At 40.0% G+C, this 121,896-nt stretch overlaps 4 protein-coding genes across 11 annotated transcripts; 3 read left to right on the forward strand and 1 right to left on the reverse strand.

Moving 5' to 3' along the window:
* The first annotated feature begins 4,308 nt into the window (after positions 1-4,308).
* On the forward strand, positions 4,309-28,146 carry ALG6 (ALG6 alpha-1,3-glucosyltransferase). 3 transcript variants are annotated; one of them, XM_054833375.1, is made up of 15 exons: positions 4,309-4,397; positions 7,515-7,626; positions 11,185-11,269; positions 14,711-14,800; positions 15,718-15,806; positions 18,098-18,180; positions 18,885-18,949; positions 21,377-21,562; positions 22,060-22,195; positions 24,222-24,307; positions 24,890-24,974; positions 26,054-26,124; positions 26,987-27,055; positions 27,203-27,401; positions 27,673-28,146. In XM_054833375.1, exons 2-15 carry the CDS (start codon positions 7,545-7,547, stop codon positions 27,868-27,870), a joined length of 1,524 nt encoding a protein of 507 aa, XP_054689350.1. In that variant the 5' UTR covers positions 4,309-4,397; positions 7,515-7,544; the 3' UTR covers positions 27,871-28,146. The 3 variants fall into 3 exon arrangements, with proteins under 3 accessions (XP_054689350.1, XP_054689351.1, XP_054689353.1); XM_054833376.1 differs by lacking the exon at positions 4,309-4,397 and adding an exon at positions 4,430-4,559; XM_054833378.1 differs by lacking the exon at positions 4,309-4,397 and adding an exon at positions 5,907-7,039.
* Positions 28,147-28,148: 2 nt separating this feature from the next.
* ITGB3BP (integrin subunit beta 3 binding protein) lies at positions 28,149-64,503 on the reverse strand. Its single transcript, XM_054833379.1, has 9 exons — positions 64,418-64,503; positions 60,379-60,421; positions 54,954-55,092; positions 48,353-48,425; positions 44,876-44,954; positions 43,650-43,743; positions 41,589-41,648; positions 33,257-33,310; positions 28,149-32,970 (listed from the first exon to the last, which is right to left on the reverse strand). Exons 1-9 carry the CDS (start codon positions 64,420-64,422, stop codon positions 32,951-32,953), a joined length of 567 nt encoding a protein of 188 aa, XP_054689354.1. The 5' UTR covers positions 64,423-64,503; the 3' UTR covers positions 28,149-32,950.
* On the forward strand, positions 64,495-92,989 carry EFCAB7 (EF-hand calcium binding domain 7). Of its 3 annotated transcripts, none has more exons than XM_054833372.1 (15): positions 64,495-64,633; positions 64,910-65,023; positions 67,338-67,525; positions 71,694-71,905; positions 74,179-74,265; positions 74,627-74,822; positions 75,908-76,032; positions 81,748-81,889; positions 82,467-82,576; positions 83,579-83,736; positions 83,940-84,073; positions 86,151-86,299; positions 88,185-88,394; positions 90,987-91,094; positions 92,179-92,989. In XM_054833372.1, the coding sequence occupies exons 3-15, from the start codon at positions 67,339-67,341 to the stop codon at positions 92,251-92,253; spliced, it is 1,893 nt and encodes a 630-aa protein (XP_054689347.1). In that variant the 5' UTR covers positions 64,495-64,633; positions 64,910-65,023; position 67,338; the 3' UTR covers positions 92,254-92,989. The 3 variants fall into 3 exon arrangements, with proteins under 3 accessions (XP_054689347.1, XP_054689349.1, XP_054689348.1); XM_054833374.1 differs by having other exon boundaries at positions 64,499-64,633; positions 64,910-66,756; XM_054833373.1 differs by having other exon boundaries at positions 64,548-64,672.
* A 1,694-nt stretch (positions 92,990-94,683) lies between these two features.
* On the forward strand, positions 94,684-121,605 carry PGM1 (phosphoglucomutase 1). Of its 4 annotated transcripts, none has more exons than XM_054834080.1 (12): positions 94,684-94,982; positions 109,445-109,607; positions 109,890-110,036; positions 111,179-111,304; positions 112,202-112,392; positions 112,813-112,967; positions 113,570-113,685; positions 116,854-116,989; positions 118,420-118,603; positions 119,676-119,810; positions 120,435-120,569; positions 121,271-121,605. In XM_054834080.1, the coding sequence occupies exons 1-11, from the start codon at positions 94,737-94,739 to the stop codon at positions 120,522-120,524; spliced, it is 1,689 nt and encodes a 562-aa protein (XP_054690055.1). In that variant the 5' UTR covers positions 94,684-94,736; the 3' UTR covers positions 120,525-120,569; positions 121,271-121,605. The 4 variants fall into 4 exon arrangements, with proteins under 4 accessions (XP_054690055.1, XP_054690053.1, XP_054690054.1 ...); XM_054834078.1 differs by having other exon boundaries at positions 121,353-121,605; XM_054834079.1 differs by having other exon boundaries at positions 121,173-121,289.
* The last annotated feature ends 291 nt before the right edge of the window (positions 121,606-121,896 follow it).

Consider the following 121,896-nt stretch of genomic DNA (forward strand, 5'->3'; position numbering starts at 1 on the left):
ATCGGCCGGGCCTCCGTGTCCTGGGCGAGAAACAAAAGAAGAAGGGCGAGCATTTCGGTTTGGGAAGTGCCATCGCTCGTCCTTCGTGGGGCCCTGGGGGTCTCTCACTCCGGGAAAAATGCCACAGAGACTTGCTTTAGGGAGGTGGGGTTTTTTCCTGCTCCCCCCCCCGCAGGTCCGGGGCAGGGGGGCAGTTCCCGGGGGAGCGGGGAATTCAACGCGATTTTGGCTCCTGGGGCTCCTCGGGCAGTTTTGCAGAAGCTCCCTCGTGTCTGAGGCGTGCTTCGGGGCCCGTTCTCGCCTGCTCCTGGGAGGCCAGCACGGCCCGGGAAGGCGGAAAACCAAGCCTCGCCATTTTGGGGGTGTACTTCCGAGCGATTTTAAAAGGCAGCAGCAGAGGAAAAGCAGCGAGTACCGCGCAGAAGTTACGCCGCTCAGCCCCGCGGGTCCGCGGCTGCGGAGAAGGCTCGGCTCGGGCACAGCGCTGTCGTTTCGCGCATCCCCCGGGGCTGCGTTTGATACGCGCCCGCTTAAATCTCCGCGGAGCTAAAGTCTCCACGGGAAACTCCTCCCGGAGCCGTGCGCATCTGTGTCATCCCCGCAGCTCACCTCTTCACCGAGCCGGGAATTCGTGCAATTGGCCAAACACTGGTGATTCAGTTTTCTGGAGAGACACCACTTCTATTCCAGGGACTTGTATTGAATTACGTTATACTAGTCCTAAAACATTAAGCGTTATGTACTTAAAAGATACAGAGCATAGGTATTACATCCACAGAAAGTATTTTAGTCAGTGAATGTTCAATGTAGCAGGTAGAGATGAACTTAGCACGTCTTCCAGACTGAACTGGGAACAGACTCTTCAGCCATAAAATGCACTTAACAGTCTATTTAATAGTGGCGAGGTCCTTGAAAATGCAATATCCATGCTAATCTTGCCTTTTTCTAAATCAGAAATGAAAAATAGGTCAGTAAGGTAGAACCTTCCCCTTCCATTTAAAATGTGACATTTAATCTATTTAAATAACTAAGTAAACTTTATTAATTCAGGATTTGGTAAGCAAGCTGAGAAAGTAGGCACTTCGCAACTTTATTAAGACGGCGAAATGTGAGAGGGAGCGTCCTTGAACTCCAGGTTCAATAAAATCCCTGTTTCTTTGAGCTTCAGCAAAATGGAAATAGCCAGGACACGGGAAAACCGCTCAGCCTCTCCTCACCATTAAGGGATGAAACGTCTCGTCCTGTTTTACGGAGGGCTCGGAGCATCTTCCGGGCGCGGAGGCAGGAGCCTCCCCGGCAGGGCGTCCCCGGGGCGGGCGGGGGAAGCTCCGCGGTCCCCCAGAAGAAAAGAAAGCAAAAAGAAAACAAACCCAAACCTCAAGCTTTTCTAATTACTTTATTAAGTGCTAGTATTTGAGGGGGGGGGGAAAAAGGGGGAGTGTGTCAATCTCCCTGCAGGTTACGGTAGTGGTTTCAATGGCGTTTACTTCTCTTGCTGGGGAAATGAAGATGCGACAGAGCCGTGGCTACAACGATCTGTCAGTGAAGGGCTTTCACAGCCCGGCTGTCTGTCCGCACTCGCCTCCCCCAGCCTGACAAACGTGCCGGCTAAATTACGGGCGATTTTATAGTGTCGGGAACCCGGGAAAAGGTCAGGTTGTGAATCTGCAATTGAAAACGTCTCTAGAGTTTGTTTCCCCGCTCGCTCCTGCATCACGGCTCAGCTCAGAAACGAAATCCTAGATGAGTTGGGAAGCAACTTTTTATAGCCGCAGCCTCTTCCAGGAGTCAGTCCCTTCCTCCCGCCTGCCCTAGGAAAGACTTTCTCGTTACCCTGGCCGCATTTCACTCCAGATTTATGGAATACCCGGGAGATATTTGCCTTACCACCGCTCGGCTTTACATCAACCCTACGAGCCGGGGTGGAGGACCAGAGCCAGCAGACCTGCTGAAGCCTCCCGAGAACGCCAAGGGTTAAGAAAAGCCGTTTATCTGCTCATTATCGGTTTCTCTTTACTACCGAGCACCAAAACCAAGCCCCGCTCGTCTACTACCCCGCGGTATCAATGTGTCCTTAATGCCTTTTCCAGTCATTGATCTGGTCAAAGTCACCGCAGAAATACTAGTGACAGAGACTCAATTCCAGGCGACGTGACCAATGCAAGTATTTAGAAAGCATTCAATAAAAAAGCTTTCCCGGGGAGTGAATGATTTCACCTTGCAACAAAGAGCGCTCAGCTAATTGAAATAATGCACTTGAATGTGCAGCCGTGCGCTCCTGCTCGCCCATACCGGCTCCAGGACCAAATTATCAATAACCTGCAAGGTAAAACCTAAAAACTCTGTTTTTCTTTTTTTTTTTTTTTTCTTCTCCCCCCACCCCCCAGTAGGAGCCCACAGGCAACACTCACGGCCTTGGGGGTGGTGTAATACTGCTGTGCTGTGTTCCCTGGCCTCCTGGTTTGGGACCCGGCTTTAGGGAATTCTGGGCGTGAAAAATCCTGGAGGGAAGAGCAGAAGGCAAGGAGACAGGGACTGGGAGAGAAAAAAATAGAATAGGGACTTGCCGTGCTGAGAATTCACTTTGCATTGTGCATTTTCAGTGTCATTTACCACGCCAAAGTTGCGGTGGGGTTCAGGAGACATAACTCTTCCTATCTTCTCATTTACTTTGTAGTTGGCAGATGTTTAGAACTATATTTATTTTACAGATCTGTCATCTCCAGATATCTCTTAGGACCTTATTAATATCCTAAAATGGAACCATTTTCTTTAGCAGCAATATGAGTGATTGATTATAATAGATTTAGGTAAAATATGTAAAATTTGATGATCATAATCCACCATTGTTAATAGGATCACAGCTCTAAACACCTTGACAGGCCGCCAGACTAGTGTGATTTTTATGTTTACCTGTATAAGACCACAAACTTCTAGTCTGCTCATACTGTCCCGCCTGAGGTAACGCTCACAAGTGAGAATGCTGAAATTATGGCAGGCGTGAGAGGGACTGGGATGTCCAAGTAATTTGTACTCAGCTGACAAATGGTTGGGATAGTGGAGATTAGTATTCTGTATGATATTGCATTGGAAGAGCTACAAGGAAGAAAAGCCATCTCTGGTGGTATGCAATACTACATGTTGCCTAATGTTTATATATTTTGAAAAGAACCTGCACATCTAAACCCATAAATCTATGAAGAGTTTTGTTTTCCTATAATCTCTGGTTACTTCAACATTTTATCACAAGTGATCAGATATTTCTTGACCATACTGCCATTTTGTAGCAGTTGGGTTTAAATCCTTTACAACTTTCAGTCCTGGGATTCCAGTCCAAGGAGAACCGTGCCGACAGTTCATCTGGTAAGTCTGGCCATGAAAACTTCAGTATGTGGTGTTAGTTTTAAAAATAATCATTTTTTTACTAAATTTCATATCCCACCTACAGTTAGACACACAACTAGAAGAAAAACACAGCCATCTAAAGAAAAATAGAGACCATACTTCTAAGTATCGGTAAGGGTTGTCTAAAGATGATCTAGGACCATTTATATTATGCTATGTGCTTTGTCAAGACCTTAAAGAGGATGTCAGAGGGTAAAGCTGAAAGGTTGTAAAACAAAGGCCTGCGGTGCCCAAGATCTTTCTTCTCCAAGTTGGTTCCTAGCTATCGCCTCCCGGACAAAAGCTGAGGAGCTGCTTCCAGCTCTCTGGCGTGGCTGAAGAACAAGCCTTCCAGCTGCAAGAGAGCAAGAACAAACAAACACACACTCAGATTCGTTGCTGTATTAAAAAGCCAGTCTTTCCGTGTGCCATGACTATACTTTTCACCAATAACAGCCACCACTACATTTCCCCACTTCCCTTAGCTGCTGCAATAGAGACGTGAGCACTACCAGTGCCATGAAGGGACGCATGTGAGCGGGGTAAAAAAAAATAAATGACCGAGCATCCACTCCTGACAGCCCCAGCCGCGGTACAACGGAGCCCGGGGCAGGCTGGCCAGCGCAGAGTAGGCCCGTGAGCGGGGCCAGCACCGTTCCCACAGCGGCCGAGCACGAAGCAGCGCTGCCGTGTCTCCCGAGGTAAAGCTGCTTGTCGAGCCGTCATTCCCAAATCCCCTGATGCCTGCACCCTGCCACCTCCCAGGTGGCTCCTCTCCGCCCCCTCAGCCGGTGCCGGTCCCCAGGCAGCACCACAGCCCCGCTACCCGCCGCCACCCGAGGGCGGCAGCCGCCGAATCGTCCCGCCGCGGGCGGAACTGCGCAGGCGCAGACCTTCACCACGCATGCGCACTGCGCCGCCGCCGCCGCCACCGCCTTACGGGCGCGCGCGCCAGCCGGCGGAGGCCGGAAGCCGCTTCGAACGCGGAAGCGCGTGAGCGTCGGTTGTGTCCAGTAAGGAGCTACGGGCTCGCGCCAGAGCGGCGGGAAGGGACGGGGCGGGAGGGGCGGCTCGTTCTCCGCTCCCTCAGGGCTCGGCGGGCCGCTTCCCTCCTGCTGTCGTGCTCCGGGAGGGCCGGGGCGGGTGTACAGCGCCTCCCTTCCGTCGCTTCCCCGGTGTGTGAGCGGCGCGTGGGCGGCTGGGGGTAGGGGGTCGCCCGGAGCGGGGCGGGAGCCGGCTGAGGGGAGTTGCGGTGCCCACTGGCGGGTGAGGGCGGCTCGGGTCGGTTGTCCCCGCGGGGTTAGCAGGGAGGCCCGAGCGCAGCAGCTCACCCTCGGGTGTCTGTCTGAGCCGGCTGGAATAGAGCGGGGGGGAGTGAGGAAAGCTGAGAAATAACCACGTCTTCTGACAAGGAGTAAGGAAGCAGTAGGCTTATAGAACGGCGATTACTTCAGCAAAGGAAATTCTTAATTTAGCGTTTGCATTTCTGAGGAACGAAAGGGTGCTGACATCCCTTTTAAAACAAGGAGTTATAGTAAGGGTCGTGCATCTATGACTGAGTTCTCTAAGCTCCCTTTGGCAGGGACTGGCTGGTTCGTATCTGTACCATGTATCTGAATCTTCATAGTAGGCAGTGTGGAGGGATAGTGGGTTTTTGAGCTATGCTTATCGGCGCCATCTCACTTGAGACCCTCTAGTGTTCCTCATCCAGAGTCAGAAGAGAAAAAGTTCGAGACTGACCAAACCACCTTTATAATCTTAAAAGTCTTATTTGTTTAACATTGTTACCCATGAGACAGCAACAATTAGAGATCCATGCTTTAGAATCTCACAAAAGCATGGCTTTTGTTTTAGGAGGTTTGGAATAACTATTAAAGATGAAAAGGAAGTAGGCAGGAATATTTTAAGAACTGCTTTTGAGGGGAGAGAAAGAATAAATTTAATACCCCAGAAAATGCCAGTTACTCGAAATGTAGGGAACGGCAAAAGTAAATGAGAGGAGCGGAGATGGGGCAGTCAGTCTGCAGGTGAGACTGGCATTGCGTAGGAATTAAGGAGGTGTAATTAATAATTGTTCTAACTGGAGGTAGAAAGGAGTAAGTAAGTAAGAAAGGATGTAAGTACTTTATAGATGGGAAAGGCCAGGCTTGTGACACTTGATTTTTGAGACTCATATAGTACTCTGGTCATATTGGACCCAAGTTTAGGAAGCACAAGAGTTCACTTAGGGTAAAATGATCTACAAAATCGACCTCAGTATCTTTTATTTAGATAAATGTGCCTGTCCTGTAGTTTAGGCACAGGTGTAGCATTGAAAGCATGCAAGTATCAGTGTTCATGTTTCTACCTATAGATGGTGATCTACTTCTGTCATAGATTTATATTGTTAAAGTAACTTTTCTTTTCCTTGGTGGTGGTATTGAGTCATACCTTTCTGTCAATAGTAAATAAATATGGATTTAGTTTGAGCAGAATAACCTAAACATGTCTTAGATGTTACTTGTCTGTTACTAAAACAGCAGTTCAGTACTACTGCTGTGTGGGATTTTTTTGTGTTTTTTTTTTTTTGGCAGTGGCAAGTGTATTAAACTCACTTAAATCGAATGATGCTTCTTCAGCAGGGAAATTCTTTAGCAGTTGTGCCCAGGCTCATCCACTCTTCTGTAATGTATCTGTTGCTGACTGTGGAGGGAATGGTGCTACTGCTGCTGATTTGGCAGTATAGCCTTTGGATTTACTGCTGTTTCTCACTGTCAAGACTGAAATAGTTTCTTCAATTTTTTTCTAACTCAGACTAAAATATTTTTGATTCTCTGGGTCAAAGTTTGCATATTCTATAGTTAGTGGTTTTTTGCACAGGGCAATGTTGTTACTTTCCTGTTTTTCAATTTTTTTTTTGAGTTGGATGCATGTGGCTTTTAATTTGACAGATCTAGCAATGTTTCTTATTGTTACTGGTTCCTTACTACGGTCAAGCAAGCTTGGTGGGAGATCAATCCTTCTATCTTTTTGGGTAGAAGGATGGAGAAGATCTCTTGAGCCTGGTAGGCTTCATCTAGTGTATCCTCAAGGGAGAGGCAGCTGATGGGTAGTGTGCTTATGCTTGGGAAGGGAGAAGTACGATCTCAAGCCCCTTTTTGAATATTGAGGAGACTGAAGTAAGATTCACATCAGGGATTTTTGATCATTAATGCCAGATCTTTGCATTCCTAGGTTGGCAGTACACATTTCATTTTTTGATTAGGTACTAGCTCATGACTGTGTGTATTTCTGTGGAATTGGTTAGAACACGTGATGCAGAGTTTATGATGGTCTCTGTGCTTTTATAACGGCTGCAGGAGAACAGACAATGCCTGGTCCAGTGCAAGACCTGCCAGTACACAATTAACTTTTAAATCATTGTTGAATACGTTTAAACCAACAGAGAAGCCTATTCCAGATCTGCACTTTGCATAGTTTGGCCATGGTGTTCTTAATCAATAAAATAAGTGACGTTAACTAACACATTTATTAACTTTTTAAAATGGTGTGCTTGTTAACAATCCTTTTTTTTCCTAGTGAGTTATTAATCTACGAGTTTTTATAGACTTCTTTGAAGAGGTTTTTCTTCAGTGGCAAATACTAGTTTGTGAGCTACTTAACATACCTGGTTGGTGTGAGTATTTTGACCACCAATACAATCTTTTCTATTGGTCTCTTGTAGAATCTTCTCCTGTCACTTACAGGTAAAACGTGCTACATGTTTGCATAACAAATTGTGTGGAGCTTATTAAGATGATGCTTAAGTATGTATGTGTATGTACAGTGTAGTGTTAATCTGATATTTGAGCTCTCTTAAGTGGTTTGAAATCTTTTACCCTTCTTCTTGCTGTTTTTATGCATTCTGTCAGATGCCTTTTCAGCTTCTAGCTCAGAAATGGGAGAAATTGCTTCTGGGCAGCGTTTGGCTTCATGGTTAGAAATTCTCTAGTACTAAAAACCCCTCCTGATTGCAGCGTGCTTCCAGGCACAAGATAGTCACAGAATGCTTCTGGGTGGGGAGAAAACTGGGACTATCAGTAGTGCCACTAAATGCCTAAGGAACAAAACCATGGACAGTATTGTAGCAATGTTTATGGTGTTTTTTTCAGGCACCTTTTGGCTTGTTACAAAGACCAGCTATGGAGAAGTGGAGCTTAATGACAATTACTGTTTTACTAGGACTTACTGTACGCTGGACTGTATCACTTGGTTCTTATTCAGGTAATACATGTTCACAGTCTGTAAAACAACCACGTGAAGGTGAATTATGGAGCAAATGATAAATTAAAATAAACTTGCATGTAAAATCATAAATAGGAAGCAATGTGTTATTTCAAGTATTGTCATCTTTTAGTGCCTCTCTGTTTCCTGAAGGTTTGTATAATAGCTTGTTCTTATTTTTCTGACGTGTGCAATGGTTAACATCACAGCCGCTTAGAACAAAACACTGAAAAAAAAACCCCACAACTTTTTTTTGGGAGGTGGGAGGGTGACGGTAAGTAATGTTTTAGGAGGAGCCAAAGAACAGCTTGCTGTTCACCCCTATGCCTTTGTTGTTTCAGTAGCTGTACAATATTATTGCAATCCAATTGTACATTTGTTTAATCTTGTCCTTTAAGTTCTATAACAGATGTAGCCTTAATTTATATTTAGATAAAACTGTACTAGTGATAATGAAGACGGTGTAAAGGTGATGTCAATTGAGCGATTACACTCTGCCTTGTAGCTATACTTCCTTAAGATTGTTTACAGCATGAACTAGAGCTATATTCTTTTAATAGATGAGTTTTTCTCCTCCCAGTCTCATAATGCTCGCAAAGAACTAGCAGGTTTTTTTCCAAACCTCTCAATGCCATTCCTGCACTTAGCATAAGCTTGCACAAAGCTTGCTCTCTGCAAAGTTTTTTTTCTTTTTTTAAAAATGGACCATTACTTTCAGTCTCCATCAGCTAAAAAAAATGACAAGCTATGTCAAATTCAGCTCTGGTTTTCTGTTAAGGCAATCGGGAACCTCATCCCCTCCGTCCTCGGAACTGTTCAGTAGCATTCTATTGATTTTTAAACTGGTTTCATTTACTTGGAGATAAGTTGCATGCATATTTTTTACGCAATTGTTTTATTTTGAATTTGCTTTCTGAAAATGCCATCATAAAAGATCTGTTCTGTAGGTAACAGAGGCATGCTCTTTTTTTTTCTACCTATAAGCAGAAAAACAAAACACCCTGTCTTTTGCCACACAATACTAAATTTCTGTTGCACTGCAAGTATTTACAATTACGTTGCAAACTAGATTTTTTTTTAAGTTAGTTTAATTTCAAACCAATCAAGATTCTGAAAGAGAGTCTTAAAATAATGCCTGAACTAAAATAACATTTTTAAAATCTTGTTTCCTACACAATGATTGTATAACTTCTTTTGGAATAGGTAAAACTGAGTCTGATCCAATCTGACAAATTATTAAAGCATGTGCTTAACTTTGAGCATTGGATGGCTGAAAAAAGACAAACCTGAGTGTTAGAAAGACACTGGAATTTTTTAATTTCATTTTTACTTCCTTCAAATGTAATAAACCTTCTAATGACAGGAGCAAGAAAAAAAAATTGGGCAGGGTAATGTTTAAACTGACGTATTCCTCGTGTTTTGCTTTCACTGTTGCTCAGTGCAGTAAAGTTGAGCCAAGGATTAGAAGTAGTCATCGTTCTCTGAAGCAGATTCTGGTAGAAACGCTGATTCGGCATACTTTGAAACCACATGGGGCATGGATGGCCAGAAGTAAGGAGGTTAATTCTCCCTTACTTACTGTATGGTCTTGGGTCACTGTATTGTTTCCACTCTGTTGTTGCTTGCCATCTAGCATGCTTTTGGATCTGCCTCTGGAATTAGGGTCACAATGGTGAGAAAGCAGATAACTAATACCTAGTCTTGATGACCTTAGGTTAGTTGGTCTTGGAGAATTATTGAGGACAAATTTGGCTTTGTAGGTTAATGCATAATTTTTTTTAATGCATTGCTAAACTGCTAAATGAGTAGGAGCTAAATACTCGTGTTGAAAGGCAGCTTCAGACCCTTAAAAAATGTCTATTTCCAGGTAACAATAAAACTGAATAAAACCATTCTAAATTTAAAGTATTTGTGACCCTTTTAAAATAAAATACTCCATTTCTGTTAATTCTGAATTCTGTTTGGCTGTATACTTGATGCTTGCTGTAGGCAGAAGCTAAATCTGCAGTCTCAAACTGACTGATGTGTGATCAGTCTCTGTATTTGGCTTTTAGTAATTGAACTTTTGGATTAAGATCTCTTTTTTGATAATTCTGAAGTCGATTTTTTTTTTGAGGAGAGAGAAGCTGAAATAAAATGTGTGTGTTTATATATGTCTATGTGTATATACACATAAACGCACACACTTATACACACGTTCTAAAATTTGAATAATGCCTATTTTTGTATTTCAGTAATCCTATGACAGGTTCTTTGTTCCACTAGATTTATAGCTACAGAATGGACACTGATAAAACTCCTATTCTCCAGTGACCACACTTATTTGGGAAACTTTTAGTTGAATGTGTCATATAGTGGAGATAATCTACTCTCTCTACTACCCAGGAATAAATTAGTGAAAGTAGGCTGTTCTCTCCACTACCCTGGAATAAATAGTACGTATCTGAGCTTGTGTGACTCCTACAAACATAGATCACGTGAAAAAAAATATAGATGGCTTTCCTATATTTTAAAGAAACTCTTAAATCTCTGTCTGGCTAGTGTCAATATTTTACTGGAAGTACTATCAGTCCAGTTTCTGTTCTCAATAAGCACAGGTTAATAGAAGTAAATAAACTCTGTGATAAAGTTGCTTAACATAGTGCCATTATCAGAGTTAAGCTAACGTTGTGGGAATTGTTTATGAGTAGGCATCTGAAGTATTTGCATTGATAAAGCTTTTTTTCTGTGGAAAAAATATTTTAGTTTCCCAAGAGACTTATGTATGCATGTGTGAAAAGTGTCCTTTAACATAATTCACTTTGCAGAATCGCTACATAACAATCACTCAGTTGAAAAACGTGTATGAGAGAATTCCTTTAAAACAAAATGGAGCAGTTATTATTTAGAAAGCTTTGGAGATTATAGGAAAAAATTCTTCTAAACCTATTCTGTGTACTGAATGACCGGATTGAGTAAACAGTTCATCTTAACTCTTTGTTAAGAACCATGGGGAAAGGGGCAGATGCAGTGTTCTTGCTAGCATTGCAAAGTAGGCAGCAGAGGAAAGGGGTAGGAACTGGGGTGACTTGCAGCAGGTCCTTGTTGTAAATAAATATAAGGCTAGTTGTTACTTTTAATAGGAAGGTACCACGACACGGCTGAAACAAGTGAGAACATTGTCTATTATTATATACTAAGAAAGTGAAGTAATTCACACAACATCAGTGTAAGATGTCTGTTATGTACATTTTCTTATTTCAGAGAAGGTGCCACATTTTTCATCTACACTTAGAAATGATTTTTTTTGTCAGATGAGGAAGCAATTCTTCACAGTGGAATATCTTGATAAATGCTTATTGCAGAAATATCCAGAAAGCCAAAAGAATGCATAATTTTTTTTTTTTCTTCCCCTGCCTGTTAGACTGCATAGAAGATGAGATCTCTATTTGGTTCTCAAATATTGGAGAGGAATGGAGAATAAAATTAGTAATATATTAATATGCAAATACATATCTGGAGGAAAAGCAATCTGCATAAACAGAATAAATTCATGAATACTCTGTCATCTCTTTTTAGGTGCAGGAAAACCACCTACGTATGGAGACTATGAAGCTCAGAGACACTGGCAAGAAGTTACTTACAATTTACCCATCAGGCAGTGGTATGTAGTGCTATTGTAGCTCAGGTTACAAAGGGGTAAATGTAGTGAGACTTCATTTCTTAATACTTGATCTTAAAGGTATATTAAAGTAAGATCTTTGCAATATCTTCTACTGTCCTCTGAACTATTCTAAAACCCCTTTTGTAGTAATAGAATATCACCCTGTTCTTAGACTGAGGTACCATTTTCACAAAAAAGAAAAAAGGCTAAAATTTGGAACTTTGACTTGCCAGCTGTGAGCTTGTATAAAAAAATATTCTGACTGGTAGGTCTCTCTGTGAAGTTCTGGCTTTGTTTTGAATTGACTGGAAAGGTCAAGAAAAAAATTTTTAGTAGGCTTACATGAGAGATCGTGGAGAAGCTTGTTCACCTCATTTAAAAAAAAAAATCCGTTCAGCTTCTTGAGTTCTAGTTCTCTAATGCGCAAAACGTCTCCTGATTATCAGCACTGACAAAACCAAAATGCACTCTGCTCATCTCCCTAAGCTGAGAGGCAGGGGTGTGCCAGTAAATGCAGAGACTTGAATTCTTGGGCTGGAGGCATAGGCCGTTTTTCAAACCTACATGTTCATTTTTCACACCTGTGTTCTTAATACGGATTTTAAAATGTGGGTGACTGGAATCTAGATCTAAGGATAACGAACTTAATTTATACAGATCACTTAAAACTGTAGGAAAATTATTCCAAATATTTTATTTATTTTTACATGATTTCTAATATTCCTTAGAGCTTGCATGGAACAGTAAAAATTATTTAGTCCATGTATATACTACAACACAAATTGGAATAAGTTGAAACTCCGGGTCATCTTCCAACAGGAATAGTTGCATTGTGTTTGTCTGGAGTAATTTTTTCCTCAGCTATCTGTTGGGGAACAGCCCGATCCGACAGAATAGAACATTAATTCAATTGTATTTCTATAAATATATGTGGGGCCAAGTCTGAAAGTACGGCACTCTGTGGAACTCTGCAGATGACTCTCAATTGTCATTTTGGATCAACCTATTGTATCTGTATTATTGTTTCTCTTTTATGTTTTCTGGGATATCCAAACCCCTCGTTATGCCAGATAATGGAGATATAGGATAATAAGAGTTGGAAGCTTTCATCCACTCTGCTATGTGGCTCCATACGTACTTAAATTTAAGAGTTACAGCAGTCGTTATTTCTAGGCATTCCTGCGGGCCACATGAAACTGTATTGCACGTTGGGTTTAGCCTATGGGCTGGTGATTGGGCATCTCAGTCTTGTGTTTGCTCTTCATTTCATTTATAACAGAATTTTTTTTATTGGGTCAGCTCTGAGAATTGAATCTCTAGTACAGTGAAGTCATATTCAGTCTTGGGTGTTTAGAAAAGAACATTTTGGCTGACATGCAGGGGATTACATTCTGGAATACTAAACTGTCTTTCCTGTATTATAGAAGCGTGCAATGTGAAAAGATGTTATACTTTGTTATGTAAAAATAGCGTTCAAATTTGAAGTTGAGATTCTAATAGCTTCTAGTGCTGTTATTTGTTTAGTATTTAGAAAAACTGTCTGTGCAGCACGCACATGTTCTGTAAATTTGTCTAGGTAAATATAGAGAGTAGCTCTCTTGTGAGGACGTAGTCCTATAAGATCTCTTGATCTTTTCACAGACTTGTCACGTTTACTGTTAAACAGACGTGTATAGGTTATGCAGCTGCATGTTCCATGCTTATTTTCTTTGATCCAAAACAAATGTTTATTTTTAAAAGAATGCTGCAATAAACTACGGTATGGTTTATACTTGGTTTCCTTGTGTGAGATTTCTCTGAGCCGGAGGCCAGAATTTAAATGTTTCTTTTTTATATTATTCTTTAGAGCCTTGACATTATTTATTAAAGAACATCCTTTCTTATTATATTGCTAATTAAAAACTGTGAAGGCTTTTTTGCTAAATATTACTGGGTATAGGGAGTATTTTTTTGCTGTTGAAACTATGGACTTATGGAAGGTAAAATTAAAAAATAAAACAAAAAACCCCGAAACTGGGAAGTTTACTACTAAGATGCAGACTGTTACAATCTGCATGAAGAATCTGCACTGCCTTAGCATGAGTGATCTTGAATCGTAGGATAAGAAGCAGAGATGCAACTCAAAGAAATGTGATTTATCATCTGTTCATAAGATACTTCAGGCAGCTCATAAGGAATTCAAGAAATATCATTTACTGTAATAAATGTCAAAAATTGGCTGCATTTGAAGAGAGAAACTGGAAAAGCCAAGAGCCTTGCCCCTTGGGTGTTAGACTAGTCAGTCTGTTTCACTGTAAGATATATAGGGGCTGATGCCTTATTTTTTGTAACTTCTGTTTTCCCTTGGATAAAACCTTCTGTTTCTCATCTGGAAGAGGTGACTTAATTGACTGCTGCCATCCTTCCATAGAAATACCGACACAGTGTAATTACAAATGGGAAAATCCTTTTCCTTTCTCTCACGTGATCCGCCTGAGTTTTGAGGTAGAACTAGGTAAAGTGGTTGTGGCTGACATATCTGATTGAGGTTCATGACCTTGTGTTGGCTGTTTCAGGAGATGTTACTCTGATAACTCAGTGTTGCCTTCTAAGGAACTCTTTAGGCCCCTGACTCCTACGTTCATGCTGACAGAATTGCCTAGGTGCACCTGCTGTGGCATAGTTTTCTTCCGGACCTACGCTACTTCTCTGAGTCATATCTTTATGCCACCCTTTTCCACTTCTGTTCAGCTGCTTTCCATCAGTATAACTTCAAGTGATGTTTTTTCAGAATTTTCGTATTAAGATCTGTTGAGTAGAAGCAGTGCACAACTTTGCTGCGTTACAGTCTAAAAGAGTAGCAGATAAAGTTTAACTATTTGGAAGTCATTGTCACATATTAAATGTGCTCTCCAAGTCCAGAAAAAAGGAATCTAGGATTGATATAAGGAAAATAATTTCTATTGAAATTTCCTTTTAACTACATTGGTTTAATTTCCTTTTTGGCAAATTAACTGCTGTCTTCTGGAGTAATTAACATGCATGAAAAATGTAGGTTGGGTTTGTAGATGGAGGTGAGGACCTGCAAAGCCTATCATGCAAACAAATCTACAGCTACAGTAGATGCGTACAACTAGTTTTGTGCAGGCTTTGTCTTAGTCTCTGGATTTGTGTCAAACTGTATTCACATTAGGGATTTTTCCCTCTCCAGGTAAGTAAGCTCTAGCTCTTTTTAAATCTTCTGTTTTGCAAACACAAGTGAGTGTACTCTGAATCACTTTTGCTTTTGTTTTGTTGCTTGAGATTTTTTTGTATAAAGTAAAATAAAATGGATATAGAAGTTGCTAACTTCCTTTTGGACTTTGAATACGTTGATAAAAATATTTGGTTTAATGTTCAGCCTTTTCCTCAGGGTAAAACAAAGCTGGAAATGTAGATCCTTCTTTAATTTTTTTTTTTTAGGTACTTCAATACAAGTGATAACAACCTACAGTACTGGGGCCTTGATTATCCACCTCTTACTGCCTATCACAGTTTTCTGTGTGCTTACATGTAAGTTCATTATTTTAAATAGTTACTTCTGTGGAGAATACAAAATACCAAATTTACCTTCCCCCCCCTTTCTCTCCTGAGAAGAGAAACTAGTAGCTAAAAACTACCAGTCTGGGCAGCTGATGAAACAGAAAGTATTATTTGCTACTTTAAAGCTAGGGAAATAGATTTTATATGTATCCTTATTGCATAAAACTAATATTGCTATTTTTCTGTCTTGTAATTATTAGAAGGGGAGCTGAAGGGTTACATTCTTCTTTTTGCCAGATCCTTAAATTGTGGCAGATTTAGATCTGACTGAGATTTTTAGCTTTTCATATAAGCTGCTGTTGGATCAGTGATGCACAGAGAAACGTGCTGTTAGGAATTGGGTGCCTCACATGGGAAACCTCTCTTGTATTGAGAGCCCAAGTGACATTTGATGACTGGATATCATGTAAATAGAATTCTGTTATTGGAATACTTTTTCCACAAGGGCTTTACTGCTGTTGGAATGAGACTTATGGAATAAGAATGTAGGTTAAAGTGCACAGGCACAGTTATGTGGGGCATCTATGTGAACTGTAAATGGTTTATATTTAATACTTAAGTATGAAAGGTATTTACAATTGTTTTTTTAAAAGTCAGTGGAACTAGACTCAAGGTGGTTGTCTTGTCCTAATAAATATTGTATTCCGTTTTTACTGTTTTCAAAGATACTTTTTTTAATTGCGAAATAGCAGCTAAAGTCTAGAGTGTAAACTGATCTAGTGGTGAGGAAAATCTTTCATTGATCACTATTGCTCTTTGAAATATTTCTTCTCATTCATCTTAATTCTTGGACTATGCTCCTGTGCATGTCATCTTTATTGCTGAAAGGAGTGTAAAGGGAAATGAGAACTGTCTACGTTTTGATGTGTCTGTACTTTGTTTTACAGTGCAAAGTTAATAAATCCTGATTGGATTGCTCTGCACACATCTCGGGGGTATGAGAGTCAGCCACATAAGTTATTTATGCGTACAACAGGTAGGAAAATTATATTTCCTTAGGATGATCATACAGATTTGTCTCGCTTACTAATTTAGCATGTTTAATATCACACAGCTTCTCTGTCTTCGCCAGATTATTCTCAGTTCTTTGACTTGGGGGCTTTGCAGGTCCATTTATGAACCAAACTCCTGTGTTCTTTTCTCTTCTGCCATTGTTTGTGAAGCTGATAAATATAAAATATACAAACAAGTTTTCAACCAAATTGGTTCAGTAAAAACTCTAAAACAAAGCCACTTTTTTGCAGCATAGACCCATTTTTTAATTTTCAAAATAGTATTGTTTTTCCTTCTGTTCTGATAAATACGTTTTTCATTTTCAGCCTAGCTTACTTTTTATTGTAAAATTGTTTTGCATATAGACTGGCATTCACTGACTTAAAAGCCTCTTGAGGTCTCGGACCTTTATTACAAGCTGTTATACTTTATCTGAAAGGGAGTGATATTTGATATTTTTAAAGATGTCACTTTTCTTTCGAACGGTCACCACTTTCTAGAGTAAACCTCTGTTAGGAAAAAAGTAACAATGTACTTTATCACTTTTATCCTAAATTTCATTTTCCTGCAGTCACTCTTCTGACCATTTGATTATTTTGATATGGCTTTACAAAGAAAAGGATAAAACAAGTGCAGAAACAAAATTATAGATAACTTAATTCAGTACCTGTATCAGTAGGACAGCAAACAACGTGGCCAGTGAGCTCTTGTTTTCTAAGCAACGGCAGACATGATATTATCCAGTTACTATTTTATTTCATTTTAAATCTGCCTTTTGCTTTGCGTAACAGTAGAGTTCCGCAAAATGCTTTCTGATTGCAACAGCAGAATTTGTTGTTCATCAATAGCTTTTCTGTACTTCACAAACCTCTTGGTCTGGTCTCTAGTAATTGATTGAATTGAAAAAAAATAAAAATCACTAGAACTTAATTACCCTTGAAATGGTCTTTATTAATTTTGAAATCAACTCACTTGACAACCCACTGATGGATCTAGGAAAAGCGATAACCCTTTTTTAACAATAGCTATTAGAAGAATACATTAAAATAATTCAGAATGGTCAATGTCAGCTGTTGGTATTACACCTTTATTTTCAGTGTCAGTGTATTTGTTTTGCTAATGCTGTGGGTATATTTGTTTAATTGTGGCTTAAGCCTGTAAAATGATTCATCACGGAATAACTGATATTTGTAAACATTTTCTTCCAAAGCCCATGACTAAAAAGAGGTGAAGTATACTTCCCTCTTGGAAGGGAAGTTTCTTTTTCTGAAATTGGTTTATAATCTGAGATTTTTCTTAGGCTCTTAAGACAGCGCTCAAGTAGAACTCACTTGGTGGTTTAAGCATGAGCAGGAGTTGACACAATTCTAGGCAGGTGAACCTGCTAGTTCTGTTTTCTTGTTGACTCTTACATATATTTGCTGTAGGCGGATGATACTAGTTTTGGTCTGTTTGTCCACATCACTAGTAATTCACACAGATACATTGGAGATTATAACAATCTAGAGCTTCTTAATTATTTGTGTCTTCAGACTATCTGTTCCATCAAACAACTTGACTGGATCTAGTCGTGGTTGATTTCTTTTGAGAATTAAGAATGCCTTCTCTCATTTCGGCATGTGAGGAACTAGAGTGTGCTCCCTTATTGACTGAGGCTGTGCCAGAAGCCAAAACAGCTGAACACATGGAAGCAGCAGCTTTTGGACATCAGAAATGATAGCATTGGAAACATTAACAAGATCAAATTCTGTAGACCGATTTCTTCTTGTCCTTTGAAGTGGAACTACCCAGTTTATTCTAATGAAAAACTTTCTGATATTTTAATGTTTATTTGCCTGTATTTTTTCCTTGTCTTCCCCAAAACAATTGGGGAAAAAAAAAAAAGCCGTGGTGTAACTGCCAAACTGGAGCTATCTTTAAAACAGTGGAACATTCTGTAATGCACTGTAAGACCATAGTTTCAGCTGAATATGCTTTTCTATTGTCACATGACTTTTGAACTTCAGTTGAATTGAATGAGTTAAGTGAAGTTTTCAGTAAGGGTACAGGTGCAAACCCCACATTCAAAAGGCAGGCAAGTAATCTCGCTCCAACGCTGCATAGTTATCACCTGAGGTTTTTCACACCACATACAACCAAGATGCGGAGCATTAAGAAGGTAAAACTGTAAGCAGGGTCAGTGATTCACAATCCACATGAAAACGCACAACCTGAATAGCATTAAGATGAGGTATGTGGGAGGATTCTAACGTAAAGTTAATCTTTATTTTTCAGTGTTTGTTGCTGATTTGCTGATTTATATTCCTGCAGTTATTTTATATTGTTTTTCCTTGAAAGAAACATCTACTAAGAAGAAGGCAAGTATCTGGTGTGTGTGTAAATTAAAAACCAAAGAAAACATACTGTTAAAACAGGGTAGAAATGTAACAATATGAGAGTTAATTAACGTATACAACACCGTGATGGCTTCAACTGACATAAAACTAATGACAATCAGTATATCTCATATTAAAGGCTTTTCATTTAAAAAGATAAAAAAAAAAGCCATTAACTTATCTTACAGCAATTATTTTAATGCTTTCAATAACAATAACAAGATGCTCTGAAGTTTAGTAGTCATGAACTCCTGGTTTATATTTCTTTCTGAATTTATTACTTGGGTAGTAAAAAGAAGATTTGTGCTGTGACATGGGGGAATCTAGGAACTGCTTTGTCTTGCACGCTCTTTACGGTAGAACCAATACTTTTTGGAATAATAAGTCTTCTGATTTTTGGAGCGGTTCCAATGTTTAAGATGGGTGTGGGTGATCTCTGAGCTGACTGGCAAAGGGTAAGCTGGTCTCCATTCAATATTTTCTTATTTATGGAAAATCTTTATCCTTTTTTATTCCTCAAAATATTACCTACAGAAGATTACTTGTAGAGAATAAGATTCCTGCATAGATGATGCACCCTGGAGGGGCAAATTTTTGTACTGGAAAAGTAGTATAAGTTCTTCTGTCTAATGTCTGACTTAGAAATAATTATTTTTCCCCTCTCTTTTTTTGATCCTTCTTCCCAGGTTTCCAGTGCTCTCTGCATACTGCTTTATCCAGGCCTCATTCTTATTGACCACGGACACTTCCAGTATCCTTGTTCTGCAGTGAAATGAGTTTCCATTTATGAAGTAACACTGTTCTTTAGTACTTGTCTTTAGCTGGGCAGGTGATTTCTTTTGTATACAAAGTCATCTGAGGGGTTTCTGCCTACCCCAAAGCAGAGATATTAAGGAAAGGTGTAAGTCTGAAATATATTGGAGATAAATAGTTGATATTGGGACAAATCATTCCAAACATGAATAGCATTCTTTCTGTGCCTCAAGCTCATATTTCTGTCGGTCACTTTATTGCAGAAAATGTCAATGGTACTGTGACAGTGAAAAGAATGATGGCTTGTGCTCCCATGATTTGTGCTTGGAAAGAGAATCACCTTAGATCTTCTTGAGATGGCAGAGGAGTGTGTCAAGTACACTTGTGTAAAATGTTCAGTTGTATAATGTTTGCCATTCTGTCTTGCCTTTACGATTACTTGCGATTTGCATTCATTTTATGCCTAACCATTTAAAAGCTAGGCATCTAATATGAGTTAGGCTGTCAGAACTAACTAGTCAATATAGGTGTCAGATGCCTTCAAAGGTGGGTCTTTTTAAATAAGATTTCTGGTTTTACACTTGTTTTGCACATCAACAAGCAAATGCTGTTAGTTGACTACTCCAGGCTGTACTGTTCAGTGCTGTCGAGCCAGAGGGACGCAATCCTGGAGTTGTGATAAATGTAGATCTTTAAATATTCCAAGGAGATACTGAATCTCAGCATCTACTACTAAATCAAGTTTTGACAATCAAATAGTTTGCTAATTTGTGGTTTTCTTCCAAGAGTGCATGGTGAACTTGGGAGATAATAGATCTTAGCAGATTTTGAAGGAAAAAATTATAATGGTATTGAATATTTGAATTACAGTTCAGAAATTCTGACATTCTTTTTTTGGCCTGACTCTTTAAAGATGTAGATCATCTGGAGACATCACTTACAAGAATGGGGATGGGAATGAACACAATTCATCTTATGTGAGAGAAGCTGGTGGTCAGAAGGCGGCGCAGGGTTACAGCTTTCTAACATGTAAAAGATGTACAAAGAGAAAGGCAATAATCTGTGTGACTTAGGTTAGATAGGGTAAGAAGTAATGGCCGGAATGTACCATAGGGAATATTTGGGTTTTTTTTAAATACATGGAAAAATCTTTTGAACCTCATTACAGTGAAATGCTGGAATGGATTGTCTGTGGATGTTGTGGAATCTGCAGCATCAAGACCTGAAAAGGTTCAGCAAACCTGCTGTCAAGGGTGTAGGAGACACTGTTGAAGCAGACCGATGTACTGCATAATCTCCTGTGGTCTCTTCCAGCCCCGTGGCTTTTACGTGAATAACTTGGCTATCTGTGACTAGCTCCCAAGATGTCAATAGATTTACTTAACCTTAACTGCTGCACATCTTTGCAAGATCACAGCCTTTTGATACAACAATGTGTTGATGTGAAATTGATGCGATCTCAAATATACATCCTGATTTTGAGTGGGAAATTTGAGTGGGCTGAAAACAAGGTAGACAATCTGTATGTGTTGTCACAGCTATTGACAACGAGAAAACAACATACTGTGAAATTTCTGACAAGTATTTCTCATTTGGTTTCTCTCATTGTGTAAAAATAACAGTAAATGACAAAGCTTTTGTTGCAATTCAATAGTAAGTACAGCTTAGTCTCTTCAAACTCTGCTGAGCTTGGGAACCTGTTCTCAAAGTCGTAAGGAACTAACGTTGCTTTTAGTAACTGGTGCTCATTGTTTTTACCGGATTAGCAGCTAAGGGGAGTGGTCATGGACGAGGATGCATTGCAAGTATAATATAACCACAAAAACCCCGGGAGTCCTTGAGCTAAATAATATATAATTTAATTACTGTTGTATTTGGATATTCTGCAAGTATCTTTTGGGAGCTGGGAGGAGAAACTCCTGAAAGCTTTATCCTTAATTATTTAAATACCATGAAAAAGATGTTTACTTACAGTAAACAGTACTTACAGAGTACTGTCACTGTCACCAAAAGCTTGGTTGACCGAATATACGTTACATCTATTAAGTAATAATATTACTTAATTTTTCACTCGTGTGGGTTTAGGAGGCATCAGAGGCAGAGAAGGGATCCGAGGCGGCATCCTGAGCTGCTGCGCAGTCTGTCCAGGGTCAGAGTGTTTGTGTGCTGGGATCCCCTGTGTGCAAAAAAACCCCCCAACCCTGTGCAAGCTTTGAATCAAGCCTTGGAAATATAAAAATTGCACTTTAAATAGGAGTAGAATGATTTCTGTCTGTGAACAATGTAGTCACAACTGGCAATGTGTTTTTAAAACTAACTTGGAAAAACTTATTTTGCATGCTATTTTACGCTTGTCCCTCAGAGCCTTCATTACTGATCTTCCAGTACTAAGATGCGTATTTTGTCCTTGACATAAAAAAAACATATACAACTCAGTGAGCCTTGGCTTTGCCTTGTGGGGTGTACTTTATTTGTCTTACGACTGGGACCTTTTGGGGTCAGTGGCATTTTGCTTGGCCTTAAATTATAAGCAGATGGAACTCTACCATTCTCTGCCATTTTTTTGCTATTTACTTGGAAAGTGCTTCAAGAAGGGACTGAAAGGAAAGGGGTAAGTGAGTTTGGACCATTTTATCTTTCTCAAGAACACACCCAGGCAGCTTAGCATTGGGAATGCGATGCTCCTTATTTGCGTGTGGGCATTTCTGAATTAATTTCTAGTGGAAGATAGTTACCTTGTTGTAATGAATTCCTCTCCTGCAAAACAAGTATTTCCTGTTGAGATCTACATTGAGTATTTCCACTGAAGGAAAAGCAACGTGTCCGTTCTTAGCACTCTTCATTCTGTAAGCTGAATTAAATACGGGCTGCAGCGGGCAACCCGATTAGATTGACAGGGGTCAATCTGTCGTTCTCATGGAATTGTTGTCACTAATCTGGGGATGCTGAACTTTTTCTGTGGTACTGGTAGCTCTCTTTGTGTAGATTTGTTACCTTCGGGTCTGTATGCCTTTTAAAAAAAGGTTTATGCTATAAACTTAAGAACTGACTTTTGTTACCAGTAGCTGGGTTTATCTTTTCTGATATAAGCTTTTCTTTTGATTGCAGGTTAGTATTGTTAACTAAAATAGCCGGGACAGTGGTGGTTTCCTTTGCTGTCTGCTGGCTCCCGTTCTGTACCGACATGGAACAAATCATGCAAGTACTCAGAAGACTCTTTCCCATTGACCGAGGCTTGTTTGAGGCATGCATGTTTTCTTCTCCCCCACCCCACTGTCAGTGTTCTGTATTCTTAGATCCCTTGAGAAACCTTCATTGTGACCTTTAGGGATTTCGTGTGGGAGACACACCACAGAACTAGTAATTTGAGATGGCTTCTTCAGCAGTCATTTCTTGCCAGTTATTTAATCCAGTATTTAACCCCAGCTCAGCTGGCATCTTCCAGGATATTATATGAGTAGACAACACTTATCCCATCATCAAACCCATACTTCAATCCATACATTTTTCCATTGAAATAGATTCCATAGTAATTGACAGTGTCAGAAGATGTAACCTTAAAAGTTAACAGCTTCAGTCTCTGTCTTTGGTTCTGCTCAGCTATTTTCAGCAGGATTTGTTATTTAAAACAAAATAAAATTAAAAAAATAGTGTTTTGGGTGCAGCCTAGAACTTCCTTTTTGACCCACCTTGCATTTTCCCAAAGTTTTGGGCCAGTTCTGTTTTTTACTTTCCCTCAGGCTATCGGCATTTGTGTGCTGCAAGGTGCTGAGTACCACAGCCTTGATCCAGTAAAGCAATTACTCATTTACCTAATGTTAACACCACAGGAGTCTTGCTGATAAAAGAAAGGGAACTCATTTCCCAAGTAACAGTGACTTCTTGTGCTTTGCTTAATTAGGGCAGGAGTCTAATAAGACTTTTAAAAGCAGATTCTCAACTTCAAGTTTAACCAGTACAGTGAAGCTTTGAATTTTCAGTTGTTCATGTCACAGGGATTTAAGCAAATGCTTACAAGGTTTGATTCATCTTTTAATCTTCTTTAGATATAAATAATATCACAACTGGCACTTCTCTTCAAAAGTTAATGCTGATGTACCAAAGGCAGCAGTACAGAAGTGTTCTCAGTGTATTCTCTGCTAGTTTATTTAAAAAATACAACAAAACCAGAAACAAACACTCCCCCCTAAAAGACCCCGAAAAACCCAAACAATGACCCTATTCCTTGGGAGTTATCTGGAATTTATAAATAGATAAATAGTTGTGGTCACCCCACTTTTTATCCAGTACGAAGTTTAAAAAGGAAATCTGCAAATGACAATAACCAGTGAGTCTGAAAGAGCTTAAGGATTTTAGTCTAATATTAGCCCAAGTATTTTCTGAGTTGATCAGGGGAGTGACTTGCTGGATGCTAATCTAGATAAAATGAGAAATTGTCCGCGTAAGCAATGCGCGGTAAATTTATACTGGGGTGCGTGTAACAGGTTCTTTGAATTGGTTCCCATTTACAGAAGCAGTAACAAATGCTGATGGTTGTAAAATCGTATTGGCTATTAAGTAGGCGTCCCGTGTGTTTGCTGGTGCTGCCAAACCCTCTGTTCCCTTGTAATCCTCGGCAGATTTGCAGTGCATATTCTGTATTGCTAGTGAGCATCTGAGGAAGATGGCTCAGTTGTTGGTGCTAGTAGCTCTCTTGCTGTTATGTCTACACAGCTGTGATTCAAGCAGCTGTTTAGGGATGAGTTTCACGGGCATGATAGCTGTAGTTACAAATTTAATTTTGAAAGTGATCCTAGCACAACTGCTAATGTCTTTAGACTTCTTGATTTATTAGAGGTTAACTCTGTCATTGCTAGCAAGCAGTAAGCATGGCTAAATACTTTCAGGTATGTAATGAAATGTGACAGTATACAGAATGTCTTTACATTTGAAAAAAGATTCATATATGCCACTGTTTAATCAGGGACAGATCGTTTGACAGCCTTATTTTCACAAAATGTGTGATCTCAGGAGTTAAGTAGTAGTTGCTCGTGCTGAAGAACTATTTCTCAGTTATTTTAGAATGTGTTAATTGAGTGTCTTGAAACTTTCCATTTTTGAAGATCAGAATAATTTGAAGTGCATCTAAATATGATGTGTATCTGCAGGTGTCTTTTTTGCAGTATCATGGTAAAAACCCAACAATCCCCCACTTCTCAAGCCTCATTGTTGTCACAAACATAAGTTTAAATTAATGTAATTATCATTAATTACCTTTTTTCCCCTTCCAGGATAAAGTAGCCAATATTTGGTGCAGTCTAAGTGTCCTTATAAAGATAAAGAATATAATATCACCTCAAATTCAACTAAAACTCAGGTAAGACATAACTGAAGTGCTTTAGGTAGCTTTTTATTTGCATTATTTTTTGCAAAACCAGTAATTTTCATCAAAGAATTATGATAAGTGGTATTTAAAATATTGGAAAAAATGTTTTCTTCCTCTACTGTAGTTTTCTCCAAGTGATAAGGGTTTCCCCAAGTACTGTTAGGAGTATTTATGACTGAAAAATTCCCTGCTTGTTTAAATAGTGATTTAAGCTACTTGGTTGGTTAAAACTGAGTTAAAAATTGCATGCTTTCCTCTTCAAAGAATTACTTCTTTTAGTGCTCTTACAAGTCAGAGTTCACAGATCTGTTCTTTGAGTAAGTGAACAATTCAAGTCTAGGTCTAGATGGTCCGAAATATTAATGGAAATGCTTTATTCCTTTTTCAGAAGCACTTATGTCAGTGAGGACTGTTCAGTGCTCTCCTCTTGTGATTGAGTCTCCTTGAGTGATTTTGTACTTCTGAATATTACAATTGAAGTCCTAACTCACATAGTTTTCAAAAGTGATTATATGATATCACAGCTGTAGTTGCTCATGTACTAAAACTGTTTTTCTTACAAAATTTCCTTAGTTTTGCAGTAACATTCCTGAGCCTGCTTCCTACTTGTATAAAACTAACTGTCCAGCCTTCTCTCCGAGGATTTAAATTTGCCTTGGTAAGTGCATGTTTTTAATTGCTCCTCGCTTTATATCCAGCACTGGTGTGTGACCAACGGTTCTACTTACAGTTACTGCAGTGTGCAGAAGTGTGTGTACCGTTAAATGCCGTTCTGCTGAAGAGATTGGTTAAAAAGTGCATTGCTATCACGTGCCCGGGGGGTCTGACCGCTCTTTTAAATCCAGACTTTTTTTGCTTAGCCTCAATTTTCTTTAATGCTGTATTTTTATTATCTTCCTCTGAAGAGTCTGTACACATTAAAGCCTCATATAGAGTTGGAATTTCTCCTCTTTTTGTTTATCTTCCGAAGTGCTGGCTTTTCTGACTGCATTGGCTGCAAAATTCAATAAAAAGTCCCGACATGGACATTGCAAGCTCATTAGCGGTTTGGAAAAAACCCAAAACAACAACCTGTTTTCCCAAATGTTTGCCTGCCTTAGTCATATCACTGAATTTAAGCACATTAACATGACTTACGTGCAAAAATTTCCTTGAAATCAAAATTATATGGAGCTGGTCCTAAGGTTTCAAGAGTTACAAGATAATTTTTATTTTTGATTTTATGAGTACTGTTTGTTTATCGCAACATTGCTTAAACCTAACGTTTATCCTTTCTAAAATTGGTTTGTTTAACAGTGTGTTTTTATTTGGTGGGGAAAAAAGAGAGTTTATTCACTTTGTATTGGTAGTTCATGATGATGAGCAAAATTTTTTGTTGAGAAGGTGCGTAGTTCTCACCATGACTGAACTTCACCAGTGCTTATGTACGTGAATATTGTGTGTACTTGGTGGGGATACTCTTGTCAGTAAAGCTAAGCAAGAGTGAGGGCTCTTTAAGTGAAGCTTTTCTGAATGATTCTGGGTAAACTTTGAAACAATGTATTTTTTAGTATGTGGAGATGGTTACAGAAGCAGCTCTGTGTACTTGTATATTACACTGGAGTAAATGTAGCAGTTAATTAGAAAAGGCAAATCATTTAGTATCATTCACGTGAAGTCTATGCCAGCTGAGAAACTAAAACAGTGCTTTGCATTGCAGTCATGTATACTAATATATCTCCTATTTCCTTTTCTAAGGTTAGTTGTGCATTGTCATTTTTCCTGTTCTCCTTTCAAGTACATGAAAAATCTATTCTTCTAGTGTCAGTGTAAGTAAGTTATTTTTCTGTGGATATATTTTGATCTTCTTTTCCTCATCTTGTTATTGCACGCTGCTTTCTCACTTAGGAATATATCTGACTTTAAAAACTCTACGCCTTTGCTTTTCTGAATAACTTGTAACTGAAAGCGTTCAGACTCTTTCCCGGAGCACGCCATGGCAGAGGGCATGGCTGTGGGGTTGGTTGAGGCGATGCTGCCATGGGCAGCAGGGACATGCATGTAGTTGCCCAGCGAGGTGGGAGCACGCTTGCAAGTTGAGCTGGATGATGGATACCTCACTAACAGTGACAGTAAAGGGCCCTTCTCTCCTATCCCTGCCCCAGAGGAGACGAGGGCAGCAGGGACAGTCAGCAGCTTTGCTCTTTGCCTGGATGTCCCACTTGTACCTGAATGTAGCATTTGATAAAGGAAGGTTTGGCAAGGCAGCCCTCTTAGTGCTTCTCGTTCATGCCTGACAGGAAGGCTAACCGGGTGGTTAGAGAACTCCTGTTCTCCCTGTAGGCAGCTGTCTGGAAGTTGCGGTGCTCCTCAGAAGCTAGCCAGAAGCCTCGCACAGAGCGGGCACTAACCCGTCTGGCTGTGTGTGCCACGGTACGCACTGTAAGCACTCTGCTGAGTGGCTCTCCTGCTGCAGACCCTGCGCAGGCCAGAGCGTTTGCCTGTTGGGGTTCTGTGGGAGCGGGGTACCCCAGCAGAGGAACAGATCCTGTTCCTGGATTTTCTGAGCCCATGTCAGTGGGGAGGAGAGTCTGCCCTAGCTCCCAGCAGAGTGGGAGTGTGAGAAGTTGGGAGGAAGAACTGCTGTCACCTCAGTGTTGGCATGTCTGTTTTTTCCTCTTTTCATTCTAGACCAGTCTGCTTGATCATAAATGAAATCCCTTTTATGGCTACATGGTTTTTACTTGTATCAACGTTCAGGTGAGTTGGACACTATTAACATTATTTTAAAACTGTGTTCTTCCCCAGTTCTAGGATGTATAAATGTATTCTTTTTCCTCTTTTTACATTCTTTGAAATATAACTCGGAATGTGCATTCGCTTCTGCGGGCAATTCTGTTTTAACAGTATGTTGCCTCTTCTACTGAAAGACGGCCTGCTGCTGGCCTACACTGTGACAATGCTGGCATTCCTGTTGGCCTGTGTGGCTTCCTTTTCCATATTTGAGAAGACTTCAGCAGAGGACCTGCAGCTGAAACCGTTCTCCCTTTCCCTGAAGGGATATGTTTCTTGGTTTAAGTCATTTCCAAAGATTGTCAGGAGTCTGGTAAGCAATTTTAATTCCTATAACTCTTACTTGCAGCTCATCGTGGTACTGAAGCACTTGCATAAACCAGTTTTATGTCCACAACTGTGCATAAAGCCCCAAACAGGGAAAGCCACGCTATCTCAACGTAGAGGTGTGCTATAATTTTTTTTCTGCAATGTCACCTATGTATAGATTGAAGAACATAGAGCACCCAAGTAATGAAACCAACAGCTTACTCGTTTAAGGCGTTAAATCACTACGAGCTAATACATCATTCCTTATCTTACAGTTTCTTCTTTCCATAAGCCTGATGGGTGTCCTGTCTCTGATGAGTGCTGCAGTGCATCCTCCGCAGAGGTTACCAGATTTATTCCCTGTATCTGTGTCCATTATTTCTTGCTTACACTTTTTATTATTTTTGGTGTATTTTAATGTTGTTATACTCTGGGACTCAAAGAATAGTAGAAGTCAGAAGAAAATCAGTTAATCAAAGACTAAACTGTGAAAGGACAGAGTATTTTCAGTGAGTGGTGTCTGGCGTTGCAGGTAAACCTGTCTGTGGTGTAATACAATTCCTGTAACCTAATGAAAATCGGGAAAAATGTTATGCATATTTAACCACATAAATAATTAAAGATCGTTTTAAAGGAGAAGTATGTTGAAGCGGACCTGGAAATGTGATTTGGTGTGTTTTCTTCAGAAGTGTAATACTTTTGTTACCACTTGTAAACTTAAATTACCTAATAAAGGACCAAATTTTGAATTTGTGCTAAAATACCCCAGCTGTATTAGCAAAACAGCACACTGTTGTGTTGGTATTACATTTACACATTTCCCAGCACAAAAGCAAAGTAGCGCAGGTTAAGTGGAAACTTCGAACTGGTAGCTCTTAAGTTGTCTTGCTGAATTGTTTTATGACACAAACTGTTGCATGTAGTCAGTCGCTGTCCTCCATCGTTGTTCCATACAAGGTGCCGCAGTCCATCTGGGCCGTTGCAAGAGGCTGTGTGTCGGTGCAAGGCGCTCCGCAGATTCCGCGATCTAAGCAGAGCACTTGGTTCTTCAGCTAATAGTGTAGGGAAGAAAACTCAACCTTCCACCAGTGTCGTGCGTTTATGATGTGTTATTTTCCATGCTACCCCTGCTTTCAGAACGCTGAAGAACGCACCGAAGTTAGAAGTAGAGGCTGGGACATTTGGGAAGGTTCCCACATGTGCGGTGGGCTGGAATACATTTCTTCTTTCGCTATGATTTGGTTTTAACACTAGTGTAGTCTTATGACTCACAACTGTTTCTAACAGGACTGAAAAGCCAAAAAATAGTGGTGGTACTGAAAGAATAGTTGAGGTACTGCAGTGCAGTTTGAAAGCAGGTACTAGGCTCTTCAGGAAAAATAAAGGGTAACACCCCCCCTTATTGCACAGCAATTTGCAGATGTAAACTGAACTAAACTCTGTGATTTCTCCCTCAGCACAGTACAGCCTCCACTGCCAATAGTTCAGAGAATACAAATTGATGGAATAATTACATATATAACAAAGCTTGTAGTAAGAAAATAAATCATAAAGCAATTCCTGGTAGTGTAGTTTAATTAGGAGTCAGTCTATCCTTTCTCTTCATTCTGCTCTGACATTATATGTGTGTGTGTATCTATATATATGTAATGAAAAGCAAACCCACCCTTGTTTAAAGGCTCCTCCCCTGCCCTCGGTGCGCTCTGTCGCATACCAAACTGGCATTGACATCAGCGCGTGCTGGAGTGACTCTGCCGCGTCGGTTGTGAGTGTGTGAATCAGCTGTTCTGGGAACCTCCAACTGTGTGAGTTATGAATACTGTAAATGAAGTGTCTACAAGCTGAGTGCATTTATTTGTTTTTCCAGCTCTAGTTGGTGTGGAAAAAGTAACCACAGCCAACTTTATACCCAGGGCAGCTGAGCCAAAATAAAAAAGGTGTGCTTGAATAGGAATTGTAATGGTATCGGGGGTGAGAACAGTTTAGTGGTTTACCAACACTGTCACAATTCACTATAGAGCAACAAAACTTAAATATTTTCACAAGTATTTAGAATTTTTCTGAGGGTGTGCATACAAGAGCTCTGCCCACAGCATGGCCTTTCTTTTCAGAAGTGTAGGCTGAGTGGCATTGATGCGTATCAGGACGCATAAACAAGAATCTTTGTCTCCAGAGGCTGCGAAAGCAAAACCTCCCCAGCATTCCCCCCAAGCACGGCAGGGCGGAACACCACCAGATGTCCCGGCAGCTTGAAGAACGTCCGCTTCCACTGAAATAACATCTGAAACAGCACATTCAGAGGGAAGGAAGCCGAACAGCTTCAGGTTCTAACTAGCCTGTTCTTGTATTCATCAGGAGATGATGGGGCAACCTTCCCCTATACAAAAACATCAGTTCTGAGTGTCTCTCTCATCTTTGTCCCTGAGCTGGTCTCCAGGGGTGATAAAGTGAGAGTCGCATGATCCACCTGGTGTGGCACTGGAGATGGGTCTTCACAGACCCAGCTGTTCCTGAAAGGCAACAGCCTGGTACAGCAGGAGGTAAAAGAAACAGTAACTGCTTAAGTAGCCAAGGCATGCATGAGGAATCTTGGTATATACCTTTGTATTGCCCTAAAAACGGATTTAAATACCAAATTTCATGGTATGTAATGAATGCCACGGTGTAAGTTCCTGCTGTAACTCGCTGTCATCCAGCATCACCTTTACTGTCATTTTCATACAACTTTTATTTTGTGCTTTTAAGACTATGCAGAATGGCTTGATTTAGACCGGCATACAGTTCATTTACAGACTTTTCAGATCAATAACTGTTTAATTTCCAGCTGCAGAGGTTACAATCAGGTTATATAAACTATTGCTGGTTCAGGCTCACCTTCCCTTGTCATACAAAGCACTCAGCTGCTGAATGTTGTACATACAATAACAAACCAACAGCACAGAAAGCTTAACTGAGAATGGAGTAGAAGATAAACAGAGTAACCTACACGCTTCTCTGCAAACAATTACTGACATCTTTTTCAGTCCAACTGCACAGGTATTAAAGTGCAAAACCATTTTGATCAATTTATTAAAATTATGAGCACATACATGTTTAACCACAACTGGGGATGCATTTATCATTTCGGTTCTCAGGGTTTTAGTTGTTAAAATCAGTTTGTCTAACAGAACTTTGCAGGAGTAGAAAGGACATTCAGTTGTGTGCAGTTATGTTGAACTTTCTGAAAAAAATAATCATTCTACTGCACTCTTCTGATGTGAGAGCAGCTGCCCTACTCAGTGATTTGAGACTATTCGCTAGGCTGGAGAGGTGGTTTTGAGGTTAAGGAAAAAGAGAAGGAACTGTTTTATAACAAGTCTCCTCATACATCGTTAAATACCAAAGCTAAGCTAAAACGTTGACCTAAAAAGCAAATGTTATTAGAGCCAAGAGTTTTAACACCGTGGGCTTGAAGCCAGTACCTTGGTATGGTGTGTCTTGGGTTGGCGTTAGAGGGAACAGTGGCGTAGATGACAAATAACATCTCTAATACAGCCGCACGCGGGGTAGGGCTCGGCTGTAAACAACTTCAACGCGTTCAGCACTCAAATTCCTTCAGAATACTGCCTCCTCTAGCTTTTGAGCCCAATCATCATTAGAAAAAGTCATGATTTTTAGGCCAGCTGTGGCAAAATGAGATTATGCATTCACTTCTGTTGGGTTTTGCTAGCTTTTGGGGGGAGGAAGTGATGAACTGAGTGGGCACATGCAACCCCCCGCCCTGGCAGGAGGAACTAGTTCCCACTGGAGGCCTGGCAGCCAACTGTCGTCTTGTAACATAGGTTCTTCTCACCTGCTTCTTGGAGGGAGGGGGTATATTGCCTTTGTTGTTGTGTTTTGTGGTTTTTTTTTTTTTTTAAACAAAACAAACCAAGGCAGCATAATTGTGTATTTGCAGTAAGAACATACAGAAAATATAGTTTGTCTTCCATGCAGCAGCAAACCTAAATCAGCATTTTGTATGCACGCTTGCATAAACCAACCATGATGTATTATTTACATTGAGATGATCTGGTTGTGCACATTGTTAAGTTTAAATAGATGCCAGAAATTTTATCTAGATGTGCACCTGCCTAGTGCAACGTGCACTCCCAAACTGGTATTTGCTGGGGAGATAGGTTTACAGTCATTTCTTCTCTCCTTTTAAGTACAGTCAAGCAGATGTAGAACTTTGGGTTGATGTGGAATGCATTTTTCACATAATGCCTGTGCGGAGATAAGGAATGACTAAAATAAATAGCAATTAGACAACAGCATCATCATTCATGTGATCTGTTCAGCATTATATGTCTGGCCTATGTCCAGTACTAGCCTCACTGCATAAAAAATACACCCCCATATGTCCTAAGGCAATGCAGAGCAGCAGAGGAGTCTCCCTTGAGCTGCAGTAGTGTTTTAGGATGTTTTAAGGAAATGCTATAGGTTTTATCTGTAGAAAAAAAATGAGAAATAATTGCTAAAAGATTATTTAGCTGTCACAACTATAGTTTTTTTAAACAATAAGTAAGCAAAGGGCTTTGCAGTATTGGTCACACTTGGGAAGGGATAGTGAGAACCAGAAAAATAAATGTGTCTCTTTTTGGACAGAAGGTGCAACCCAGCATTCACTGATTAGACAATAATACACATGGACATAAACTAATAGGAGCGACATGAGTGCTCTCCGAGCTAATTCCAAATTGAAGCCTTGTAGTTGTCAGCATGAGTTTAGGTCAAGCTAACAAGCCAGTGTAAGACTTTGATTATTGCACCATTGAAAGGTCACTCTGCATTCTGTAGGACCCAGAAATTACACTGAGTGGAGAAAGTGAGCTGCTGAACATGATGGAGCTCTGCTCTCCCGCACTGCTTTCTGTCCCTCGATTACTCTGCCTTTGGTGCGGTAGTTGGTGTGGAAGGAGTAAGGAGCAGAAAGAATCTCTGGCATAAGCAGCTAATAAGTAGTAGGGTAACATCAGCTTGCAAACAAACTGGACTTTAATGCGCTTTTTTTTTTTGCTACTACAAAATAAAATTTAACCTTCACTAAGCAAAATGCATATGTCTGCGCTCACCCCTGCACTCACTCAGTTACACAGTTTGTAAGATCTGTAGATCTACTTTTCCATCTTCCTCAATTACAAGACTTAGACTACGTTAACTTTCCACAGGAGAGATGTTCTCACACTATACAGGGAATGATACAATCTGCAGATACTCTCATCTTCAGAGACTTTATGAAACATATGACCAATGAGTTTTCTCATGCACAGTAATATATGGTGATAGACAAGGTCAGCGGCTAACGGCTTTTCCTTACGATGCTGGAACAAAGAGTAGTGCAGTGAAGAAGGGTGCAGGCAGCAGCTTTGCAGGAAAGCCAGGCCGGCGCCCGGCGGCGAAGGGCCCTGCTGTCAGTAGCACAGCAGGGCTGCAGCAGGCAGCCTCCCTGGAGAACCGCAGGGCAATGGCCATTGGGGCGTTTATGAAGGTATAACCTCGAGCACACAAATTTTCTTGCTTTCTTTATGTGTGTTACAGCTGAATTGCTGTTCCTGAAAAAAACACCCAGTTAGAGACAGGTCGGATGAGGAGAAATGCTGTTGGATGTTTTAGTGGGACAGATTTTCTACAGATCCAATACGTCATTTTGCTTAATAAACCAGTAACAAGAACTACCACACACAACTGCTTTCCCATCAAGCTATTACTGTCTTGACTGCAGGCCTACATACTAGATCACTCTGCAAATGTTTTAAATTCAAGTACCTCAGTCCTGATGATGATACTACCTGTACGCGGGAGCGGAGAAGCCACAGAGCAGACCGAGGGGCTGCTTACCTGAGTCAAGGAGCGACCTGAGGAATGCAGAGCTACTGGCAGTCTGAACATACTCTGTGGAGGAGAAAAATCAGCTTTGATAAACAGAACAGTGGTGTTACTACAGAATTTGTGAAAATCCACCCCCCCCCCCCCGAGTTAAATACCTACTGCAGTGGTTAACAGAACCTCTTTTACTTCATGCAGGTACTGTGCCTCAACAGTAATTTAGGAGAATGTCTTAATTACTTGTGAGTGTATGCACATATGCTACATCATTACCAATGATGACAAAGCAGAACAGAACGTGTTACGAGCATTAGAAGGTGGTCGTTCTTTTTTGCTATTAATAATAAAAGAATGAATAAAAATCCCTAAGGACTGTATCAGCGAATTCTGCGGAATCTAACCAAGAACTACATGAGAGGAACCACCGTCCGCTGAATGCTCTGAAGGGATGGCAAAAAGGGAGCAGCCGCACCTGAGCCCCTTACTCAAGGAGGGCAGGGCCGGGGTGCAGATGGCTGGAGGAAGTAGAGGAGAAGTGTGCAAGGGCAGAGAAGAGCTCCAGGAATGAGACCGTACAGGGAAAGGGTCTGGAAGGAGGTGCATCTGAGTGCCCAGGTTGCCGGATGGCTTTCTGCAGCAGATGATCAACTCAGGTCTCAGTAACCTTAGTGTCTGCTGATGGGTCATTTTGAGTCCACCACCACAGGAGGGTGAAGAGAGAATTCAGAATTATTCGCTTTGTATTAAACATACTGAGAACAACAAACAGAGATTTTTGCTTTCTTATGGCAAAAAAGACTCCTACTGTGAGGAAAGGGGCTGCACATAAACCTGGACGGAAAGAGGCACCAAAGCCACCGAAGACCTGGGGGGCGGTGGGGAAGACTCTCCTGAGGTTCTCGGTTCTCCTCACATGGCAAGCTGTGATTTCTTAGGTGTCACGCGCTTCCTGGATGTGGCGTGATGCAGGAGACTTGCCTCTGGGTCTGACACGAGGTGCCAGTAACGCTACCCGGAGCTGACCCAGCCCAAGCCAGAAATCCTGTCTTAAGCGAGGTCTCATAAGATTACTCCATAAACAAGGCATCCACTTTTAAGTTTGCCTCTGGTACAACTTTTCAGCCTTATATCTAATAACCACCATTTGTTTACATAAATTATCATCAACTATTGCTTCAAATAAGAAACTATCCAGCTTTGTATTCCAAGTAACAGAAAAAGACTGGATTTAATTACAAGTTGCTATTCTTTGTGCTAAATGCAACTTCCTAATTCGGTCTTTATGAACCCTTTAATCACTGATTGCGGCATTCTGACTATGCAGTACTTAAAGAACCCATACATGCCAAAGCAACAATGCCAAGATCTGCATTTCACTCTGAGAAGCCGTCTTAAAAATGTAAGCTGCCCAGATTCATATAAAACATAATTAACTCTGCTTTCTTTCCAAATATATGCCATGACAGCAGATTTTGACAAGAGCGCCCTATTTATAGTAATATTGACACAGATGGCATTAAGATAGTAAAATAATCAAATATAATTTACTATTTGTGTGTTCCAAAAACTTACAATGCTTGTTGTAGCACTTCAAGATTTTTGTTTTATTTTAGTTTTTGTGGGGTTTTTTTTGTGTGTGAGCTAATGAAGATCATGAGTTGCTCTTAAAAAAACCCAACAAAGGCCTAACAACGCTTCTCTCTCTTGACATTTTTATAGACAGAACTCCTTGTTAAACTACATAAAAGCAAAGAGAACATGAGCAAAACTTCTGGATGAAAATCTGTTGTGGCCAGAGGAGCTAGGAAAGGAAGGTATCTGTGGAGGCGACCAGAAAGACGCTCAGGCTGCAGCGGACTGCGGCACAAGCAGGAGCTGGGTGTGGGACCAGGCTGCCCTTGCTCTCTTTTCGTCAGCTCCGTGATTTCGGGTTGCGCAGGGGAGGGCAGCAGACAGAGTCACCAGAAGCCTCAGCCCCGCGTGGGTGGGTTGGTGGAAGGTTTGCAGCCCTTTGCCGTTGGGGTCTCCTGTCCCTGGCCCGCAAAAGCATTAAAAGGGCAGAATCTTCCCAAGTTTCTTTTCCCCTCCTACTTGCACCACCATTCCTTCCCAAGTTTGACTGCTCTAAAACATTTACAGATCTAAAAAGCAGAGAGGAAAAAAAATGTTCACCTGTCAGGTGATATAAAACCAATCTTCTACTAAATGTGCCAGAATAATTTTTCTCCACCTCAACCACAGTTAAAACCTTCAGTCTATTCATTACTGTCTTTTTATAGTATTTTTATTTAATAAAACCTATTAAGACTACCATACAAATCTCTTTACTTATGCTTTTATCTTTTAACTGATCAATTTTTATATTGCTGACATCCCTTCTTCACCATTTGCTCATTTAAAAATTCATAGTATATGAGCTATGTCTCTGGAGAAAACGTCTATAAAATTTGTTACAGCTGGCAAATGTGTATGAGTCAGTGATAGCACATGACTAAATGCTTCACAGAAAATAAAATTTGTTTCTGTAGTAAGCAGAACTGTTTAAATGTTATTTATTTTTATGTTTCAAAGAAAATATATTGTGAAGTGCTGCATTGATTTAATACGCAACAATGTCTGTGTACACGCTGTACAAGGAAAATTTATGAAAGCTTTGCACAACTCCTTTAATTGAATTTTCCAAATCTCTCACCACACACAAATAATCAATATCTTCTGCAGAGAAAACCAGTCAGAATTATTACAGTCTTTCTTTTCAATTTTGTTGTCATCAGCACATACAGAGCACCTGGATATTTGTAATGTCTGGATAGCAAGTTATTTACACCTCTTAAACATATAATTGCTACTAAGTGAGTCCAAACTAATGTTTCTTTTCTTTTTTATTTAAAATAATTATATTCATGGGAGAGAGCAGTATTTATTCTCATGTAGGAGTCGCTACATATAGCTGTTGAAAGAACTACAATTCTTTTTAATTTTTCATTAAGCTTAATACTCTAAAGTCTAGATCCACTAGAATTAAAAATTAATAGCAATTGCATCTGTAAAAAGGTACATAGGAAAATAGAGTTTAAACACAAGTGTGAAATTAATGAATAAATGTGGCTGACACCTAAATATAAAATGCAGGTTGACAGTTCTATATGTATATACGTCTGAGGCCTATAGTCATATGTCTCATGTGCATTTCTGTATCTGCCACAAAAGTTAATAGCTTAATATTTCATCTACATAGCAGAGGATGTTAAATCATTGGAGAGGTTTGTAATTTGCCCCCTTGCCTCCATCCAAAAAGCTTGTCATGTCAGTGACCTCAGACCCAGACACTTCTCAAATCTCAGGTTGTATTTTAAAACGTGCGCTCTTAAGGTGCAGGTACAATCCAACAGACCCAAAACCTGCTGGGGAAGAGCACGGCATTTGGGGGTCATACAGAAACCTTCACCTTTCAGTAGCATTCTTGCAGTAGACAAGATTACTCACTTGTCCTAGGAAAATCATTAGCATTGCAGATTTTGGGTACCAGGCTCAGTGGGTTTTGTTACCTCTTCTAGACTGTAAAGGACATTGCACAGTTACAAACTAAGAAAAAGACCTGCTTGTACAGAACAAGAGATGTACAGTCAAATTTAGCCTGTACACCTAAATTGTGGAGTTTAGACAGCTTTTAATCCACACAACACAAATTAGAATACAACATGCTCCTCCTCAAGGTGCACTTTGGGGCAATCTCACAATTAGTTGTGACTGTAAATGCAGGAGGGCAGAACAATTTCTCTGGGCCTGCATGAGGACATTCAAAATAACTTAGGAGTAAATAAAGCAGGTGAGTTGCACTAAGTCCTTGTGTGCAAACGTACGCTCACATGTTCACCACTGAAGCAGGCCTAATTCTGTTTAGCTTGGTGCAGTCCCATTTACAAGTGTTCATGCTGAGGTGTAACTTAAAACCAGAACTGATATTGACTTTTCCCCATGTCTACTTGTCAAAAAGCCTTGTGAGCAGAAGTACAGACAGATCTTCCACACGGAAGAGCAGATGAACAAGGCCAGGCTTCCTTCCACACAACATAAACAAAGTTGTGGTTTCTTGAAGCTGTCTTAACAATGACATGGAACATAACACTCAAAGGGTACACTCATGTCAATTGGCTGGTTTCAGCTCCAAGGAATCATCTACCAGTTGGGAATGTGTGCAGCCCATCTGCACAATCTCTCTCTTTAATCTGCCATTCACCTGCATCTCGGGGCTAGAGCTGTGCCAGTCACAGTGACTGCTCTTCTAGAGGACATCCTGCAAAGTGCTGCCCGACTGCGGCCCCTTGGTTCCACTTTTGGCCACGAGAAGACTCTTGGCCCAAGGGTTCTCTGTCCTGTGGTAAAGGCAGGTATGGACTCCATACTGCAGTTGCATTACAGACCTACTCTGTCTAAGCATCAGCTCTGGCCTAGGCAGCCTTGGCCATACCAGCTTTCTGGAACTAGCCTGACTGAACTAGAATGCAATTGAATACCAGGCTTTAGAGTGTATTTTCAGACCTTCAGAAAATATTAATTCTGAATTCAATTTCTATCTTAGTTTCAATTTCTATCTTAGCCTTCTTGAGTAGGCCAAGAGGGCAACTCATATCTTGGCTGGATGCAGGACTTAAGTGAAAGAGTACAGATGACCACCATCTCTCCCATACACTATGCAGGGACATTAGCTCAGAGCAGACATTTCTGATGTGTGGCAAAACACCAAACCTGGACTCTAGTGTTCAGAACTGAAGTAAGTATATCATTTGCAAACACCAGCTCTAAATCTCCATCTAATAATAATCTATTTGAAAAAAAAGTCCTTCCGTATCATCTTTGTTGCTTTTAGAGATGATGTACACCACAAAAGGGCTGCTGGACAGACCTTGTCAAACTCTTGCCGGAAAGAAGCCTAGGATTTAACTGAAAGGACCTTGGCAGAACTACGAAAGTGCTGTTTGTGTCAGCATTAGCGGCTTTTTCCAAACAGATTAAAAATGTGAAAGAACTGAACTTCAGAAAAGCCTCTCTCACAAATGCCTAGAAGTAGGGCTTGCACAAACTAGAGCATGTGGTTCATCCTCACAGTCAACTCACGTACCCATTCTTAAGAAAGAGGCCTGCAGATCTGTTAGATAAAAAAGCCTTTCCCAATACCTAGGTCTAACCCCTGCATCCATCTCATTGCTCCCCTGAAAAGTGAGCGTTCGCTGTAAGCAAAGGCAATCATGTATTTGTTCCATTTGCTCTCAAGGAATGGAAACACTGGAAAGAAACTCAGTTTCTGAATAAATTTCTGAATTCATTCAGTTCATTTAACAAATTTCCGCTTAGCCATTTCATGAGACTTACTTTTCCTGCAAGTGAATACAAAGTTGGGCTGAGAAAAAAAACCCTATATTTTTTAGGTTAGGGTTTTTACAGTCAGAAAAATCCACAGGTAGGTTCCTGAAAACATACATCTGAAGTCTGATGCATTCCCTTTTTCCACAGAAGATCCCAAAGGAGGAGAAAGAGGAAGGATAGGTGGGGACAGACACCAAAGTATGTCTAAAGGGCAACAAATGTATTCTACTTTATTTCAGAATGAGGTGGTAATGTGTTGTAAACTTGATTTACTGTCACTCACAGCAGCCCACCCGCAGTCCAGACCCAAGCTATTTAGTTGCTCTTACACAAAGACCCAATACAAAGTCCAAACTCAAATTGACGTGAATTGGGATAAACTGGAGTATTGCGTTCTTACCATTTTATCTGTTTTGAGAAGAAACTCTGCTTATTAAGGATGTGTCTATATTTTGCAGTGTTTCTGAAATGGGATTTTATGTTTTGCCATATATACAGAGTCTTCGAAAAATTGGATTGGCGAGTGGGGGCTCAGTATTACCTGGTCCCCAATCTCTCCAGCTTTGCTTTCATTACTAATTTCAAGTGGCATTAAATGAAAATCCATCTAGTCAACCCTGATCTAGTGTCTTGGAAAGCCACCACTACTGATGCAAAGAGTGCAAACTTCAGTCACTTGTACTAAAAACAATATGAAAGTTAGGAATATTTAGAAGTAAACTTAATAGGGGTGATCACATGTGCCCATGGGCTTGGCAGGATGAACACCACCACAGAAAAGGAAGTATTTTTTATTTCATTACAAGATACAGTCTGAAAATAATTTTCCTTAACACTACAAGTATTTGATCTTCTATAACATTCTCTTGTTGTTTCTTACTTGGACAGCAGACGGAGTCACGGACATGATTTATGTCAGTGTTTTTCTTTTTGAGAAGCAAAGTATTAGTATAATTTGTAACAACCAGCTTAAGTAGCTTTTCTGTTTAGAATGTTATCTTCAGCCCTTGAAACTCTGAACCTATTAAATTTTCCTTTAAAATATGCATATCGCAACCTACACATCTATTCTCAACACACATAAAGCATGTTTTGGACTGCAACATACCGATGAGATTTCATCTCTTGGCAGCTGCTTTACAGTTTGCTTACATTCTATTAAAAAACATTTTGTTTACTGTAAATGCTAGTCATGGGCAAACAATGATGCCATTTTTTATGCTGGTCACACAAAATGATATACTGAGTTCTAAATAATGCTGCCCATTGAGCAAGGAATGTTTTGTATTAAGTTGTTTTAAGTAGAGGTTGTTTATGTAAAGTAAATAAATTTCATGCCTCACCATGTGATGATAATGTGACATTCCATCTGTATCAAGCCACAGAACAGTCATAAGTTTTAAGTCTTGAGCATAACTAATTAAAAATAATTATGAAAAACCACATCCAAAACTAAAAGGCAGAATAAAACATCTCCAAATGCTTTTATCACCTACTTCTTTGCTTCTCCTACTACTGTATTTTCAAGACAGCAAAATTGCATTTATTCTTTATTAAAGCAAAATTGACATTGAAACTTCATCAAAATTGGTCATCCTAAACTCGTAATTCTATTTTCCATCCTACTTTCACAAAATATCTCATTTCTCATCTAACAAGACCGGATATATGTTTAGTGTGAGTGGCTAGTTTCTAGAGCAAAGACGGAACTATAAATGTATATCCTGGTAACCATTAAGGTGACCCCACTGAGGGTGCTGAGGCCCTGGCACAGGTTGCCCAGAGAAGCTGTGGCTGCCCCTGGATCCCTGGAAATGTTCAAGGGCAGGTTGGATGGGGCTTTGGGCAACTTGGGCTAGTGGAGGGTGTTCCTGCCCATAGCAGGGGGGTAGAACTAGGGGTGATCTTTAAGATCCCTTCCAACCCAAACCAGTCTGGGATTCTATGATTAAAAAGCAGGGCACAAAGGAAGCAATGACTGTTTAAATCTGCAGTGGCCCATGGTGTTCACCATTATCAGTGCCAGACAAGGGCTGTGATCATTTGAACAGAAGGACAGAGGGAGCTGTAAATCAGAAATAGCAGATTGCACAAATGAGCCAGGTTCCTTAAAAAGTAATGTCACTCCTTTTCATTTTGTGGTAATCTGCTGGAGCCAAGGAAACTTAAGTTTGATCAACTTTCTTTCCTTTAAGAGAATTCCCCATAGCAGAAAGAATTTAGGCATGTGGAAGAGCAGATACAACCAAAATCAAAGGGGCTGCTTGTGATATGAAGCAGTCCTGCTGGTTGGGACAGCTGGCAGACAAAGCAGTAGAGATGCCATCACCGATTTTGCTCTATTTTAAGATAGAATGCGTGAAGATAACAGAAATATAAAAATATCAGTGGGGAATGTTTGTTGATTTTATTGGGTGCAAGAGAAAAAAAATAAAAATCTTGTGTGTATTCCCCCGCCACATTCCCAGCTAGACAAGGCACTAAAGCAGCTATGTGGGCCACACTATATTAAATGCCACCAACTTCAAATATTTTCACAGCACTAGTTATGAAGAAACCTAATAGTTAGGATTTCACAGTCCCCTGGAGTGTGCTAAATACCTCACAATACACATAAGGTGAAAAAGGTTTTGCTGCAAAGACTGTACGCTACTTGGCTTATACACTGAAAATGCAGGGGGAGGAAGGAGAGTGAGGAAGAACAAGGATAACCGGTATATATAAAAGGTATGTAAACTCTTTAGGACCTGACTGCACTTATTTCTAGACCATGCCTCAAGTGCAAGACCATTAATGATTTTTTTCTCCTTTCACATGTGAGTAGTGCAAAAGTTTTCAGAAGAAGCACATTTGATTATCATCATTTTCACATACTGAAGGTTACTTAACTTATTTCAAGTGGAAAGAACTGAGAAGGAATCAACTAAAAGGAATCATCAAAACATCTGTTACACAGGAGTTATAAAAAGTTTCTTACCTCGGGCAGGAAGTTTTCCATGGTTTCTTTTCAACAGCTGCAGTTCTTCTGCTTGACTCACTAGTCAAATAAATAAATCTGAAATCAATAAATGTTGACCCAGAGATTTCAAAGAAAATAATACCAATGCTGCCTTTTTCACTTTCAAAGGACTTGTATTTTTCTTCAAGTGATGACAACCCCCCCCCTTATTTATGTATTGTGCTCAAAAAAAAAAAAACAAAACATTTTCAAAATGAACCAAATTTGGGGAAGTTGTGCTTTCAAGCCTCATACCATATTTTGTTCCCATTTTTGTCTTGTAGTGCTAACAGGTGTTTTGTTCCCAATTCAGCGACAGGGCAAAAAGATGATTCTTTCCTATTTTGAAAGCAACAAGAAGCTAACAGAAAGAGTGGACGTAACAGAAAACGTCAACAATAGGTCTGACATCTCAGTTGCAACCTTCTGGATACGGCAGTCTTACTGCCCTATCCACAGTGTAGGGTAGTAATGTAAACACAGACTATTTTCAGAAAACTTCATTTTGTATAAGAAAACATCTGGTTATATGCATTACAGTGGGAACTAGAGTATACACATGCAAAAAGAAAACCGAATGAGCGTTGAAATACAAGTCAGGAAAGAAATGGTAATTTAAACAACAGTAGCTGCTGGAAATGTGTGGTGCATAAATTCCACTGCTGGGGTGCATGCACCTAATGCATTGGAAGAGTTATAGCACTCTTCGGTAAGAAAAATTCTCTAGCACCTGCAGCTTTACTGTCTGCCTGTTTCCAACTGCAAACAAAGTAGCAGTCCCAGTCACCCTAGGTTTTGCTCTCCTATAGCTAGTTCTAGTGTTTTCACACTCTGCAGAAAACAGAGCAACCAGACAGGTTGCAGAATACTATATACTGGCAAAATATCACATTTACTGCAGGTTAAGAAACTGTTTTATCTTTGCATGCTTGTCCAAAGACTGGACACAGGGACTATGTATATGTATATATTATTCATATTCCCTGGTCAGCCAGAAACTAGATTATCAGAGATTGGTATAAGAAGTCTACAAGAACGATGTTATATATGCAAGCAGTGATAGGTAAATGTAGTCTTAAACACACCCCTGTACCACAAACATGTCATGTGGGTACAGATAAAAGGTGTTGCTATTGTGAAAACAAATGACCTGTTCTGAGGCATAAAAATTGGGGCCTCTTGGGTGCCTACAGCTACTGTTCACCACTTTTAAATCTTAATGGAATGACCTGGTAAGGGAGATCTTTGTTTCTTCTCCCTGAAAGCCAATAGGGTTTTTTTCTTCTTTTTTCTGTAATTATCCATAATGCAATTTTTTTTGCCTTAGAATATTTTCCCATCACATACTCCCCTTCTAGTTGCAGAGGCATTTGTGAAGAGAAGCATGAATGCACTTTTCGCTGCTGAGGATTCACATGTCCCAAGAACCTCTGACTTGGAGCAAGGATAAAAAGTTTCCTAAAAATGGACACATAAAAATGAAAATCTTTGGCTTTCTGGATTCCTTTGGAAAAGTATCACAGATGTGGCATGTGTAAAGTGCCTTTATCCCAACACAATAAGCATCTGGGGTATGTCCATCATTTAAAGAGACATGAATAGCGTTTTTTAAAGCCTGGAAACCTATATTCAGCCTAATCCTCCTAACAGGCAAACAAACAAAACAACTTCCTTGCTAAACGATAAGAAAGGCAATGCAATCAAAGTACCTATGTTTATCCTAATCACTAGCTAACTATCCACTAAGTATCTAACTATTTACATAAGAAAAGGTGTTGCTTTTGCAAGTTTTTCCTCCCCATCTGTGACTGTGAGTTAGCAGAGTGGGCCGTTGGGGTTGCCTTTCTTTTATGTCCCTGGTGGGATGCACAAGGACATTTAAGGTGCATTTGTCCTGACCAGAAGAACTCACAGGTCAGAGGCCTGGGGTATAACAGTCCGTTATAACACAGGGTGAGGGGTATGACTCTAGGAAACGTTTGGAGTGATGATTGTTAAATTGTTAGAAAGGGGATGGGTATTATTGAAAATCCTCCTTACTTAGCACTTGGGTTTTCTGCACTTCAGCACTCAAGATGCAAGACAAGTCTGAGACACCAACAATATTTTCAAGCTCTCTACTGCCCTCTAAAGCCTGGAAAAAAACATAATTCAAGACATTGTTAAATCTCACTCCCAAACCACCTACTTAGACGTCTACAACTTATTAAAAACATCTGAAAGAAAGAACTTTTGGAAATTTTTCATAAGCTACAAACGATGCATGAGACTGCACCTCACAGAAAGTCAATGGGAGTAAAAAGTTTAAGGGTGGAAGAATATATGCTACTTTGAAAACGGCATTCAGGTGCCTTTTGAAGTGTTGCTTAAAATTCTCCTGTTGTTTACGCTTCGTTGGTAAGTCTTCAGCTGTTTAAACAGATTAACACTTGATCTCCAGAAAAGCTATCTTGGCGCATGTACAGGCTTGCTAGAATATGTTAGTAAAATGGAAATCTAGAAGCATTTAAGATTCTATTGACCACACTCCTCAGCATTTCATGGTAGACCTAAAACCATACACTATCAATCTCAGGAGAAATATAAAGGATTTTTCAATAGGGTTTTCTAAATAAACATTTTAATTAAAATATTTTAAATTAGTATCAGTCTTTTTTTTTGTAAATAAAACATTGTCAGACCACATACACAAGTAAAAGAAATCAATTCAATATTTTGAGTACACTGAATTATTTCTCAGGTATTGATATACAGCAATGAACCTTGTGTTAAATTTATTCAGGAAACAAAATGTGAATAAAACAGAAAAGTTATTTGCATTTTAGCATGTATTAAACAGACTATTAAATGATGATACATTAGTGGTAAATTAAATAGTACAATCACTTCAACACAAAGGGATATTTAATCTTCAAGGACATAAAAATCTATGCGGTAATAATTCATACTTCAGGTTATGAGTAACAGTTGATAACTACTTCATATGCTTTTATTCATGTACAAAATGAGGAGTGATGCAAATTAAAAATGGTGTACTTGGAAAAGCAACTCCTCTAGTTTAAAAAAAAAATCTACTAAGTTCTGGGTTTTTTTATTTAGGTGGGTTTTTTTCATTTTCTGGATTTCCAAGTCAAACCTGCCTAGTTTCAAGAATTTTATTTCCTTCCCTATTTCTTAAAATTCAAATGTTGCATATAAGATTTTAATTTTTATTTCAAATCCTATATTAAAAGCAGATTAAAAAAATAAATCAGTGTAAACCAAACCTGTAGGCTTGTCAGATTTGCTCTTATTTTCAGAATTCTAACCAATGAACTTTTCACTTTGGACTGCAATTCCATGAACCTGCATAAAAAGTTAAAATAAAACAATTTCAATTAGCCACATCACCATTTGCTGAAAATCAGTGTTTACAATGTTTCCCAGAGTTTCTTTGCATTGTAATCAATATGGATCTAGATAAGCTGTGAACAGATGGGCTGTGCAACCTGATTGTGTCATGTAACACCAAATATAACTTGCCTTTGGTTAGGATTTGTAAGGGAACTGGCAAAAAAATATATATCCTAATTTTAAGGACGGGAATGCAGGTTCAGCAATATTACAGAATTTTCTTAGGGGAGACAATAGTAAAAACAGGAATTTAACTCATCTGTTCCTAAGAGCAGGAATTTAATCAAGAGGATGACCTCCCCAAACCCATCGACTGCAAGATCGTATGATACTGCTTGTAGCCATAGGAAACATGAGAAGTTAAAACTGAGCCCAACAGGGACAACATTGCATGATGTTATTTCTTCAGCTTTGTTGTGCTACCTCCCCTTTTAAGCCACAAATATATTTTACTACCAGTGTAAAGATGGTCAGCTTTCAGAGTTTAATGGGTTTAGCAATAAAAATTAAAATAATATACAATCAGAGTAGATCTAAATGGCAGACTTTAATGCATGATTAAGGATTTGCACTGAATATGTCTTGGAAAAATTCCTGCAATGTATGTTTAGGCTATTTTCTCTTTGAACCATTTAAACATGCAAATCAAATGGAGATAACAGAGAAATAATTCTTTTACTGCTTCCTCCCACAGAAGGGAGAATCACCCTTATAAGAACTCCCAAATTTAGAAACAGAACTACAGCATGAGAAAGACTTATCACTGTTGTATTTCAACATGGGAACAGAAGGCTATGCAGAAAAGAAAATGCTAATGTCACTGTATTGTACAATATATTTTCCACCTGCAAAAATTAAGTGTATGGAAGTTCACATAAATGTTATTGTGTAGGTGTTAGTTTATAAATGTGTTTACTGGCATGTCACTAACTGCTAGTCTTCTGCAAATCTTGCAGTTTTAAAAAATATACTGAATTATTGAATGCAAACATTTACACGTCAATGAAGACTATGATTACTCAAATTGTTCTGTTTCAAGGTTACTATCACTAAGAAACAAGTCTATATGTGTTGACCAAGGATTTACTGAACAACAAAAAAAACAATTAATCAGTTTACAGCTTCCCTCTGGTATAACTGTAAGATTTTACTTTTTACTGTCTAACATGTCATCCAAGCAATTCCTCCATCACTTAGAAGATACTTACTGTCCTACTCCGAAGAAATTTCAAGCTAATGGTGAGGGAAAGCATCCAATACAAGAAAAAAACTCAACGAACACATTGAGAGTTCAAGTGCAATAATCAAAAGGAAGAGCTACAACTTCAAACATAAGAAACATAATATTTAGTTGAATAAATGTCACAGATATTATTTGTAAAAAAGAAATGAATGCATAAAATATCTAGTCCCAAGGGAATTTTCATCGGGGACACTAGGAACAACTGTGATACAAATATTTAATACATACAAAAGAATACAGAAGCAAAGTATACTTAAGCATATGATGAAAGAAACCCACTCAAGTACAAAACCCCAACTCTTTAATGTTGGTTAACTAGCCTGCATGAATACTGCACTGGCTTGGTGATACTTCTTCCAGTAACACAAGCTGCAGCACAGCAGGTGCGTTCTGCCTTCAATACCAACAGGTCTTCCAGTATGATCGGTTGTCAGAAGCAGAAACACAAGGAGAGTACAAAGAAGCTGGCTAACAAAGGAATAGGTGGGCAATGGAGGTTTGCATTACATGGAGAGGTGAGCGCTTAGTGACAAACTGGGGTAACAGGAAATGCACCTCAGATTTTGGGGATAAAGTGTCTCAGACCTACAGACAGGAGAATTTGCATAACAATTTGAATTGGATGCACAGGCACTGGGACTGAGTGAAATACAAGACAGTGACATTACACAGAATGAAAAAAAAATGTTGCAGAGGAGAAAAGAAGAGATGTGGTATAGCCATGTTGATGCTGAGCTGTGAATTAGACTTTCTCGGACAGATGTCAAAGATTTATGTCAAGATTCCACCAGAGGACAAGTTGAAGCATCAACTAAAAAGGCAGGACAACAAAACAGGATAATAAGATTTCAAGAACAAAAATGTAGACAGTGTTGAAGAAGAATGAAAATAAAGAATTTTTTTTTTTTAAATTTTGCTAATAAGAGATCACAAGAGTCTCTGGTGAATACAATTTCAGTTGAGTAAAAAGGATGGAAATGGATGGGGGGCTATCTAGGATAATATTGTATTAGCAGCAAGAAGTATGAACATGCTCATCGAGGAAGGAAACTTTCAGATTTTTAGCCGGACTAAAGCTTAAACTCAAAGTAATTTTACTGAGCATATTCAACTTCCATATTAAAAAAACCTCAGAACTGCCAGGATTTCTGATTTGGGTAAATTCCCATAAAGATGAAAGGCATCCCTGACACAATCCAACTTACAGAGATTCACAGCTTTCCACTTTTTCACCAAGTTCTATCACAGATGAAACAAATATTTCCTTTATCTAACTCTTAGGGATGGATGTGCTTGCTTTGGCTGAAATACATCACACATTTAGCTTGATACCTCACTGTTGGCACAGAAAATTTCAATTCACTTTTCAGCTGAGATTTGGGAATAAGCAATTAAATGTGTTTTTCATAACAGAAAAGATCAAGCAATACTAACAACATGAGGCACTAGCAGCCTGACTTGTAACACATTTTATCACTTCTCCTTCCTCACATCTATCAAGTTTAGGAAAGCAATTTATCAGATACTTCACCTGCAACATTTAAGTTCTTTACTAACTGTGATCTGCCCAAAGTCCATTAATGTCAATAAGCTTATAGCTTAAAATAAGATTGTGGCAGAAAAGACAAGAATTTTAGAAGATATTGCAAAGCAATCATGAAGTTTCACTATGACCATCTGTGGGTAGTTTTTAATCAAAAAGTGTCTCTGCATTATCGGCCCTATATCTTTGGCAGTTAATGCTTCCAAAACAAGGTAAAGAATGTACACTTTCAGAAGAGTCTGGAAAGGCAAAACATACCTTCTTTTTGGTAGTTTAATTACAATACCTCATTGTGTAGTACTGTGAGTGTGACTTCTGTAATTGGCACTGTCATATGCCCCACACTACCAGTGAAAGACAGAACTGGATGGACAATTGTATTGCAAACCCTGCGCTAATCTATACCTATAACTGTAAGCCTGCCATTCAGTGCCTTTGAATGTCCAATCCTGTGGAATTACAAGTATTAAAATTAATCACTATTAATTTATTTCGGTATGAAATATCAACCTTTCGTAAGTAAAAATCACAGCACTGCACCCACAACGCACTTAATACACTTACGCATCCTCCTCTGTTCGAGGCTGCCCTCTTCTGGATAATCCGCTTTCTGAATCGTTCTGCTCAGTTCCATTGCCTAGGGGGTTCACAAGAAAGAAAAGAAACAATAAAGATGAAAATAAGATTCGAGTATTTGAAGCACATGAAAAAGGTGTCAGTAAGAACCCTGACTGCTCAATGATCTTTTAGGAACCCCCCCCCACCCCAAAACTCACTTATGAAGCAGGACAGATTCCCTTGTAATGAAACACACTAAGTTCACTATAATTTAACCTCTCATCAAGTCACATTACATTTATATTTGTGGAAACCTTGAGATTATAGTATTAATAACTGGAAGTTAGTATAATTCTGACACATAGTTACTATTTCTACTCAGAAGCTTTTTATCTTATTAAGTGCCAAAATACAGCGTATTAGCACAGAGCATTACCATGAAAATACTGTAACAACTGAGCAATGAAACCTCCATTTTCCTTTAATAAAAAGTGCCTGGCCCCCAACTCCATCTTGTAAACAACTACAAAGAGACACTGCAAATTACTTCCAAAGGCTCTGACATGCTATATTGACAATATAATATTCTAGCTCATCATATGATGGGGCATGATAAATCGTACGCCAGTTGCCATTATTCTGCATGGCGAGTCATATTTCTACCTTTCATTGCACTGATATTTTGAGTGGTTGCATGGTTCTGTGAGGAAACAGGAATAGGATATTACCACAAAAGTCCATTTCTATGGATTTGTTAATAAAACCTAGGCTCACACGTGGTGTTGGCAAACAGGTGAACTGCCTTTCATCACTGTAGGTTGGGCATTTTTAAATGACCAGATTCCAAGATAAGCATCTAACACAGACTACTCTCCCAAAAGCAGGTGTACAGGGAGATGGATGTTTTGAGTGATGCTGATTGGATTAAGAAAGTTAGTGCTGCACTAAAATAACGTCTTTGGCTCACTGGCTGCTGCCTACTTGAGATTGTTCAACAGCCACTTACAAAGGCTTCATTATGTATATCGTTATGTATAACAATACACCTCTGATCACAAAATACTTTCTGAATTTACATCTATTTAGACAACTTATCACAACCTATACAATTCAGACAGAAATCATATTAGAACAAAAACATTAAAATTTTATCTTGTGTATCAATTACTATTGTTTTTAAAGTCAATACATTAGCTTGTCAATTCTGCTTGCCCTCCAGTTAGCATATAAGGAGGGTGAGGTACTAGTAAAAAAAAGTACTGCATCCCTCCTAACTAATACTTAAAAAATAGTATATATTGTCACATTTGATGGGATCCCACAGTACAATAGTCTTTGGTGAATCTACTGAAACTAGTGTGGCCATAACTGTTGATGGTATTGTGCTCCGCACAATCTACATGGTCACCTTTCAACACTTTAAGTGTTATATCTGTCTAGGTTCCAGCAATAAAGAGGTCACATCTGAATAGCAGAAATGATTTCTGTTTAGTTGTGGCTGAAGTTGAAGACATCATATAATATGGAGGTTTTGTAACTCCCACCTTAAGAATTTGGGTCTGATATTCATTAAAGACAAAATGATGGAGGTGTATGCATACCTATGAAGGGGGAGAGGCATAATCATGCATTCATTCTTTTTTTCTGATAACAGTTTTCCCCTTAAACAATGAGATCACTAGTGCATTCGACAATTAATGACTTTGAATTGCACATGAGTAATTCAGCTTTAGAGTTCACTGTACTTGCAGCCACTCAGACTATACTCATCTATCCAAAACCCAAGAAAGATCTTTTTTTTCTGGTACCACAGAAGTCAAGGTGTTTTAGATTAGTTCTTATCTACTGTCCCTCCAACAGACGCACACACGTTCTTACAAACACTTCATATTGAACAGCTGTTACTGTAAGGTGAAATTCAACTTTAAGTGAAAGATTTGGAGGAAACTACAACAGGTCTTTACCACGGCCTTAACAAAAGCATTGATTCTAGAACAGACCCTCTGGAATGAGGTGTTTTTCTACAATACATCTCCTTTCTGACATCAGACTAAAAAAGAGAGGCTATGCTAAGCATTAAACACTTTGATTTCTTCTTGCTAGATCTAAATTACTACACACAAGTATCAGCACTCAAGGATAGATTAACTTTTAATTTTAATATTTTGTAAAACACTTAGACATACTTCAGAATGACAAGATGCTATAAAAGTTTAAGCTGTTCCACTACAGTAGCTTAACATTAAGACACCAAAAGATTTCATTTTAAATCTAACTACTAGTAGAACTTGCATTTAAATCAGTCATCAATTATCAAACAGATACTACTTTTAGGCCAGTACTCTGGAATGGTAGAAGCCTGGATTAATAAATAAATAAAACTTAAAAATACAGTAGCCAACAATGATGAAAAACTAGTGAAGATTTAGTATTCTGTTATTCCAGAAACTTATGTCATTAACGTGGGTAATTAGGCAATATATGTATTATCAGGCAGCCCAATAAGACATACAAAGGATGACATCATAAAGACACACTATCTTATAATTGGGTTGGTTTATGTCTTCTCCTAAAATAAATGTTACCTTTGAACAACCCTAGCATTCTGTAGGTATTCAGTCTTTTTTGAGGCACTCCTCCACACTTACCTGAATGAAAGTCATATTCATAAGACAAGTAATCTCCATCTGGCTTCTCAGTGAGATAGATACATGCTACTTTGTGTACTTTGCACAATGCAAAGTAACTTTTCATAGCTAATGGCATTAATTTTGTAATAATTTTCATTCTGTTGTTTTCTTACATATTGGTTGCAGAAAAATAGAATGTACTCTAAAACCTCACAGGTGATACGCGTAATCTATTAAAACACTACAACGCTTAAAATAAAAGTGTCTTTTCAGAAGGAGAAAAGAAATTGTGGTTTAAAAGGACAACCTGAAACCTGTGATATAAGAGGAAATCTTATATACCACCATCTTGTAGCTATATGAACACAGGGGAAAAAAAAAGATGGCTAGTACTACATTACTGAATAATTATCCATCTAAATGCCAGCTATCATCATGTGATCAGTCTTTTTATAGGCAAAAAGAATGTTCCCCTATGTCCATACTTAATATCAGTATGGAAATACAGTACATGTTCACCTTTCCCATCGACATCCTAATATACAGGCATTTTAATACAAGACATTTTGCCCGCTTTTTTCTTTCACCTAAGAGCTAAGGCATGTAATGCAAATGCAGAAATGCTGAAAAAGTTTTAAAACTTGTAGCAGATTTAAGCGTTTGTGTATTATCATGTGTCGTGTCACCAAAAATACATCAACTAAAACTAAAGAGGTCACTAAAGCAGGTAATTACAAACATGTAGAGATATTCAAGAGAACATATCTAAAGAGCCATAGTATTTTTAATTTCGTGTCTGACTGCTATCATTATATACAATTTTAAAAGTTTTTTGCAAAGGTAAGTGTTAAAGTGCAGGTGGATATCCAGACAGGCTGAGGTATAGTTTCATATTCTGCAGACAGCCACAAAATTAAAATCTGCATTTATATATAAAAAAAGTAGAAGTTTATTTCTCAGAACTGCTTTTGTGATGTGGCAACACACACAGCTTACTGCTCCCAGTGCCTCAGACTGTAGTCACTGGGGACACAGATTGTTCTAATTCGATTCTTCCCTCAGGATACAAGCAATCCTAATTCAGCTATCATCAGCAGCTAGGTATAACATGCAGTCACTTTACTTGAATCTGAATACTTATTGCTCCATTCTGGGTGAGAATGTAGGATGCCACATGATGACAAAACAATTCATTGTAGTAGGATATGAGCTGACCTTTCCATGACATGACAGATGCCAGTACAGGTATGCCAACCGATTGCACTAACAACAGCCATATCTCTGATCTGACGGAGAACACCTATTGGCAACTCTTCTCATTGAAAAGTTTCTTTGTGCAGGATGAAAAGATTCATATTTACCATGAGGAAAATAAAGAAACGACACATAGGCTCTTCATTTCATCCAGGAAGCACCATCAAATCCTGAGACTGGTATAGGAGTTAATACATGCAAACACAAAATTTCCTTCTTACTGATGAAGGCAGATATTGCCATAGAAATCTGACCTGGGAATACTTTGAAAATACCTTTCTCTCTGTAGAAAAATAGAGTAGATAAATTTACATGTCAAAGACGTAAGTTCCCTAACAAAGTCAGACTGCTGCTCACTGGAAGAGTTACTTCTCACACTAAGAAGAAAGTTGGAAAACAGTAGGGTTAGATTGCTGTCTAACTTGGTTAAAACTCCGAGGAGAAAATTCAACACATAGCCAGGGATATCTGTGGGAATATTTAAGACAGTGCTTTAAGTAACTTTGTTGAAGAGGAAAATAATCCCAAAGAGAAATTGTTTATAGTCTTTTAAGAATGCAGGGATCAACACTTTAAATGGTTGATTAAATGTCACTCAAGATTTCTGGATGTGAAGTAAGCAGGAACGTGGAGATACTCACCGTGCCAAATAATCATCTTTTTAGGAGTCAAGAAGAAGCCGTTAGTTTTGAGAGGAGGAATTGTCCACAAGACAGGGTAGGTGCTGTGGCAAAGATCCTTACTTTCTGGTAGACAGAGGTTTACTCCCTCTGTCCCAAACTGGGATGTACATAAACCTGGCCTTTCATTGCAAATCTCAACATAGTTCTCAAAATTAAACACACATCAGCTGTACATATCTCAAATTTTGTGAAGGTGAGGGTGTTCTAAAATACAGGTCCTTTCAAGATACCAGATTTGCATAACTAGTTGAGACATGCTATCACTCACTGAAAGAATGGGGAGAAATTAATTCTTCCTCCAAAGGCTTCTTGGAATGTCAATAGTTAAAACAATCATTTTTCTACTAGTTCCAGGGGCAAATGCCCAATTCAAAAGCACAGCGCTGATGGAGAAGAGCAGCTATTCTGGTGAGAACTGGGATCAGCAGAGAACTTGGTAGGAAAGTTGTGAACTGGCAGTGAGTGCTCATGAAAAACTCCACTATGTTAAAACTGCTTGACAAACAGGTAATGAGGACACAAAACCAGGTCATAATGAAGACTGGCAGCACAATAAAGAATGAGGATATAGCTGCTTCTGTTTAGTTTCCTAGCATGACTACTAATTAGAAAACAAAACAAAACCAAACCCTTGCATAGAGGTCTGTAACTATGCAGAGCTATACTGCCACCAAAACACCTGACACTTCCATGCTTCCTCAAGTACTCTGCTATTTTTAATAAGAAAAGGGATGTAATGCTCACAGATTTTAGTATTTTCAGCTTCAAGGCTTTCAGTAATTTTCATTTTTAGTTCAGCCAATTTTGACAGAATCCCAAAATTTCATGATCACATTCCTTTAAAGCACAAAATTCCCCTTTTTTCCTGGAGGAAAAATCCACTTTTGCAGATCCATAATGACAGCATATGGTGCAATAGCTAGTGCAAAAATCTGCAGACATCTAGATAAATTTCAATCAGTGGTTATTCTATCCTGCTCAGAATATTTCTACTCATCATAATTCATGAATGTTAGTGAGGCCTCAATTACTGCACATAAATTCCAAAATATATGGGGCATAAAAAGCTCTTTAACCCAACAAAAAGGCATAACAAGAACGGATGGCTGAAAATTAGAGCCAGACAAATTCAAAATCAGACAGGAGATTTTTTTTTTTAATAGCAAAGGTAATTGAACAAAGAACTTGCTATCAAGGGAAGTGATGCACTTTTTTTATTTTTATTATTATTTTTTAAATAATTTGAAGTCTTCAAATCAAGACTTAACCATCTTTCTAGGAGTTGTACTGCAAGGAAATAAAAGCTCTTGGGCTCTATATGGGAAAGATAACAAGAAAGTCTCTTTGTATTTTTTTTTTTTAATATAAAAAGTCACACCAGGTGACCTAATGGTTCCTTAACAATTAAAAAGACCACAACCTATATAGCCATAAAAGCAGGTTAGTCTATTGAAAATATACTTCTTGAGCAGTCACAGTTTGTCTGCATTAAAACCTGTGACTGTGTAACTAAGTGGACATATATCCTAAAGTGAACTGGAAATAATATAATTATAAAATGGCATATTTTCTGAGAGCAAATGACATTCAGTGTTACGTTAGATTAATTAAAAATTGCCTTGAAGTGCCTTACTATGAAAAAAAAGAGTAAAAAATTACCTAAAAGAATACAAAGCAGGAGAGTTAAACTAATTCTTAGAAAGAGTTAGACTTAGAAAGAAAGCAAACAAAGGACATTGGTAGCATAAACATGCCTAATCAGTGGAATTAATGGAATTATCGACAAAAAATGCCAGTGCAGGGGTTTTTTTTCTGAGCCAAAGTCAAACATTTTCAATATTGATCAACAGCAAAACTTGTTTCATAAACACCCCCAAGACTTGCACTGAAAAGATTCAAGCTTTAAAAATCAACATCAACTTTTCCAAAAGAGATTAAAATTATTTAAGAGGAAAAGAAATCAAACATACCACATGAGGCATAAATTACTAAAGCCAATAACCAGAAAAATGTTGAAGAAAGACAGAATGTTCAACTAACCATTTGATGGGTGATTTCTGAGATTTTGTGCATTATGACTCAGGGGAGATGAAAATGGACTCATTTGGCATGTTCCTGTTGTCGGTGAGTAAGAGTTTAGATTCTTCTTTTTGGTCTTCAAAGGTGTTGCATCAGATGGCTAAAATGTAGCAAAAGACAAAGAATCTAGGTGAATATCGGCTAAAGATAAAGTAGTACCTATGTCCATCTAAGCCTACAACGGTTGTAAACTTCCCTTCTGCAAACTAATTACATTACGGCCTCTACCTTTCCTATCAGTAGAGTTACATATTGCACCTCAAACCAGACAAAGCCTCTCTGAACATTTACTATCTGGTAATAGATTTTTCTAAGTAATTCCTAACTTTATGTTCTCCTGTTCATAGAAAGCCCATGTTTTATGTTGTGGTGGGTTGACCCTTGCTGGCTGCCAGGTGCTCACCAAGCCTCTCTGTCACTCCCCCTCCTCATTAACATTAGTTTTACTCAAATAAAAGAAACACGAACCAACCAAAACAAAACCAAAACGACCCCCAAAACCCAACAAAACTACTAGCTTCCCAGTTTTGATAAACAAAAAGTATGTGGTTTCCAAACATTTAGGTATTCTGGCATGAACACTTTGTTTTTCTTTTCAAAAGCAGTCAAAAATGAGTTTTATTTTTCCTACAATATTGAGAATGAAACACATGAATTATAAGCAAGTATTTTAAAATTTTATTCCTGTCAAAAGATACTTACTTCTAATGATTTTCTAAACAAATGTTAATTAAAAAAAACCCCACATGAGTCCCTTAAATCCAAAATTTTGTCTCTGGTTTAGGATTTCATTATGTCTAATGATATAAAAGGAGCTAGTTAATGATGTTAAAAGCAATGTGCAGAGAAGTTTTCAGAAGTACTAGTCTGCAAATCTGAAATATTGATGTGGTTGAGCCCCAGCCGGCAGCTGAGCACCACATGGCCACTTGCTCGCTCATCCCCACCCTGGTGGGATGGGGAGGACAATCGGAAGAAAAAAGTAAAACTCGTAGGTTGGGATTAGGATAGTTTACTGAGACAGCAAAGGGAGAGGAAAATAACAACGGTACTAATAAAAAGAATATACAAAGTGGGTGATACACAATGCAATTTGCTCCCTGCCCCTAATCGGATGCCCATCCCGTCCCTGAGTAGCGACCCCTCGCCGGCCAGCTCCCCCTCCTCTATACTGAGCATGAGGCCATACAGTATGGAGTAATCCTTTGGTCAGTTTGGGTCAGCTGTCCTGGCTGTGTCCCCTCCCAGCTTCTTGTGAAAATTAACTCTATCCCAGCTGGAAACCAGGACAAATATTAACTGGGATTATCGGGGAGACAGTTCACTCTGTAGATTGGATGCTGAATTGCAACTCTGAGGAACTGGGATTTCACTGCACTAATACTATACAGAGGAAAAAAACAAACCAAAACCACACTTTGTTTGCACATGAAGGGCTTCAGCTCTAGTTGCAACTTGATTCTAAGAAGTCTAGCAGCTTTAAATAACATCATTGACGACTGTCAAAAGGAGACATACAAAGAAATACACAAACAGACATAGTACTTAAAGGCATCAGCAGCATCTTAATGTCACCTTACACTCTTAGAAACTGCTGATCAAATGGCTACAGGATTTTCCAGGTAACAGAAATATTAAGCAATATGCATGCTACCAGACCTACAGTACTTCACCGTTATGTAACCAGCTGATAAAATAATTAAACAAAAGGCTGGAAGGTACAACATGTGGCAAGCTGGAAAACACAGCTTTCCAATGTCAGCTTTCCCATTCTTGCCTACCTTTCGTTTCAAGGAGATAGTCAGCAGGCATGTAAACTCCTGCTCCCAAACAAGACTAGCCACCTCTAAAGAGGAAAATGCTCGTAGTGCACAACTAATGTCACTGTATTAACATCTGCCATGCAAAGAATAAAGGGACATTTTGGGCAAAACCACTTTTTCCAGTCCCTTTCAAAATTTTCTCAAGGGCTTAAAGAAGAGCTGTCTAAATGCAGTCAAACAGACACTTTTTTCTGCAGTTCAGTGATAGTTTTTTTCCCCCTCCTGGAAACATAGTATCATTGAAGCAAATCCCACAGGCAAAACTTTTTAAATTTGTTACAGTCCTGGGTCTTTGAGTTTGAGGAGCAAATTTATTTATCTCTTTTTGCAACTGTAGCAAGCAAAAGAATGACTCATCGCTTCCCAAACAACTGGCCTTTTCTACCAACTTGAGCCTCATTCTAGATATAAAACTGAATATCTATCATTTGTCTTTATGTCACTCATAACAGTCACTCAATTTCATACAGTATTTCTTCATTGGCAGCTTTATTATACATGATTATTCTGTAATCTCTTTAAGTTCCATTTATTATTCCATTTATTAGTGTTAGAAAAAGTATAATAGGTAAGCATATTACACTGTTTCAGTACTATGAATGAAATACAAGGTGAGGATCTGGGGTTTATATTCATTAAAGAATACACAATACTTCAGCCAAGTTGGGAAAAAAAATAGTAGTAAAAAAGCAGACAACCTGATATTTGCACTTCGGTAACTGACATTTCCACTGCAATTTCAAATTAATAACTCATTCATTCCCTTTTCATACTTAATCATATGTTGTCCTGTTTTGCTGGAATAAGACCCCCATCCTACTCCTTTTTAAACTATAAGTTTAAGGTCTCACAAATACCCCCTGGAAAACTACAGCAATTTTAGATCTCAAAAGGGGTGTACGGGTGGCAAAAGCCATATTTTTAAGCTGAACCAATAATCAGGTTCACCAGGTAACATGCGTAAAAGCCACAAGTCATATCAGGATGTAAGTCAGATCAGATCACAAAGCTATGTATGCAAAGGTCACTTAAAGCCTCTACAATCCAGCAGGAACCCAGGACCTGGGAAAAGGCTACATTTCATTACCGAGTAAATTAATGATAGAAAACATTAATGTTTCAATAAGTAATCTTAAAGTGTTGTGTTTTTAGAAGGAAATTGTTTCGAAAAAGTATACATTTACAGAAGCAATAAATATAAAACTAGGAATATGAGATGTACAATGGACAATTATGTAACCCTCAGAAGTTTTCTTCTCAATTCCAGACAGTTAGCAGTTGATTTAAATGTCCTGAAGCACAATACTCCTATTTTTCACACCTACATAGATATGCATACTCTCGTTGTCTGTATGAATGTGTGTTTTTATTACAGCTTCTACTACGTTCTTGACTTCACCAAAATTTCAGGATGAGTTCTAGAAGTTAACATGTTATATAAAAGATATGTCTCCATTATTGGCTTTCAGTTTTCCACATAGCAATATTATTGAATTCCTCTCGATTAAATAAAAGTATAAAGAATGTCCAATATTCTCTCGAAAAAGAATACAGCATATTCTTATACTCCTTTCCTACTCTTCAGTACTGAACTCCTATTAAAACATCTCCATCTTTTAATCTCCTTCATTTGAAGGCATTTCTTGTGACACTTGTACCACAGCCTATGTTCACACTCATTTTCTTTCACAGAACGATATAGGTTCAAAGTATAATTTCTGTAATTATACTTTAAAACAGAGTGACAGTACATTCAATTCTAATTCAGGTGAAGATAAAATACTGATGTATGTAATGGCATTACACTTGGAGTGCTGCGCGCTATTCTATTTCTGATATATCTTACTGCACTTTTACACAAAGCTGCAGTTTCGATGTTTTTCTTCTCATACTCTGCCTTGAGTGATTACCCTTAATTTAGAATCTAACAGTGTTAGTATTGGTCATCAGTAATATGACTTACTCCATATTTCAGAAGATTTAATTTGCTTAACATTACAAAATCTAAACTGACTCCTTTCTGATCTGGTTAGTTCAGGCACGCTATGGGTAGTCCAATCAGCAGGTGGAATGAGGTCCTCCTGAATAACGGGAAAGAAATTGTAGAAACAACAACGGATGTGGCAGAGCTCAACCAGATACTTCACGCAAACTGCGTGTGTCTATTACCTTACATTCCTTCCTACCTTCTACAATATTATTTAATTATGGTACACTTGAAGCCTTTGACATGTATCTGTTAGACGCATCATACGAACTAAAAATCATAAAAATCTACATTACTGAGATTCCAGTAAAACTTTTTATCATTCAGGTGGGCTTTTGTAAGTTTTTTGCTGCACAAGAACCTGAATGCAGGTAACCATCAGGTAACTTTCTTTTTATCTTATGGGGAGGGGGCAGGGAAGGAATAGCTTTAAGGCAGAAAAACAATTGTGTGTAATTTCAGCTGGACCACTCATCTACAAAAACGTTACTACAGCCCTAGAAACAGATGCAAAATTACAGTCACAGCTGCATTCAGAGCAGAACAAGTTGGGTAATGGTACACTAAGCTGCTAATTAAATTGCTAATGATTTTTTTTAGTGCCACTGCGGTATTTTGCCACCTTTGTTTAAATGAAAAAAAAAAGTATCTAGAAAATTTTAAAAATTGCAAATTTCTATTATTTCTATTTTGCTAAATATCAGTGAGATCTCCAAATATGTGCCGCATATAAACAAATCTCTTCAAATTACACAGACGTGGAGATTTATTGGGAGCTCATTTGCTGACCAGCTATTTCTCTTCATATACTTTTCCAAAATTTTCCTTCCTTTAAACACTGCCATCCTCACAAGCTCCTCTGTATTGATGTCTGCAGCAACACCCACTGTTGGTAGGAGTAGATAATAAACTGACATATGTCATGACATGCTGGTACTGGGAGTATACTACAGCTACATTTACAAAAAATAATAGCAACAGTACAATTTTATTTTTATTGTGATAACTGTGGTGAAATTTATTGCAGTGTTAGTACTTTATTGTTTAATTATGCCAGATTAGCTGAGGGAGGTAATTATATCCTTGACATGAAAATGCCTTTAATGTTTTCATTTCAATTTTGCAGTTTATAATATGCAGATTACAGCATTATCATAATTCCATATTGTTACATGTACAATTACATGGCAGAACATTTGCTTCCAGGATAATGGAGCTAATTTCTAATACATGATTTCACCAAGGATCTTAACTCATTCAGCTCTTGGGTAAATAGTGATGGCAATAAAAATATGCATATTTCTCCATTACTTTCAAGTGATTCATGCAAATGCACATTACTTAAAGCCAGGCAGTTCTATGACAAATGGAATACAATAAATTTATACTAATATTTTTCAGCAGTAATTTTGCGCCTTGTTAAGATTTTTCTAGACAACATCCAATCTGTAACAATATAAATGCAACTCTAATGAAATACCATGTTGCTACACACATATGTGTGTACATACAAATATATATACAGGCATACATATATATACAGCCCAGATGATTCCATACACCAAAAAATACTTACATTATCTTTTTTAACAGTGTCCAACTTTAATGCTCTCTTAACTCTGCAAGAGAAAAATATGGACAAGTTTATGGTCATCTAGAAACAAAGATTTCTGGTATTAAGGTCTATAATATGTAATTTTACAGATACAGTCCTTCCTCATGTTTCACTTTCTTTTTATACTACACAAGAAAACTAACCTCATCCAAAGCAAATACATTAACTGATTAAAGTACTGTGTAACAAAAATGTTGCTTGTTTAGAAGGATAAAGTGTTTGCATAAGAAAATCCAATTCTCCATTTTATACGAGAGATAAAAATCAAGACACTGAAGTGAAATTGCACTGTATATTTGTCTCTTTCTCAAAGACTATAAACAATGAAAAAATGCAAAAGCATTGTCATTTACATACCTTCTGAGGAAGGGTTGAAATTATTTTGCCATTAGTAGAAATAATGTATTAGGCATTTAAAACACAGGTACAGCCAAGGTGAAAAAAGTAGTTCTTCCCATCATTTTAGCTCTTAACATGATTTAGTGCAACCAGACTATGACTTAACTGGGGAACAGATGCTCTATGCCTTTACAGGTCCCCAAACCATAAGAAACTATTTTCTAGTCTTCTTCACTATACTGATTCAGGAACATGCCAAGCTCTCTCTGCAAAATCTGCTCTGCTGAACTGAATGCCCAGCTGTTAATGGCAACGCTAGAAGAGGAAAGCTGAATATTTATAATACTTTATATCGTACAGCTGTCTTCTAAAGAGCAGTCATCAAAATTTTATTGAATGCAGACTAAATGCTCAAAGGAAAGAAAGGTCAACATAAATTAAGACTATTTTTCCCAGAGACAACTGAAACTTTTTAAGCACATTCCTAAATCTTAACAATAGTTTAAAGCATTATATAAAACAACGAGGAAAAAAATTTAAAATCTTTATAAGAACAGTCCCCAAGAAACATATACATTATATCAAATTAAACAAGATTTAGAAAATACATCATATTTCAATAACTTAGTTCACAGTTTTCATCTTGGAAAAGAATGTTTTGACTTCTAAGGAATTAAGATGACCTAATTCCAAACATATCCTTTTAAAATTTATATTACTATTCCAAAACTGTAAATTAAAGTATTGGAAAAATAGAATGAAAACACATCTTTGAAATATAACTTAGGCAACAGTCTTATATGAATTCTGTTTTACAACTATCTCTATTACAAAAAGGGGAAGAGAAGTATTCTATCTTAAAAAAGCCAAGTAAACAGGTAACATTTAAATTAAAAAAGCCTGTGAACTTCTTGCCAAAGGGCAGTCAAAGCTGTAACAGTTTGATGGAATTCTTTACAATGTATTTCCTTTTTAAATAGAAACCCATATCGCTTAAAGAATGCAGACTCCATTACATCTTCCACCCCAGTGGCAGCAGAGAAACATTATATTTATTAATACATCTACCCTGAAAGGATGCTCTAGGGGGCAATGCATTTGCATGTTATACTAAGGCATGTTATGATGGAAGGTTTTACGATGGACTTCAAAAGAAGCTGGAAGCCAAAGTAAAGCAGAATCTGGACTCAACATAGCTGTAGGATGAAGACAAATGAGAAACTACATGAAAATCCCACTAAGTTATAAACATTTAGAAAATTTCTCAGAGAGAAAGTTGTGGACTGGTCAAGACTATGTTCTTTAAAGTCTGTCAAGTACTGTGCACAGGAATAGAGTTGCACACAGCCCAAATTTCTCTCTGCTGGCTTGCAAAACCCGTGCAAACACCCTGAGCTATGGCGGCAAAGAGGCAACCTCGTTCCAGGTGAGTGCTTCAATGTTGGAAGGAGCTGCATGGATACAATTTTGGCTTCAGGAGGTTAACATTGCCTCGCTTTTCCCAATCCATCCTACCCAGCAGCCTAGTTTGCTTGTGCGCTTTTTAGTCATTGTCTTTCTGATGCCATAATATGAGAAGGTAAATCTCTGGCAACTGTGATTCACTCAAAATAAGGTAAAATTTGTGCTCTTAGTCTACACGCAGTCCCTGGCTAGGACCACTGAAACAAAATTCATCCAGACATCTAACATGAAGACCCAGTTGGCCAAAGTGTCTTCTCACAGATCTTTCAAAAGATGAACATGGAAAAAAAACACAATAGGTGCATCTAGGTGCAAACAAAATTCCTAAAGTATTTTAGAGGAAGAGCACCAGCTTTAGTTTGGTTTATCTTTTTTATATGGCTAGAAAAACCTTGCTATGGCTATGGAGTATCATCAGAATGTGAACAAGAAAAGGAGATAGAAAGATGAGGCAATGCGATGGCAGTACACAACAACTTATTTACCTGAGTTTCCTACCCTTGAATTGATTCAAAATTCCCTGACAGGGCTTATTTTATTTTCTTAACTATGCAGAGTATGATGGCACATGTACAACCTGCAATGATTATTTTGCCCATAATATTTATGAGATTAAAGAACTACATATTACTTCTATAGCACATTGTTCATCTATGATTCCAGGTCATATTGTCAGTTCCTTGCTAATACTGGGAGACCTTTACTCATTTGAATAGTGCTTTGATGAAAGCACTTATCTGCCTAACAGAAACTGCTTAGCAGTGAGAGTCTGGGTATGCAATTTAACTTGCAATACAGAAATAGATTTTTTATATTGTTTTTAATTCCACGTACGCATAACTTTCCTTCACAATTCATTCATGAATGAATGCAATGGTAACAATCACGTGCAGATTTAATGCACAAAAAAAGAAGATACAGAACCAGGGACTTGATTATATTATTTAATTAAAAATATCCTAGAGAATATTGCAGTGCATTTTGAGGCCATTTCAGTTAGCGTTCTCTTAAGTTTCTGCTTTCCCTGGGGAAAAAAACCTCACATCTCTATGCTATTTACATGCTGCTTCATCTTCAAAACCTGCCAACAAACCTGTCTCGTTAATTGGAAAAGCATAAAGAATACTTGATCATTTTCTATGTTCAGCTTACATAGTAGTTAAACTCAGTATGCAATCAGTGAGAAACAGACCTATCACCAAAAAAATCAAAGTTTATGTATTGGTATTTCCTTTGAATTACTACTGTGACATGATTACTTCAACTTCCAGTGGTCAAGAGAAAGACTGGCAGGAGTTGGAACCTATGTTAGCTCTAACATAAGTTATCTTTGAAATCACATCAGGAGCTGTAAAATGGGACAATATCCCAAGCCTATATATAGACAGCATAAGTTTAATGGCCTCACCTTACTGCTGTTGAAGTTACATCCTACACATTTTCTTTATTGTTCTTCAGAAGCCCACGATTAGCAGAGATACACAAGAATAGCATCAGATTTACACGACTACTCCTTGATAAATTGCAAAGAATAGGAGAGATATGAACAGCATTTATTCCTATTGGAGATAATATGAGGACATACAGCCTGACAGAAAACAGACATGGAACATGTCATGCCCTTATCACCACAGGCCTGCAATACGTTTCCACAACACCCGGGTGTCAAACTCAGCACAACCCACCCATGACATGGCTCCTGTCACTCTCCCACCCCCTACCACACAGCCTCACAGGCTTTATCCATGGGGGCTACAGAGATAAACAAACTCCCCCTCGGCTGGGGAAGCTGGAAACAGATATATAACATACAGAAACTATTGCCCATACCAGTGGACATCTGCCCGGATAAAGGCTCTGCCCCAAAGGAGCCACCATCTTAAGTATTTCCCGGTCCCATCCAACAACTACAAGACAGAGCTCGAAACAAAACCCGCCCTTCCCCACGCACCGCCGTGCTCCTCCCCTCTCCGGGATAACCCAGGCAGCACATTTCTCCTCAGGGAATAAGCTTGCTGTCGTATAGGAAGCTCGCAGGCCGCCGGGAAGAAGCGCTTCTCCTCACAGCGTCCCACACGGGCCCTCTCTCCAGCGGCCACCTGCCCCGCTCCAACGGCTCCTGGCGCTGCGGCCAGCGGGAAAGAGGTGGAGAGCGGCGCCTAGAGCCGAGTTCGCCCGCCTGTGCCCCGATACCTACGACATTGCGACGCCTGGAGCCGCTCCCGCCGCCTTTGCAGATCTCCCGCCGCCGCCGTGCACCGGCCAAACGCCGCCGGCTGGAAACGGCGCTGAGAGGGCGGGACGCGGCCTCGGCAGGGCGGGCTGGAGGCGGCGGAGCCCGCGCCCCTCAGGCCTGCGGGGCGGGCGCCGGCTCGTCGAGCCCCGGTGCCCCCGCCCTCGGTGCTGTGCAACGGTAGGAGCCGGGCCAGTGGCGGCTTCCCCGCTGGGGAAGGTTTGTGCCAGGCCAGCTTGGGCGGGGGGTGAGTGTGGCCAGCCCGGCCCCTCAGAGCTGCTGCGGACACCGGGCAGGGAGGGAGAGTGGGTTCCCCTCTGACGGGCTGAGGGAAGGGGACTATAATGTCTTTTGTGCGAGGGTGGATGGTAAATTTTGTCCAAGAAAAGCCCTGCGCCCACCGGAGAGGGATGTAATGTAAAAGTTTCCTGTGGTAAAAGAGTTTCCTCCTTCCAGGTGAGCAAGGCCTGAGGGTTTGGGCTCAGAAGAAGCAGCGGTGTGAAGCTTCCTGCCAGCGCGTGTTTGCTGTGGATGGAGGTGAACCTCGGCCTCGGACCTGTGGCTGGAAAGGTCAGTATTGCCAACAAGCGAATGACTTAATTCCTGGTTGGAAGATGGTTTTTATTTGTTAGACTCATAGCAACTCAAATTGAAAATAGTAGTTAGGCGGTGTCATCCTCCTGCTTCAGCCGAGGCCAGATTGCTCCCCTCCGTCTATTTTGTCTAAAGTGTCATTTTGTCCAGTAAAAATGTAACAACCTAAGCCATGGGGCTGCTGGCAGTGCTGTCACTAAGCTATTGCTCACTGGATTTCTGAGCAATGTCTTGGCAGCACTTCTTGGCAGAACTGTGGCCCATGTAAGAAATATCTCGGTAAGGGGAAGTCTAAGGAGTATAAACGAGAGTTCACATTTTATAAACTAGTTACTGGAAAATTAACATTTATTCTTCTTTTCCTCCTTGACTTTAACCCACTTCCATTTTGTGTGTGTAACACTGGTGCTTAATTATAGTGACACCCGTTTGCGGTAACCAGACTGTATCACAGTGTCCCTATGGGGTCCTTCTAATGCCAGTGTAATATTAAAGTGTCAGGCAGGCGGTCTGTGTATTATAAATAGGGTACTTCATCCATGATAAGCGATTATTATCTTTCTTTCCCAAGTGTAAAAGACCTATATAACTCAACAAGGTGCGAGTGATTTAGGCCTCCTGAGTAAAAATCCAATGAGTCCTGAAGGGGACCCTATGATGTCGTTGTCTTGTTGCTGAACTTGAGATATTCAATTTATTATACTGGAATATATTTTCTGAAGTCAACATTGGGTAAAATAATACGAGAGGCTGTTAGACCAACAGTACAACACGATTTAGTGTCCCTCTGTGATGGCCTTCTAAAAACCTTAATCACCCTTGGTAAAAGCAGAAAGCTGCTGTTCAAGTTTACTGGCCATTTGTGAGCAAATGTATTAGTTACTGCTTTGAATCATTTTAATAATTTAGAAAAAAAAGCATTTCATATTTTTTCCTTTACAATTATATGGATAGTGTTCTTGTACTTAAAAGGCCTAAGTTGCACAAAGTTTTATGCACATTCTTAGCTTCAGACTTATTTATTTCTATTAACTATATTTAGATAAGTCTTAAAAGTAGAATTGTGTGCTTAACTTCACATGCTTAAGGATCAAGTGTTACAGTTTTGACCAATTTTGCTATTAGCCATATGTTTTATTGAGTTATAACTGTAAAAACAGAAAACAAAAGCCCGTTCTGGTATGGACTGGCACCAGAAAAAAGCATTTAATCAATTTAATAACTATTATATCGCTTTTTTAGCACCAAATATTATATGGTGTTTATGACATTACACAGAGTCTCTGCTGAAGGTGTGTAAAGCTACCCAGTTTTGCAGTTAAATCAGTTTGGAAAAATGAAAGTCAACTTTTGAGTGAGTGAGGAAATCCTGACAAATATGCAGTTCAATATAAACATGCTCACATGTAGTTTTAACTGGAGGACAAAGGGGGCTTTCACTCTGCTGTTAACAGCAAGAAATGGAGAATCCAACATGGCATGAGTTGGTTGTGATCATGCAGCCACAGAGCTCTCTCCAATGAGATAAGTGCTTCATCCATTCTTGATAATATTTACTCTGTAATTGTTGTTTGGTGAAAAAATCTTTTAAGTAATTCTATGCCTCTCATACCTGTGGCCATGCTTAAATTGGCTCTTTTTCCCCCCTAAAAACGCTTTGCCTATGCTACTGCTGGTGAACTGAGAGTGGCACTGGGAGCAAAACAGTGGTAGGTATGGTGTGTTCATTAATTTACCACTGGGACAAAGCATGCTAGGCATAGACAGTGGTAGTAAAGTCATCAGAGCCAACAAGTGCGCTTCTGTACTAATTCTCCCATTGTTTCTGTCATTAGGAGAATTTATCTAACATGGCAAGAGTAGAAATTCTAGTGGAAGTGTGTAGTAAGGACAAGTCCTAGTGGTTTATATCTAAACATGGATAGCAATGGTATGTATCATAGATAACTTGAAAATTTGTTTTTTGTGATTTCAAATACTATGACTATATAATCATTGTGCTATCAAATGTCTGAAATTAAAATAAAATACAATGAAATGAAACTTTTTACTGCCAATAAAGAATAAATTGTGAATAATAAGTAGAGCTCAAGCTATTTTTGTTTGTGGATCTCATCATGCTTACCTACAAGCATTGATAAGTATTCCTATCCTGGATTTAGACAACAGAAAACATATGATCCAGATGTTAGGATAATTCGTGCTAGTCTGCATTTCAGAGGACAAAGCAGAGGCATTATTAAACAGGCAAGACAGTAACAAATTCTAACTGTAATTGTATTCTTCACAGAATGGCCAGCAGTCCCGAGAATAACGCATCCCTCTCCGTTCACAAAGTCACACGCTCAGAAGGTTCCCAAGCGAAGAAGCCCCAGCATGCAGAAGAAGCAATCTTTTACATGAACTGCCGAGCAGCTTATCTAACTGTTTTAAAAAGCAGTTTAGAAAATATTAAATCAAAAGAACAACTCAGTTTAGGTAATGATTAGATATTTTTCCCCATAACTATTGTGTGTGATGGTTACAGTGGGTAGTTTACAAACAGCAGTCAGCAATTCAGTAGTAAGAATATCCCAATGCATAAACTCAGTAATTGTTTTAAGGAATTTACAGTAGTTTTAGATAGAATTCAGATTTCAAGTGTTGGTGGCTGTATCTTTGAAGACATTTTCATCACTTACCTGTTATAAAATATGTCACATAGTGATATTTCAAAATTTCTAGAAACTACCATTCCTCAAAGTTTTTCATTTTCCTCAAATCCTTAATCTTTGTTGCTAGGTGTTGGATGACTTGTGGAAGTGGGAATAGTATACAGAGCTTTTCATCTGTAAATCACCGGTATGAATGGGAAAAGTCAATATTAGCTGACAGCTTACAGGGGACCTAAGTGAGTTGTTTAACACCACAAAAGTTGATGGTAGCATTGTTCTTACTTGAAGTGGGCCTGGGTACTGCTTTTTGATTATGACATTTCTGCAATAAACTTTTTTCTATCCCTGACAAATGATTAAGTTCAGTTTATAGTGGACAATTGCCCTGGCACAGAAAATTGCCATGATAACTGGCATTAATTGGCACAGAGGTTTGCACATTCATAGGAGAGGTTGTTACTGGAGGCATAGATATAGTAATTTACTCCTAAAGATAGTCTCACAGGTAAGTTCTAAGCTACTTTGAGTAATATGTGAAAATATTGCCTTTCCTCTACCAGCTTTCTGTGATCAAATGGACTGTTTTGGACACTGGTGTTTCATAAGAGTTCTTACTCTTATTTAAACTCCTACTGAATTCCAATGTTTTCATAGACTAAAATCAAAAGTTTTCATTTTTTCATCCATATTACATTTGTATATAAGTGATATTGCTGTCAGCAGTACAACAGGAAAAAATATCTCTGAATGCTTCAGCTATACTAAAGATGTTGGTAGATATTGAAAGCTGTGGAGTTTAACAACATTTGATTTGAAAACCTATGGAATTTCAAAGTTTCTTGCCTGGAATTATTAGGAAAGTTACAAAAGTTTACCTGAAAAATCGTAGTTAGGGCTGTGTATAGATTATTGATTTCTTTATGATATATCTTAGTGACTGAGTAAGATAAGGGAGGAGTAAGATAGTAATAACCTGAGTAATAACCTGTTTCAGTTGTAAAATAGGTTTCGCTATCCCAGATAAAATTTTTAAAGCAAATATAATACCAGCTTTGCTATCTGTTGGAGTGGTAGGATTGTGTACTATGTCTTACCATGATTTGAGGGGGTTTTGGTGGTTTTTTTGTTTTTTTTTTTCTTTCTTAGAGCATTTTTGTCCTTTTGTGAAAAAGTTTATTTGTGGTTGTATGTAATAGCTTGGGATTGTGTTAGGAAACTCATGAAAGTGTCTTTCAGTCCTATTTTAAACCTGGAGTTCGATGATGTGAAAATCTTAGCTTACTCTATTGGAAAAAGTGTTTCCAGCTCACATGGTTGACAAAGCACAAGAACATAAACCTTCAGTTAGATAAAGAGAACCCAAATGTATTTTTAAAAAAATGCTTTTTATTTTATGAGGTTTGGGGTACAGCTCAGACTGCACTTGGGATTGGTGGTAGTACAGGTGGCTTTCTCAAGTCCTCCTCATAGATTATGATGCCAGTAAAAGGTATGTGTATTATGGCATTGCAGTTGTTGGTAATAAAAAACCCAAACAACAGCTAAAGGCAAAACCATGCTATGCTAGCAAATAATTTAGCTATAATTCTAGTGACCTTATTTTTTTCTGCATATGTGAGGAAATAAATTTATCACTAATGGCTGCATTGCCTGTGCCTAAAATACATGAGATCTCCATGTGGAATCCACCACTATAAAAGCTGAGTGTACTTCTCTGTTACACTGATTGCTTGTAGCTTCTTTCTCTATGAAAGGGAAATTCTACATGAAATTCTACCCGTTAGCAAGCACATTCTTTCAGCATGTGACTTAGTGTTATCCAGGCTTTCTCAGCTGTAATAAAAGTGCCGTTATAACATCCTGATGGTAGTTATACCAGGATAACTACCTGGTTATTATGGGATAATCTGGATTTTAAGATAGGAGTGGTGTGAACAAATGTCATGTCTTTTATATATGCTTTGGCTTTCATCTCTGTCCATATGCCACTTTGCTACATAGCAAGTGTTTGGGCATTTTGGTTTCAAGGTCAACTCAGAAAGGGCAATTAGTGGCTCAGGGTCCTAGTCTTTTCAGAGATATGTAAGAACTTATTTTAAAATTTGTAAGCATTGAGAGTTATTATAGACTTATGTTGTATCTTAAGTAAATTCTAGCACTTACCAAAGGAGCAGCGCCAGTGTTTAAGCATCTTTTGCTACATGATGTTTGGCTAATATTCTAAACTGTGAAATATTCACTTAGAGATTGGCCCTGGAAAATTTTATTCGTAGGAGTTTTACTTATTCATGGGTAGTAAATTCATTTCCTATGGTGTAATATTACTTAAGGTATTTAGCAGAATCAGTGTGTAAAGAAGTATAAATAAAAGGCGCAGTGTAATTGAACTTTCAAAAATAGAAACTTGGGACGCGTGTAGGGTAGGGCAAGTGCTGATCTCTCAGGATATATAAAAATACAGAATTGTCGTATATTTGAAGGATACTTTGTTAAATGTAAGTGAATACTGTGCTATATTGACATTCCAGGGAACTTGGCTATCCATGTAAACAAACACACAGAGTAACTGCCCTTCCTTGGCTGACCTTGACATTGAAATCCTTAAACAATTGCTATGTGCTCAAGCGTTGCATGGATAAAGATGTAAGCTTTGCTGTATTCTCCTGACTCTGCTTGTGGAGGTGACAGGGCAGAAATCTTTATTTAGTCCTTGGCATTCAATCTGAGATTAGCAGCAAAGGTGTCTGGTTTTGTTTGTTTGTTTTTATGGTGACACAGTTGCCTGCTGAGAATTGTAATGATGCCACCACCTCATTTCACAGATGCTTCTGAACTGCTCTCAGCCAGTATAGACTTGGTCATTGGTCAGCTGGCTAAAAATCAAACTGTCAGCCTAGGTAGAGATGAAAGATCTTTTGTATTTCCCTAAAAACCTTGATTATATGGGAAAATATAAAAGCATCCCTCCAGTTTCAGACAGACTGTGCATTATCATTTAATTTCAATTTAAGATAATACCTTCTTCACACTGGAAACTGATGAAAAGGTGTTTTTAGTAAAGACTTTTAAGAGGAGAACTAGATCCAGCAAATTTATTTTGAAGAATGCCAGGTGTAGGAGCAGGGGGACTGGTTGCATGTATGGTATTGGCTGTTGGCCTTAACAATGTATGTCTGTTGGTATAATTTTTCCTTTACATTCAAAATTCATGATGCATAATGTGAATTGATAAGTTTGAATGTATAGATGTGACATAAAATATTGTTTAAGATAAATTCTACATGAGATCTCAGTGGAAAGACATGGATCTAATAATGTACAAGCTTACAAATAAGTTCTTGATATTAAGACAGCGGATATAGACTCTGGGCTGAAATTTACACTTGTCACTTGAGGAGACTGTCTTTGAATTCATGGATATTTTGCTTAATTAATGGTTTGAACCCATTAACTAACTTTAAGGAAGACATCCCATTGAGTTTAGTAGAACAGTGCACATGAGTAAGTGGAAGCTGCAGATCAGAGCCTTTAAGCAAAATAATTCCTGTGGTATTGTTGTCTTATAAAAAGTCATAGACTGCTCTCTGGTTTCTTCCTTTTTCTGTAGAAGAAAGTGGGTGTGATTATCAGCAGTGTGGCATATGTCACCTGTGCTAGATCATAGTTTGCGAGGGATGATCTAGGATGCCAGGCACTGCCTGTTTGTTGACTCCTTTCAAAAGAATATGCGAGTGAGCTCATCTGCCCCTCAGGCTGCTTGAACCTGTCTGGTACAAACCACGGAATTCAAGGCCAGAGAAGGCCACAGTCAGTCTGTATCAGCAGAGTACAGGATTGAGACTATAAGCAAAACTGTCCTTCAGACCCGCTTTTCCTTTGGATTGATTTGGCTTAAAAAAGAATTCTGAACATGGAAAGTGATTAAAAGATGTTTTGAGAACTCCTTTACTGACGGCTGGAATATATAGTTAATATTGTGTTTTATTTTTCAGTACTTCAACAGGCTGGAAGAAATCCATCTCAGAAGACAGTTAATAAATATTGGACTTCACAAACGACCACACTGAATTTTGATGATTTTTGTACTATTTTAAAAAAAGAAAAACCAGCTACAAAACCTGAACTGCTCGAAGCATTTGGAAAAATAGACACTGATAACACTGGATATATTTTACATGATGAACTTTATAAAATTCTGACAACAGTAAGTATCAGTAGAAAATTATCCATCTTTAACCATTAGTAGAGAATTTTGGAAATTAGATGGTAAAACTATTCTGAATATGAAAACACATAGTCCTGATCAAAAGAATCAATAACTGATTCATGGGGGATTGTTTTTGGTTTTTGTTGGTTGTGGCCCCCCCCCCATTTTGTCTCATTTTTTGTGGTTAGCTGATCTTTCTTCCATTTTTTCCTCTTAAAGTCTTGCAGTTGATAACCTGTCTGTCCCTTTCAGCAATTGTGCCTGGAAGGTGGAAGTTGACAGAAAAAATATTTTTCATACTTTCACAGAATGCTTTGTTGGAACCCCATCTATACTGCAGTGGAGCAACAGAAAGAGAAGCACGTGTCTCTCCCTTGGTTCAGTTAGTGCAAATCCCCCTGTTCTCTACAGAGCTGCTCTGCAGACCTTTGGGATTATGAACTTTTACAAAGACAATTATAATGACATACCTTTGCTGTTCTCCCCTCACAAGTTGTTGTCTATATATGTTCAGATACAAAGTTAAAAAATAATATTTTTATGTTATACATAAAATATTAATGTCAGTGTTTTAGTTTTATCACAACTATGATGTTCTGTCACACCAGTGACTTCACTGGATCTTATATTTAGTTCATTGGGGTCTTAAAGTAAACTGTGCTAGGGTAGGTCTATACTTCGGTTAGAGGTTATGCATTATCAACCCAAAGCATGCAAATATCATAAGGCTTACCTGTACATGTCATTAATATGGCTTAAAATAATGACATTAAAACAGTATTTGGAACTTCTTATTTAGCCGCTGAGCTGCCACTGTATTTTTAGGTTTCATTGTATAATCTGAAAGGATAGAGAAGAATCTTTTAAAAATAGCAGCTGAGATTTTTATGATAATATGAGATTGTAGGAGATAGAACTTTAAAGAAAACGTTAGCAAGAGTATGTTAGAATGACAAGTGTTGACAAGATTAAAATGCAGGTCCTCAGAGGATCTGCAAAGCAAGCAAACAAAACCTCTGAAACAGAGCAATCTTCCAAGTTAGTGCGGAGCTGCGACTCTGACTTTAAACTACATAGATGTACATCACAGATAATTACAATGATTTTCTTCCTCTGTTCTGTCAAGTTTTTTGCTCTGTACAGCCAAAAAATCCTTCTTCATCGTAAAATTCAATCATCTTGTACAGCACAAACACTAGGGAGCAGTAACAACTAAAAATGGACTAGTGGTAGAATTCTAGTAGAGTGCTAAAAAACTGAGAATAAAACAATTTTAGGGAAATATAGGGGAGAGCAAACTGGGACAGAAGGAACAAACAATTTACATAGTATATTTGTTGTGGTTGACCCAATAAAGCAAAACTATTTGTTTACTTCAAACATTGTGGCAGAACCTTCAGTCCTCAGTCTGTATGAACAAAAATATACAGTTGCAACAGTAAAGAAATATTCTTTATGTAATGGAAGATAGAAGTAGCAGATGTTGAGTGCTACTGCAGTTATGCCATGAAGAGCTATAAACTCTGTATTGTTACATAAAGTCAGGGCACTGCTTTATGTAGATCCAGACTGAAGAACTTACTAGATGTGCCTGCAGTAGCAACTGGTGCTGTTCAAAGAGGGGAGGATCAGGATTTGATTTGTTGCAATCCACTATGGCTCCGGGATCATATGTCCACGTCACATCTTTACCAACAATGAAGTTTATCTATAGTTGAAAAGTGATGTGAAGTAGATTTCTGTACAGCAATTGCATATTGCTGTGTCATTGCAAACAGCCCTGTGAAATTGTGTAGAGGAAATTGCTGGAGGACCTTGTGGAAGACATACTTTCTTTGAGAGATGCACCTTGCGTTCGCATTGCAAGTGGGGCACTCGAGATGGTATTCTGACATGCAACTTCAGACTTGGTTCCAAAAGGAGAGAAATTGCTTTGGCTTCACACTAATGATTCCAAGTAGAGATGATTCCATGCCTAGAATAACCCTTCTAGTGAACTAAATGCAGATGTGTCATTTATAGTAGGTTTCCAGAAGACACCACAAAATTGCATAAACTGATGCAATTCGTCTGTTCGGTATTTAGTAGCATTGTAGGGACATTATTTTTTACAGCGTTGACCTCTACTTTGATGATTCAAATCAAAATCCATTTAAATGTATTGCAACGTAAGATTCCCTGAAAGGGTATTAGAAGAATCTTTCTTTGTGTGTTTATTAAATGTGCGCTGAACAGCATTCTTGATTAGGAACACAAACTTTTTATTGCAGAGAGGTGAAAAAATGACTCGGGATGAAGTGAGTGCCATTATTAAACAAGCTGATTTTAACTGCAGTGGCAAACTTGACTACAACAAGGTACAGCAAACAGAGTGGCATTCTTTGTTCTTGTATTATTGACTTGGTGTTATCATCAGTATTACTGTCATCAAATGGAATACATACCACCTCCATATGTTGGTCTGCCGATGACCTTGCCCCAGCCCTCCCCAACTGCCTGTGTACTGGAACATGGGCTGGAGTATATTTCTGTTTCACTCACTTGATCTGGCTACTATCCTTGAAAAGGTCACTTACTGCAAGTGAACTTAATGTTGTGCTTTAAGAGAAAATGCATTGCATCTACTGACCTGTCCTTTCCTTACTAATGTTACATTTTAATCCTTAAAGCTGTGAGAAAGAATGTTTCACTTAACGGATTACTTTTCTTTGTCTAAAGTTTTGTGACTTATACATAACAACCAGTGAGCAGTGCTGCAAGACTGCACGGGAGAAACTGGAAGTTGATAGTCGATTGAGGCAACAGCAGTTTGGAAGTCAAGCTGAAACTTCTTCTGAAGGGATCACACTGCCAGTGTTGAAACCATCACCAAGAATCTTGAGGAAAACTGATCACAAACTAGCACCAACAAAAGGTATTTATATTTCATACTAGGAGTTTTCATTGTGTTGGAGATCATGCTCTGGGTCAATGAATAGTTGAGTATTTGTTTAATTTTTCTCAGATTAGTGAGGATGGTATTGACTAATATTAATTTCCACTGTGGCAATCACATAAATGTCTCGGTAGAGTATCTGATCCCTATATTCAAATGCATCTATGATCCGAAGCTGTCAAATTCTTAAGGGTGAATTTCATTGACTCTCATGTGATGCAGTCCAAAGGAAAGAGAGAAAATGAATGTTCAGATGTTGCAACATAGGCAAGTTAGTTATTTTCTTCCCCAATCAGAGATGAAACCTTAAGCATTTATCAATAAGCAGTCTGTTTGTTTCAATTATCAAGGCCACTTTTCAAGCACAATCAATATGAGAGTTTAATGTTCTTCCTGAAGTTACAAAGAAACTTAGGAACCTTCCCAAACTGGAAAAAGATCACAGGCTAACAGACTGCAGAGGTACCATGTATGAAATATTTGTGTGTAGTATGCACTCTTTGCTTTGAGTTGCTTCACTTCTAGGCAATACTGAAGAGGTGCAAAAATGACAGAACAGTGACAGACTGAGTTTATGTAGCTAAATCAACTATGGTACCAGCAAAGTTGCCCCAACATAAGGAACCCAAAATTAAAGGCTTGGAAGTGATTGCATTGGGCAACTGTGCATAAGTGATGTGCTATCTGGCAAGGAAACTACATTGTCCTGAAAAGAAATAACTTTACATTAGAAGCAGGTTAAACCTATCCACTTAGGACAGATTTACCTTGATTTCAAGGTAAATGGAATCATGTGGCAACAATTTCTTGTCCTTCAAGCAGATTTGGTTCCAAGGTTCTGCCATTCGTATGCCTGTTCACCCGGGATGTACAGTCAGGGAAATAAAGATGTTTGGCTAGTGAATTATTACATTTTAAATAATTATAAGGAAAGTCAGCTTACCTGATTGAAGTTTTCATCATCCAGTTTCTCTCTGTGTGCCTAAAAATGTAAGGTTTTATGATAAATAGCACTAGGAGTGGGTTGAAATAATGTAATTGTAACTAAATATCTATGTTTATAGGCGATAGCAGAACTCCTTCAAGACCCTCATCGTCTCAAAGTTGCAAAGCATCCCTTTCTACCACTGTCAGCATGGGTGCCAGTAGCAACAGAAACACAAAGCTAATTGAGTCAGACACGATGAAGGTATCCTGTAAGCTAGTCCTATTGAAATGATGCTGTTTTCCTCTAGGCACATATGTTATTGCATTTTAAATAAGAAACCGTTTTTCTCTGATTTTTAGCTTATGTTTTATTAATAGTTTGTCAAGGGCAGCTATAAACTACTGAGAGGTTTCTTCATACATGTTATTATTAACATTTTTATATACTGTTGGTTTTGCTGACATCTAGTTATTGAAAATAATTTTTCAGGTGTGAAGGTTTAATAGAACAAAGTGTGTTTTTTATAAATGAAACCACTGTTGGATAAAATGTTTAATGACTTTTTGAGAAATTTAAAATTTAATAATTTATTAGGTTGGTGAGAACTTTAAATGCTTAAGTAGTCTGAAAGATTGTGTATCATAAACCTTTATATGAAAGGTAATTGGAAATAAATAACAGATCTGTGAGCATATCCAGTTTGTTGGGCATTAATTTGTAAATATATGCTATAGCCTGAAAATATTGATTTTTTTTGTTAGACTAATATGTTCTACCAGTATTTTCTTTTAAATAAATCGCTCATTCAATATAAATTCCTGTGGGAGAAAGACAACAAAGTCACTTTGCTAAGTCAATATTTGTAGAGTGTTAATATTGATCTTTTTCCTTTGTTTTCCCTTTCTTGACTGAACCTTTACTAGTTTTCTTTCAACAGAAAATAATAGCTGTAGAAATATAAAACATTAACTGGAAACTGCTAGGATACATTAAAAATGTGCACCTTGAGACTCCTGTATAAAAGGGAAAAAATGGTTATGACCACATAGTATAACTGCTGCTAGAAAACTGAACTGATTGTTCTCATGAGTTACATTTTTGTTTCAAATAACAACTCTGTATTTGTTATTGAACTCTGAAGTCCTTTATATCTTCGACATTGCTATACAGTGACATTTGTTCTATATTAAAATTTAAAAACATAATCTCAAAGGAATTTTTTGCAGTCTGTTTAGGTATCTGGACCTCCATGCAATTTAACCTGCAATTTCACCTTGTTCAAACATGATATGTAGTATATAAAACCATTGCAGTTTCCTGATATTGGATTCTTCTTTCTTTGTACAAGCCAGTAAGAACTGATTGAAAAAAAGCAGCTGCAGATATCGATTACTATTGATTAGTATCACATAAAAACTGAAATCAGTCAATAAACATGAGAAGGTGCAAGTAGAATTACTAATTTTTTTAAGCCTAACTATTAAGGGCACAATGCAAACTCTGTCAAAAATAATGAATACATACAGAGTGATTCATTTGGGCTGCAGATCAGAATCTAGCACCCCATGATTTTTCTTATTTATCTTCTCTTTGGAATTTTAAATTTTTTTTTTTCTGCAGTTCGCCTGTCTTTTTGGGACAGTAAGAAAATATTGCCATCATGAAGTTGGACCAATGCCAACTTTAAATTTCTGACAGAAGAAAACCATGGAAGTCAAAACATGGTGAACATCTAAATTCAAAAACCCTTAGAAAACATGGAACGTGTTCATAGTACATTCTTCCATGTGTTTTCTTTTTGTCTGTGGAATTTTGTGACATGTTCAAAGCCATGTAAATAACTTTGGGGAGAAAAAAAATGGACAGTTACAGAAGTGCTACAGATGTGCATAAACAACATGCTGACCTGTTGGGCTTCAACTGAAGTTGAATCACAATTAATTAAAACATGGCTAATGGAGATCTTAAATTTCTGCAAAATATCCTTCTTGTCGGTTTTAGTCAAGATTGAAGGACATTAACAAAAAAAAAAAAAGCAATGTATCATGTTCTAAAATCTTATCTCTGCAGTGGGTAGCTAAATTATCCCTGCTAAGGATTCTCTCCTTTGCATTCTGCTCTACTGATGTCGGTGGAAGACCTGTACACACAGTGGGTAGCAAAAGATATACCTGAGACAAGTCTTTTTTCCTCAAAGAAACAGTTATATGGTCCCACTTGTGTCCATGAAGTAGCCTCATGCAGTTGAACTAGCAAGCCTTTTTCTGTGCATACGGAACAGGTTTGTACAATACAAAGTACTGAACTGAAGCTCTTTGCTTTAATTGTAGGAACAAATCCTCTCACAAACATTGCTTTTTATTTGGAATTATGCACAAGTGTGTGGAAAATTTCAATAGTAACTAAATTGCAATAGCAGTGGAATGCGTGATTTGGGCAGTGACCAGCACTGGCAGCAGCAGGTAGTCCCTAACACTTCTTCATGATTAACATTTCTAATACAAACATTTCCCGCTATGTCAGCTATTATTTGACAGCTTTTGTTATGCTTTGAAGTGACATACTAAAATCAAAACAGAAAATAATCTTTTAGCTTCCCAAATTTACTTACCTGTTTGTAATTTGACATGTATAACTTAGAGAATATAGCACCACCTTACGCTCTCTGCAAGAATAACAGTTTAGTATTTGATTCCTAAAGCATGGTCAAACTTTTGCTTACTGTTGCTCACATGGTTTCTTGAGATATTTTCCCTGTATTCTTGGATTGTTTGATGTCCCTGTGGTAACAATGTCTGTCTGAATGCAAAACTGCAAAAAAAGGTAGTCTTTCATCTGAAATAACAGCCAGAAAAATAGAAGGAGAACAAACAGGACAATGCTACTCTCCATCTGTGAGATGATGGTATGAAGACCACTGCCATAGTGAGAAAGGGAGAGTAGGATGTAGTTGTTAGAGTAATTTTTGTACGTGAAAATTGTCACCAGATCTTTTTGAATAGTTATAGCACAGCTGGACTGCTGTTTAAATTATATTTTATGTCTCAGAACAGATATGTTGCTTCATTAGCAGACTTTGACTTTGATCTTTTTGAAATGTCATTAATTTTTCAAACAGTTTTGTAAGGTATTAGGCTTAGAGACTAAGTGAGCTAACAACCAGTTATCTCAGCAGTGTCAAGTTTTAAGGAAAAATCTCAACCTACTACATATGGACTTAAAATGAAGTTAGGAGTCATACAAGTATTGGAATAAACAGTTTACTGAGAACGGAATAGTACTAGAATGATTTAACAGAAGAATCTACATATTTGAATTCTAGCACTGGTTTATGTTGACTCTAATGTTAATATCAACTCCCGTTATCCACTTGTTTGACTGAGAGAACCCTATCTCTTGCTTAACATTTAACTCTCACCATTAAGCCCCAATAACTTTTGTCTCTGACTTCTTTGCTAATTATTCTTTGTGACTGGACCTCTTTTGCTTATCCTGTCACTAGAAATCTATAGTCTCTTTGATAAAATCAGTATAAAATTTTTAGATGGCCTTGTTAATTAGGTCTGTACCACTATGTAAAAGGTAGCCAGGGACTAATCTCTGACTCTGTGGACCAAGTATCATAGCCAGCTTCATGCCCACAAGGCTTAGGCCTAGCACCCTCTCAAGCAGGTTGTGTCCACTTTAAATGGCACTTGGCTTGCTTTTTTTTCCTAGAACCCACGTGGCAGTGGCGTGGGTTTAAGAAATTCTATTTTCTGATGCCATTCATAACCTTATGTCTCTTCATCCCAACCAAGAGTGCATGTTACGAGCCATGGGGTAGGTCATGGCATGGAGTGTGCAAGGTTGTAAAACCTGATGGGATGATGTTGACTGTGTAGGTCACAGAAAGCTAAATCCAGTGTAGTTACATCAATATTCCTTTTTGAAAGTGGTGCCTGAAGTGAAAAATACTTTGAACGCATTTTCTTGAAGAGCGCTAGTTGTCATCTGAAACAGAGCCATGGAATGAGCTAACAGCTAAGCAGTATGGAGGATGGGGTGTTGAATGCTTCACCTTGCTTCTTGCCATCCTTTATTTCATGGTGTAGATGTACCTGGTGAGATGAGATTGTTGTTCCTCTAACAGCATGCTGTTTCCTCTGCGTCTCTGATGGCAGAGAAGATGGGTTTCCACAAAGGTCCCAGATCCAGTATGTTACCTTAACTGGAAAAGTTATGGGAGGGGAGGGACTTGGATATTAGTTTTCATCAGGGATTGGATGTCCCACTTTCTTTTATATAGCTTAATTGAGCTTTGTATTTTTGATAGCTTGTGCTCTGAAGAAGTGTGTTTACTTTTAAGTCTCTTAGAAGTTCTTTAGCAAAGTCTGAATTTTCTTTAAAAATCCCAAACCTCCAAAGAGCAGCACAAAGTGAGTTGCAAAGAATATAGTATTTGTACTTAAAAGTACTCCATGTTGTCAGCTGTATGCAAATATAATTAGCAGAATTTGACATCTAAAATTGGTATGATGCATTATGCTACCAGAACTATTGGGGTACTCAGGATGAAATAGTTGTTGCTTTTAGATGAACATCTTGGGCAGAACAGGGTAGTCTTACCATAATAAGAAGTAATTTGAGATTAAGATAGTTTTCAGGTATGTAAAATTTGGAATCCTCAGTATTTATACACATTAATGTTTTGAGGATGATATATTTTTACTCCTTTAGTGTGAAGATTCTTTTCATAGCTGAGTTTACGCTATTTGCGTGAAAGTGATAAAATAAGAGTGATTCAGAGGCAGAAAGATAGTATACTAGATTCTGCGGTCTTTCTATGCCAATGCAGGTGGTGGGTTTGCTCACAGTACATCTGTCTTTGTTTTGATTAATCTGTAAACATTCTTAAAGTACAAAGGAGCATAATGAAGATGAATATGGTAATGTTTGAATGAGAAATGTTAAGCATAGAGGAGTTGATCCTGATCCCACAGAAATCAGTGGTAAAACTATGGCACAGGACTGAAGGTTTTTAAATCCATGAGTCCCCAAGTAAATTATATTCTTAAGAAATGTAGAGCTCTGAATAGAGAAATCTAAATTCAGAATCAGAGCTGTGTGTATTAAGTGTGTTACTTGGCATTCTGGGTGTATGTGCACCAGCAAAGTCCAGTTCTTGACTGACACCTTTAGGTCATTGACTGTAAGGTACCATCAGCTGAGTGCGAATGCATTGTAATGAGAACTGGTTCTTTAAGAGGAGAAATGAAATGTAGCACTCAAATCAAGAATGTCTTCCATTCCTCAAGGCATACAATATGTCTAGAAGGACTTTATTTTTCTTTTGCTAAAGAAGTATCTTTCAAATGATACTTGAAATTGAAAATTGAGACCTGCTGTTTAAAAGAAAAAGCATATAGCTTTTAGCATCTCAGCAAAATCATGGCTTCTCTAGAAACCATATTATTCACAAACACAGCAGTTCTCAGTTTATGTCTTTCCATTACCTTTGACAGAAGTCAGGAAGAATCACTTAATTCAGTACTTGTGTTTGTGATTTGTGTGAGCAAATAACTCCTCATTGTTCAGCTAATCAATTAGGTTCTTTGCTTGATTGGCCTGATGGAACCTATGTAGAAAAATTTCAACGTTTCAGTGGTAAATCACATGGTTCAGAGAATTTAATGAATTCAGTTTGATTCTTCATGGCAATTCAAATTTCATTTCAGCCACTTGAGCATTGCGATAAGCTGTATGTTTTTCAAGTATTTTCACAAGTGAAGCAATGTTACTAACTGCTCTGCAAAAATTGACTACAAAAAGGACTATTTGAGAAAATTAATTTAAAAAAAGGTAGATGATCAGTGCTGTATCTTGTGGTGTATTTTATGCAGAATTTATTAAATAATCAAATTAATATATTTCAGAGAAGGTGCTTTTATCTTGATCAAAAATCAAGGCAACTTCCAATATTTGCTTGATTTCCAGGAATGGCAATGTGCACAATCCAAAGGATGCTTCTACTTAGAAGAAGATGGTGAAATCATTAGTCACAAGTACAAGTTGCACTTACCTCAAAGGTCTACAGTATGCGTTACCATTAAGCCTTTAAATGTTCGTCAGGTAGAAGGTAAGTGTATTTGTCTTTCTTTGGAGAATTTTCCTCTATTAAAAATATTTTCTCTTCTCCTGCTGATACATCTCTCCCTTTCTTGCTTGCAATAATTTGCAATATAGCAATACTTTTCTCTGTTGACAGAGTCCTATTAAAAATATAACTTAACTTGTCACACCATATTTTCTGCTTAGTCATTTTGTGCTCACTGCCTGGGCAGTGAAAATCAGCTTAAGTCCATTATCTTTCTCTTTAGTCAGCCAACTCCTTAGATTATTTTTGGCTGTAGATTTGTGAAGTTTCTTATTTCAAAATTCAAATGTTAGCACTATTTGCAGTGCTCAAAGGTTTTAATATTAGAACTAGTAATAGCAATCATCATCTGTAAGACAGTCACAAGACTTGGAACAATTTATCTGATCTGCCTAAATAGGAAGGAAATCCTGATTGCATATAATGGATTCTTTTTTTCCATCTTATGTTAACAGGGATCAATATTATAAATACCATGGAAATATCTACTTTGGGGTTAAAAAACCCACAATTTTGTCCCATTATTAAGCATTTGTGTTGGGAATGTTTTTCTTTTTAGGAAAATCTTGTCATTGCTTGTCAGTGGATACAGCTTTGTATATTCTGAAGGAAAATGAAACCCAAGAAAATCTACAGCTTGTGAGCTTTACTGAACAACAAAACAAAGAGGTTAGATATTTCTGTTGTATTCCTATTTTAATTGTTAAATCTTTAGTGTATGTGTTAATGCTGCATGGGTGAGTTCGCATGTGTTTGAAAGGAATTCAGACTGCACCTAATCAGACTAGAGGACAGAACACCACTTGTGCATGTTCCCTTTCAAAATTGACAGAACTTGTGCGAGTTAAGTTAATACTTTCTTAGTTATGCCCTTTGGATAGGCCAAATTGCAAGCTACTCATACAGAAATTTAACGAAATTCCTGGGAGGACCGTACTATCATGCGGTGTGTTGGCAAGTGTTGCTGAGTATTGCTGAGCTGCTGATAATCTGTATCTGCTCTGTGGAAACTCACTTGTATTCCTGCACCTTCAAAACCAAAAATTCAAAGTTAATATTTGTTAAAATTTCCTTTAATTTTCTTTCTGCTTGCCATATATAAGATTTTAAACTTCCCAGTGCACAGAATGTGCTTATCCTGTGGCAGAAATAAGGGAGGAGAAATGGCAGCATTAAGTTACTTTCCCTTCCAAGCCACAGGGAACTTGGCTTGCTTCTTAAACCCCAATTCACTTGCGACTTTTTACATAGGAAGTTTTTGTTGCTAGTTTGAACAAAGCTGATAAATCAGGGAGGAAATGAAAAACTTAGTAGGTTTTGTCAGCCTGCTTCTGGCTGCTTTTGTTTTAACATTCAACAATTAAAGCCTGTTACAAATCTGAAAAATGGTAGGACTGCTATTAGACATTTCCAGTAATGACACTTCTCCCCACATCTCTTATCCTGTATGTTTTTCTAACTTTTATTATAACTAAGAGATTCACTAGTTTTTGTGTCTTTAAAATGGCATCACACAGCATCTCACTGTAGACATGTTTTCTTTAAGGAAAGAACCTAGCATTGCCAGTGTTTTCAAGTAATTAATCACTTTTGTATGAATATTACTAGTAATAAAGAAAGGTGTCATTTGAGAAGTAACTTACAGACTTGTCTGTCTTCCTTTAAGAGTAGATGTTTGGATGGAAAGGGGAGCTTGGATCGGGAGTTTACTGGCTACTTCCATTCACAACAGGCTGTAGGTTGAAGAAGGTAAAACCACAAATTACTGCAGAAGCAAAACTCGTGTATAGAGGTGAAGATGGAGAACTGGCTCTGACCAAAGAGTTCCGGTGAGTCATATTCCCAAATAGGCATGGTAACTATTGCAAAAGTGTATGCTCCAAATAACATCTAGATTCTTAAAAGCTATATGTTACTAAAATACTGTTTGCATAGAATATTCTCAAATAGACTGAATAGTTATCGACAATATTATGAGACAGTAAAGAAACCAGAAGCATTAGGAAATAGTTTCGCCTTTTTCCTCTTTTAGAGCTGCTTTATTGGATATATTTGAAACAATTGATTTGGATGGAAATGGCCTTCTGAGTTTGGAGGAATACAATTTCTTTGAACTGAGAACTAGTGGTGAGAAATGTGATGAGGAAGCATGGGCTGTATGTAAGGGTAAGTTTATTGCTGTGCTTGATACAACTAATTAGGGCTATCAATCTACTTGCAAGCTGTTGTTTATAGCATCCTACTATGTCTATAGTATAGAAGAACTGAGTATTTTGTAGCCTATACCAAGAACACATGTAGATATTTGTTTTTTCTCCCTTTGTTTTTCTTCTTTTCCTTTTCCAGTCTCCTGTCCTTTGTTTTGCTTCATTCTGGTTTGTGTGCCACTGATGCTCTGCTGAGAAAATTCTTCCCATTAATAATTGCAAAGTTTTGTAGGTGAAAGATGTTGTAGCTGCCAAAACCTACAGGTTTTCTAATCACGGATCATATGGTGAATTAAGCTGTAACAGGTATTCATTTAATCAATCTCCTTTCTGCAGATTAAACTGATACTGCTTTCATATCTCACAAAGTGTTGAGAGACACATTTAAGTAGTGTGTATACGATGCTTTAAAAATGGCATCTAGAGCTTATGATGATTGTTTAGAAAACGCCTACTGTAACTACATATTTTTTTCAGATGTAAGCAGTTTTTCATTAAAAATCTGTCTTTTGAAGGTTCACGTATGGTGTGTCAGTTTGTCCATATTGTGCTATATGACAGCTGTGAGATTCTGAGACTTCTGTCAGTGAGAGGAGGAAGCTGACAGATAGTTCAGACTCTTTCAGCTGTGCTTTGGTTTCTGTCTGCTGATACATCTCCTCAATGTTAGGGGACATCTTGCTAGCTTGCAGGGGCAGTGTTGGGCCACAAATGTCAATTCTGGAAAAAAAAAAAAAAAAAGGAATTCTCTGGCATTGCTTTAAGCTTGCAAAGGCCTTGAGAATGCACATATTTACCTCATAACAGGGCTAAGAGAACACAACCACCAGTGACTGTAGGCTACTCTAATAATACAGTGCATGAAAGCAGTGGTTGCAAAGCATTGGCAGTTCAGCTGCAGTGAGTGAACAAACTGGAAATTTAGAAGCCATTGTATGAAAACTAGAAATTTCTATAAGAAATACGTTTTTTCTGCAACTCATGTCTGATATGCCAATATGGCATATCATTGTATGTCAGCCCATGTCATGTTTGATATAATTCCTCTCTAGACTATGACACATTGCTTAATTTGGGCCAAAATACTTTAGATCTGGCAGGTCCTGCTAATTAATTTTCCCCAAAACACTCTAAGATATTGGACAAAAATACTTTCCTATATATGAGTTTCTTGTCCCTCTCCTGCCTGTACATGCAGTTCCGCACTTTATGACTTTGTCAGTGTTATGCCTCTGTGCACTTGTATCAGCATGAGTAGGAGCAGTGTATGTGTGTGTGAAGTGTGTAAGAGGAAAGAAGAGAATATGGTGAATGTTTTACCAGGTCATTAATCAGTTAAAGGGTTCAGACGAATATCATAAATCTTGACACCAAAGTTCAAACCATTTGTTATAGCATCTGTACCCTTAGATAGATTTATTAAATTGGTAATCCCTTTTTAATAATATATAGTAAAGATTTAGCATTGTTATGAAGATGAGAAAACCATTTTTAAAAATCTCTGACACAAGGACATTTCAATTATGTGTTTGCTGACATTAGAATGGTCGATCTGTGATATTCTATCAAGAGAGGGGTGTTAGGATTAGTGGCATTTTATTGCTTTTTAGGAACTAAGTAAATCACTTCTATATCAAGGACCTCAAGCACTAAGGGTGCTGGCCCTAGCAGACTTTCATTTCCCATTCTTAATATATCCCATAGTGCAAATCTCAACAGCAACAAATACTGCTAGCAAAAAGAAAAAACCGAATCAATATGGACTCTTTCTGTTTTGAAATCTCACCCTCTTTTGGGTTATACAAAGAGCCAGCTGTTTCCAGTCATTATCTCAAATCCACAGGGAAGCTCTGCAAAGAGCACATACCTGGTCAAGGCCATTCTTTCCCAAATAATACTTGGAGAGCCTGAGGCTGCAAGATGGCTCCATCTTTTAAACCTTGTTAACATAACTGGGAGTTTGGCTTTGGAAGGATAAGAGGTGTTCGTAGAGAGAACAGATGTTTAAGTGCTACCTTATATTTCTTTTTAAACAGAGAATTTTGATATGAAGAAAAATGAACTAACAAGACAAGGATTTATGGATTTGAATCTCATGGAAGCCAATGACCGTGAAGGGGATCCTAGTGACCTTTGGGTCACTTTATTGTCTCTGGGCTACAATAAAGCATTAGAAATGACAGAGGTATGATAGCCGTATAGGAAAAATAACTGCTTCACATACAACTTGCTGCAAATGTTTAATTGCAGTACTGTTTCTGTCTGTCAAATTGATTTCAGCAGGTCAGTGATGCAGTCCAAACACTGTTAATACAGGGTTTACACTATGACTTTCAGTCATCATGGTATCCTGTTTCTTAGGATAATGCTGACATTGTTGAAGGAGGAAATTTGCCTTTTGCTTTAGAGAAAGCCAGTATTTTGTAGGGTTGTAGAGGAAGGAATCTTGGGTTATACCCATTGAAAGAATTCACGCACCTTGCTGGTGGGAAGTGATAAGAAGACAGTGATGGTAAACTGTGACCTGTCAGCAAACCTACAAAATGCAGGACTTGCTCTGCTTAAAAAAGTCACTTTCCTGGCCCAAGAATGCAACAGAAGTGGATAAGGAGAAGATAACTTTATTTCACATGATTCAGAATTCATAATTTTTCAGACAGCTATTTCTGTTGCCTTTCACAACAGTTTCTGAAAGCATTCAACATAAAATTTTAATGAAAGGGCTTCTTGTTGCACACTGTGTACTTGACAGGACCAGGGATTATTTCTCTGATGTTTCTGTGTGCTTATAGATTTTTTTTTACTTTTTTTTTACTTTTTTTTTTTTTTCAGAAACAGTATTGGTGTTGGTGTTAACAGTTCTTACTAAAGAAAGATAATATCTTTAAAGAATAGAAAAGAAATTATGAAAAATTAAAGAAAACATTAAATATGCAGATAACTTCATAATTGAACTTTCCCAGGAAAAGCTGATTATTTTTTTGAGGGGGTCATAATCTGATTATATTATTTCTTTAACTTTCGTTAAACTAAATTGGGCCAGTTTAATCACCGTATAAAAATACATGTGTGTGAAACAAATATACAGAACCAAAAATACTTATTATGGTAGGCAGACTTCAGTTGTCTCTCAGTGAAAATATTGAGATCATGGTGAATGATTTCTTAATGAGTAGCACTTTCTCCTTTTCCTGCGAGTATGGTTAGCAGAGCAACTACAAAACTGTCTTTCTGCGTTTCAGACGCAAGAGGGAGCTATCCTCTAGGAAAGAAGATTTTGGGGAGGTTTTTATCAAATTGGAAATTTCTTATAGGTATTTTGTGCCTTCTACTAGCTGTGGTTTATGGCTATAGTCTTTGCTTTCCAAAGGACAACATAGCTCTCCAAATGCTTTAGTCGTTCATCTAAAAATGTATATCTACTTAACTTGTGTCTGTAACTTAACCCTTTAATTCCTCGATTTCAGGCGATTTCAGAGATTGATATTTCAGGAGCATTGAGCCTCTAACAAATTAAAGGCAGAACTGAGAAATCCTAGTGGATTCCAATAGCCATTTGAAAGAAACTGAGGTGCTATTACTGAGTCTAAGAAAATGCAAACTCCTGGTTGTTACATGTACTGATCTTAGCCAAGATGCTGTTAAGAGCAGAGCGCTTAATGCAACATTGCAGATATTTTAAATCTGTATGAAGTGGCACAAATAGCAAGAGTGTGACAGGTAAAGGAGAGAGGTTTATTTCAGACACTGAAATACATTCAGGCTTCATCTTAATTCCTGTATGTTTTGCTATCCAAGGAAGGGTTTGCTATGTTGGAGCCAAACGTGCCAAACTGCATATCCAAGTGTACTGTGACTGGCAGGAAAAACATTCATTTGTCCTGAGCTTTCATATGGTTTAAAAGATTGCCACAGCTCTCAGGTTTTGGATATTTAGTATTCAGTGACATACCTCTATTTGGATAATTCTACTTCAGAGCATACATGAAAATACTTAGGAGCTGTAGATGAAAATTGGAGCGGAAAAACTACAGATAAAGTGATGATAAAATTCCTTTTCTCCATTGCAGGCATGCCCCTTTGTCATTGACATCTATGCAGAAAAATGCGAACCGAGAATTAAAGCTATATATCTAGAGGCAGGCAGCTGGCAACTCAACAGGGCTATTTGCAAGTCTGTTGTTAATAAAGGAGAGGCCAAAGTAATGGATGGCTGTGAAAACATAATCATCTATACCTACAAAGCAGGCAGGAGAATCACTTCTGTTATTGAAAATAAGGTATGGCATGAGACTTCTGTAAGGTACATTGTGTTAATTTCTATTATTATTGTTGTTCTTCCCTCCTTGCATCATTTTTGAGAATTACATGTTCTTTCTGATATCATTTCTGTATCTCGTTCATTTAAAATAATAAAACAAAAAAGTGCCTGATGCAAATCTCTTTGACATATGACTCAGGCTTCAAAAGAGTCTGGATCAGTGCTCTTGGAAGGGACAGCTTATTATAATGAGGCCAGCAGTTTTTAATATCACATACAATCCAAATATTTGTTTGTGTTCACATTCCAATTTTTCAATATTTTGATAATTATTGGAGACATATTATGTTTGTAATACCAGAAAACAAATACTAAGAACAGGAAATAAAATTACAGAAAGAGCAATGACTACAGCATTTACACTATTTAATATTTTCAGTGTGTATAGGAAAGTAAAAGAGCAGTGATTTGCATTGATTGTAGTTTTAGAAGTTTATTATGGATAAATTGTTAACTGGCTAGTTTTACAGGTCTGCTTTATTACTAATCCAGGCTAAAATTGTAAATCCAAGCAAAAAGTGATTGGTGAGAAGCAGAGATTTTAAACCTTTTTGCATAGATCCTAATGAATGTGCTGTTCATTCTCAGTTTAATTTATACCAGGAACTCTGAGTAAATAAATACAGTGCAGTAAGACGCTAAACTTAAGATGCTTTAAATCTTTAAAGATCACAGCAAGAAGTTTATTTTTAAATCGACAAACATGCAAAAGGGGGTGGGTTGGTGGACTAATATTAGGACTGAATGCTGAGACTCCTTGGAACTACAGGTTTAGATCTGCACTTCGCCCTTTAGGGTAGATATACTGGAGTTATTTATATGTTTGGGGATATGTCAGAGAAGGAGATGAGGTCTGTACTGAGGCAACTGGATGCTGTCTGATTAAAATCACTGACCACTGCCATTTACACCATTTGGTTCCATAAATACCTCAGTTCTGCCTTAAAGCAAGTCGTTGCACTTCCCTGAAAATCTCATTAGAATTTGTAGACTGGAGGCTTTTTTGTATTGTGAATGCCTGGAAAGAAATAATAAAAATGCAGTTTTATTCATCTGTCTTCTAAGCTTCCCACAGTGCAAGCAGTCTGATTATATCTTCTGTTATTGTACTGATTATTTCAATGAAAATAATTGTTTCTTTGTTATTTCTGTAATTAAATTAAGGGAATGATAGTTCCTGAGGGATTCCATTTTAGTCTTGCATATGTATTTAATCACTGGGTAGAGAAAGGTGTCAGTCTTCTAACCCTCCCTAGTCAGGGTGTGAGCTGGGGAGATGAAAAGACCTTGCATACAGAGCCTCAAATTTCTTAGGGACTAAGTACCAAGGCTATTGTCTGCTTGTTTATGTGCCAAAATAAATAGTTAATGAGGCACTTCCTGTCATCCAAAGCACAAACTTACTATAACGTACCCTCTGTGATAGGTGAATATCTGTGACCTTGTTCCTGTTGCCATAAGCATCTCCCTGTACAGATAATTCTTTTGTTTGCCTTTATCTCACTGCCATGTAGAAATGAGTACTTAACCAAAGTGATGCCAGAGCAGCTAGATCAAAGTAATAAGCAGCTTAACACTAGACTGTGTTTACACTTCTGCAACAAAACCATATTTCAAGAATTACCATATTTACGCTCTGTCCACAAACCCTTTGTACTGTGAGCATCAGATATAGGGGGTTTTTTACCAGTCTATTAGTATCTTCTTTGCTGCGTAAGGCTGATAGTGTAAAGTCACTGTGTTTCTATTCCATTTCTCAATACAGAGAGATTGTTGGGTAGCACTGTCTAACAACCAAACATGTCCCAGCATCTCTCTCAAATTGAGATTTATCTAGAGACAAGTGAATACCTGGGTATGACAGCATGTCCTTAGGTCTTGTGTCTGAATATTGCCTGGGATAAACTGGTGGTTAAAGGATTTTGTTACCCAAACTTTCAGTTTTATATATTGAATCCTTCTTGAATAGCTTTAGCAAGAACATCTGTTCTCTAAGTGATTATACTCATATTAATTTTGTCAAATATTTTTTAAAATTCCTATTAATGAAGCCTTCAGAAATGGCCTGTAGGGGATGTTGCAAATACAAAAATTGGGCAAGCATCCTGTGATGCTTCTCCAGATCACTGTCCTCACCTCTAGTGATTTGCAGTTCAAGTACTAGTTGAGACAGAAATATTTTCTTTGTACTTAAAATCTAATATGAATTTGTCCAGTCACCTTCTGAAAGTATGTAAGCTGTTAGAATCTTTAATATTCTGTGGCAAATAGTTTTCTCACTACATGTTGTTCCCAAGTTGCATCTTCATAAGTGCTTCAGTTATTTCAAGGAGTCTTAAATGGCTTTTGACAATGGATCTGGGCTCTGATGATGCCAAGATACATTTGAAATTGTTATTCTTCAAAGAGAATAGACATCAGCATCCTTAAAGAGTTTCTATCCTATAAAACAGCAAAGTCAGAGGAAGTAAGGAATGTGTAGTTGTTACAATAAAGAGCAGCCACTTAACCATGAAGACTAATGTGTTCCTTCATGTTTTTTCACTTGCAGTCTGAAAACAAAGTGATTATTCATGTCAACAATGAGCAGAGTAAGAACTGCCTAAACAATAGGGGACTTCCTATTTTTGCTGTGGAAGTGGCACCAAAATCCATGATGGTAAGATTTTTATTCTTTAGCCAACTTAAAATCTAAGCAAAATGAAAAAAATCATGTGACATCTTTACAGTTTCCTTTAGCAGGTCTTCTATCATGGTAATGAGCATGTGGATAATAGCATCTTCATCACCAGTGCAGATCAGCTATAGTTCTTGGTAATTCAAAGCTGAGCATGTACTTGATGTATCCACCTTTCCCTGTGCAGAATGCTGTAAAAGTCCATAGCTGTTCAGCTCTTCACGTGTGCCTGTTTGTTGTCCATTCAATACATGTACCATTTACTAATATTTTAATATTCTTTTTCTAAGGCTGTATTTTCTTTTTTTTACTTAGCAAATTTTAATCAGATATATAGACGCCTGTGAGAAACAGACCAAGCATGTGCTAGTCAGAAACAAAAAAAACATGTCTTGCACTTTTTATGCACAGTGTGATTTGCAGATGGCTAATTTTTGCTAAACTTGGCTTATGGATCATGTTTAGCCACAAGGCAATTTCATCTGCTGATCCCTATTCCAGAGCTTTAGTGGTCTTTAGTGAAAATTCTAATGAGGGTTCTAAGGGATAGAATGAGACTGAAAATGCATTACAAATGCAGATGATATTTTTCTTCATTTATGAAGAAAATCCAGGTTTTATTATTCTAAAAGTATGGTCCCTTTCTTTAAAAGAAGAGGCATCCAAACTATTTTATATCTCACAGCTTTCTGGTGTGGATGCATTCAAACCCATTGTAGGCAGACACAGTCCCATGACATGGGCAGGGTTGGGGCCTAGTCTGATATTGCTGCTGACACTTTAGCTATCTGTAGCCTGATCCTGTGTTTTATTAATTTTAATTTCAGCTTTATTCACTACAAACTGTAAGCTCAGTGCCCCTTCTGGTTATTTTGTTGTCATGCAATTAAATTTAATAGTAAGTTCTGAATACCAGCTGTCGTCATAGGTGCTGAATGTTTGTCATTTAACGTTAGTGATACAAGTACTGAAACAGTTCATTTTGCTTACACAGCACTTTAGGTAACATACATGTGGTTCTCCAATAAACAACTGTTTTCACTTCTGTTTTCTCTCTTGTATACAGGTTTCTCAGCATGTGATGCCGCTGAACGAGCAGGAAGAATGGCTTTATAATTGTGTGCATTCCCTCTTACGTTAAACATTCTAGTTAGAGAGCTGCTTCTTGGTAGCATTCAGATTAAACCAGGAGTTTTTTTGGCAGCTTCTAGAGGATTTATAGTCTTGTCCTCCTCAAAAAGCTGGCATACATTTATACTTCACTGAGTTTGATTTGTTAAAGCCAGCGAATCACCTAAGTACTTACTTATTTCTGGTATCATGCTTCTGTTAATGGCTTTTAAGAAACATGTATAGTGATAGCTTAGGGACAGAGTAACTGTAAGTATATAAAATCCACCGACAGAGTAGAGTATTCATCACATACAGTCTAATGAAATACATTGGCACAAAAACATTAAGACACTATAATAATTAGTGCTGTTCAGTAATATAGCTGACAGTCATAATGTAATTGTGTTTTATAAAGGCTAGTTTCCTGAAATCTGCTCTTGTTTCCTATAACATGTAACATAGTGCCATCACATGCTGGGACTGCTTCACTGAAGAGAAATGTACTTTGTTAAATGGATCTGATGGATTCCTAATTAAACATTCCTGTGGTTTTGATGTGAGAAGTATAAAGGGGTGGGGTTCATGATTTTACTTTGCCACCTGATAAAGGATTTGGTTCTTTCCCTTTTTTTAATTTTTTTTTGTCATTTGATGATAATACTCATCTTACACAGTTCTGAGTAATTACTGACTGGTTTTGTACTCTTTTATATAAAATAAAGTCTGCCTTTTTATATGTGATAAAGAAATAACATTATTTGAGGAAAATGAAAGTTTGTCTTGGGCTCTTGACTGTTAACAGCAATTAATTATTTCCAGGGTAGCTGAAATACGGAGACTGAAGTCCACCAAGCTTAGGCTGCAATAGCAATGAAAACCAGCTTTGAGGTACTAAAAATATTCAGCCTATTACATTTTTCTGGTTCCTCTAAATGTCTGTTAATGTGGAAAAAAAATGATGACCCTGGCCACTGGATGCTTGAAAAGTGTCTGAGTTTAAAATAGACATTAAATGTATGTGACCTCATCTGCAAGGGCAGCAAGTAGTCTTGAAAAGCTATATTTATCTACCAGCAACTCTTGCACTCTGCTGTTACTCTGCTGTAACCATACACTGGGCAAGTAAATGTCAGTTACAAAATGAGAGCTCTGCTAGAGGCTGGCTGGAATTTACATGCTTCAGCAATTGGTGCTCAGGCAGGTTTACTGGTGATCTTTTAGTTTTTGGTTGGGTTTTTTTTTTTTGGTCTTAGCAAGTACAGCAGATACTGTTTGCATTTTCAGAATTGTCTAAAACTAGTAGAAGTTGTATTAAGAGGCCCCACAAATATTGGTAGTTTCTAGGAAACAAGACTGAGCTCTGTAAATGCTGCCTCAGGCAATGTGTGGGTCCATCAGAAGTTGCTACCTACATCTCTAAGGAGGAGCTGGGAAATAGAGATGCTCTATGTGTACAGGAGACAGTACAAAGCAAGCACTCCATTATTTGCATTTCTTTTGTTTAGAAACTCAGTCTTGTAAGATGTGGCAGGAATCCACATGGTACTTTCTGCTTTTTAGGAAAGGAATGGTTTAAACTGAAAGAAGTATTTAGCTGAGAAATCATTGCACGTGAAAAGACTTGGTTTTGCTGCAGGTAGGGTCTAGTAAAACATGACACAAAAAGACAGTGGAACTTTTTTTCTTTGCTGATCCTCTTGCTGCTAGAAGAGTTTGATTAGCCAGCTTTTTAGGTGGGAACAGAGGCTAGCTCTCCATGGTAGGTTGTACCTTTCCTGCCCAGGAGGAGATGAGAACAGAGATCTCAGTTGTATCTGCAGAGTCTTTTCTAGTTTGCTCTAAGTCCATGTACCACCAAGGTAGAAAAACATTCCAGCTTCTCTTTTTAAGGCTGAACACAGGTGTCAGCTACTAGCCTGTTTTCTTCAGTGGGAGACGCTTGGGAGAAAAAGGGTTTATAAAAGCTGTAATCCGAATTTCTGGAATGTTATTTTTCTTTTGAGAACTAGAGCCATAATAACAAAATGCAGCTTTTTTGTGGCTTTGCCAACACTGGCCTGCCCAAACCACCCTTCTGGGGGCATCAGCTGGGTCTCCTGCTTGTGTCGGACAGTCCCTCAAGGCCTGTGAGGGCCCTTGGTGACATCCTGCTGCTGGCCATAGGGACACGGGGCCCAGCCCCTGCAAAGCGCCAGGCTGTGGAGGTGCTCGGTGCTGTGCAGACCATGCCAGGACCGAGCACCTCACTCTCCCTCTCCCCACGCAGTGCCCGGTAGCGCAGCATCCGCATCCTCTGGAAGCTCCTGGCGCGGTGATCCGCAGCTCGGCAGGAAGGCTGTCGTCGTGTCGCATCCACCTTACCGCCGGTACGAGGCAGGGAAGGGAGGGCGGGAGGGATCCCCCGCCTCCTGGGCAGGCGGCGCCTTTAAGGGGCGGGCGGCGGGGCCGGCTCCGGCTGTGGCTCCCCCCGCCCCTGCCGCGACTGCCCGGAACTCACAGGGGCGACCGGCCATGGTGCAGATCGTGACGGTGAAGACCAAGCCGTACGGCGACCAGAAACCCGGTACCAGCGGGCTGCGCAAGCGGGTGACGGTCTTCCAGAGCAATGCCCACTACACCGAGAACTTCATCCAGAGCATCCTGGCCACCGTGCCGCCGGCCGAGCGGCAAGAGGCTACGCTGGTGGTGGGGGGGGACGGCCGCTTCTACATGAGGGACGCCATCCAGCTCATCGTCCGCATCGCCGCCGCCAACGGGGTAGGACATTTACCTTCACCTCTCGGTGGGGAAAACGTATGGCCCCGGGCGGGGGCCGAGGCTGGTCCCGTTGCGGGGGGAGCGGGGCGGGCCGGGCCGGCGGGAGAGGCCAGCTGACACGGCTGCAGGAAATCGCTGGCGCTTTGCGTGTCCGTGGCGTGGAAGTAAATCGGTGAATGACACATGAGCTGGGGAGGCTCAGCGTGGGGACAGCAGTCAAAATTTCCTGGTGGTTTTACCTCTCGTTGATACGTGCAGGAGCAATTGGACATCTGCTTTGCAGAGGTGGGGAAGTAAGCATAGCTTTCCTGTTACTGCTTTTTCTTGCTTTGGGTGATAGTTGTTTTTGCCAGCTAACAGCACAAACCAGTGGCACAATATACTGGTGGTGAGGTGCGCTGGGTGGCGAGCAACATTTCGTTCCATGCTGGATGGTGTCTTGCTGCTGGAGACTTCATCCCCGTTGATTCGTCTTGGTCCTGTCACTTGGTCAACCCAAGAGAAGCTCAGCAAGGAATGTGGAGACAGCTGCGTTGAAGCTGAATTTGCAAAGGGAGGCTTTTCCCTACATTTGGTCTTTTCCAAATGAAAACTATTTCCTTCTTCTGGGACACCTGACTCTTCGTCATCAGCAAGCTTTCTGCCTTATAGACCAACATGGAGAGTGAGCTGAGGATGCTTGGTGGTTAGGGTCACACATTAGGGTAAAACCTTAGACTTTTGGCTTCCCAGTGCCAATCAGGTGCCTCGGTGTTTTAAATGTCTGGCTTCTTAAGGAAAAAATAAAATTAATTTGAGATCACTGCCTTCTTAGGCAAAGAAGCAAATAACTTTCTTTTTAAGCCACATAGAAATTTGTCTTTTGTGATTTGTGGTAGCTGTTCAATTTTTAGTCCATGTCCCAGCATCCCTTCACAGCACCGGCCTTGCTGTGTGCACCTGTGGAAGTGATGGATAGCGCAGCCTTCCCTGATGGGAAAAGGAGCAAACACTGGTTTATTTATTTGTTCTAAGAAGGGGTTGGAGTTGAAATGTACAGTGTTCATGCTTGATTGCACGCATAGACAGCACCTTGGATCCGTATGAATAAGCAGACTGGGAGACTTGTTCTTTGGGATAAAGCCTTCATTTGTGCAGGTTCTTGGATCTGCACCCAGGGCCTGGTGGGATGTGGCAGCCTTCCAGGCACCGAGGAGTTCTCCATCATCTGCACCTCAGCTCAATCCCAGAAGTAATCAAGGGCCTGAAGGTAAAACCATGCTAGGACCTGATTAGGTGTCATCTTAGGAGGGGATTGTGCGCCAGTTGCTGCTCGAATCCTCCACCCTGATCGTGCAGACGCTCGTGTACGTGTGGTATTACAGTGCTGAGCTTTCTGCTAGAGTTGCAGAAGCAGGTCCCAAGGGGTGCGCTTGCTAACGGGCATTTGTTTTGTAGTATTTTGTCTGTGTGAATTCAAAGTGTTAGGATAGAATTGGTTTTAAAGTCAGAAAAATGTTTTGGAAAGGCAAGAAAGGAAACAGGAGGTAGAGGATGAAAACAGGTGGAAAAGTATATGGGTTAAGAGCCAAGACGCTAGTATATGAAGTGAGACTTTTTACTTTAAAAGCTTTTCATTCTGAATCATTAATTTATGAAACACGATAATGGCTGTGGCCTGAGACAAAATGTTAGACTATTTCAAGCCAAAATTTGGTAATATTACAGCATTGTCAGTCATCTGCTGACCCAGGTTTTTTCTACCTTTGTTGTAGCAGAACAGAGGTAGTGGTATAGGCTTGCTAGTGCTGTAGAGTGTCATGAAATTACCCCATTTTCCCCCCAGAGATTCAAAGAGGACTGGCAGGTCAAAAGCACCGCAAAATCATAGCTCTAAGTATCCCATTTAAAAAAGAGGAGGAAAAAGACTTCATAAGGGAGCATTGAAGAGAAGAGCAAAATATCCCCCAAATTCTTCAATAAATGAACAGCAGGTAAAAGCCTGAATAAGTAACCAGAAGGAGGTACAGAATACAGAGCCATTGGAAGCTTGATACACAATTGCTGGCTAAGTGTGAGTAGCACTGGCCTAAGTAAGACAGTACAAGTACTGCATTGCCAAACTCAAGAATGGCAAAACCATCCGGTCCCAAGAAATGAGGTGAACTAAAAATAGAAAGTTTAGCAAATGCAAAATGCTAGTTTTTAACAGATTTTTGTGTACTTGCTTTCCTATTTTGAAACGGTTAGGGGATGCTTGCTTCATGGCTTTTCTCTGTAATTGCAAGTATTAGTTCCCTGACAGTTACCACGGTGTAGTTGAGTAAGAGCCTATGAAAATCTTGTTTCTTCGTAATAAATGTGAAGTAACTGTAAGTCGCCTACCCTTCAAAGAGAAGAGTGAATTACTTCTGTTAACCAGTAGGAAAGTGTACTGCAGAACAGGGACCACATGGTAACTTGTTCCTGGAGACTGATTTTGTCTGAGTGCTGGGGTTCTTTGTGGGGGTTTCCTGATTCCAGCAGCCAGGTCGCAGAGAAAGACTCGGTCATCTCATGCTGAGAAATGCTGAGTAATATAGAGAAAACTCCAGAGGTGGCTGCACTGCCCTCTCTGCACACCTGAACTGACAGTGCTCTTTTGTCTGTAGAAAAATGATTATTACAATGTATGTAAGGGGGACTGGTGTAAAGGTGTAGTAAGAATGTGGTAAAAAGCAAGAAGTTTTAGCTTTTCTGATTGCTTGATTGCCAAGGTATGTTATAGCAGGTTTATTCATGTGTCTGAAGTCAGCCGGCCTGCCACCTGCCCCAAAGCAAGTGCTGGAAAACTGTATTTCTGGTCCTGCGGAGTAAGAGGTGTTTGGATGAATAATTTAAAATCATGTGATGGTAAGGTCTGGTTGAGCGGTTTTCTCGAGCCACAGGAGAAACCTGAGGGCCACAGTTTATGATTGTTAGTTTTGCAACGTAAAAGGAAAGGATGCTAAAGTGAGTTTTAGTTTTGTCTTCATCTGGAATGATTAGTATATAATTAAGTACTCGTATTTGAGTAGTAAGAACTCAATTTGTAGTTGTGTGATTAAGGAGTGTTTATTCTATTTATAACTTTGCATTTATACAAGTAAACTAAAATAGAGATTGTTGGTTTTGCCAGTCTCAGTCGACATCCAGTGTAGCCTACCTGCTTTGTTTTGGTCTGTCGTGCCAGGTTTCCTTGATGTTATTCCCACATAGTTAGTGAGTCTGACTCTTTAATTACATGAATAAAAGCTTAAAAGCTCCTGTCGCAGCATCACCTGTCAGAGTAGAATTGTGGCTGTACAATAACTTTATGTCAGAACCATGCAAATATTTCAGAATTGAAGCTATAAATCTAGATCTGATCGTATAGCTAGCACCAGCTTGATTCACTAACATTGTCAACCACTATTCAACAAATTTACTGTGCTCCTGGTTCCTTCTTAAATAAACAGATTTCAAAGTGCTGCAAAGTAGCTACATTAAAGTAAATTGCTTGAAGGTGTTTTGAATGCCAGGCAGTGCTTTGCATGTTAAGTGCTAGCCTGGTTTTGTTTTACTGCTGCAGGACAAACAGTGCTTTTATTAGAAATACTGCTCTCTACCCTAGAAAGTTTGGTTTCCTGGCTGCTATCAACCTTTTTCCCCACTCAGTTATCCTAGGAAAACCAAGTGTTTAAACTCTATTGCGCTGCTCAGCAGCTCTTTATCTGCCACTGCTCTACTTTTTTAGCTCTACTCCCTTTTTCTTTGTGCTGTTCTGCCATAGCCTCCAGACTGGTTTCCTTTCTGATGGTGCGGCTGAGCCCAGAATAAGCAGTACAGTGCAGTGCAGGCTTGGAGAGCCACGTTCTGGCACTGTCTAGAGTGTGCCCACATTCCCAGCCCCAGCATCCCAGCTGTGGAAGGGACATAGTGGGACTGGCATGTCTGTGATCTGCTTTGGCTCTGTTGATGGGAAGCATTAGTTATTGCTCACCCCTATCTCAGCCTCACTTGTTTTTCTTGCCTAGTGTTTAAGAAACCTGTTACTGAGGTCTCTTGTGCTTGTTCCTGTCTCTGCACAACACTGTGCAATCAGCCTTAGCCTTGTTGGTTTACAGACCTTCATCCATTCAGCAATTGGCATTGTTATCCTGAAGAACAGACTCCCTCAGTCCTCAGGGTCAGATCTTCCCTTCAGGTAAAAGCTCTTGGTATTAAAAATGTCAAACTAAAGGGATCATAAAGAAAGTTCTTCCAAAAAGTAATCCCTGTGTACCAGAATTAGATGCTAGATCCTACAGGCCATTAAGAAAAACTTCAATTTCTGTTTTTTCTTACATTACTGTTTTTCTCAGAAGCAGAAGAGGAAATTGAGATGTGATATCTGAAGTAAGGAAATAGATACCAATTGGGCCATGAGCATTCCCATGCAGGAAGCTTAGCTTCTCTTTGCCTGTAAAGTTAATTGGCTTCTATCAGTTTACAGTTGAAGGTTATTAAGGCAGTGGTCAGGTGGTCCACTTTCAGTGCCTTTTTGGAATTTTAAACTCTACAGTAACGAAACTCCAGCTTAAAGGAAGAGCTAAGGTGCTGTGCAGTTAATCTCTGTAAATCCAGCAGACAGAGTTGAAATTCATACTAACAGGGGTTTAACTGTAATCTCCTGGAACAATGACTCTCTATAACCAGGAACCTTAGCTCTGGCTGTGCTGGTAGGGACGCAGAACGGAGTCTAATGCCTTCCCTTTGTCAGTGCAAAGCTTGCGATAGTTGAGCTGGACTGAAGAGCTGCTGCCCATATGTCTTGTGCCAAGACTGAGCTGCATCAGGATCAAGAAATGCACTATGGTGGGGCCTCGCCATCCTGTTGTGGTTCTCTCTGAGCTAGCCAATATATTGATTAGAGTTTCAAATGATGAACTGGAACATATCTTAGAAATAAACAGAAATAACATAGGATATCAGTAAGAAGTGCAAAGAAGGATGTGTAGGCAGAAGTAATAAAATATGAATGTAATATGTACATTATAATCATAGTACAAGTTGCAGGGTAACATACTAAGCAGCAGATCTGATGAGGAGACCACAAAGACTGTTGGCAGTATCATCCAGTTATCCAGAAAAACAAACGTCATTTCTAGATTTTTAAATAAGGTGGTGGCTGTAAGTGAAACCCAGGAAATAAAGTCTCACCAGGAAGGTAAGTCCTGGCCTGGGGGACCACCCCCTCAGAGGGGATGCAGTCTGCTTGGGAGAGACTCCCCCCAAGGAATGACCTGAGGTTGGGCGGACAGAGCTGGTGAGGAAGGAATGAACTTGGCCTAGAGATGGGTAAGTGTGCTGGCAGTCTGCAAATGTCTGCAACGATGCTGCGGGGAGGACGGTAACAAATTGTTCTCTGGCCTGCTGGGAATAGGGCAAGAATTAAAATTGCAACAGTGGAGGTTTAGGTTAGACGTTAGAAAGCATTTTGGAAGCTTAAGGCTAATGAAAGGAGTGCATTGCCTGCGAAGGTCATTGAATCTCTGCCTGGGAAAACCTCTAATGAGAATGGTTTTGGTAGGGTAGGTGACCTCTCCACAGCCCTTCGGCCCTCTTTGCTGCTGCTGTTCTTCAGCAGCTTTTTACCCCTGGGCCCGCAGATGAAGCTTCTCTAGCACATCCTAGCAAGTCTGTGAGAAAATGCTCATGTATGTCTGCCCCTCTCCCCTTCTACCCGTGCTATTCCCTGCTATGTATTGCCACCTTGCCATCACGTATTACATACTGTGGGTTACTGGCTTGCTACCAGATGGCAGTTTCCCTCTGTACACCTCAGACCAGAGCTTCTGCCCCTGATCCTGCAAGGTTTAACCAGATAGGTCTCTGCTCCTCATGCTAGCACCTGGCTGAGCCAGCCAGTGCCCTCCCTTTGCTCCACAGCATTGTCTGCATTTTGTAATTCTGGATTTTTTGGGTTCAGGTGCTGGTTTCTAAGAGGATCCGGGGACAGGGACTATCTCTCAGCAGGCTGGGGCCAGAAATCCTGGAGCATTCCTGGGTCTGCTGGGAGGTAAACCAGCTGGAATCCCTCTCCCATCCCCCGGTGCAGGGGCAGGACAGCAAACGCCAGGGCAGTTCAAGGTAATCTTTGGGTGTGCTTTGAAGAGCTGACCTTTGAACAGAAAGTTTCTCAATCTTGGCTGTTGGTGCATACTTCTCTCCTGGCAAAGGGAGGATCAGCCCCTACTGTTGTGACAAACCTGGAGCCCATCACAGTATCTGTAGCAGCTGTGCAGACGGTGGTTTCATCCCTAGCCCAGCAGAGTCTTTTCTCTGCCACCCATCTAGTTTGTCTCTTAATTTTAACCGGGGTGCAATGTAAGTACAGAATGACGTGTCTTAATTCTGGAGCGACTCATATGTACGTGGTTGCATCTGTGCGCACTTGTGCTATCGAGGTGGTGCCAGATATTTTGCCTCTCTGGAATTCTACAGCAGCTTCAAAATCTAGATTTTTAATTAATTCTTACAGTAACAAAGAGTTTTGCACTTGGAGCAGCACTCCTTGTGTGACTAATAGGCTTGCAGTTAGTCTATTTATTTTACTTTGGCTCCATTTGTCTTGGCGTTGCCAAATGTCACACACAGCAGTGACTGCCTGGACCAGAGTTATAGTCGGGCAGAAAGTGCATGGTTTTGGCAACTGAATAGCGGGGTTGTTCAGGGCTCTTGGCACCCTCTTACGGTGAGTGTGCAGGCAGCAGTGCAGGGACTAGAACTTTTCCGTGAGCAAGAGTTAGGGGAAATGTAATTTCTGTCTTAAAGGAAAGTCACAGAATAAGTGCAAGATACCTGATTTGACTCTGTTCCCTGGGGTTTCATGCAGTGTAACTTCTTGGCTAATCACAGAAAAAGAGCATAAGGGTAGTACCCACTGAATGAGGAGAGAGAAGTGCAAGATGGAGGAATGGGAAGAAGCTGAAAGGAGAGGAGAGAGGCTGCTCATGGAGGAGAGGGCATCCTGTACCTTGGAGAAACCTGACCCAAGGGTGTTTGCAGGGGATGAGAAGAGAGAATTACTGTTCAGTCTGGCCTTTGCACGGTGGGTTTTCCATCCCCCAACTATTTTGCTTGCCTGAATGTCAAAATATGAGACTGTAGCTAGAAAGAGGGCTGTGCTGAGAATGGATTAGTGTGAGAGTGGGAGGTTGGGAGAGCCCAACTGCCTGGTTCCAGGCCTGGGGAAGGCTCCAGACAGCCACAGCCCTGGGTGGGTGGCGTGAGGAAAGGTGTCAGAGCTCTCGCAGGGAGAGGGGACAGGGCAGGGACCGATGGTATGGAGTCAAGGGAGGAACTGCATGCATGCTCTGCAATGCTTTACTGAAGTTTCAGTCCCCTCAAAATAGTCTTGTTTGTCTTTTTATCATTAACCAAAGTCAACAGTTAGTTCAGTTTTAACTGTTCGTGCATGTCTGAAATGCATGACAGTAAAAGAGGTCCTCAGCTAGCAAATGACCCTGCCTGCGGCAGATCCACTGTTTGGAGGGTGAAACACCCTCACCAGCCTCTGACTGCCACGAGGAATAAGAGACGTAGGAAATATGACCACAGGGGAAGTTAAGGAGAGTGGGGTTGTTTACTGGAGCAAAGAGAGGGCACTCAGAGTCTGTATGCTAAAGGATTTTTTTTAATGTGTACAAAGTTGGCAGGAAGGGGATTATGATCAATTTGTTTTCTGTGTCAGCTCAGGAGGACTTAAACTACAGCAAGGAAGATGTAGGAAAACACTTCTAACTGTAAGGCTAATTGTGCACTGGCATGGCTTACCTGGAGAAAAAGATTTCAGGAACAAGTTATATCAACTTTCTGGAGGATGCCCTAAGTGTATTTGATCCTGTACCAGTTCTGGGGAGGGAGCAGGTGACTTGCTGAATTCCTTTCCAGCCTGCAAGTGATCTGTAATGATCACAGCCATTCAAGCAAAGGCTCCCAGATCACAGATCAAATGCTTATTCCCCAGTCTCTGCTCCAGTTCTTAAGGTGGACAGGATCTATCTTTGGTGAGCTTTTTTTCACCTCTCAATCTTCTGGCAGCCATGTGATCACTGACCTCTATTCCAGTCCTGGTTGGCCAATTACTGGTGATTTAGTTTATCCCAAATAGCGATGCACACGTTGCAGGAAAGCCCTGGGATGAGGTGGGTGCCCCAAAGGTGGGGTTGATGGATATGCTGTTCCTGTCCCTATGCTTTACATGCACTAGCTCATCACTGAATTTTATATTTTGTTTGATAGTGTGTGTCTCATTTTATGTACATAAGCATGGCACTAATGACCAACACCTTCCTCCCCAGCTTAACGTAGTCTGATTCCTCTGTCTAGTACACGTGCGCTTAATTACACGCACAAATTCCTAACCCTCTATAGGCCTTTTCCCTGCCAGTAAGTCCACGTGCATCTCTTCCGTGCAGCTGCTGGAGCTGGTAGGTGTCCTGTGCCCTCCTCCTGTCACTTAATGCCACGGCATTTTGCAGGGCAGTAAGTTTATCTTGCTTGGAATAAGAAGAGAAAGAGCTTGCTTAGGCCTTTTCCTGCCAAGGGACTGTCCAGTGTGAGGCTCCTGGTAGCTCATTCTGGGAGGTGGATTTTGTTTTCTGTGCCACTAGAGGGAAACCTGTGCCTTTGCATGAAAATGTGTCTCAGCTGTAGGATGCTGAAGTAGCATAGAATCATAGAACAACCCAGGTTGGAAGGGACCTCAAAAGATAATCTGGTCCAACCTTTTGTGGGAAAGGAAGCCTGGATGAGATTACCTAGCACCCTGTCCAATCACATCTTGAAAACCTCCAGTGATGGGTACCCCACCATGTCCCTGGGGAGTTGTTCCTAGCTGCTTATCCCAGGAAATCTTGCTGTTAGTGTAAAATATGTGTTGTCCTAGTTCTGCAGTACACATGCCGCAGTGTGGTTTGGTGGGGAGAAAAGAGGAATTAAGGAAGCAAATTCTGAGTCCATGCAAAATTAAATGCTTCTGGGGCGCTGAGACAGGAGGGCTCTGGGTGGATCAGGCAGCTCAGTTCCGTGCGGTGTGTTCAGGCCAGCGCCCTGCAACATCCCGGCTCTTGTCTAAGCCAGTGCTTACCCCTTGGGCAAGCCTGGCTAGGCAGCTGCGTGGGGTAGCAGCCTTTGGGTTTCCCACAGAAGGCTGAAATAGTTTTTATTTCTGAGAGCAAACCTGAATTAAATTCTTCTTCCTTGGGAAATAAATTCCCTCCCTAGGGAGTAGACATGAGAGCTTGCCTGGCTCCTTGGCTCCTTCAGGGGACCTGCCTGACGCCTTTGCAGAAGGTCAGGTAGAGACTTTCTCTCCAAAGGTGTTTTTCTACCTTCAGTCATGAGGTTTCCCCTCAGTCTCATACAAATTATCCACCTTGATTTTAATGTGCTGATGAATATAACAGTATCTCTTTAACCCTTGCAAGAAAATCTGTCAGTTTTTGGAGTAACAAGAGAATCACCACCTCAGGAAACAGCCCTGTGAGTGCTGTCATAAATTGTCACAATTCAGCTGTGAACACATCTCCTTCCCCCCCCCCCCCCCCCCCCCCTTTTTAATAATGGGACAAACTGAATCATTACAAAGTGTATATTCTTTAATTGCTCCAGCAATTGTTTCCAGCAGCTCGGACAGAGGACTCCGAGTGTTTTTGAAGAGGTTGGGAGGAAACTCTGATTTCAGTCTAGCATTCAAAATTACCTTACCCATGTCAGGAAGATGATGTTTCATAAAAGTTTCTTGGTATCCGAATCTCCTCTGTGTGTGTTTTAAGGTGCTACAAAATGAATAGCTTTATCAGAAGCAGTTTTCTAAAATATTTGGTATTTTTTTGTGTTTCTAATAACTCTGGGTGCATATGCTGGCCTTGGTGAGACTTGTGTGGGTATTCAGTTGAAACCATTGTTCTTGTGGCTTTTTAGCTAGTCTGGATTTCTCTCAGTCAAGCAAAGGTTGACCCACTGTTCATCGTGGATAATGTCCCTGTGTTTGAGAGGGAGCCTGTGGAGTAGTCAGGTTCTCAGAGCAGAAGTCCTGTGAGCAAACTGTAGGTAACAGATCTGCTGCCTTCCATTTTGAGAGTGACCTTTAACTCCCCAGACTTTGCAAAATAACTCCAGCAGAGTGCTGCCGTGACCGCTGGAGCCTTACCTCCCAGGGACCTGCCGCCCCAGGGAGCAGCGTGATGGCCACCAGCGGCCTGGTGCTGCCGTGCAGATCTGCTTGGCTGGCGCAAAAGCTGGGCTCCGTGCCGGGGCAGCACGTCGGTGCATCCGAGCAGCTGCTCACCACCTCCCCAGTTGCCCCTGCCCTAAGGAGGAACCGGATCGATTGACGGTGTTGGGCTCCGGTGGGTGATAGCACAGAATGGCAAAGAGCTGTGCCTGTGGAGAACAGAAGATGATAAAGACAGCAAAAATCCCCTTTTCCCAGCTGTTTCAGTGAGGGACGGCAGTGTGGAATTGTGGATTCTCTGTGACATTGATCCTCCACAGCAAGTGCAAGGAAATGTCTTCAGTTACAGAAACCACATTCAGCTCGAGGTTCAAGGAGCTATTTTTGGGTGCTCAACAACTTCACTGAACTTCTGTCTAATAGGTGGGCCATTGCTGGTATCAAGATTGATTTTTGTATTTTGGTATAATTTACTTTTTAAATGCATTTGTATGAAAAAAGAACATGGAAGACGCTCCTCTGCCTCTCTTGACCATGCCAACAGCTCCTTACAACGACCAGAAACCAGGAACTAGTGGATTACGGAAGAAGACCTTTTATTTTGAATCCAAGATGAACTATTTGCAGAATTTTATCCAGAGTATATTTTTTTCCATAGACTTAAGAGATCGACAAGGATCTTCTATGGTAGTTGGAGGTGATGGGAGATACCTTAATAAGTCTGCAGTGGAACTGATAGTCCAAATGGCAGCTGCCAATGGGGTTGGTAAATGTTAAATGACTAAATTCCTGTAGTTGTGTAGCTGATAAATGCAGAAAACCATAATAAATTAGTCACTATGAGATTTAATTTCCCCAAAGACTTTATTCAACTGCTAATAGTTAACTTTTTAATGGAAAATCAGTTTGGTAGTACAGAAATTGCTGTTTTTTCCCTTTTAAGTGGTGCAGTTGGATAGAAGTTTGTGGGAATACACATGCAGCAGAGAAAATAAATACTGCTTGATTTTTGTGTGTTCTCGTTTTGTGTTTTGACGTGCCACAAGTTATTGGCACCTGTGGATTTCATAGTCTCTCCATCAGATCATAAAACCCTGATATTGTTCAGAAGCGAAGTAACTGGAAGAGCCATGGCTTGCTGTTCCACAGCAGCTCGGCAGAAGCTCTTTCAGCTTTGCTCTGAGCTGCTCAGCAAGGCAAAACACAGGGTGCGTGTTTTTTTTTTTCTCAACAAGTGTAAGTTGTGGCTATGTGAGAAGTACTCTGGGAGCCTTTGAAAACTGAAATAAGATGAGAGTTAGCAAGTGAGCGGCAACTTTTACAGTGATCTCTGTGCTGGAAATCTGCATTTTGGAAGCAGAACTGAAGGCTTGTCTGCTTGCAGTAGAGCATGGTTCATGCACTAAAAGACTCTGGGCTTTGGGGTTTCCTTTTGCTTTTTAAGAAGAAAAGACTTTGCTTTCTGTCCTGGATCTCTTAGTGCAAAGCAAAACTTTACACTAAGAGACCTGCCCCTTAGGAATTTGTTTGACAGAAAAACATCTGATTACAACAGGGTAATTTGTAATGAAGAGGCACATAGGAGGTGAGATTTATTTATTTATTTAAATCTACATATTTTCTGTTTTGGAAAAAAAAAATCCTTTGGCAACGCAAATTAATGTATTCCTCAAGTCAGTGTATGGGCTGAGCAGAAGAGCTGGAAATCATGCACAAAGAGCCAGGCCTGCTGCTTGGACTGCTTGACACTAGGACAGATCTTCTGCTGGTACCGATGAGATCAGACTGATCTTCACCAGCTGAGGCTTTCCTCATGCATTTTGTTCCAGCAGTGTGGCCCTTGTCTGGCTAAAATCTCGTTTCACTGCTGGTTTTGATAGTTTTCATCGATTGTTTTTATATAGTCTGGCTATCTGTGACTATCAGCATTGTGCTCACCTTGCTTTATAGAAGGGATGAGTCCAAGGATGTTTTCAACTATAAAAAACCAGGAGGAGGACATGCATATTCTGTTTTGAGCGTGTGAAATCTCTTTGTCGGTGTGTGGCAGAGACAGGTACTGTTACCTCTATGAATGTGGCATCAGCAGGATTTCTGAATGGGGCCAAGCACGCTTGCTGTGTCAGTAGCATCACATTGTATGTTTTAAATGATGATTTTTTGGTTAAAGGAAGTGACCAAGGTAGTTTGTCCACTTAACCTGATTTGTATAAATAGAAGTGTCTCTGTTCAGAGCCTGTAACTGTGGCACAGTATGTAGGATTGGTGCATCTTTTGAGACGTCCCTCGTACAGAAAGAGGACTGGAAGGGTGTGCTGATGACACGATGGAGCTGTAGACACCAGCTTCCTTGGCCTGGAAGACATGTTTTTGTTGCTAAAGCATCAGCCTGTGTTACTGGGGTAAGGAAGGGGACTGCAGGAGGTCTCCTTTATTGCCCATGTGTATCTTAGTGGGGCTTTCAGTAGTGGAAGTGCTACCTGGATTACTTTGAAGTGCTGTAACCCAAAATCGCTGCACAAAGTGGGTCTGCAGGTCTGTTTGGAGCATTCTGTGAAAGGTATTTCTGCATCATTACATCCTTAGAATTTTCCTGTAAGACATTCCAGAAAATGAAAAAAGATTAAGTGTAAATTCCTCAGCACGCTGCTACACTGAGCAACCTTTTCCAGTGGTTACCACAAAGGATTTAGCATGGGCTGGGTGGGGAACGACAGCTGAAGGCCAAGGAGGACCCCAAATCAGAGAGCAGTTTGTGTGGAGACAAGTTTTTGCTGGTTTTCCTTCCTCGCTGCGGGAGCAGCAATGCACGTGCAAAAGCCGCCACTCAGGTGTGCAGGGAGGACGAGCTGGGTAAGGACAACAGATTCGATGTGTTCACCCACTTCTCCTGCAGCTGCTGCATCATTTGGGAGAGAAAATCCCGTGTTCTGCCAGTCCTCCGCAGCATCCCTTGAGCTGCATGTGAGGCCTGGCAGAGCACCGATGCAGCGGGGCGTTGCGGCTGGATGTGACCCTCAAATGGAAGCCGAGAATCAAAAGATGAAGTTTTAGAGAGGAGCTTCCTGGAGACTGCATTAATTCTTGGTGAAATGAAGGAGCAAGACCTGGAGGCTGGAATAAAACATGAGACAAGGTGTGCTGGTTTGGACTGAGAATGAGGAAAAAAGCAAAACCTGTGTAGACTGGGTTACTTGAAATTAAATATATGGTGTGTAATAAACTAGTGTGATCGGCCTGGTAGACAGGTTGTAATATTAGCTACTATGACTAGCTGAAAGAAGGGCATTCACTTTGGGTTTATAAACTGCTATTTCACATTGGTGCTCGTTGTTTGCTAGAGGTGCAGTTCTTTCAGCGGCGCCTCGCTCGCCCAGCCGGTGTGTGACAGCTGTAGCATGCAATAACCGATCGGCAGCGAAGCCGGAGCTTAGCACCAGGCAGGGCTGCGGGAGAGGAATCGCAGTCATCCAGTGCCCTTGGCTTAGCACCAAACGTGGACCTTCAGTCTGGGAACGCTGCCTTTTGTTTTCTGGTTTATCTCGTGTTTGAATGAAATTCCTTCTCTTTTCTCAGTCGTATACAGGGTCTAATCTCCTCGGTTGATGGAGAGTAGTCTGGTATTTTTTTAAATCTCTGTCACCTCATTTGGGGGCTAGGGTAAGGAGCATGTTCTTCCAGAAGAATATTCATCTTCTGTTTTATTACATGAACTCCAGCAACTGGATCCTGATTACCTTGTATTGCTTAGCGCATTGGTCTGGATTTAATCTCGGTGATATTACTATATTTATGGGAAGGAGTTGTGTTACTCGCTGCGAGTAAGAATCTACAGCTGGTTTCATGGGAGTAGTGATGATCGGGTTTTTTTGTTTGTTTGTTTTGTTTGTTTTGGCTTCTCTCAGTCCCATTGTGTCTTTTGAAAGCAAAGTTCAAGACCATAGCCAAAGAGGTCGTGGTTTTGGGGTGGGGTGTTTTGGGGTTTTTTTTGCTTGTTGTTTAGATGCTTCTGAAAAGCTCAGGTCTTCAGTGCAATAAAGGAAAATGCTAAAAAGGCACAACAGACCGGGGGCAGATGCTGACCTTCACTGCACACAGCAGAGAGCTTTGGCAGCCCCCCAGGAATGAGCTGTTTGCTGGAAGAGAAGCAGCACGTCTCCTGGAGGCTCTGGTTTACCTGTCACCGGTGTTGTGGGGTTTGATGGTTTTCCTGGTTGTAGGATTTGGGACTCAACAGTAGTTTGTTTTGCTCTCTAATTTGCAGATCGGCCGCTTGGTCATCGGGCAGAACGGCATTCTCTCCACCCCAGCGGTGTCCTGCATCATCAGGAAAATCAAAGCCATCGGTGGCATCATTCTGACAGCCAGCCACAACCCCGGTGGGCCCAATGGAGATTTTGGCATTAAATTCAATATTGCCAATGGAGGTGAGGTCGCTTGGTTCATTTTGATTTGCTTTGTTTCTGTTTGGCTGTTTCTTGTGCTGACCCCAAGGAACCTAATTTAAGTGTCCTTATATCACAGAGATTCAGTGCCCTGAGCAGTGGGGTTCCCTAAAGAGAGCAAGTAATTGATCTGCTCCCCTCATACTCTGATATTCCTCTCCTAGGGAGGTATTCCTGGTCCCAGGTCTGTTGCTGAAATTCTGAAGCATGCTCCTCTTGCAGTCTGATTCTTTAACGTCCCCCCTTGCCCATTTTATCTTGCAGGTCCTGCTCCTGAAGGTATCACGGATAAAATTTTCCAAATCAGCAAGAAAATTGAAGAGTATGCAATCTGCCCAGATCTCCAGGTGGACCTGAGCACCATTGGGAAACAGCAGTTTGACTTGGAGAACAAATTCAAACCATTTACAGGTAAACAACTGTTCTTCCTCTCGGAAAGTTTCCTTTCAGATGGAGTTAGCGTGGACCTGCCGTGAACGAGCAAGGACATTTGGGGTTTCTAAAGGACAGATGTGGCCATTCTGACCTCTCCTTATCTGTTGGATAAGCCAAGCAAAGGACATCGCTCCTGGTCATCCCAGCATTTATTTATTTCTTTTATTTTATTTTGGCCTGCATCTTACCTTGTGTAGGTCCTTTAATTATATCACTGTTTCTGTCCTACAAAAGGTTGTACTTCAGTAGGTAAATCTGATCCATCAACTTCACTAAATCAGAGACTGTTTTGTCTGTAAGGCTGCCATTAACATGCGGTACAGACAATAGTGCGTTTTCCTGATTAAAAATTATAGTGTTAGTGTTTAATCTTTGTAACTGATTTTTTTTCCCATGGTTTCATGTATAAAAGCTGTCTCTGAGTGGGAAAGCCATTACATTTCATACGTGACTTTTGTCAGTCAGCAGTGAAATAAGAAAATGCATTAAAAAAACTTTTGAAAAACACTTACTGCAAGTATTTTTTTACCATCTCCTGGTGACCTGTGCTTGTAATTTAAAAAAAAAAAAGTTAAAAGAGTATAAAAATTTGTATTTCTCTCAGTCCCCATTTCTGTATAGTGGGATTTTTATGTTAATGGGGTTTTCATGACTCTGTTTTTATATTGCCTGTTAGTTGCAAAGGTGCAACTTTTTCAAACTATTAGGTGCACAGTTCCACTTGGTGGAAATTGGAGATCTGTTTTTATATAAATATATTTTTTTTTTTCCCTTTTCCTTTAATCCCACTCTCCAGGTAAGTGGAGTGGGACTGAGCCCTCTTGAAGCAAGTCCAGGGAACCGTAGCTGGGAACGGAAGTGGAAGTGTTTGTCTTAGGGATTTTGTTGGTCCGTTTGGTCTGTAACCCAATTAGCAGTGACAGCCTGTAATTAAATTCTTAATATAGAACCATTATTCCTGTCTTTATGAAATAATTCTGTGGGACGTTTAAAGGCTTTATGCTGAGCCCTGGCCCTTTGCACTAAGAACTCTCACCACAGTGCCATGCGTAGCAAAGTTACTTTTCTATGAAGATTTCAGACTGTGAGAGTTGGTCTCTATCTACTTTTATTTCCAGTGGAAATTGTGGACTCGGTAGAAGCTTATGCGAATATGCTGAGGAACATCTTTGACTTCAGTGCGTTAAAGGAACTGCTTTCGGGGAAGAACCACCTCAAGATTCGCATAGATGCTATGCATGGAGGTATGGGTGGACTTGGTTTTGGGGCATTGTGGGGGGCCGGGTGTCCCCAGGGCTTTGCCACCTACTTCAGAGAAAGCTTTTTTCCGGAATTTATATCCATCACTTGTTAATTTGTTTTTTGTTTTGTAACATATTGCATTTTTCATTTCGCAGGCAAACTTTTTATGGCTTTACATTATTTTCTTTTGTCAAATGTTTGGACTCGGGAATTGACCTAGGGCAGAGATATTGGTGGGGTTCAGGGGGATGCTGTGTGGCTCACACATCAATCCACACTTGAGAGACAGAGGAGGTCAGCACTGATGCCCTGGTAGCCTTTACATCAGGCAGTGTCACATGGACGTCGCAGCAGTTAAGCAAAGATCTGCCCCTAGATACTTGAGTACAAAAATGGGACGATTAGACTGTTTTATATAAATAAGCCAAGCTTGTGAGTCTCTTTCAATAGACATTTTCAGGAGCAGTATTATTAGCGTTTGAGAGCAGTAAATCCTTTTGTACTGCTGGCTATCTGTGAATCACATGTGCATTTGGGGCTGCCGTATGAATACCTCGGTGCACAAACCCTTCACAGCGGGGTCCTTGCTCATGCGCTGAGCCCCTGGCATAGGTTCATCCTCACTTCTAAACCCACAAGTGGTCTCACTTATTTAGTGGGCCAACCCCTCAGCTGAAAAAACTTGCTTTGGCAAGAGCTTGTGTGCCTGGATGGATGAGGCTTAAGCACACCTATGTGCTGCTTGGGGTGTTTGATGTGGACATCTGTGCTTTAGTACCATCAATCATATAAACCGACCCAGACTGAGCAGACCAGGGGCCTGGGTGGTTATGGGGCTGGTGCAGAGCTGCCTGAGGGCAGAAACTGACTTGTTTCCTCTCCATGTTTTGCCATGATAGTTGTGGGCCCTTACGTAAAAAAGATCCTGTGTGAGGAGCTCGGAGCCCCAGCAAATTCAGCTGTGAACTGCACCCCATTAGAGGACTTCGGTGGCCACCATCCTGACCCCAACTTAACCTACGCTGCTGACCTGGTCCAGACCATGAAGACGGGAGAATACGACTTTGGAGCTGCCTTTGATGGAGATGGGGTAAATGGGCTGTTCTGTATTCACCTTTTTGCCCTGTAGTCAGCTGTGGGGGACTGACTGCTCATCTGCTTTTAAGCAAAGAGCTTTTTTTCTCTCCTTCTCCCTTCTGTAGTTGTGAATGGAAGTGAACCGCTTGCTGCAGTTTGCCACCACAGCAATAGTTGGCTACTGTGTTAATAATGAAGTCCAAACTGTATTTAAATAGCTTTAAAGGCTGTGAAAAATCAGCAGGAAGGTGAAATACTATACAGGTGTTGCTATTTAACTTTTTCAAAACTCCGTATTTATTTCAGTGCAGTCAAAAAATCTCTGTGAGTTGTTGGGTTTATAGGCTGCGCCTGCCAAGTAGAACAACTTTTGCCACTGCAGCCTTTTTGTGCTAAGCAGGGATGAGAGCTGTTTCTCTCTTGTCTTCACCAGGATCGCAACATGATTCTTGGGAAACATGGCTTCTTTGTGAACCCCTCTGACTCTGTTGCCGTCATCGCTGCCAATATTTTCAGTATCCCTTATTTCCAGCAGACCGGAGTCCGTGGCTTTGCCCGGAGCATGCCCACCAGTGGGGCTCTTGACAGGTAGCATCTACCTTCGTGCACGGTTGCGGAGGGGAGGGGAGCCCTGCCGAGGAGAGGGACTGTCCTTTTTTTGTGATTTAACACGTGTCTGTAGTGGGGAGTGAGTGCATGGTCTGCCTGAAGGGTGAAGCAGTGCCAGGGCTGCTGTGGGCTGGCTGCCAGGGGAGGCAGTGAAGTTTAATGAATTAAATCCTGTTTGGGACATGGCTGAGCTGGGCTCCGCTCTTGGCTCTTCTCTACAGATAAGCCCAAACAAATGAACCTCTCCACCTTTTTTTTTTTTTTTTTAATTTGATAGTGATACTTTCTTTGTTAAAAGCTTTGAGATCTACAACTTAAAATTGCTTTAGAAGAACTATGTGCTTATATTTACTCTTTAGTTGCACATCACACCCATTTCCCAAACTTTACACCGGGATAAAATAGAGGATTGCTGTACAAAAAAATCGTTCGTTGTGAAAAACCAAAACAACGGCATGACCTGCCTTCAGTGTTACCCCAAAAGAGATGCTTGGTAGCAACTGAAGCTCCTGCTGCAGTATTTCACATGGGAGCACTAAGAGTCCAGCTGTGATGTGACTCAGCCTTCTTACCTTTTGAAGGGTGGCCCATGCTACAAAGATTGCTTTGTATGAAACTCCAACTGGCTGGAAGTTCTTTGGAAACTTGATGGATGCAAACAAACTGTCTCTGTGTGGAGAGGAAAGTTTTGGTACTGGTAAGTCAGCATTCCTGATTTCACCAATGATGGTGCTATTCCTCCTCTTAGTTCTTTATTTTATCCTTCATGTGTAGTTGTTAATGCTTGAAAATAATAAAATTTAAAAAAGCTTGCAAGAATCACTGGTGGAAACAAACACAATGCTAAAAGTTTTGTCAGGCAAGAACTAGTTCTCCTTTCAGTTATTTAGGAAGGCATATGTAGATATGCAGGAAGTTTAAGGGCCTCTTTACTAGCCCGGTCATTGAGTCTATGGGGATTAAGTGCAGTGTTAAATGTATTTTTCAACTCTTGGTGGCCAGGAAAACCTTCTAAATGTTTTCATTTCTGGAAAGAAATATGGTTTGGAGCATGCAGTTTTATTAGGGAAGGTTTCAGGTCACTATTAAATCTCTGAGCTTAATAGGGCCCTCATTTTCCTCTTCTAAAAACAAGGTATGATTTATAAAGTTTAAATTAACACTTGCCTTTGAACAGTCTAAGCAAGTTATTAGGTTACTGAGAAACAAAGTGAACATCTTAAGGAATTTACTAGGGGCGTGCACGTGACACAAAACTATTATTTGTGCAGGGAAGTTAAAGCGAGCAGATTTCGCTCCATGTCAGAGCAGCGTGCTCAAAACGCGCAGTATTCCCAGGAGGCCTTGGCAGTTTCTGAGTTCTCCTGTGGCACCTACAACATGGTTTTAACATCCTGACTGTGGAAATGGGACCTTCCCTGCATGCAGGAGATCAGCACCTATTTTGTGCACGCAGGCTGAGTTTTATCTGGTCTTGAATTCTCTCTGAGATCTTGTTTTTCCTAATTTTTAAAGACCTCTGAAGACTGAGGGCAGTTGGTAGTATACATGAGGCACAAAGTCTTGGGGGAAGTTAGGCTGGATGATTTCAGGCTCCAGCCTTGTGTGTTTTCATTCCACCACCCCATATTTCAGAAAAACATTTTAGCCTGCACTTGGGTGTCTCACTGAGCAGGGATGGCCTTAAATCCCCAAATGCCTGAAATTAAGTGCTTTGTGGAACTGGGGTGCACAGCTTGACATGAAAGGATTACTCCAGTGTTTCTGTAGCTGAGGGAACGGCATCAGAGCGGTTGAAAGCAGTTTGCTTGGGGGCTGGGGCAGTCTTCAGTGGCAATATTTTAGCAATCAAATGCTATTCTGATACACAGGATTTGGCCTCAGGTGGGGAAGGAAAGGGGAGTTTCAGAAAATGTGCTATCTCTGTAAAGAAATCTTGAAGTAAATCCTGAGTAAAGAAAGACTTTGGAGTTTTGCCCTGAATGATTTCAGCATGTGTAAAGTTTATGTTCTGGACTTTGGCTGATGAGAGGGCACTGGCATTTCAGTAAATAAATAAAAACAAAAAGCAGCAAATGATTCATGGAGCTGCTGATAGGAGATGGTCTCTAATGAGCGGCGCTCTAAAATTGTTTCCATCTTTTATTGTGTGAGCAATGAGCTCATAGTTTCTCTCCATCCCCCAGTAGGTAAATGACTCTACATTACAAATAAAAGCGACTGATTCCTTTTGCAGCAGGGGCTGAGAGAGAGTTTTGAGATTTTGGCCATGCAGCATCACGTCCGAGTGGCCAGGAACTGAGGCAGTTTTGGGGAGGACGGATTAAGAAAGGGCCCGGGAGCGTTGGATGCCCCCCCGCAATGCAAAAGGGGTTTGTCCATCTGGCAAATGCACTTCAACGAATAAAAAGTGGGTGAGGAAGGTTGCTTGATAGTAAGCTAATGAGGAATTGTTTGGAGCCGGACAGAATGTGAGTGCTGAAGGGGAGAGAGGTGAAGGAGCAGCCAAATAGACCCAGTAAAAATTGAAACAAACTGTGACCCAGTGGGACTGGGGTCCAGGAGCAATTAGAGTAATGCGACATGACAGAATTCCTGCTTGCTTTCTTGGGTATTTTATTCCAGCAATAAGTTGATACATCACATGGGACTTCTGTTTATTTAGCATTCCTCTCCATCACCTCTGTACAGCGCTCTCTGCTGTAAAGGACCATGAGGATAATTTATCGCTGCGTCCACAATAGTGGGATTTGTGTAAAGCGCCACATAACCCGTGCCCCAGCCTCCAGCCTTTTTCCCCAGACAATTGCCCACTCTGGCAATTCTTGAGAGGGTAAAATGGCAGCTCTGGAGTGCTCTCTGCATTAGCAGGCTTACCCTGCCTCCTTGGGATTTCATTAATACCTGTTTGGAGGTTTTCCAGAGCTCAGAGGAAAAAACTCAGAAGTTGTGCATCTGGGGCGCAGCGCCGAGCTCACAAGTGAGAAGCACGGAGGCTGGGTTGGATGTATTCTGGGCTGCCATCTGATCCGTCGTTTTAATTTCGGTGCTCAGGGTGCTGTCTAAGTTGCAACACCCTCTTGGGTTTCCCAAGGACCTGGGTGCTGTACAGTCCCTGCCGCGCTGCTGGCAGCCCCTGCCTGGTGTGCTCGCAGGGCAAGGCTGGGCTGGCCTCCAGCCTCCTACTCTCTGTGCAATGCGTGCTTTGGAGGAACCCTCTTCTAGCCAAAGTGGGGTCTTTCACAGCCTTCGGCGCCTGGCGTGTGGGAGGGAGAGCAGGCACGAGGTGCTCTGCTGGTTTCTGCACGTGGATGGAAGTCCCTCCTCGCACTGCTGTTTGCCATCCAACAAGCTGCTCTTCTTTCTCTCCGTTGCAGCGTAATTTTGGAGTCATTAGGGTTTGGCTTCCTCAGCGAGGGCTGACATTTTTCTTGGTGCTCAGCCAGAATATGTGCTGATCAGAGTATGCTGATTTGGCAGACGGTGTGTGACAGCTGCTTTGAAGAGGTTGAAGTTAGTCCTTCCTGAGCTGTTCCTTTGCATTTGCCTTTTTTTTTTTGATGACCTTTTTACTGTGCATTCCCCATTACTTCCTTGGGAACAGAATTAAGGATCTGTGAACAATGAGAGAGTGTGTGTGTGTGTGTTAAAAGGGGCCGAATGTTTTATTTGGGCTATAGCTAAAAGCAGATGATATCTTGAACCGTTTTAACAATACAGCAGGGATCGAGCTCATGAAATGCCTTCCATTTGTGAGTTTGTATGGCTGCCAGTTGGATGGAGGAGCGAAGACAAGGTAGGGCCATAGCACAGACTCTCACATGAAAGGAGGTGGGAAACATGTTTCTGCTGTGGCTTTCTGCAGGCTCTGACCACATCCGTGAGAAGGACGGGCTGTGGGCTGTCCTGGCTTGGCTGTCCATCCTAGCCACCCGCAAGCAGAGTGTGGAGGACATCATGAAGGATCACTGGCAGAAATACGGCAGGAACTTCTTCACCAGGTGGGGAAGGCGCTTCTGACACCTCACACTTACCTCTGTCCTGTGTTCGACCCTCCGAGGTCAGAGCCCCGAGCACTGATGGCACCAGCATGTGCTACCGCAGTGCTGTTCCTGCCTCGTTACGCTTGCTGTTCTGTCCTGTTGCAGTAATTTAAAAATGCCTGAGCAGTTTGCTGCAGTATGCAATGTATCTGGGTTAAATTCACCTTAACCTTTCACAATGTCCAGTTTAAGATTTGTTACTCTAAACATAAAGCTTGTAAGTATCAAAGTCTGCAAAGGCTGTACATTTTATATATGCAAGGTATCTTTTTTCTTTAAATGGAGATTTTTTTTTCTTGCAAGAGTCTTTTGCCATTGGAACAACATGTTTCTTGAGACCGCAAATCACAAGTTAATTTGTAATGTCTTCAGTGATGGCAATGTCTTATTGAATGGATGCCCAGCTCCTAGGCCGTTATTTACCTGGTTGAATTTCTGTCCAGCCCCAAGATACTCTAATTTAAACTGCAGTAGACATGGAAGATGAAAAGGGAAGGAGTGAGAACCAACCTGCACATAAGCAGAGGTGGGAATACCACCTGGAGTGAAAGCATTAGGCAGAAATCTTTCAGCTTGGAAGATCTGCATGAAAATTCTGTCTCAAATTGCCAAATGAAAGATCTTGACGTGTATGTCCCCCTTCTTTTTTTTCTCTCCTCCCTACCCCACAAAGCCAGCATACATCTGAGGCATTTAAACCTGTGGAAAAAATGCCAAAAACCTAGAATAAAAAGGCAGTCTTGTAGCACCAGAGGTATGTCTGCCCAGCAAGCTAAGTGCAGTGGTAGGCAGGTTAGCAAGCCCATGCATGCTCCATCTAGCCAGCCGGGCAAGTAAAAGCGGCACAAATCACACTGGCAATCAGAGTACAAAGTCTCAGATCCTGACGTGTGCTTCAGCCGCTCTCTGCTGCCTTTATTACCCCGGTTAATGAGATGAAAGCTGGCACTGGTATGTTATCCTGTGCTGCGATCACACCTGCATTTTGCTGTGGGGACATGCATGAGGGTGTTAAGGCAAAATTGTTATCGTGAGGAACCTGCTGAGATCCTATCGGCAGAATTAGAATAAATTCTTTGCAGTCAGCATTGTTGGATTCTAGCCCTCTGCCTTCGATATGCCTAGCACAAGACAGCACAACTTGTGCTTTCATCTCTCCTGGCACTGAATGCCCATGATATGTTGCAATTCATCCCACGGATTTGTATTGGATCGTAGCTACGTTGCTGCACAGATCCTCCTCTCTTTTCTTCCTGTCCTCTCCTCCAGCAAGGGACTAGATAACATGTATGGGGCAGGCTGCAGTGTTTAAACAAGGGCATCCCAAAACACTGCTACTCACTACAGCCTCCCCTCCCTAATCTTTGTTTTATGGTGACTGGTTGTAGATATGACTATGAAGAGGTGGATGCAGATGCAGCTAACAAAATGATGAAGGATTTGGAGACTGTGATGTTTGACCGCTCCTTTGTCGGGAAGCAGTTATCATGTGGTGACAAAGTCTACACAGTTGAGAAAGCTGATAATTTTGAGTACAACGATCCTGTGGATGGAAGCGTCTCCAGAAACCAGGTGGGCATAGCCTCGCCCAGGCTGAACGTGACCTCAGAAGGATGTTGCGCTGTGTATTTTGGGGTTTATCTTAGTCCATTGCATTTGCACCTGCTTCGAAGCCAAACATTGCATTTGTCCCTTGGAAAATTTTTTTCTGCTCTGTGTTTGCTGGTGGGATCCTGCCCTGTGCGAGGGAAACTGCTGCCTTGGAGGGGGAAGGGTCCAGAGGCTGCTCCAGCCCCAGCAGGGCCCAGAGCGGTAGTGGAGCTTCCCTACAGCCACCCAGGAGTGAAGGAGCTGAGTTGAGGGGGATCCTTTGGGCGAGCTGAGAAATGGATTGTGCTGAACGAAGGGCTGAAACCCCCCTGCAGCACGAGGCACAAACCCTCCCATTCAGGCATTGTCTTGTCTCTAGCACCAGACCACCAGGTTGCTGCAAGCGAATCCTCCCTGGATGAATTTATTTGTCCCTGAGCTGATGGCACTCCTCGTGCGCTCGTCCCCAAGAGGGCAGGCAGCAGCACGGAGCAGCTGTAATGGGGGATTGAGTTCCCGGCTCCAGAAGTCACGGGGGTACGGGGTACATGTGAGATGAGTAACCTGTCACCAGAGATTATTGAAATACAAATGTCCTGTCGATGGATTGGTTTGACAGCATAATGTGGAAACATAGTAAGTGGGAGGGAATAACGGAGAAATCCTGCAGGAACAATTGCCTTGTCTGTGGGATGATGGGAGCATTTTCTTTACATCCTATTTTCGTGGAAGAGTGATGGGTTTGTAATGCTGTGCCTGGCAGAGAATTGTCCCTGCCTCTTGTGTCCAAGCAAGCGCTGGGATGAGGGACCTTACAGCAGCAATGTGCTTCATGTACCGGAGCTCTAGCGAGTCCTCCAGTGTGGGTTAGGAGGGACGCTAGCTCCTCCAGGTGTGGGGAGAGGATAACAGGAGCCTTCTGCGGCTCCCTGAAGGGTAGGAGCTCTGGGGTTGTGCAGGCCAGGCACAGCCACGCTGAGTCTCGTGGAAAATACCTTGGGACCCAAGAAGTGCGTAGCTGAGGGGCTCTTCTCCTCCCCTTCTCTCTGACCAGGGCTTGCGGCTCATCTTCTCCGATGGCTCCCGCATTATCTTCAGACTAAGCGGTACTGGCAGTGCTGGAGCAACTGTGCGGCTGTACATTGACAGCTATGAGAAAGATGCTCAGAAGATCCATGAAGACCCACAGGTAAGTATTGCATCTCAGTCATGGCACCACTAGCTCCTAACCTTCTTAAAAAGCTTAAATTTTTGCTCAGCACTGCGTTTGGAGCTACATGGAGGTGCTAGCATTTTGGTGTCATTAATCCCAGTACAAATAGATTTATTTAAAAAAAAGCTCTGTGTGGAACAAGGGTTACTTATTCAGAATCCCTCAGAGCTGCTCCTGCAATTGCACGTTAGTTTTCCTGTTTGTTTGTTACATCTGTGGCTGGATGCAGGTGCAGGAGGACACTGTTTCAGTCCTGAACTGACCTTTGAGTTGAAATGTTGCATCACTGGGGATATAATGAGCTCATTCTTACACTGAATTTGGGAAATACTTATTCAAAACAAATAAACGGGGGTAAAAGGCTGCAGTCATATGTAAGATGACACTGACCTGTTCTGTACTAAATTTAATAGATGATATTTACTTATGATTTAACTGTCCTGTGCTGGCGGTGCAACGGAGTTTGGAGTATGGCACAGTGAGGGTGGTGGCAGTGACACCAGAGCTGTGCCCGGGTTTCCTCTCAACCTGGACACAGCGTGCGTAGCTGTGCGTGCTGCTCTGCTCTGCCGTTCTGAGCCATCTCTCTCCTTTCTGCAGGTCATGTTGGCACCTCTTATTTCTATTGCACTGAAACTTTCACAGCTTCATGAAAGAACCGGCCGCACCGGTCCGACCGTCATAACATAAAAGCTGGATCAGACACCGTGCTGGAGTGCACACCGAGTGAAGGAAGTCAGCCTGTCTCCCCTTTTATTGTCAAATCTGTCGCTAAAAGAGGAATATTAATTTTATCTCTGTATCTAAGAGCACTATTGAACCGCTAAGGATAGACAATAAACCCCAGCCCCTGTCAACACTGTGTGTGCACGTTGCTGTGCTGCTTTTCTGCGTCACACAGCACTGCTGGCAATTGGTGTATGGTGCTCGTTAGCACGGCCTTTTGGTTTAGCATCTGTACTTCCTCCCCCACAACAAAAGGCTCTACAAATAACAAAGAGAAAAAATTATTCAATAACACAGAAGGTTTTTTCTGTCTTGGAAATTTTCCTGGAGAAGAAGCACAAATACTTTATCCTTGTTAATACATAGTCTTTTAACTGTGATGTCTCTGAATAAGCAATGGCTGTGTATTAAGGCTGAGTAATTTTCACTTACGTGGATTTTTCCCTCTCAAAAACAAATTATGTAAATTGATCGCCACTTGCCATCTGTATAAGAAAAAACCCACAACACACCCTCCACACAGAATGAGCAATAACAAACATTGCAGGATATTAAAGTGATGTGAGCTACAATTACTGGTCACTGCTCTTTTATTTTCTTACATCCTGATAGGCTCCCCTTGGAAGAATAAAAGATTGTTCTGATGAGCTCGTTTGGTTGAAGGTGGATAATCAGATTTACAGGCATTAATGTGCAAAATCTTATCCAAGGGCACAGAGAGGGTCACTTTGGAAGCGGCAGTAGCTGTTCGATGCTGATGTCCTGCGGCTGCACCTTCCTACCCTTTTGCAGGAAGCCATCCCCTCAGAGCTGAGCCGTGTTCCTGCTCCCGGCCTGACCGGCTGCCTTTGCCCTGGAGAGGACCAGACGCACTCGTGCCACTGACTTAATGCCCCTCGTCCATGGAGGTGACACCCTCCAGCAATGGGAAGGACCCTGGAAAATAACCCCGGGTAAATCCACAAGGTCGTGTTGGTTTATTCCCTCCATCTCCAGAGTGTTATGGCTTAAGCTACGTTAATAAAAGTAATCGTGTTAGTGGGAATGAGTTTAGGTGACTTTTCCCCCTTCTGGTTTGCTTTCCCAAATCCCCGCACACTCGTGCCCGGTCTTGCCATCTGCCCTGGCTGGGCTCGGCGGTGCAGGGCCTGCCCGTGGTGGTACTGCCCGTGCAGCTGAGTTTTGGGCTGGGTCTGAGGAAGCAGCTCTGTTTTCCAGGAATGTGAAACATTCCACCCTCGCCCTAACCAGGATGCTGCCAGCCACGCTTCTGAGGTAGATGCAGATGTGCTGACAAAGGCTCTTTATCTGCTCTTCCTCACAGAGGTGGCGTGTC

This window comes from Grus americana, chromosome 8 (genome assembly GCF_028858705.1).
Source record: "Grus americana isolate bGruAme1 chromosome 8, bGruAme1.mat, whole genome shotgun sequence".
NCBI classification, from domain to species: Eukaryota; Metazoa; Chordata; class Aves; order Gruiformes; family Gruidae; genus Grus; species Grus americana.

Coding starts and splice junctions, on each gene's coding strand:
- ALG6 (XM_054833375.1), top strand. CDS start 7,545: ATGGAGAAGTGGAGCTTAATGACAATTACTGTTTTACTAGGACTTACT. Junction 24,975..26,053: donor GAGGATTTAAATTTGCCTTG/GTAAGTGCATGT, acceptor TCCTTTTCTAAG/GTTAGTTGTGCATTGTCATT. Junction 27,056..27,202: donor TTACTTGTATCAACGTTCAG/GTGAGTTGGACA, acceptor CTGTTTTAACAG/TATGTTGCCTCTTCTACTGA.
- ITGB3BP (XM_054833379.1), bottom strand. Junction 55,093..60,378: donor ACACTGTTAAAAAAGATAAT/GTAAGTATTTTT, acceptor GCTACATTTTAG/CCATCTGATGCAACACCTTT. Junction 33,311..41,588: donor TGGAAAACTTCCTGCCCGAG/GTAAGAAACTTT, acceptor TCTCCTCCACAG/AGTATGTTCAGACTGCCAGT.
- EFCAB7 (XM_054833372.1), top strand. CDS start 67,339: ATGGCCAGCAGTCCCGAGAATAACGCATCCCTCTCCGTTCACAAAGTC. Junction 82,577..83,578: donor CTGAACAACAAAACAAAGAG/GTTAGATATTTC, acceptor CTTTAAGAGTAG/ATGTTTGGATGGAAAGGGGA. Junction 86,300..88,184: donor AAGCATTAGAAATGACAGAG/GTATGATAGCCG, acceptor TCTCCATTGCAG/GCATGCCCCTTTGTCATTGA.
- PGM1 (XM_054834080.1), top strand. CDS start 94,737: ATGGTGCAGATCGTGACGGTGAAGACCAAGCCGTACGGCGACCAGAAA. Junction 109,608..109,889: donor ATTCAATATTGCCAATGGAG/GTGAGGTCGCTT, acceptor TTTATCTTGCAG/GTCCTGCTCCTGAAGGTATC. Junction 113,686..116,853: donor AGAGGAAAGTTTTGGTACTG/GTAAGTCAGCAT, acceptor GGCTTTCTGCAG/GCTCTGACCACATCCGTGAG.